This window comes from Ixodes scapularis, unplaced genomic scaffold (assembly GCF_016920785.2).
Source record: "Ixodes scapularis isolate PalLabHiFi unplaced genomic scaffold, ASM1692078v2 PGA_scaffold2__306_contigs__length_199485367, whole genome shotgun sequence".
In the NCBI taxonomy this organism is placed as follows: Eukaryota; Metazoa; Arthropoda; class Arachnida; order Ixodida; family Ixodidae; genus Ixodes; species Ixodes scapularis.
The window spans coordinates 195646124-195790302 of NW_024609857.1; the positions used below are offsets into that span (position 1 = coordinate 195646124).

A 144179-nucleotide genomic window follows, 5' to 3' on the forward strand; every position below is an offset into this window, starting at 1 on the left:
CACATGTCATCAGTGTAGGCAGAGCAACGACGTAGCAATCGTGACGCGAGAGCATACTACGCCTCGATCTGGCCGTCGGCGCCCGCTCTGCGGAAATGTGAGCGTGGGACTCTCGAGCCCCGTTAGCTTACTGAAGCTGCTAGACGCTACTTTGTTGTCGCAAATCCTTTGCCGTTTGAACGGTGGCGAAGCCGTTGCGCTCGAAGTACCCTAACCAGCATCTTTCAGAAACCGTTCGCGCAGCATCGCAACCTTCTGTCTGCGAGCGTCGGCGATCCATCGTGTGTTGAAAGTCGGACGATGTGTTGTTCGGGTGTCTTTTATGTGTAACTCTTTCGTAAAAAAATTTGAAGTTTAAAAACGCGAGCCTAACAGTGTACAAACAGTTTTAAATTTATTGATAAAAATATATTTATATATTTATTGATATATTTGGGTACATCGTGCGCAAAAAATAGTCGCGCTTAGTTCTTCATTCTAAATTATAATGTGGGTTATACGACGTAAAACATACTGTCGTCAAACTTGCCCCGTTTAGAAACACTTTTGGGCTGAACAGCATCTTTAGAATTTCAAAAGCTGACCTTCAAAGAGCTGTCCTGTTAAATCGGTGTTGACAGCAGGGTAGACGCTATGCGTGTTTAAGGCCAATCGTGTCTCCGGTTAGGGTCACGTGACTGCAGTCTCGAAGCTGGTGATAAGGCAGAGCACGGAACCTGCCTAAAGCCCAAGGTCACGTATAACATCTACTGCACTATCAACCTTGGGTAGAAGTGACAAATTCTCTCGCTGCGTTCATTGTTGAGATGCCCCCGTTCTGGCCTGCTTCCTTTCTACTCCTTCTCCCGTTTTCTCTCTCTCCCTAAGCTGAAGGCGCGGTAGACGGTGCGTACTCGACGGACCAATGAACCGTACACGCTTTATCGCTTGAATTCGCTCTCTGTGCGCGGGTAACGGCAGAAGCGTGATCACGTGGTTTGACGGATGACGCATTAGCCGTTGACCAACTCGGAATGCCTGCCTCGCGAAATCGGAGACCGGACCTAGTTTCGCGTGTGATGCGGCCTGCGGTATCTCGTTCGAAAAGTCCTACCCGTGTCGATTTCTTCAAAGAAGCCCAAGACATTCTTGTGATTCGTTCAATGTTCGGTTCGGCAAATGGCAGCGTGTGCTACAACGTGTTGAATCTTCACGGATCACTTCCTTCAAGTTTTTGTGCTTGAGTGGTTTTTCTGCAGTGCCCGTGTTGACATGTAAGTCGGATTACATCTTTCAAGCCCGGTATTTTTAACGTAAGTGCGCTGCAACCTACTTGATGATCATTGTCCGTTCTTGTATGGGTAATCTTCCGGGTAACCTCTAGAATTGGGCAGTGCCCATCTCCTGGCAGCCGGGAGAATAATTTTCCCGCAATCTTACCGACAGGCGCCTGCCATTATCTGTCTGAAATAATGTCACAACTGCAGGTAGAATACTGACTTTTTTTATTCTCCCTGCGTCTTGCAAAAACACGTTTCGTGGCCACCTCTTCGTCGACATTTACGTTTCATCAACATTCCTTACGCGAATTTCGCGCTGTAGGGGCATTTCGTCGCGCGTGTATTTCTGAGGCGCGTGCTCAGCGAACCAGCCCACTCTTTTACGACGCTTCATGCTAAGTCTAAAGCGGTTCATTGCAAAGAAAAAAAGAACATATTTTCAGTTTTTTTATGAAACATCGCGTGTTGATGAAACGATCTGTCCATGAAATGTCGTTCGATGAACTGATTGCACCGCCAATGAGGGGCGACTACCGGTAGAATTTTGGGGAAAAAATTATGCCAGCTGCCGGGAGACTGCAATATTCTTAGTTGTATCACAGCTGAGTAGTACCTCTTCAGATATTACAAATTGCTGAGTTTGTGCTTGTCTACAGAATAAGCTGTGTGTAATAAACTTTTAGGAGATCCCAAAACACTCCCTTGTGTCTGTTTACCTTCCTTTTTGCAAACAACTTGGCGAGTGCACTTGCAAAGAGCTGGGTGAGTGCAACGGTGGCCAAAAATCAGCATGACGGCCAACACTGGATCGGGTCGCGCTTCCAGTGTTGTCCAATATTACGTCGGTCTTTGCCAATGTTGGACCACCTTGGCTGGAACCATGGTTTAGCAATGGCCCAACATTGGCACCAATGATGGGGCCGACATTCGCTGGAACGATGGCTGAACAGGGGCCCAACATTGGCACCAATCACTGGGCCAACGTTGAAAAGGGTAGCGCTTCCAATATTGTCCAATATTGAGGCCGGTCTTTGCCAATGTTAGGCCAATGTCGGACCGACATTGGTGTGCTGCCTGGGATACCATTCGACGGCTACGGACGGGTATCTTTCCCACCCGAGACAAGCTACACACCTGGTACACGGACAGATACGCGTTGGCTGCCTCCCCGTGGTGTGAGTGGCAATGGGCAGGCACATACTGCATGGTGTGGGCCTGTGAGAAGAATGGAGAAGCTTCACAAAGTGAAGCAAGCGACGACGAGTAGAACGCGGCGCTCGCAAGCGAGGACCAGCTCAAGCTATAGATGCTAATCCGGCAGGCCAAGACGGCGCATTCAAGCGGAGCCCAGAAATAGGAGCATACAGCTGACTCCTTCTCCTCTGTCTGATTTCACCTCCCAGCTCTTACCCTGCCTCCTGCCTTTGCGCCATAAAGATGTTTTCAACAAATGGCAACAAGAAAGGACAAGACTAAGACTTGGAGAAAGAAAAGGGAAATCCAACAGTATGTAGGGTACATAAACATGTGAGGTGGCAGAAATAGGCTGAAGTGGGCAGAAATTGAGGGCCAACTAAAAAAGGAAAATTAAGCAGTATACGCGGTCGTGGAATCAGATCTTAGAGATATGGAAGATGCACCTTTCATGCCAGAGCACATGTGAATAGGAAGCAACAGGAGAGTAAAGGAACGGAAAGAGAGAGGTGAAAGGACAAGACTGGGAGAGAGTTAAAGAAGATTGCAGGGAACATTTGTTGATGAAAGGTAGTATTGGGGGTATGCCAGCGCTCTTGGGATCTGTATATTTGTGGACAGTAAATTATTAAAGAGAGGAAAACGCAGAGTGCACAAGATGCACAAAAAGAAACATCAAGACAATCTGAAAAAAAAACAACACGAAATACTGATCACAGGAGATATGAATTCTAACTTGAAGGAATTTCATGGTTTGACAGATGGTGAAGGGTAAAGTAGACAAAAGGGCAGAAACGGAAGAAATATTAGGGGAGCTCCAGAATGAATTTTGCAAGTATAGAAGACTGGAAGATGATTCGTAGGCGGTCACGCAGTGCATAGAAACAGCGCATGCAAGCCAATGACCGTCACGAATGCCATTTGCAGACCTACAGGGAACATACGATAACCTAAGTCAGGAAATTTTGTGGACATAGCTAAAGCAATCTGATTTAAATATGAAATCGGTGAGGCTCTTGCAGGAAGTTTACATGGACAATACAGTAATGATAACATGAAAGGCTGAAAGCACAGAGCCAGCAGAAATAAGGCGGAGGTTTAGACAGGGATGACGACTGCCGCCTCTACTTTTCATGATACACTTAAAAAAATGAAGAAAAGAGTAGAGCAAAGTGAATTAGGCTTCAATTTATCATGCATGGAGGAGAACGAAAAAGGGGGGAAATGACCAGGCCAATGTAGGCAGATTATACTGTACTCTTAGCAGATAACCGAGGAGAGTTGCAGAAATTGATTGGGATACGCGCCGCGTAAGGGGACGCTCTCGGGTTTAAATTCAGAGAACAAAATTTGGAATTATGCTTTTTAACTACATCAAGGGAAATATTTTAAAGCTAGCGAACATTAAGATAGATATGATCGACAGATGCAAATATTTGAGATTGGGGATCAACGAAAGAAATGCCTTGAGGAATATGAGATACTGATAATTGGTAGGGGAAAAAGGAATGCCGCCATTATGAAACACCGGGCGCTAGGGAACTTTAATAGATGCGAAGTGGTGCGGGAAGTATGAAAAGGAGTAATGGTCCCAGGATTGACTTTTCGTAACACAGTCTTGGGGCATGAGTTGTGAAGTTCAGGCTAGATTGGAGTGTATACATGCACATTACTCGCAAGCGTGCGCACTTCTAACTTGTCAATACGCATTGGAGAGTCATATCCTTTCAAAAGTGTCGTCCTATAAGTACATTGGAGCTCTAATTAGTAACAATTTATGTTGGAACACTCATGTTAATTACATAGTGCGTAAGGCACTGTCGAAACTATGTTACCTGCGTCGAAATTTCAAACAAGCTAGCGTGGATATTAAACTCGCCGCTTATAAGACGTTAATTCGTTCGACTCTGGAATATGCTGCGGTCGTATGGGATCTCTACACGACACAGAATATTTTATTACTTGAAAGTGCACAAAAATGTGCACTCCGTTTCATTTTTAACAAATATTTATATATTTATTTATTTATTTATTTATGTATTTATTTATTTATTTGAATATACTGCAGGCCTTTCTCAGGCCCTGGCAGGTTACAGGCAACAATACACAATAGTACCATATACAACGCTAAACAAAAGTAGTTCATAAATGCATAACGACGGAGAACATAGTACATTGAAAATTCCATCAAGCAATGACACAAAAATTAAACACAGTTTTCATAGAAATACATGCTTCATCAGATTACACTCAACGAATACTGATACAAAAAGATGAATTTTTAGGATATCCTACATGTTAAAATCAATGACATTTTGGGTATAAGATTTCCTAAAAGTGCTTAGTCAAGCCGTTTACGAACGTCGTCTTCACACAGTCTCAGCCCTTTATGAGAAGGCAGGCTTGCCTGCATTGCAGCATAGACGTAAGGTGGATAGATTGAAGTTTATGTTAATTCTAAGTTCCGATCATGTAAACCTGAATTAATCTTTGTACATAACGCCACTTGGAGTCCCAACTCCAAGATATCCTTCCAGAAATCGAAATAGCAGAGCCTTCGCATAGTTTAGCTGCAGAATAGATGCTTTTAAGTACTCATTTTTTCCGCGAACAGTCAATGAGTGGAACAACTCATTGACTGGGAGGGAGGGAGGGAGTTATCCGAGGAAATTTTTCATTCTTGCAACCTGCTAGAATTGGTTAATCGCTTAAACAACTACCTGTAATTTTTTTCCTTTGCTCAGTGTGTATTATTTTTGTGAGCTGTGACTGTGATATGTAGTGCGCGTATTCTTTTTTTGTGTGTATCGTTTTGTTCTATTATATGAATTGGCGTAGTTGACCTTTGTATTGATGCTTCGAGGAGTATTTACATGAGAGCCCATTGTTCATTTTTAGGCCCCGTCGGTTGTTGAACTGTTGTTTTCTGTATATTTGAAGTGGCTTTCTCTTTACCATATTTTCAGATTGGAGTATGTAGTATTTATAAATAAAATAATAAAAATTACAAAGGAGTTTGGGCAGAATAGCTTTAGCGGCATATGGTAACACTACAAACGAGGGAGCGCAGGGTCATTTTTAGGAACAGAGGCAGTGAGAAAAATAAATTTTGACCGAAGACTAACAGGCATGGGGGACAAGCGGTGGGCGCTTTAAATCTATAAATACCTGTATATCAGGATTCTGAACACAAAATGAACAAAACTTACACGAAGACTTAGGATAAAATTTCTGCAGTCGGGCAATGAAGTGGAGCAGACGCGTTCAGTGGAAAAGCCGGTTATGGAGGCAGACAAAATGATATGGGAGAAAACATTAATGAAATGTCAGTTTTAACGATTTATAGGCCACAAAAGCCAGAAATACAGAAGGGGGATTATTCGATAATTAGAGAGAAAGCGCTCAAGGACGAAAACGTGTGGGGCCAAATTTGAAGACACATATACAATTTGCGCAATATCTAAGGGGAAGACGGAAACAATTAAGCATAGGATTCTAAAATGTGAGGAGCTTAGTCCTGCCCTTCCCGAAGGGGCGATAGACGTACCGGCTCCCCTCGGTTTCGCTGGAGAAGATAGAAGGGTGGATTGTAGAAGGGTAGAAGCAACAAAAGGAGGTTGGAGTGCTGGTGAAAAATTGTCTAAGGAAAATCGAACGAAGTACAACTATCTACCACAGCTGGGGGACACGCGGGACCGAGGAAAATTAGAACTCCCTCCCTTGTGTCTCCGGCCCAAACCTCAAACATGTCCTCCGGTCGGTCAGGTGTTAGCTGACGTCGACAACCTTGGACCAGAGGAAGCTTGGTGCCTCCTTCGCCAGGGCAAGGAGGCAGCATTGATGGTTTTAGTTTTTTTGCTCGACCCCCAAACGTCTGCCTGCTTAGCCCTATCATCTTCTTGGCCTGGTGATAGAAAAACGCATTGGCTTGAAAGGGGCAACAGAAAATGAGGTTTTTGCTATTTTTATTAGGCTAGGTGGCGCAAGCTATCGCCCGTTATAAAGGGTACGTCCGTTATATTTTATCCATCCATCCATCCGTGTTCAAAAATGATTATAAACTAAGTTGCTTGACACCGATGGTTTCCGCTCAGACTTACTTGATCGAAGAACACAAAGAAAAATATGTAAATTGTGTTTCGTGGGTAGTATAGAGATTTCCTTTGATTGCGGGTTATGTTAGTGGGCGAACCAAACGTTATTCCAATGACTGGTTAAATGTGCCTGAACGTCATGTTAAAACAAAGATACCTATTTAGAAGTGTCAAAACATGTCATCCAGCGTAGTAATTATGCTACCCTTTGGTAGTGCCCCTGGGTTGTCCTAAGCAAAGATGCCGGAGCGAAACTCATAGGAGAGAATGATCACCGAAGATAGCGCACTTGAAAATCACTCTTTTTTGTGTGGGTCCGGAGAAAAGCTCACCCATCGTTTAACGTTCAAGAGAAAATTTCATCTTGACTTAAATTTTATGAAAGATGAATATTGAAACCCCATATTTATTTTATGAAGGTAATATTCCCGTATTTTGGGACCGGGGTGAACCTTTTTTAGAAGAGTAGTGCAGCGAAAATCAGGGGCGTGAGTGCACCATACATCTGATACACCGTTTCAACGCAGGGTGATTGTTTCAACCCTGGCTCAAATTTTATGTAGACCGTTATCATCTGACTGTTGACATATTTAATTAATTTGTAACCTAGACTCTGAAGATATGAACTATATTTCTTTTTCTATCGAAAGAGCTTAACGAAGGAAAACATCAAAACTTTCTCAAATGGTGAAATGTGAACATCCGGCAACGAATACTAAACGCAACATACACTCCAAAAACGGTGATCAAGCTGTAGCCTCCTAGACAGGTTATATTATCTCCCAGCTGTAGTTCAATTACCGTCTCATAGGTATCATTTAAAAAATATTTGTGCGACCAGTGACATGTATAAGCTATACTAAAATAAATGTTTGCCTGCTAGTAAAGTACAGGATAGCCTTAGCACTTCGTCTAACCGAACAGTCAACGTATTAGAGTTGAGCAGACTCTCGTTTCACCGATTTCGACGGTTTCGTTGCGAGCTTTTCTTCTCCGCGCGCTAAAAAAATCACAAACTATTAGGAATCACGGCAATGCGCAAAATACACGTTCCCTTAGTTTAAACAGGGAAGTAATATATTTTAACAAATTTTATTGTTTTGTTAGTCGGGCAAGGTGCTGTTGCTGTATGTTCAGTTGCCCGTAGTCAAGTCTACGAGTATGTTCGCTCGAACCGTACGTCCCTCTTAGTTTGCACGACGTTCTGGAATTTCAGTCCACAGTCCTCCTTGACGTTTTTCCGAGCAAGGTTGGCCCACTAGCTTCGCTTCTCTTTTGTGGGTCTTTGGCAGACTATTAAGTGAAATTATAAGGTTTATTGAATCTCAAGAAAGAGTGCCAGCGAGCAGATTCACAGGTGGCTTGGTAACCCAGGAGGGGGGTATACGGGACGGACAACACAAAACTCCCGAGTAAGCATGTAAAATAAATTTCCACCCCACTTCCTTTTGGTGCTTCTGTTTATTTCGGAACAGTGCACGAGCTTTGTGTTGTCTGTCCCGTTTTCTCCGCTCCTAGGTTAGCATGTTGATCAGGGTTCAGCCAACATACTTTTGTTTCTTCTGTTTGTCTCGGAACAATTTTTGTTTTTCCTTTCTTTTATTTGACAGGGAATTTGAACCCTATATAAATCTCAACCTTCGGTAAAATAAATCAAGCTGTGTTTCAGGCTGCGTGGTTGCGTCGTCCTTCGTTCCCTTTTGTTTTTTCAGTCACGGGGTTTTCTTTAAGACATGTTCGACCATCACCAGCTAGCTTTCTCCTTAACTTTTAGTTCCGCAAACGTGTGATCTTTGAGCTGCACTGGTCGAGAAAATATTGCTCTAGAATCTTATCAAACATTTAGCTATCTGCACGCCACGTCAAGTGGTGGGGCGGGGAGGGCCAGCGACGCTGCTTTGAAGTAGGAAGGAACAAACTGAAGATAGCGATTAGTACGACAGTCCGATCTGCCGAGGCTGACTCAGTCAGACACAACCCGTGAATCGTGCTAGCACATTGTCCGGTGATTGCTTAGAACCTGTAATTGAGGGAATCACCGCGCGGTGCTAAACAAAAGAAGTAAGTGTCACCCATTTCTAATTGTAGTTTATTTAAGGCTATGGAAGCAATTTCTTCTCTATACCAACTATTCTATCTTGCCACCTAATCACTCATAAAGCAGCTGACGCGTTGGACTTGATTCGATACTGTTAAAATAATTCAGTGTCGTCCTTAATCTACATCGAGATTGGAGCGATTTGGCACAACGCAAAAACATAAACCCGCATATACAAGAGATGCTCGAGGTCATGGCTATCGTGTAAAATAATGAAACATGCCTCAGCCTGCCTTCGTTCAAGCTCACCACAAAAGAAAAACAGTATTCGCGGTGTGCCACGCCCTGCTGAAGTGTGCTTTTTTTACTTGGGATTGTATTTAGAAGGTATGTGGCTCTCATTTCAATGCATTTTATTTTATTTTATTTCATCATTGGATTGTATAAGATTATATGGGGCTCTCAGGATAAGAAGAAAAGAACAAGCAGATAGACAAGGTTCAAGAAGAGGAAAAAGTCATTAAAATCGTAGTTAGTAGTCCAGCAGTATCTCTATCTCTCTAATAATTAGGGTTCTGGTGATATTTAGACAGCGTGTAGTTGGTCAGCCATTTCAAAGTTTCGACGAGTCACTCGCTGTAGATAATAAATTTAGCCAGCGCAGTACAACCGCTAGCCTGGGGTCTTTAACGTGCACCACGCAGTTGTGATACACGACCGCACGCCAGTACGATCGATGCTCATCTAGATCGAAACGGGCAGGCGTGGGGATTGAGCCCAGGATCTCTGGGTTCTGCAGCGCGAGCTTTCGCTCCACGTACTCCGAGCCGGTGTGCGCTAGCCCCCTCGGCCACCAATCCCCCATCTCTCTCTCTCTCTCTTTCTTCTATGTCTGCTTTTGCGCTTTTTCGTCTTCCAAGTTCAAACTGGCACTATCCTAGTTATGCATATTCTAATACTGTTAAAAAAAAAAGATTAGTGTATGGAAACTAGTAGATGACTGCCTACCAAAAACCTCAGTACAACTTTTCACTACCTGGATTATGGAACTGGAAATCTAACTGGAGTTGTTTTGGAAACCTGAAATGCGGATCGCAGACAAAGAAATTATTTTTAAACCTGAAATCCAGACAGAATCTCGACAAGATTTGCAGTTCTATAATCCAGAGAGCAAAATATTATACTGGGTTTTTTTGGCAGGCTCCCAGCAGTAAACAAAAAATTTCAAGATAACTGCAAAAATAAATTGTGTCTATAACATATTCACACATATATAATGCTCTAGTAACACTACAACATTCAATACACTTTTGCAGGCTTCTAATATTTGAAATAAGTGTACCATAGGCTAAGGACTTATTCTATAACTGAAGCACTAATACTCTTTGAAACATTCGAGTGATAACAGGCCTTACGTAGCTCCTAACAACGTTGTTTTAAATTATAGACATGTAACGTCCTCTTTTTTAATGTGTCATAATCGAACCAGACGCCCTGCAAGTCCCAGTGCAAGCGCGTGCAGCCCGCGCCGCAGCACGTTTACATCTTGCTTGACAACACTTCTTCCCCTCTCACGGGGAGTAGTGAAATATATAATAGTAAACAAAAATTCGCAGAAAACATGCAGGGCACAATGTTTCTTAGAACACAACAAAAATAATTATGCAGAAATGATGCACAGCAAAATGTTCATCCACTGCTTAGGGCGAAAACCGCACCACGGGCTTCCGCGCTCGTGTACTTCGACGAACTGGGGTCTGCTGATGTATCACCGTAGTCGAGGCTGTGGTGTCAGCAGCGTCCGGAGTGACTGCGAGGCCAGTAGTTGCACTGGACTGGGCGGGTTGGTGCATATCGTCCCCGGAAATCACAGTTGAATGTGTGCCCACATCCGGAAAGATTTCCGTCGTCGAGGGTGTAGTGTCAACAGCATTCGTGCCTACAGGGGGCTGGTCGACACTTAGTGTGCATGGACAAGCTGTTGATGGGAGTTCCGCACTACCAGTAAAACTGTGGGGTCTTGGTGATACGCAGAAATGATCGTGGTGCCTTGCCCACACTCTGCCATCTGGCAGTTCCACCGTCGATGCAAATCCCTGGTCAGACTCTACAGTAGCCGGCACACACTTAGGGCCGGTCGGAAATTCCGAGCAAAGACTGGTGTTCCGGGCTTAATATCCGTGACCCTAGTGTACGGTCCATTTTTGCGCACGTCCTGCTGGAGCTGTTTTAGGTTCACTATGGTCCGAAGATCGGGTCGCAGCAAGCCCAGCGCAGTCTTGAGCTTCCGACCCATCAAAATTTCAGCAGGACTACAGCCCGTCACTCCATACGGCGTCGTCCTGTATGACAGCAGCAGTCTGGCTATTTGCGTATGAAGGTCCCCTGATCCGGCCCTCTTCAACTTCTGCTTAATCGTCTGCACTGCTCGCTCGGCCGCTCCATTGGACGCGGGATGATACGGGGGCACCAGCACTTGTCTTATGCCATTCTTCCGTAAGAATGTCTTGAATTCTTCGCTCACGAATGCCGGGCCATTGTCTGATACAACTACATCCGGCAGCCCCTGAATAGCAAACATCTTCCGCAGACAATCAACTGTCACAGACGTCGAGCATGTGCTTACTGGAAATACCTCGATCCATTTGGAATAAGCGTCGACGGCAATCACCAGGTAGGTGTTTCTTAGGGGTCCAGCAAAGTCTACATGCAGTCGAGACCACGGCCTTTCCGGAAATGGCCTGGCCCCACTGGTACCGATCTTGGCGCTCGCTGATGTTCTTGAAAGGTACGGAATGCCTCCACTGCTGCCTTGATGTCCTCATCCAGAGCTGGCCACCATACATGGCTCCGGGCCACTGCTTTCATCTTGGAGACTCCTGGATGACTCTCATGTTGCAACTGGAGCACAACTGCCTGTAAAGACGTGGGGACTACCACTCAGCCTTCCAAGTAAAACACAATCACTCTGAACGCTCCTCTTGAAACCATGCTTCGTATGGCTTCCACGGATGTCCACAGGGCGGCCTTTGACCAGCCCACAGTGCTGCTCGCAGTTGTGACAAGCACGGATCTCTGCTCGTAGCTGCTGCAACCGTTTGGGCTGACAATACTCTTGGGTAGCATCCTTGAAGCATGAACACCTCTGAGGGGCACTCGACCTGAAACTCGCTTGTAGGTAAGGGCAGCCCACTCAGTCCGTCTGCGTGAGGAATTTGTCCTCCAGGCCTGTACTTCAAGGTGTAATTATACCCCGACAAGAACAATGCCCAGCGTAAGATGCGTGGCGAACATGACTCGGGAATGGGCTTCTCAGCTGCCAGCAGCCCCAGTAGTGGTTTATGGTCAGTGGCCGCCTCAAACGAACGCCCCCAAAGATACTGCTTGAAACGCGTCACTCAAAACAGCATAGCAAGCGCCTCCTTGTGAAGCTGGCAGTAGTTTCGCTCGGCAGCAACCAGGCTCCGCGACGCAAATGCGATAGGTCGCTCTTCTCCCGACGCCTCCTTCTGTGCAAGAACAGCACTGAGACCGTACGGAGATGCGTCCGTGACCAACACAGTTGTCTTCTTTGGGTCGAAATGGGCCAACGTTTCTGCTGATGCCAGTAAGGACTTACTCTGGGAGAAAGCCTCCTCTTCAGATGACGTCCAGGTCCATGGTACGTCCGAAACCAGCAGACGATTCAGCGGGTGCAGTAGTGCAGAAAGTCGGGGAATAAACTTGTGATAAAAGTAATAAGGCCCAGGTAGCTTTGAAGGCTTTTGACGTCCTGCGGTCTCGAGGCCAAGACTACTGCCTCGACATTCTTAGGGCTGGGATGCGGATGCAACCCATTGCGCGTAAAAATATGCCCCAAATACTCCACACGCTCCTTCATGAACTCGCACTTGGTTAGCTTCAAGCGAAGGCCTGCCTCCTAAAGGCGCTCGAGGACCCGGCATGCATTATTCCAGTAATCTTCGTCACTTGCGCCGGTCACAAGAATGTCACCGAAATAGACCGCCACGTGCGGCAGATCGCAGGAGATTGTCCATTTCTTGCTGGAACAAGGCGGGGGCGGACACCACGCCAAACAGAAGCCTTGTAAACGTGAACGGGCCTTTCAGAGTGTTGATCGTGACCAATTCTTGTGACTGTGCATCCAGCTGGACTTGTTGATACGCGTCCTTTAAGTCGAGCTTGGTGAACTTCACCCCGTTAGTCAGTTTCGCAAACAGCTATTCAATCCTAGGAATTGGATAGGTTTCGCTGACCGTCGCTGGATTGATGGTGATCTTGAAGTCGCCACAAAGGCGTACGCGGCCATCTTGCTTGACAACAGGAACTACGGGTGCAGCCCACTGCGGCGTCTTGACAGGGCGTATGATGCCTTCGCGCTGCATATGCTGAAGTTCCTCTACTACTGACTCGGAGTGCGAATGGCACTGATCGTGCATTAAAAAATTTCGGTCTTGACCCTTCCTTCAAGATGATCTTTGCCGACACACCCTGCATTGTTCCAAGCGTATCTGAAAAAACTTCGCTGAATTGTTCGACTAGGCTTGTGACAGAACGGACCGCATTCACCCCCTCAGGCTTCGAAATAGTAATCTTGAATGCTTCCATCCAGCCTCTGCCCAGCAGTGTAGGACATGTCCCCTTCACCACAAACAACGGCAGTGTCGACTCGCGTGTTACCACCTTGGCTGCTGCAGTAATCTTCCCCAGAACCGATGAGATCTCTCCCGAATAGCTCTTCAGTCTCACTTCGGAGTGTTCTAACGGCGTTCTAGGAAACAGTGCATTGAACTTTTGCTCACCGATGATGGAAACGGTGGCGCCGGTATCCAGCTCCATGACTAGTGGCACGTCGTTCACGATGGCCTTAATCTGCAAGGGCCCGGGTCCCGTTGTTCGCAGCGACCACATGGCGCACTCGTCTACCTCGGGTTGTGTTTCCTGGAGGTCGTCCATTTGGTGCACAGAGCGAGAGTTCATTCGATTCTTTGTGCCAGTCGGTGTCGCTCTGCAGGCCCTTCAATGTGCCCCTGACGTCCACACTTGAAACAGATGCTTGCCCGGTGGCGACACCGGGACGTTTGATGCTTATCTTCACACGGATCACAGCCACGCTCGACTGCGTTAGCCGCATTCCGTCTGGGAGGTTCCACAGAGTTGGTGGGCTCCACTGCGCCCGCTGACTCAGCCTGAGGACAGAGCGTGTTGGCGTCTTTTCTTGTGGCTTCCATTGCAATGACCAGTTGCTTGGCAGACTCAAGGTTCAGCTTTGACGATTCCAATAAGCGTGTCTGCATTCCCGTGTCGTTGATACCGGACACTATCTGGTCCCTCATCATGCGGTCGCGCGTGGTGCTAAAGTCGCAGTCATCTACCAACTTGTTTAGCGCTGCTACATAGTCACTGACACCCTCGCCTTCGTGCCGTCGCCTTGAGAAGAATTTGAAGCTTGCAACAACTTCCGATACCCTGGCTTAAAATGGGCATTGAGAGCTGCGAAGATTTCGGTGAGCGTCGCCTGCCCTGGTTTCGTTGGCGCGAGCAGACTTCGTAACAGTAAGTATGTTGCTGTCCCGCAGCTTGTCAGAAATACGGCCGATTTCTTTTCCTCGGCAACATCGTTGGCCATGAAGTACAGGAGAACACGCTCCTGGTATTCTGCAAACTCAGTTGTATTTGCATCAAACGCTTCCAGCTTCCCGATGGCCGGCATCTTGTCAGGTACCTCTCCTCGATATCTTCGTCGCGGCAGAGCGTCAATATATTAGTTTATCTCTCGTCGCCAGTTGCCATAATCCAACCAGACGCCATGCCAGTCCCAGTGCAAGTGCGTGCAGCCCGCGCTGCCAGCACGTTTACTTCTTCCTTCACAACAGGCACATGCAGTTGCATATGTTTTCTAACATATTAGGAAAAGCAGTCATTCGATAGTCGATATTTTGTTTATCATAATTCATTCGTACGTCCCGGCGTCTGTTATTTAGGCTGTCTGATAGAGTAAGCTGGTAGAGTAATAAAGGTACTTTCCATATTGCTGCTCTAAAATTCATTAGGATAGCAAGAACTGTCGTATAAAGAGATTTTATTTTGAGGCATACAAAGCTCATAATATTTCCAACTGAATTGATCAACGGGAATGGCAGTGTGCTAGTTCTCTAGTTCTATTAAACAAAATGCCAACACGTTGGTGGGTGTTGCCATTTATTTCTTGTTAAGGGCCCAAAATAGTCCTACAGACAAATGAAAGCTAAATGTGTTACTTGGAAGACTGAGTGTTTGCAAAGCACAAAGAGCGTGAGGTTTTTTTTCTATAAAATATCTTTGTCTCCTCCCCCCTTACGTTGGTCCGCGACATTTTGGGCGTGTGTTATCTGACCCTACACTCAAAGAAATTTGAGACCAGGTCTGTTCTACAGCCTTTATTTCAAACAATTAAATGTCTTGTAAGCACTTCGGTGCAAATATCACTGCCCAATCCTTATGCCTTTTTAAGTTTACTATATGTGATCTTCGGTATCCTTTAAAATTCTTTTCGAGCTGCCCTATAACTGTGGTTCCTTAGGCTGACTTGGAAAGCACCTTTTTTATCCGCACATAACTTGAAACTGCTTCTGCAAACCAAATAACTTGAAGCGAAGAGGTGTGCTTACACAGGAACGTTTCAAGGACTATGAAAACAATAACATGAATTTGAGAACAAGGTCAACATGATTATTGCACAAACTGACCTCAGCTTTTCCTAAAAAAAATAGTTCGACTACTTTTTTAGAAAAAACTCCAAAATTTCAAACACATAAATGAATTACTTGCTGTAACTTAGATGAGACTGAAGATCAACAACGAAAACAAAATAAATTTGTTCATAATGTTTACATATTCTATGCACAACGAAGACTCCGAAATAGAGAAGTTGTTTCACTTTGCTTCAATGACTGCTTTGCTTCAATGATTTTGACTCAATGAAGATAACCTGTCAAACTGTCGGATTTGCCTAATATTAGGAAAGTGTTTCAAGCCTTGAACCAACTGTAGTGCTGCTTGGTTCGCAATAGCAGAAAAATGTCTATAAACTGCAAATAAAAATCGTTAAACGCTGAAACGGTGCTTATCTCCTATTTTACCCTTAATTGGCCAAAACAAGCAGATTTTACTAAAAAATGGCCAATCCGTAAAGTTTTAAGGAATAGCGTTTAGTGCAAGGACACACCAAGGAATCGAGATATCTGCCCTATTAGCTGAGAACACCAATTACACAACTTATTTCCCGTATACCAAGGGTTGTCACCTAAATGAACTAATTATTTCCCCAGCTTCCGGAATGAAGGCCCCGATAAAAGACGGCGTCATCTCTTCCCTCTTTCCGGCCTGCGAAATACCGTGCTGCTCCTTCTACGATCTGGCCAAGGAACAGCTTCGAGCCTTCCCCGATAACATTGTCCTGGTAAGTGTGCAATTTGTTTCACCTCAGTTTCGCTGATATCATAAACCTTTATCAGGATACGGTTTTTCTTTGTGGGCGGAAGCTTAGTTTCAGTTGAATGCAGAAAATAACGATTTCGCAAAAAGTATAGGCTGTTTACAAAGTATTTTCATAAGATGTAGATCTGAATTTTTTGTGATTACGTTCAGCAAACAATAAAAAATTTACTTATAACACCGAAGTCTATCAGACGTAAAGCACCATGAAAAACTTTCATATTCACGGCTCCTAAATCATCATGAATTTCAAAAATATTCCTCAATGTCATTTTATTTTGCATATTACCGATATCGTAATTTTCCAAAATGGCATCCTTCTGTTATATAAATATTTATTTCACAAAGGGCACCTTTGTTCCCCACCAAAATAATCCAAAATGTAATTCGTCTATAATATCCAAGCAAGGTCAAGATCACATGGAATGAAGAGAAGCCCTAACTCTTACTCCCTTTCCCTTATCTTGCCATCTTCTAAGTAATGAGGGAAGTGTCCTGCTTTAGCTTCAATACACAAGGGGTACAGATGATCCATCAATTGTCTTCGGGTTTGTATTCCGCAGACATCACACAAGAAGGGATAAAAGGGCAAATGACTCCTTTATCCGGAAAGTTGATCAAATCATTGCTCGGTAAGCGCCGGTCTTGTTTATTTTTTGGAGAAAGTAAATCAAGAAAAGACAGTAGTGAAGCTCTCGGTGAACTCTGTGACCCATTGGGCTATCTGTTGCTGTTTCTTGAACATGATGGAAACCGGAGTCTGGTGCTGTAAAACAAAAATGTAAAAGAATTAAGACAAAAAAAAAATTGGAAACGTCTCAAACTCAGCTACAACGCGGTCATTACAATCACCAGAAGCAACAAAACCCCACTGTTGAGTCCTTGATACGTAAGAACGCAACTTTATTAGAGTATATATTCAGCCCGTGTGGCTGGCCGGGATTACATTGTGGAGGGTCGCTCCAACGCTCAGCGGGGACGCGCGCGGTCTCGCGGGGCGCAGAGTCCGGAGGCGCGCGAGGCACGCGAAAACGAAACCTGACACGCGCCCGGTTCGGTGCTCTCCGGACGCGTTGTTCCATCTGGTGCAACGTGGGGGAACCTCAATATACGCGACTCCTCGGCATAGGTCGGCATTTTAAGCTGTCCTCACTCAAACGCATGATCACCATTTTTTCCTCAATCAGAACTCACGCCCACTCACGATCACGATTTATTCAAAATAGGATCATCTCCCGGACTCACCCTCACGGTTCAACGCAAAACCAAAACTCACTCGCCGTCATCATCACGGTCGTCACGCTCACAGATCATCACGGTCATCACGCTCACAGGTTATCACGAATCATCAGACTCACAGGTCATCACACCCACAGTTCCTCACGGTCCTCACACTCACAGGTCTTCACACTCACAGATCCTCACGGTCCTCATACTCACAGGTCATCACGGTCCTCACGGCACTCACTCTCAGCTCCTCACGGTCCTCACACTCACAGGTTACCATGCTCATCACACTCACAGGTCCTCACACTCACAGCTCCTCACGGTCCTCACACTCGCAGGTCCTCGCGGTCCTCACACTCACACAGGTCCTCACGGTCCTCTCACAGGTCTTCACGCCCATCACACTCACAGGTCATCACGCTTGCCGGTTGCTCTCTTTGTGCTTTTCTTTTGTTTCTCTCAAGCCTTTGGTTTGTCTTCGCGTGAGTCGCCACTTCTGAGCCACTAATCCAATTTGAAAGAAATGTACTATGTTAATATTTATGCTCCGCACATTTCTTCCAAATTTCGTAAACCTGGATGAATTACGAAAGAAACTAAATGCAAGCTGACGAAAGTGCGTTTAACTTTCGCCTGCTGACAAGGGCGGCGGAAAAACAGAAACGCGCCTTCCAACAGGTTACACAGACAATGTCGCAGTGATTAGAACATCGCCTCGCTGTGCATACCTCGCTCATTCGTACACAGATAAACAATTACCACATATATCACCTCCGTTTCTTTTTTTTTTTTTGTGCCACCCACAGGTATTTCTACGGAAGTTTATGCAGAATGTATATATAGTAAACATATGGCATCGACACATTTTTGTGTGTGTGTGTGGGGGGGGGGGGGGAAGGGGGGGGGGGAAACGCTTATATTAGGTAGGGTGGTTTCACGTGACGACGGTTTGAAATCTCACCATAATCCCTGTTGACAGTGGTGTCTGTCAGTCATATGCTATTCTATGAACAGAGGCCGCGGTGGCCGAGTTTTCTTCTCACTCGAGTTGCTTCTGCTTTTGTTGATCGACCGTGCTTGCCGGAGTAGGCTGCGATTTAGGGAGAATCATCGGCCGGCATTGTTTTTCAGTCATCTTGGCCTTTATAAAATACTGTCAGCATTTATTATCCTGATACATGCAGCCGTCCTTGAATTGATTTCGTTTGGGTTGGTTTGACTTTGGCATGACTTTGCTTGGTTTTTTTGGAGTGGTTTGGGGGTTTGCGGCCGTCCCCATGTGGTTTTTTGTCGCGCTCTCGATCATGTAGGGCGCGCCACTTTTCATGTGGCAAGCCGCGTCATTCTTGACGCGCAGTTTTATAATGGGCAATCAGTTTGTCGAACAAGGTTTCATAGACAGATTGTTTCATCGACACTGCGATGTTTTATCGGCAGATCGTTTCTTCGACATTTGTTTCATCGATGGGTCATCCGAAGATCGTTTCTTCGACATTCGATGCTCGACAGAGCTTATTACTCAGCCACCATATTACTACATTTCGTCGGCACTTTTTTTTGTTCGTTTTGTTTTACTCGTACGTCTAGACGACATTTCTCTTTCTCTCTTTCATCGACGCGGCGTTGGCTCCTCGAAGTCATGCGTTCTTCGCGTGTTCGCAGCGCACTACGGTGTCCGCTTCGGACAGGGCGCAGGTGGCGCAAGCGCAAATGCTCCTCACTCTTTGTACGCATGCAGTGCAGTGTGCTGTGCGTGGTGTTGGCTGTGCGCTTAATTCGCTTACGTTGCTGGAGTGGTGCGTGCGGCGCGGCGGCCTTTTGCACAAGTATGGCCGTTTGGCCGCGTGCTCGGCCTGTCTAGCGGATATCTGTTTACGTAAGGGGCGTGCCCTATAGGGGGGGGGGGGGGGTGCTGAGGCTAGGCGCTCGGCTGCCAAACGGTCGGACGTAATTGTTGCTTTCTGTCGTGCTTTTGGCCGCGTGCACACTTGACGCTCGCGAGATGTTGAATTATTCCAAACTTTTTTCTAAAAGGAGTTTTTCTCGACGCAGTGGTGGCTTAGTATACCGCTCATTTTTTTCTTCTTTTTTTTTGTAGCATCATGTGAGACTTATTCCGTGCCCAGTTATGCACGCGAAATTCCAAAACTTACGTTTTGCATTCTCGTCTCGGAAGTGTTCCGAAATAGGTGGTGACGTAGAGGTTAATCTTTCGGTTTCGGTAGTCTTTAAAAGTCCAATGAACGAGGTATTTGCATTGTTATAAAGTCGGAGCATGGGGAGTTTGAGCGAATATAGGGGGCACTCCGATCGATCCAGCATGGCGGAAAAGAGGGGGATAGATTTGCGACGCCCGTAGACCGGTAGCGTATAAATTAAACGAAGCGTGCTGTTCTCTGTTCGTTTACGTATGCGAGACGATTATCGCTTCAACCAAGACCTACCGTGATGCTACAAATGAAGTGTTCAAGTCAGTCAAAGGCAAGATATCTTGCCATAGTCAAGATATGTGTGCAAGTGTTCGACGTGACCTCTCACGCTGGTGCAGTTGTCATCAAGTTGAACCGAATGTATGCGGGTCCAAAGAAAGGTACATATCAACAATGTTGGCGCGTTGAAACTATGACGCGTACTTTATCTAAAACTATATTTATCCTTGATGTTATACTGCGATCAGCTGGTCGCCGATCGTGCTGTTTTTATGCATAATCTAAACAAGCCCCGGAAGCGCCAATCTCATTTCGATGTGCTTGTGCATCCTTACAAGCCTCCTTTTGGCTCTTGTGGAAAGCTTTATTGTAATAGCAATAGTCTCATCGGCCGTTCTAGTTGTATGTACCACGGTGATATCTGCTGTGTGTGATCTGCAAAATAAACAAGTCTGTATTAAATGCCAGAAGGAGAACAAAAGTAAAGCTTTTTTAACTTTTTTTCTTTTTACAAAAGAGGGCAAAGCTTCTGAAACAAGAGCAACCTAAGCTGATATTTGAGTGTGCTCAAGAATGAATGGCAAAAGATGCTTATGCTAAGTGGTAGATGTATACAGTTAATTTTCTTTTGCCTCTACATAGTAATTTGAAAGATATGTATCAGCAGAAGGCACGTGTCCTTTTGAAAATGTATTTTATTAGGGCAAAAATAGGTTTTCATACACAACAGAAGAGTTAGTAACGCCATTTAATGCGAGGCCTGAATGGTTACATCATCTAAGCAACGTCAACGAAAATGTTTGTAGCCGCAGACCGATAAATTTATGTTTAGATAAAGTATGCGTCATAGTGTCAGCCTCAAACGCCAAACATTGCTGATATGTACCTTTCTTGATGACAACTGCACCAACGTGAGAGAGCCCACGTCGTCGAACACTTGCACCCATATCATGACTAGGGTATGGCAAGATTTCTTGCTTGAAGTGAAGATCATCTCGCTACGACTAGCTACGACCAGACACCGCAGCGATGCAGGCGTCGAAGGGGTGCACCGCAGTCAGTCGCCGTCACCCGACGCTGCTCGTTTGGCATTCACGGCTCTCCGCCTAGGTGCTTCGTTTGTACTTGGAACCAAGTGTTATTTTCTGTGCTTGTGTCTATGCTCAGTGACTGGATATGGTCCTCAAGAGAAGTTCTTCAGGCTCAATAGCATTCGCCGAAGAACTTGCGAAGAAGATGCCACCTAGGAAAAAAGCACGAAGACACAATTACTGCACCAGCTTGGTGGACTATGCACTGGTGGCGGAAACCAGGCCCTGCGGATTATACACCAAATGCAAACTATCTAAAAAAAAACATTTTTAGTCTCAAATTGGCTTTTGCGGAATAAACGCCTGGACACTGCCTGTTATTATGCATTGTATATTCACTAATGTTTGTTGCGGCTTGAGACTGCCTTCCTGTAATGATGCAGAGGGGTCAACTGAACCTTGAAATAAACATATTTAAGCACATCTAGACACGATGTTCCTTAAAGCCAGATGGTCAGGGAAAAGTGTGCCATTACCTAATTTGCCAACAGCGCACCAATGGTCACAATCAAAACTCACCGAGTCAATGGGAAGTTTTCCACCGCATTATCCCCATGTAATCACCCATTTGGTCCATTAAAAACCTTGAGGCTGTAGCCACCAGCACACACGTTCTGGATCTGGACAGCTTATGCTGTACACATGCATCATCACATGAGCATGTTTCTTATCAATCTTAAACATAAAACGCTAGTGATGCAACGAAATTCCCATATCATCACATTTTTAGCAAACTGAATGGTCCCACCTCTTAAACTTTTAGCTTTGGAAGTAAACCAGTTCACAATACCACCAGTGGCATACATCGTGCCAAGCATTACTGCCGCGTGTGGCAGCAAAATGTCTTAACTAGGGAAGCAAACCTAATCGATTGTGTTGATTAAAGCACCTAGATACGGAAGAAATTATCAACCAATCAAAGAAGGACCCTCGAAAGGGAAGTTTTCTCGCCGAACGAACATTACTTTTTATTGGGCGTTCCGCAATGTAAGGCCGAAGACATTCACTCCGTGATCGGTACAGAAGCATTTGCTTAGTAGTCGGTCGTGCGTGATAAAAACAACAAAAACAAAGGTGGATAAGAAACGCGATAGATTCGCCTTTGCACTGAGTACTTAAACTTAAAATCGTGTCAACATAAAGCGACTATGGCCCGCCATGCTAGCAGCTATCTAAAAATGTACCCGTGTAGTCGTCACACCCGTGCAGCAAACGAAAGCGTTGCTGCAAGCCCCTCCGCCGTCAACTTCGAGTCGCTGTTGAGTCTGAAGGACTGCTCTATGAGGTACATATCCAACCACTGAGCACATACAAAAGCACAGGAAATAATACTCGGTTCCAAGTACAAGCGAAGAATCCGGGGCGGAAAGCCCTGAATGCAAAACGATCTGCGTCGGGCGACGGCGACTGACTGTAGTACACAGGTTGCGCTCCTTCGACGTCTGCATCGCTGCGGCGGGTGGTCGTAGCTAGTCTTAGCAGATCGTGTCAGCTCTGTTGCTCGTACCGGAACACTAGAGCCGCGTGATATTCTTGCTGCTGAAGTTTATAAGCCTATGTTCGCGGCCAATGCATTTGCACAAAGCCAACGCCCAGCAAACCTATACTCCTCTTTCACTTTCGGCAACCGGCCGCCAGGGCGGTGACATCGTCGCTGAAACTCCTCAATCGTCTACTTCGTCTTCTTTGCCATAGGGCATTTGAACGGTATTAGCGCACACGTATGAAGAAGAGAAGGGGGGGATCGGTGGCCGAGTTACGCTAGTGAGTTCTGAAGCCGCTGAGAAGCTCAACGCGGCAAAAGAACTGACGGTGAAGGGCAAAAAGTGCATGGTCATCGACCCGAACTCAAAAGACGTTAAGCTCAAGCTCCTCTGGCTTCCGTCGTACTTAGAAGATAAGAAGATTGCTGAAGCATTATCGCCATTTGGAACCGTGCGTAGCGTCTCGAAAGAAAAGTGGCACGTGCCAGGGATGGAAAACATGGAAACGCTGAACAGAGAGGTCTGTCTGACTCTTTATGACATGACGACATCGGAAGATATTCCCCATCTGCTCAGAGTTGCCGGCATACAGTCCCTTCTGGTCATGTCCGGGCGACCACCTTTGTGCCTGAGATGCAAGAAAGTTGGTCACATACGCAGGCAGTATCGCACCCCAAAGTGTGCGCGTTGCAACAGATTCGGACACGAAAGTGACGAGTGCTACTCCAGCTATGCAGCCGTGCTACGGGGCTCTGGCACAGAACCAGATGCCAACCAAGAGTTCATGGATATCTCCGAGGTCGTAGACGCCACTGGTGAGGTTCTCCCAACTCAAGCCGGGTCTGCAGAGGCCGGACCTCCTATTTCCGATAAGAACGAAGATCCAGCTGTCAAGGAAGTCTCGGAAACACCACAAGCCAGCTCGAAGACAGAGAAAGAAGGAAAAGACTTGCAGGAAAGCAAGGACCAAAATACCCCGCTACAACAGGAGTTAACTCATCAGCCTGCAGATCTTGCTGAGAAGCTGACGACGTCAGAAGGCAATGACGACCTACCGGACTCAATGGACGTGACCAAAAACAGTTCCAAGGACACTAACGACACCAAACGAAAACAAGATGCACCACCTGACACCACCACCGCGAGTAAGCGGAAACCTACCTTGCACCCAAGCTGCTAGTGTTTAAACCCAAATTCATAGCCCCTCTCCTCTCCCTCCCCTCCTCCTCCATCTCTCCCTCCCCCTTTCTCTCCTCCTTCCCTTCTAGATGATGGCCCTCGTTTTGCAACACTAAATGTTAGAGGCTTTAATTCTAGAAAAAAAACAATATCAACTGAAACGTTTACTTGAAGATAAGGAGGTTGACTTTCTGGCCGTACAGGAAACAAAGCTCTCAACAGATGAACAGGTAGAGTGTGCCCTGCAGCATTTTCTGTGTGACTATGAAGTATGTGTCAGTCACGCTGTTGGTTACTCTGGGGGCTGTTTACTGTTTATTAAGAAGTCTTTCCAGCTGTCTGAATTAATGGTCACCACAGACCTCTGTGGCCGCTTCATTATGTGCGACTTTCAAGTCTCTGACATAAGGTGGAGAATTATATGTATTTACGCTCCGCATGAGGTTAATAGCAGAATTGTATTTTTTAATAACCTGCGCCCATATTTAATATCAGATAGAATGTTAGTTCTTTTAGGAGATTTTAATTGTGTTTGCAACGGAGCAGATAGAACTCCATTTAAACCGCGAATTGACTAGAGCGCACGTCTACTGCTGGACATAGTTGACGAAGGAAATCTTTTTGATGTTGCCCCTTTCCAGCTGGAAGAAAACCACCTGCAATTTACACATTTTCAGAACTCCTCTCACGCGAGGTTAGACAGAATCTCCTGTTCTGTAGACCTAATTAACACTTTAAGTGGTTATGTAGTTGAACCAGTATTTTTCACAGACCACTGCATGGTGTTAGTAACTGTTGGGAAGAAACGAAGAAAAAAGAATATAAATTGGAAGTTATGGAAACTAAATGTTCAATTATTAAAAGATAAAGTCTTTGTAGCCAGTACGAAAGATCTAATCAAGCAAATAGGAGAAACAACCGAACATATATTTGTTAAATGGGAGCTCCTTAAACAAGAACTAAAACAGCTAGCAATTGAGAGAGATACTATTATTAAATTTCAGAAGGCTGAGACAGAAAAAACATTGCTTCGTAATTTGCGTGTTCTGGTAGAACTAGAATGCCGAAGTCCTGGGCAAGGTTTGGAAGATATAACTCGAACGAAAGCTGAGTTGGACAAATTTCATCACGAGCGTTATCAAGGCGCGGTTGTGCGCGCCCGTGCTGAAAAATTTTGCTTAGGAGAACAGCCAACGAAAAGGGCAATGGAGGAGGAGAAACGGTATGCAATATCTAAAGAAATCCATGAAATAGAACAGAACAGCTTTATCGTTACAGATAAAGAAACTATAGCACGTGTCTTTTTTGAACACTACCAAAATATGTTCGGCAATGGTCCTGCCTCGACAGATAACGAATATCTAGATAAACTAGTCTCTTTGTTGCCTCAATTAGAAAAAGAATGCAAACAAGAATTTGAGACCCCCTTCACCCTAGATGAAATAGAAAAAACATTGAATGCCCTTCCGAGAAGAAAAACGCCAGGACCAGACGGCATCCCTGCAGAATTTTATCAACTACAAAAAGACACTTTATGTCCCATACTGCTTGAGATTTTTCAAGAGGCCTACAAAACCAAGAGTCTTCCCCCCTCATTTTTGCGAACGCATACTATACTCATTCCCAAAACCGAGGACAAACACAAACTATTACAAGTGACCGGCTATCGGCCCATAACGTTATGTAATGTGGATTTTAAGATTTTTGCTAAACTCCTGACAAATAGATTACAAAGTGTCATTTGCGGTCTCGTTGGAGAACACCAGACTTGCGGGATTCGCGGACGGGCTATTCAAACAAATGTACACATTGCGAGAAGTGTGTTAGAGTGTGTGACCAACAGTAGTGAACAGATTGCAATGGTCCAAGTTGATCTGGCGAAAGCTTTCGACCGTGTCAGTCATCATGTTCTTTTCAAAATTTTGTCTCATATTGGTGTTGGTGATATTCTACTTCAAGGTGTACAAATGTCTTACACTAACTGTTCCACGCGCTTAGTTATAAATAACGAAGTCACAGCAAGTATCCCAGTCCGTTCCTCAGTTCGACAGGGCTGTCCCTTATCGCCTTTACTTTTTACTTGATATCTTGAACCCTTATGCCAAAGTATACTGAGAAGTGAGAAGCTTCAAGGCTTCACCCTGTGCAACACCGAAGTCAAAGTACTGGCGTATGCAGATGATGTCGCTTACTTCTGCAAAGACAAGCACAGTGTGTCCCATGCTATGGAACTCACACACAGGTTTTGCGAGGCCACTGGAGCCTCAGTGAACCTAGAAAAGTGCCGAGGTTTCTGGCATGGAGCTTGGGCCACGATGCCAGAACAATATGAAGGCATCCAGTGGAGTTGCACTCCGTGTGACTACCTAGGTGTGCCCTTGAGGCACTTCCGGAATAGCAAGTCCTACTGGTCCGGAATTGCGACTGGCTTGGAGAAACGAGCCAAGCACTGGTCCCATAAAAATTTGTCCATTTTTGCACGTTCGACAGTCTGCAACATTTTTTTAGCGGCGAAGTTGTGGTATGTCCTGCAAGTACTGCACTGTGCAAGGATAAATATACAGAACTTGCACAGGGTGTTTAGTGTTCTTGTCTGGAAGTCCTCCTGGGAACCCATGCGTCGTGACAACTTGTTTCGACGTGTATCAGAGGGGGGACTAGGCCTTCCTCATTTGTTTATTCACCAATTGGTTTCGCGATTTCTTTTCTTACGAGACCAGGAACATCCTTTTCTTCGAGATGTCATTCAGAACAAGCTGGGATGCTTTCTTGCGGACTTTATTGTATCCTCCACAGGATATTAAAGTAGTTGATGCTTATCACTTTCTGTCAGTAAGATTTTCAAGAGACTATCTGACGTCTGTAACACGTAAGAAGTTGACAAGAGATCTTGTATGTGACCTCTTTCCAATGCCAGTTTATCGCACTATGTTCGGCGATGGTCCTGACCAAGATGTACTACGCCGGGTGAAAAAAATGTGCATCCCCCCGGCGGCAAAAACTTTCTTTTTTAAACTGCACTGTTCGGTATTACCTACCAAAGTATGGCTGCAGGAAAAGGGCCTATATGTTCCGTGGTCAGTAAACTGCACATTATGTAAAATGCCCGAAACAGTCGAACACTTATTTATTCACTGCTGGGACGCGGTTTTCTTTTGGGACGTTTTGCAGCGCACACTAAAGAAAGACATTGATATTACAACTTACACGATTCGTTTTCTTCCTGTGTCATCTAAAGATACTTTTCCTTTCGATCTGGTGATGCTTGTAGCGTTATACAGCATGTGGAAATCACGCCTTGACATTAGAAATGAGAATTTGTACCCAAAGACTGTACGCTTACATTTCATTGACCTTGTAACCCGTATCAAAAGTGCGTATGACATTCAAGAAGTAGTTCCGGAATGGTTACCTTTGTTTAGTAGTCTCATAGATATCAAAGAATTTTGACTTAACAAATGACATTGAACCATGCCCGTGAACTGTGAATAAGTGGTTTATGTTTATCCTCCCATGCAATAAAGAAAAAAAAAAAAAAAAAAAGGGATCGGTGGCCGAGTGGGTTAAAGCGCACACCCAGCTCGACGCGCGTGGAGCGAAAGCTCGCGCTGCAGAACCCAGGGATCCTGGGTTCGAGCCCCACCCCTGCCCGTTTCGATCTGGATGAGCATCGTACCGGCGTGCGGTCGTGTATCATTACTGCGTGGTGCACGTTAAAGACCCCAGGCTAGCGGTTGTACCGCACTGGCTAAATTGCTCATCTACAGTGGGTAACAATGTCGCCATGTTCTGGCAGACTAAACTCCTGCTGTATAAACAACTAACGACTAATTTGTTTTTTTTTAAGAAGAGAAAACATTCTTCATACGTGTGCGCTAATACCGTTCAAATGTCTAACTACCACCTAGCCCACTTATCATCCCTTTTACGCCATAGGGCAGCTGACCGATTCTACGTGCGCGAGCTCTCGCTGGAAGCGTAATCCTATTTATATAGTGCTCATCCGTGTGTACTGTAGTGAATATTTCAGGCCCAACATATCAATAGTTTATTGTTATCAACCAGGAAAACGCAATATCTGTAAACACCCCCCGACAAAGAAAGAAAACGAGAGCGCGCCGTTCGCTTTGACCGACGTTGGCTTTGACCAATAGACCGATCTCACCAACCGTCTAGAGCGTGCGTGACGCAGCCATAGTTGTACTTCAAAGGAGCCAGCGGTAGTGCACGAGACGGCTCGTCTCGTGCACTACCGTGGCGTTTACCCTCGTGCGGAAAGACCACAGTTCCCGCAATTCATTGCGACATAGGAGGCATTGCGAAACTGGCGATGAAGTCGGTCTATTATCCCAAGCCCGGTTCACAAATCTGCGTTTCGAGCGACAGAAACGACAAAAACAACACGAACGACATGACAAAGGGGACGATTATGTTCGTATTACAGAGCGTGACAGATAATGCAATGAGCAGCTTTGTCAAGCAATCATGTGTCACGGTTGTCCCGGTGTCATGTCGTTCGTGTCGTTTCTGTCGTTCCTGTAGCTCGGAACGCAGATGTGTGAACCGGCCTTTACAAGCCTACTCTGATGGTGCGCTTGAACGTCACGGAAAATCGGTCTTCTCGCCTTTTCGAGGTGTCGCCACGGGTAGAAATACTAGCGGGGTATTAAGTGATTTGTTCGCCACAAGCCTCGGTACAAGTTATTACTCTGTCAACATTGTAAACATAGAAATAAAACAGCGCAAACAAACACAAGGACAAGTAGAAGGAGGGACACAGACACAGCGCTGACTCACGACTTACTTTCTTTCTCATCTTTTTAAAACATTTCAACATAAGAAAAAAAGAAATGAAAAATAAAAGAAGGAGAATCCAGCATGTAGGATATCGTCTCTGTCATATGCCATCTGAGGAATTTTTTACACAAACTAAACATTATATACCATTACAACAAAAAAAAAACAAATTAAAAAAAAAGCCAAAAACCACAGCGCGAGCCCTAATGCTCTGTGCGTACCTGTCTTGCACGCGGACTCTTGGTATGTCGGAACCCTTTCCTGGCTGCATGTAGGCACGCGCCTGTGGTTATAGGATCACTCCCATGGAAGCAGAAAGAAAGTGTTAAAGAGACGTGCCTAAACTCCGAAGAAACTCTTACTCTTCACTGTATAACGTCACTGACTCTGAACTGACGCATAGATCGGGACCGTGTTGTCGAATGTAAAACGCTTCATGAATTTCCCTTGCCATTTTTTGTGAATGTTTAGCCAAAATTTCAATGTCACTTAACCGAGGGGAACAACCACACCTATCACAATGAATGGCTAGGTGACCCGAAGGTGAAGACCTCAAAGACAGATAATGCTCCCGAGCTCGAACATTAATACATCTGCCCGTCTGCCCAATATACACTATCCCACATGAAAAGGGTATTTTATAAACGACCTCCACAGCACAAGCTACATATTTGATGCGATGGTTTATTCCACACCCTACACGCTGAAGTCCTGCTCTCTCAATGGACGCACACAAACGGGATAGCTTGGAAGGGGCTGAAAAGACTATGGGAACTCCGTATTTAACCGCCACTTTTTTGATCCTGTGGGAAAAACTGTGCAAATATGGTATTACCACCGGTCGAGAGGCAGGCTTTTGTCTAACATTGTCAAGTATGTTAAGGGGATTCCTGAATAATTTTAAAAGTGACTCCGCTACCCCCACTATGACAAGTTTCGGGAAACCCGCTTTTGTTAACCTATCTACTTGACACAGAAAGCTGTTGAAACTTCTGTGAACACAGGATTTCAATAAAGAAGCTCTCAAACATGATTTTGCAATAGCTCTTTTTACAACTTTTGAGTGCGTTGATTCATAGCTAAGGAGGGACTTTTTTGTTCTAGGCTCATAAGCCCAGCATAGGTGACTCGTTTCAAGACGAATGTTGAGGTCCAAAAATTGCAAAGCTTTTTTAGTTGGAACCTCATTCGTAAACCGCAGACCTCCAGAGCACTCCCGAAAGGTGTCTAATAACTCTGAGACCAAGTCAGCACTTCGTGAGCCCTGCTTAGGTTTAAACACCACCAGGTAATCGTCAACATACCTGAAGACTTTCAAAAAACGATCATCTAACCTTTCTGCAATAGCACAATCACAACCTGCTAGGTAGATGTCACTCAATATAGGAGCAACACTAGACCCAATGCAGATCCCGGATTTTTGCAGAAACGTGTTGCCCTCAAAAGAAATAAAAGTGGACTCTAAGTAAAAGCGGAGAAGATCCAAAAACTTTTCCACAGCAATACCAGTCGAATTCTGGAAGGCAACAGAACCGTTTAAGTCAATGCAAAGTTGAACCGCTTCAATGAGACCTCCATGAGGAATAGAGTAGAAAAGGTCTTCCACGTCAATTGAAACCAGATCACAAGATCCAGGGTTGTCATTGCTTAGATAATCTACCAATTCGTCAGAGTTTCGAACTAGAAAAGGATCAGTTAACTTCAAAGAAGATAGGTGATGCTGGAGATACTTCGAGACATGCAGCTGCCATGACTCTCTCTCTGTAACAATTGCCCTGAACGGCATAGTGTCCTTATGGGTCTTCACAGAGAAGAAAACCTCCAGATTGAGACCACGAGCCGCCTGGACAGACTTCCTGAGCCTTTCTAAACCAAGCTGCTTACAAAGTTGCTCAGCACGCGTCTTCACCTTGCTTAGTACCACATCTGGAACAGGTTTGAAATTTTTTGACACAGCTTGTGTAGACTTTTCCTTAAATATATGTTCTGGCACAACTACAAATCCTCCCTCCTTATCTGAAACCAGCAGCTTTAACTTACAGTGTTTGAAAAAAGAAACAATAGGGCCGAAATGAAATCGATGTACAGATTTCCTGGTGTCCCTACGTAAGCTTTCTACACAGTCTAGGATACACATGTCTTTTTTCTCAGCAACAGTCTTCTCAGCTATCCGTCTCACAAGGGAGAGCATCTCGGGGGGCTTCACGAGCGGCTCAGTAGCATACTTTGGGCCCTTATTCAACATGCTTGTGATAGAAGCAGGTGCAGTTGCATCACCTAAAAACACAACGCTATTCCCTGCAGGAGGCGGGTCTTTGTGTTTCTTAGGGAACGTGGAACGTAGATGCAGCCATAAGAACTCAGTAATACGTGAAGACTCCAATTGACACGCACGGAGTTTTCTCCTGGCGCTGTGTTCGTTAGTACACGTGTTATAACACCACACTTCTAAGCAGTCATGCAGAAGTCTGACTTGCCTCCAATGTTCCGAGCGGAGAATCTTGCATACGCGCTTGGCATGTCCAGATGACGGAGACGTCAATCCAAAAAGGCTTAATACCTCAGGGGGGTAATTGCCTTTCTTTGCAGCGTACCCATACTGCCTTGCTTTGCACGTAGAAACAGCGATGGCATTGACATAGAAGATGTCTTGATGTGGAAGATTGAAGGAACACATAAAAGGGCCCGATGTAAGAGAAAGGAACTGCAGTAATGTTTGGAGGTGGGCTAGTCGGTGATGCATTGTAAACATAGAAATAAAACAGCGCAAACAAACACAAGGACAAGTAGAAGGAGGGACACAGACACAGCGCTGACTCACGACTTACTTTCTTTCTCATCTTTTTAAAACATTTCAACATAAGAAAAAAAGAAATGAAAAATAAAAGAAGGAGAATCCAGCATGTAGGATATCCTCTCTGTCATATGCCATCTGAGGAATTTTTTACACAAACTAAACATTATATATCATTACAACAAAAAAAAACAAATTAAAAAAAAAGCCAAAAACCACAGCGCGAGCCCTAATGCTCTGTGCGTACCTGTCTTGCACGCGGACTCTTGGTATGTCGGAACCCTTTCCTGGCTGCATGTAGGCACGCGCCTGTGGTTATAGGATCACTCCCATGGAAGCAGAAAGAAAGTGTTAAAGAGACGTGCCTAAACTCCGAAGAAACTCGAACTCTTCAGTGTATAACGTCACTGACTCTGAACTGACGCATAGATCGGGACCGTGTTGTCGAATGTAAAACGCTTCATGAATTTCCCTTGCCATTTTTTGTGAATGTTTAGCCAAACCTAAGCAGGGCTCACGAAGTGCTGACTTGGTCTCAGAGTTATTAGACACCTTTCGGGAGTGCTCTGGAGGTCTGCGGTTTACGAATGAGGTTCCAACTAAAAAAGCTTTGCAATTTTTGGACCTCAACATTCGTCTTGAAACGAGTCACCTATGCTGGGCTTATGAGCCTAGAACAAAAAAGTCCCTCCTTAGCTATGAATCAACGCACTCAAAAGTTGTAAAAAGAGCTATTGCAAAATCATGTTTGAGAGCTTCTTTATTGAAATCCTGTGTTCACAGAAGTTTCAACAGCTTTCTGTGTCAAGTAGATAGGTTAACAAAAGCGGGTTTCCCGAAACTTGTCATAGTGGGGGTAGCGGAGTCACTTTTAAAATTATTCAGGAATCCCCTTAACATACTTGACAATGTTAGACAAAAGCCTGCCTCTCGACCGGTGGTAATACCATATTTGCACAGTTTTTCCCACAGGATCAAAAAAGTGGCGGTTAAATACGGAGTTCCCATAGTCTTTTCAGCCCCTTCCAAGCTATCCCGTTTGTGTGCGTCCATTGAGAGAGCAGGACTTCAGCGTGTAGGGTGTGGAATAAACCATCGCATCAAATATGTAGCTTGTACTGTGGGGGTCGTTTATAAAATACCCTTTTCATGTGGGAAAGTGTATATTGGGCAGACGGGCAGATGTATTAATGTTCGAGCTCGGGAGCATTATCTGTCTTTGATGTCTTCACCTTCGGGTCACCTAGCCATTCATTGTGATAGGTGTGGTTGTTCCCCTCGGTTAAGTGACATTGAAATTTTGGCTAAACATTCACAAAAAATGGCAAGGGAAATTCATGAAGCGTTTTACATTCGACAACACGGTCCCGATCTATGCGTCAGTTCAGAGTCAGTGACGTTATACAGTGAAGAGTTCGAGTTTCTTCGGAGTTTAGGCACGTCTCTTTAACACTTTCTTTCTGCTTCCATGGGAGTGATCCTATAACCACAGGCGCGTGCCTACATGCAGCCAGGAAAGGGTTCCGACATACCAAGAGTCCGCGTGCAAGACAGGTACGCACAGAGCATTAGGGCTCGCGCTGTGGTTTTTGGCTTTTTTTTAATTTGTTTTTTTTGTTGTAATGGTATATAATGTTTAGTTTGTGTAAAAAATTCCTCAGATGGCATATGACAGAGACGATATCCTACATGCTGGATTCTCCTTCTTTTATTTTTCATTTCTTTTTTTCTTATGTTGAAATGTTTTAAAAAGATGGGAAAGAAAGTAAGTCGTGAGTCAGCGCTGTGTCTGTGTCCCTCCTTCTACTTGTCCTTGTGTTTGTTTGCGCTGTTTTATTTCTATGTTTACAATGCATCACCGACTAGCCCACCTCCAAACATTACTCTGTCAACATTGCCTGAATCGGGTCCATATCACAAGAGCGAATGACATTTTAGCGAACGGCGACATTTGTGCGAATAGTCGTTTTAGCGAATAACGGGGGCGCGCGTTAACCCATCCGTCGCGCTGCGCTTTACGCCGCTTCGCGGCGACAGTCTGCGGCAACTCATTACAAAAATATGAACTCAGTTGGCCCACCCGAAAACGCCGCTTCGCGGCGTCCGACTATTCGCTAAAGTGTCGTTCGATGAAACGTGGGCGTTCGCTAAAACGTCATTCGATCAAGTGAGTGCCTCCCGCCTGAATCCTATTCTAATTGTAAAATAAAATATCGAAGGTGTCTTCCCGGGCACAATGTCCGCCCCTATCAAAATCGAACTTGGCGGTGTTTTTAAATACAATATTTAGCATTATTTCGCGCATTAAGTTCCCGGAAGTTAGCAGCACATTCGGGAAGTTGAAGTTGAGTGGTATTTTTTATTTTTTTTCATAACTCGCGGAAATGATGACAAACGGTTTCTCCGGTCATTTAGTTGCACATTCACAAGAGATATTATAATTTATGTTGCATAATTAGCAAACCCGCGGCCTTTCTGTAAACATCGGTTCGAGACAGATTCTTTGTCGCCCAGTTAGCAACTGTTCATTCAACGCAGTAGCGCACTTCAACGACCCGCTAATCAATCTTCCCGTCTGCTACGCCATTGTAAGAATTCATTACGGGCTTGAATCATCGCGATATGTGTCATATGCCTTCCAACGATAAGAAGTGTTTCAGAATTGAATTGTAAAAGGTTGGTTATCAGATACATTATTTTTGTTTTACAAGAAATTCTTGCCTCACTCTGAGTACCCATGCGTTCGGCCAGAATAACGTAAAAAAGAAACATGAGTAAACAACGGTCAAGGGGGGGGGGGAGCACAGCGTCCTGCACGAAGCCCGGGAAGCATTGGCGCCTCGGAGTCGCGTCCAGCCGGCGCACCGGCAACCCGGCCGTGGCCGTGGGGTAGGCGCCGCGACGTTGCGGCCACCGCGCGCCTCCGTCACAGAAGGCACACGGCGAATTCTGCGAATCCCGATGAGCCAGTAGATTTATTGGCGTAAGACACATGGCAGCGTCTCACAGGCGTCCATTCTAGATGCCACCTGTCTCTATGCGACGCTCTAATTGGCCCACTGAGTCGTAGCTTCCACAGTTTGCTAAGTGTGCCCATAGGCCACCAGCAATGCAGCTTGGCACTACACGTTGCGCCATCTAGCGACTGAAAAATAAAACAAATTGGGTAGTCCAGGACGGCCCGGGTCGCGAGGACTGCGGGCGGGTGCCTTTAGAAACCACGTGTGAACGTGGCATTTTGGATTGGCATGAGCCTTTTTGGAACTGTTTTTTCATAAAATTAAGTCTCAACTTGACGTCTCTGTGACCTTTCCGGGTTCCTGTGACATCTCCTCTAAGCCTAGAGTTTCCCCCAAAAATAAACGCCGCTACTGCTGCTTGAAAAACTGCCACAGTCGCGCCGGTGACCCAAGCGTCAGACTTTACCGCTTCCCTTAGCGACACGGCGACAAAGTGGATTACTGGAGTGCGATGCATCAAGTAAGTGAATTTTACATTAATTTTTGAAGTGAACGAAAATAGATGTGCAGGCTTGGAAAGTGGTCTGACAGACTCCTTTTGCAAAATAACGTATTTATACTAGTTGTTTCACGAGTCTCTGAGACAGCCATTTAGAGAAATACAGTAGGAAAAATCGGGCCGATTGTTGCTTCGCTTTGAAGTCAAGAATCAGGCGATCAGGTCTTCAAGCGAGATGCCCTTCGACCTGTTCCGGTACTCGTAGTTGTAGGCGTGCATTTGGTTGCGACCGCGCGCGCCGTTCGGCACGCGCGGTCGGAACCAAAACCTTTTAAGCATGCAAGTTTTCAAATAGTGGATTTTCGTAGAACAAATTTTTGTTTGTTTCGCTACCAAATTTAATGCTGAGTCTGGTAACAAATGTGACGGCGTGCAGAAAACAGGATGCAATTTTGTTTTCTAGAAAAAGCTCATGCGAAGCGTAAATATCCTTCTCACACGCACACTTTTTTGCCTGTCGCCTTTTTACACCAGACTTGTGCACTGTTCTCTATCACGGAGAGTTCGGTTCTAATTACCCACATTTTATTCTAGTGTCGTGGGGGCGTCGAGAGGAGAAGAGGACGGTCGAGCGAGGCGCGAGCGGGGGCCAGCCGGCGAGGAAAGAGGAAGAGCGTGCTGCACGAGGCTGGGGCCAAGCAGGAACGATAGAGCCGTTCTGGCTGGTCCGGCCCATGTCGGTCCCCGGAGCATTCCACCAACGAGCTTCGGATCAGGACCGGCGGAAACGGCGAGCCTGGCCTTACCGGCCTAGTCCATGACGGTCCAGGAGCGGTTCTGCAGCGAAACTCTGGCTGTGATAGCCGGGAACAGCTAGCGTACGCAGTGCATGGGAAGGACGATCCGCAGGCGTGGACACGGACTCCGACTGCCAGCCATGAACGACGGGCGACAACTAGGGTCGGCGGGTCCGGACTGCCGGCTCTCGAAGACGGGCAACCGGGAAGTACAGTAAACCCATTCGCTGCCTTCTCGTTGTGTTGTGTCACTTCCTGGGAGACGAGCGAATCACAGACCGATAAGGCGGCGATTATTATAGAGCGACCCCGCAAGCGCACGAAGACATTTCAAACGGGTGTCCAAATGACAGCTCCAGATTATGCTCTAAACACTTCAACCTATCAAGGCTCCCGATGGTCTTAAAAAAACGCATAAAATAAACAGGGACATGGCGCGCACGTGCACACGGGGACTGCTGAAATCGGGGTCGCCACCGCTCGCCACGGCCCGACGCGCAGACTGGCCACTGGCTAAGAGAGACGCCTCCGCTTGTTGCGCCAAATGCAGCACTCTCGTGGCGCTGCCTGGCCATTGCCGGCTGGCTGTCATGCACTTGCGCCATCTTGCCCCAAACGACACTTAAAAGCATGATATCGCACAATGTGAAAGACCTCACTTGAAGCTTCGATCGATCATGGCACCGCCTTGTTGCACTTCCTGAGTGATGACTCATTTGCGAAAGGTACGTTGAGGTGCGCGGAAAAATAAAATTCCGGGTGCTGATGAGGATCATGTGAGTCATTTAATTTTATTGCAGCCGTGCGAACATTATAGTTGACGCAATCGTAAAATTCTGTGCCCACTGACACCAACTTGACAACAGGAACCGAAATCCACACGAATCTTTCTATGCCACAGAGAGAGGAGCGCTAGCCGTTTGGAGCGCTCCCCAACTCCGACGTTACCGCGCCGCCTCGAGGCGCCTTCAGTCCGTTGGCGTCTCGCAGTCTGCCGTGAAGCGGAGACCGAACGCCGAGGAGAGACGAAAGCGACTCCCCCCCTTCCTCATACCCCCTCTGCCCTCTACAGCTGATTGAGACATTGCGGAGGGCGCTGGCAAGTAGGAGCCTGCAAGAACAAGCACCCCCCCCCCCCCACACCTCCTCTGCCCTCCTCAGGAACCGGCGCGTTCACATGGCGAAGGAGCAGGCGAGCGACACCCAAACCAACCCTGAAGGCCCGAACCCCACGCAGTAGTTGCGAAACGAGAGTCTCCTCGCCCACTAAGACGGCCCGGGAGCTCACGTGACCAACCCAGCTAAGAAAATACCTGCGCTCACCGCGACTCATCCTGGCCATGGTCCTCAGGCTCACGTCATCACGCAGACTAATGCGACCACCAGACTCATATCCACCCTAAGACTCACGTCTTGATTCAGGCTCATGCTCATGAGCCTCGAAACTCACAATCACACTCAAGAGACCTCAAAACTCACACTCATGAGTACTTCACTTAGCGCTCAAGCTCACACTCGCACTCAAGAGATTTAAGAACTCAAAATCACACTCACGATCAAACTCACGTTTATGAGTTCACAGGGCTCACACTCGCACTCACACTCATTAGTTCTCAGAACTCGCGATCACACTCGCGATCAGACTCACGCTCATCAGTTCTCAGGACTCACACTCACACTCACATTCATAAGTTCACGTAACTCACGATCACACTCACACTCATACTCACAATTTTTCGAGACTCGCGGCCTCACTCACGATCACCTCAAATCTGATGGTGAGCGTGAGTGATCGTGAGAGATCGCACTCATGAGTGAGAATGCCGAGGTATGCTCCTCGGTGAGGACCGGGGCGCGAGAACTTGAATACACAACACCCCTCCCCCCTAAACGAATTCTTTCAAATGGGCGGGATGGCGCGTTGTCCGACTTGATCGGCGAAGTGCGGTCGGTAAGGTGCTGTTGCTCTCAGATGAATCTGTGGGTCGCGCAGCAGTGGGCGAGGGTGACCCAGGAGCAGCGGCCGGGGTCAATCTGGCTTCGGCAGGTGTTTCCTCAGTTTCGGTCTTAGACGTTCCCGGCATGCTGCGCCTTGCAGCCGACCCGGCGTCGTCACCAGTCTCCTGTGGATCAAGGTCCGCGCCACCAGAATCCCGACCGTGATCACGCGTATCAGGAATGTCCGGCATGTCCGACGTTCGTCGGCGAATGTGGTCAACGTGCCGTTTCCAAGACAGCTTCACCTGATATGATACCGGTCCACTGCGAGAGTAGACGATGGCGGGAACCCAGCGTGAACGTCCCAACGCAAAGCTGCGAGCGAACACGCTGTCGCCGGGGCAGAATTCTCTCATTGTTCTGCTGCTCTCTGCGTGCTTTTCCTGGCGCTGCTCCACGTAGGGCTGATGGTCTGGGTGGACACTGTCCAAAGCCGACCTGAGTTGGCGCGACATCATCAACTCTGCCGGGCTTCTTCCTGTCGATGTGCTTGGCAGGATATGCTGCTCAAACAGGAAGCGTGTGAGGCACACATCGATGTCAGCGCCTCTCAAGCGTCCCAGCGCTTTCTTGGTGTCTTGGACGAACCTTTCCGCTTGACCATTCGACGATGGATGGTAGGGAGACATCAAAGCTTGTCGAATGTTGTTGCGGGCGAGGAACGTGCGGAACTCCTCTGACGCAAAGGCAGGGCCGTTGTCCAAGACAACCACATCGAGCAGCTTGTGGGTGGCGAACATCCTTCTTAGTTCGCGGACGACAGTCGCTGCTGACATGGACTTCGTAATTCGTACTTCTAACCACTTAGAATACGAGTCCACGACCAAAAAGAAGGTCTTTCCTTGGAAGGGGCCTGCAAAGTCCACGTGCAGACGGGACCATGGCCTGGAGCTGCATTCCCAGGGATGCACTGGAGCTTGTGGAGGCGAGTCCCTTGTGACTTGGCAAGTCGCGCAGGTGCGGACCTGCTCTTCGATTCCCTTGTCTAGGCCTGGCCACCAGACGTAGCCTCTGACGAGCCCCTTCATGCGCACCATGCCGGGATGTGCAGAGTGGAGAATCTTTAGCATCTCGGGGCGGAGGCTAGGTGGCACAGCTACGCGGCTGCCCCAAAAAATGCAGTCGCGGTATGCAGAGAGTTCGTCGCGGCGCACATAGTACGGTTGGAACTCTTCTGGTGGCTTCTCGTCAGGCCATCCATGCTTGATCCATCGGAGGACGCGGGACAGCTTCGGATCCTGTTTCGTTAGTCGAGCAATCCGCTCTGCGTCGACTGGCCTCTCTGGAGCAGCCTCGAGCAGGAGAACGTCCTCCAGGGGTGGGGGCTGGAAGTCCTTTGTCGACAGAGGCAACCGACTGAAGGAGTCGGCATTGCCCATCTGTCGACCTGGACGGTAGACCAGCTCGTAGTCGTACTGTCCCAGGAACAGATTCTATCGGAGCAGGCGTGGCGATAGAACCGCTGGGATGGGTTTGCTGTGGTGCAAGAGCCCAAGCAAGGGTTTGTGATCTGTGTAGATCTTGAAGTGTCTCCCATACAGGTACTGGTGAAACTTCTTGACTCCTGACACCACGGCCATCGCCTCTCGGTCTGTTTGAGAGTAGTTCCGCTCGGTCGGAGTCATCGTCCTGGATCCGTAGGCGACTGGAGCTTCCAGGCCAGGCTGATTTTCATGACTCAGCACAAAACCGAGCCCGTATGGCGATGCGTAACATGCGAAAACGAGGGGCTTGTGGACGTCGTAGTGTCTCAACACCGCTGACAATTCCAGAAGCTTTCTTGCGTCGATAAACGCCTGGTCTTCATCCGGTCCCCATCTCTATGGCGAGTCTTTGCCGAGGAGACGGTGCAGGGGTTCGAGCGTGTGCGCTGCTCCGCGTAGGAAACGGTTGTAAAAGTTCTACAACCCGAGGAAGGACTGAAGCTGCTGCTTGTCCTTGGGTGCTGGAGCTTCCTTCAGAGCCTTGAACTTTTCTTCAGTCGGGTAAATGATTTGGCTGTCGATGCGATAGCCCAAGAAGACGACTTCAGGCACTGCGAGAGCGCACTTTTCTTTGCTCAAGCGCACTCCATCTTCCTGGATTCTGTTCAAAACCGCTCGGAGGTTGCGGTGGTGCTCTACTTCCGTTCGGCCTCCGACGATGATGTCGTCCAGGTAGACGTGCACCATTGGGAGCCCGGCCAGCAGTTCCTCCATATATCGCTGGAAGATGGCTACGGCTGTGGCGACACCGAATGGAAGGCGGGTGACTCGAAACAGTCCGCGATGCGTGTTGACCGTCAGCAAGTCGGCGGTCTCGTCGTCCAGTCAGCTGCTGGTATGCTTGATCTAGGTCAAGGCGCGAGAACACCTTGCAACCTGAGAGGTTGGCGAAGAGCTGCTCTGTGGTAGGTAAGGGGTATGTCTCCCATTGGAGCGCTGGGTTGACGGTGCACTTGTAGTCGCCGCACAGGCGAATCTTGCCGTTTTTCTTCACGACTGGGACGACCGGGGTTGACCAATGTGAATTACGCACTGGCTGGTATACGCCTTGCTCGACGAGAATGTATACGCCTTGCTCTACGTCCTCGCGGCTTCGACGCGAGGACGTAGAGCAACAGGTACCTGGCGCGCTTTGAGGAACCGGGGTGTAGCCGCAGGGGCGACCTCGATGCGAACAGGTAGTCCTTTGCTTTTTCCCAGTCCCTCCTTGAAGACTTCAGGAAATTCGGCTACCACAACGCTGACTGGTTGCTGCCGAAGGGTTCGTTCTTCAGAGAGTTGCTTCACGCCACTGGGGCCGATTCCCAACGCAGGAAACCAGTCTCGACCGAGCAGACTGGTGCCGGTTACTTTCACCACCAGAAGAGGAAGGCGTGCCTCTCGGGTCTTGTAAGTGACGTCAACCTCCAGTGTACCCATGATGTCGAGCCGCTCGTGGGTGTAGGATTGTAGCTGGAGTGGAGAGGGTTGAAGATTAGTGGTCGTGAGGTCCAGAACTCGGAAAGTCTCCGAGCTGATCACGGTGCAGGCGGAGCCTGAGTCCACCTCCATGGATAAAGCATGTCCGTTGATCGCAACCTCTGCGAATACAGCGGGGGTGACGGAGCTGACTGTCGACAGTGACTGAAGAACCGGAACCTCCTCCACAGGTTGACCCGTGTGGCAAACGGACGGCGTCACGTGGCAGACATCCTGATCTGGGGGATCGGTTGCTTCTGTCAGCTGGTGATTACGGCTGTACAACACTAGAGCGCACGACCCTAGAGCGCACGACACAAGAGCGCCGACAGTAGAGCGCCGCAACGTTAGAGCGCACGACACTAGAGCGCCGCGACGTTAGAGCGCGCGACTCGAGAGCGCGGCGACGTTAGCGCGCGCGACTCAAGAGCGCTGCGACGTTAGCGCGCGCGACTCTGTGCGCAGCGACATTAGGCAGTTTCAGTAGACCGTGTTTCCACCTCAGCTACGAAGAAACCGCCACTGCGCCTGCATACCGATGGCTTTCGCTGTAGAGTTCCGGGTAGCGGAGGGGCTTAGCGGAGGGGAGCGCCCGTCACCAGAGCGCACAGCCAGTCCAGCGCGAGTGGCCCCACCGGACCGACCACTTGTTCGGGTATCGCGTGTTTTATGTAAAATTGGCAGAGATTTATGGCGCGGAATTCAGCAACGACACTGCAAAATGAGTCGACGAAATTTTTGCGTGTGTCAAACCAAGAAGTGTTACAAAAAGCTGAGAGCAGAAAAAAAAAAAGTGAAAGCCGTTTACAACTCCCTGTAACGCCGAATCAGAGCGCAGCTCTTGAGGAGGAGGAGGGAAGGGTACTGGGGGGGTGAAGTGACCTGGGGGGGGTCACGTAACCTTGAGGGGTCACGTGACGATGCCGATGATGTCATTAGTGACGTCACTGATGACGTCATCAGTGACGTTGACGATTCGGACTCCGATGACGTCATCAGCGATGATGACGATGACGATGCGGATGTCGGTGACGTCATCAGTGACGTCACTGATGACGTCATCCGTGATGATGACGATGACGATGTGGATGCCGGTGAGGTCATCAGTGACGTCACTGATGACGTCATCAGTGATGATGACGATGACGATGCGGATGGCGGTGACGTCATCTGGGAGGTCAGGTGACCTCGGCGGGGGGTCACGTGATCCTGGGGGGTGGTCACGTGACCTCGGGGGTGTCACGTGACTTAGGAGGGTCACGTGACCTCAGGGGGTCACGTGACTTCTGGGCAGGGGTCCCGTGACCTTGGGGTGACCTTGGGGGTCACGTGACCTTGGGATTCTCTTGGGGGTCGCGTGACCTTGGGGTGACCTTGGGGGTCATGTGACCTTGAGGTGACCTTGGTTACGCCGACGGCGACGGCGACGGCGACGGCGACGGCGACGGCGCTCAAGCCGGGAACGGGGCCCTAAGAGCTGCGCTCTAGAAACATATCTGTAGCGTGCATTTTCGCAGAAAAAGACAATGCAGCTGACCTAGCTTCATTAGTTCTTTGAGTTTGTATATCACAGATTTGCAGGGGAGGTTTTCTTGTATCCGTCAAAAGACTGGAAAGATCTGCATCCGATAAAATTGCGCTGAGCTTTCCTTCGACGAGTGTTTTACTGATACATTTTTAGAGGTGAGCTTTCTTCTTTACGGACATGGACGTCAGAATACCATTTAAACTTATGCGAGGGACGTCTAAATAGCCACCGAATAGATCGGAGCCCAAATGTCTGTCAAGAATAGACCAAATATAGCAAAAAGTAAACTATTTATAGTATATCCGAGAGGCGCACCGCAGCACTGTGAAGAAATCTTAGACTCGCTGCTCCCCTCAACTGCAAATTTTCCCGGTACCTATATACCCCAGCCCACTCCCCTGCCCCCTTTTCTCTCCGATCTCAGTAAACAATTGGTTAGAAATTTTTGAGTCATACCCGTTTTATATTTATTTTTTTATGAAATCAATCAAAAATCACCAATGCTTCAATCCGATGAGTCGCACAATTTTGTTTTGTCCGTGGACCCGCGGGTACATCACACATTTTGCGGTGTTCGCTCAACTGGGGTGCGCTCTCGTGTCGCGCGCTGAACTGGCCGTGTGCTCTCGTGTCGCGCGCTCTAAAGGCGCTCTCCCGGTGATTACGGCCTCTGGGCCGCCGTTCGGAGTCAGGTGGTCGCTCAGAAGCCTTGCCGGGTTTCTTTTTTCCTTTCGCCGCTTTTTTACGGCAGGCCTTCTGCAGGTGTCCTTTGTTGCCGCAGAAGTGGCATACGACACTGGCGTAGGAACAGTTTGCGGCGTCGTGTGAGCCCGTGCATCTCCAGCACTGGACATGAGAAGATCGATCGTTGGTGGAAGCGCTACCACTGGGGGGCTTCCGCGGCGCCTGTGCCAATCGGTTTTGCTCTTGGCAAGCTTCTGACCTGGTGCGACGAAGTTCTTCTGTCTTAACAGCTGCTTTTTCAGCAGCCCGAGCCATCTGAACAGCCTTGGTCAGTGTGAGCTCTGGTTCAGCCAACAGTCGGCGCTGAAGGGTCTCGTCGCGCAAGCCGCATACCAGTCGGTCGCACAGGAGACGATCAAGCCAGTCCTCAAACTTGCAATGACGAGCGAGATGCCGAAGTGCAGCGAGGTAGGCCGGCACTGTTTCTCCTTGGAGCTGATCCCGTTTGTTGAATCGAAAGCGTTCCAAGGTGACAGAGGGCTTGCTGACGAAGTGGGTATCCAGTTTAGCCACAATGTCAGCGTATGGTGTCTGCATCGGCGTCTTGGGGACACACAGGGAGCGAAGGAGTGTGTAAGTGTTTACTCCGCAGGCTCTGCAGAGGATGGCTTTACGCTTGTCATCGGTTGCGATGTTCTGAGCTTGAAAGTAGAATTCAAGCCGTTCCCGGTACACGGGCCAAGCGGCTGGCTGATCCGGCGAAAATTCAGCCAGGGCGAGGTATGGGGCCGAAGGAGCCATCACAACAGTCGGGCTATCTTCGTCCGGGGACGACATGTCGGGTCCAAGGAGGGTGAACACAATGGAGGGCGGCCACGCCCAAGAGTTCTAGTTTCGTAGCGCAGCGCAGGGCTTCACGCGCAAAACAGGACGTAGTACGCTCTGACGCTGTACATACGTGGAAGGCGAGTCCGGGGATCACTTGCCTCGTCGCCAGTTGTTGAGTCCTTGATACGTAAGAACGCAACTTTATGCAACTTTATTAGATTATATATTCAGCCCGTGTGGCTGGCCGGGATTACATTGTGGAGGGTCGCTCCAACGCTCAGCGGGGACGCGCGCGATCTCGCGGGGCGCAGAGTCCGCAGGCGCGCGAGGCACGCGAAAACGAAACCTGACACGCGCCCGGTTCGGTGCTCTCCGGACGCGTGGTTCCATCTGGTGCAACGTGGGGGAACCTCAATATACGCGACTCCTCGGTGAGGACCGGGGCGCGAGAACTTGAATACACAACACCCACGACAAAAGGACACCGTAGAACCAAAGGGTAAAAACAAAAAGCGCCCTCACTTACAGTTTTGAACAAAACCAGGGGTAAACCTTTTCGCCTATCCTTTAGCCTCGGCAATGAAACATTTACAGAAAGGGTCACTGTTCAGCACAATCACTTCCTTGCCCTCCGCAAACGCAAGAGGTTCACAACTGGACACAAAGAGATGACCTTGCCCTAAGAGAACGAACCAATAAATAATAAAACTTCGCTTTCTCTAACAAGCTACACAGTCTAATACCCGTGCCACACGGGCAACTTGAGTGTCATTTGCAACGAATGCCATTTGAACGATCGGCCAATCACCGCGCGACACTCCGAGCGTGGGGCGTTCCACGCGCGACAGATCGCGAGCCGATTCGTTGACCACACGAATGTCATTCGTTGTAAATGCCATTCGAGTTACGCGTGTGGCACGTGTATAAAAATACACACAAAGACACTGCTAACTCTTCGAAACTGCCTACTAGGGTCCGGGACTTTTGAACATCTAACAACATTTCTTATTATTCTATAGTATTTTAGTTTTTTTTATTTGTGCTCGGGAGTCGGGGGAGGTCATTTCATTTGCTAAGTTCTGAACACCTTGCCAATCAGGCTTTGCGATCGCGGAGGGCAAGGAATTGGTTGTACTGAACCGTGACCCTTTGTGAAAAATGTTTCATAGGCGAGGTTAGGGGAGATAAGAGCAAGTTTACCTTCAGTTTTGTTAAAACATTGAGTGGCGGTTCTTTTTTTTTTACCCTTTTCTTCTATTGTGTCCTCTTGTCGTGAGTTATTGTTGTTTCTGGTGATTGTAGTGACGGCGCTGGACACAAGGTATATAGGGCGTGTACGAAATCAGATTTGTAACTGAGTTTGAGACCTTGACAGTTCTCTTTCCCTCTTCTTCTCTCTTTCTTCGCGTGGTCCTTTACCTACCCCCGTCTTAAGTTTATAATGAGGTTCAAACTTCAGCAGCTCGCCTGCACTCTGACTATTTGCTTGTTGTTGTTTCTTGTTCTTGTTTTTATCGTTTGCGTTTGCGTTTTTTTTGTGTACGTGTGCGATGTACAGAACGCAGTGTACATTCTTTGTTTTTGTATTATCCAGTCCTGCTTTGGCCCTTAACAGGGCTGGCAGTATTGTGCAATAAATAAATAAATAAATAAAATATATTAACCCAATTCATTCTAAAACTAACTGTCCCCAGTCCGGAACGCGCATTTTCACATTAATGAGGCACAACTGTCTGGGGGTGCATAGGTCCCCAACAATTTGTCTCCGTGTCGAGGGATGCCCATATAAACAGGGTTAGTATTACACATTTGTGAAAAAAAACGGAGACGACGGGCGAAAAAGCGACAACACAAAACGTCTTAAACGCAGCTACTAAACTTTATTGGCACAATCGTTTATACGCCATCTCTCCCACACGTCTCCTGGAAACTGGACACGCCCCTTGCAGCCAGGGTACGCCTCGTCTTGACCTCAATTCAAACCACCGAACTCAGTTCGTACACAGCATCGCAAACAAAGCCCCATTGTCACAACCCACAAGGTTGGGCCCAACGCACAACACCTTCACTTTGAGGGAGCTATGCATGGACGCCAACGAAATCAAGCTTCAGTTATAGTTTCCTTTATTTCTCACATCGCTCCATCATTACCCCGGCAGGACAGGTTATTGCCAATTTAGATTATCCTGTGACCTTCTTCCTAGCATGGCCTATGTGCAGGTTCGTCAAAGCCAAAGTCGTCTTCAGTGGCTTGGTATTGGGTTGTGTGTGTGTTTATACAGCCTAGAACTTGGTCTGCCTCACAGGGGCGACGAGTCTCCCAGCTGTAGATGAGAAATTTAGCCAGTGCGGTACAGCCGCTAGCCTGGGGTCTTTAACGTGCATCACGCAGTAGTGATACACGACCGCACGCCGGTACGATGCTCATCCAGATTGAGACGGGCAGGGGTGGGGCTCGAACCCAGGATCCCTGGGTTCTGCAGCGCGAGCTTTCGCTCCACGTGCTCCGAGCTGGTGTGCGCTAGACCACTCGGCCACCGATCCCCAGTGGCTTGGTATCTCGGTAAGACAAGAGAAGGTCAGCAATGACAACTAATTCTGGCGCGTGTGCAGAGCTCCTATGAACATTTTTAGAATCTGCTCAACGCGCTAATAAAGTATAAACATTTAAAAAATGCATAGAACACGACTTCTCGCGTCTTATCGAAACGATAACAATGCTCTCCTCTCGGCTCTTTTCGTAATTCTTGTTTTCGAATTCTTATTTAAGCCTCATTCAAACAAGGGCATTTGTTTACGTTTTTTTACGTTACGTTATGAATCACCGGAACATTCCTGCTTGATATGTTGCATGCAAAACTACTCCTTGAATATTCCGTGCTTCGTATGAAGCACATACGAAGCACATCCGTGCTTCATTTGAAGCCACGCCTCTTACGAAGCACGGATGCCCCGGTGACAGTCGACGTAAGCAGACGTATGCTCCCGAAACAGAGTGCAACCTAAGCAAAGGGTACGGGATTGGTGGTCTAGTGTGTTAGCGCACTGCAGCTTGGAGAGCGTAGAACGGAAGCTCGCTCTGCAGAGCCCAGTGATCCTGGGTTAAATGGTTCAATCCCCGCCCTGGTCCGTTTCGATCTGGATGAGCATCCTACCGACGGGCGGTCATGTATCACTATACTGCTTGATGCACGTTAAATATCCCAGGCTGGCAGCGGTACTGCACTGGCTACACTTCTTATCTGCAGCTGATACGCCACACGCTCTCTAAATATAAACACAGCACAATGCTGAAGCGCGACGCATTTCTGAACAAGTGACAAGCGCGCGTGTGCAGCTTTGAGCGGCACTCAAGCTGCGTGAGTGCGCGAACGCGAACAGCTTTGGCTAGAGCCATTAAATGAACTACGCTTATAGTATCGGCACTCTGTTTCCCTACATTGTTCTGGGCGCCGCCATTTTGGTGCTTGTGCAGAGCACACGCAACTGCCGATCGTCATGATTCAAAAGTGCGACTTCTTCAGCATTGCATTCGCTGTTGGAACCTCATGTAATTCCTTTCCTCTATCGCGAACTGTTTAAACATTTGTCGAGCACGGAAAACCGCTTTCTATGATTTTAGATGAACCTTCAGATAATTGGCAACTAGGATCTTAAGCCACAGTATGGCCAAGTGTTGTTACTCTGAAGCGCAGCTTATTTTTTAGTGGCACTCGGTTTGGCAAGACGTTTTCTGTTTCCTGTCGTTCTCCAACACAGGGGTTCCGTATCTGGAATGCGGGACAAAAAATGATAAAACATTTCAAACCTGGAATATGCGAGAAAATATAGGCGAGGCAAAACAAGACAATGTGATAATCACGCATTTTTCGTCAGTGCCTTCCAGCGGCGTGGAGAGATCAAAACGACGTTTTGATCGTCACCAGAATGTTGTCACCAGAAGTGACGACATTAAAGATGGCTGCGCCATTGTACAAAAGGTGTATAGGAAAATAAGCTTTGGCTTCATGGTCACGGAGAGTGGTGTCCAGTATGTAACATAGAGCACGTTTAAATGTGGTTTTGCCGGAGAACTGCGAGATTTTATTACCGTCTAGGGGATCGGTCTGCGATGCCATGGCAACGCGCAATACCTCGCCGCCACGCGCCTCCCTTCCACTTTCAAGAGGCGCGCGGCCAGCGCAGCTAGCTATCCCAGAGTGACTCTATCCCAGTCCAATCCGGCGCCACGTTACCTCGAACTCCGCGAATAGCAAGGCTAAAGCGAAGAGGCACTCATTCTCCGTGCTGGAGGGACCGCGATCAACACCACCTAGGCCGACAGGCCTTTCCAATAGTTCCTGTCCCGATCGGCGTGGCGTCAACCAATGTGTCCGGTGACTACGGATATCTCGACTTGGCTTGACGAAGTCAAGCCGAGCCGCCGGGCAAGTTCCACCCTGTTCGCCCACGCTCTTCTCCCGCGAAAAGATTAGTCGTCGAATACGCAGTCGTCAGATGTAGCAGGCATTTAATATGTATAAAGAACTTAGAACCTCCAAATCGTTGCGCATTTCGCGGGAGATCTTCGTCGTCAGTTCTTTAGTGAGCTAAAGGAAACACTAGATATCAACTAGTCAAGTAATCGGTGAACAAGTATATGTTTTTAAGTAAAACTCTAGTAACTTGGATTACATAGAATACATTGAACTAAACAGTAGGGCAGTTGTCGAGAAAAATTACCGTCTGCAAGTCCTACCAAACGAGGCCTAATTGAAACCGTTTCCTACATATCCTTATGTAAAATTTCCACGCAGTTATCCAGGGGCTTAGGTTTCTTGTACGTCTCTTCTACATCACAGTACACATCACAGCACAAACTGTCACGTACGGATCGCCCCTGGCTCGGTCAGAAATTACTCCAAACTAAAAAATGAATTCGACGAAATGCACTTAGCCATAATCTCCGCCGCCATTGCTAGACGGCAGGACAATAGAGATGTCTGGCGGCCGAGCCCATAGAGGGACATCATAGGAAGTGCGGAGAGGCCTTTACGTCTAGTTGATGTTGCTCCAATTGCTTTTGGCCCGTTGCCTCGAACATATGCATATATCCAGCCCTCCATCTCCTTGTCTAGTGTTGTCTTCCAGGAGATTTTTTCATAGAAAGTCAGCCGCCACTAAATGTTTTCAAGGAACATGCGTAAGCTCCTGCGAAAACCTTATCAAACGGAGTCTCATTCGCTAGAGTCTTGGTAAGATGTCTTCTGAGCTTTTGGATGGGAATATCGGAACCAGCGGTTTGTGGTCGGCCTCGACCTAGATTATCATTCCGGTAATAAAATCTCTAAATTTCTAGCATTCCCGGACCACTTCTATTCCTTCTTTTTCAATCTGTGCGTACCGTCTTTTCGTCTGAATCAGCGTTCTCAATGCGTACGCCACTGGTTTGTATGTTCCATCTTCTTGCTCCTGCCGCAGTATTGCGCCAATTTCAATTACAAAAGGCAACTGTAGACAGTATGGTCGGCTTTTTTGGGTCGAACAGAACAAGTACTGGTTTTGATGACAATACCAACTTTTGCTTGTCAAAAGCAATCTGTTGCTCCTGGTCCTAGGTCCATTGATTCCTAAAACTCAGCAGTACGACCAGTAAGCGCGACTCTTGAGCCAAACTTGAAAAAAAAATTTCCAAGGTAAATTTTCATCTCTAGGCGGCTCTTTAGTTTGGTGACTTAAGTTGCACCTTTAATTTTCACGATAGCGTCTACCTTCTCTTCGTCAAGACGAACTCTATTTTGTCGATGGCATGTTCAAGAAACATCGATTTCTGTCAATCTACACTTGGCGCCATTCAGTGTGATTCCCGCTTGTCTGAGGGATGATAGAAAGTCCTTCATGTTTCTGTCATGTTCTGCTCTTGTGTATCCGTAGACGTGAATGTCGTCTACGTTGTAAACTTTTACTTCCGCACAGAAACTGGATCATCGTGTGGAATAAGAGCTAAAATAATGCCCAAAAGGTAGTATCTGGAACTTACAGCGTCCAAATGGTGTAATAAATTACACGAGTACACTTAAGACTGCTTGCGTGTAGGAATGCGAAGGCCAGTCTAGGATGACGTATAGAGTGCGACATCTAGGGTGACTTCTAGGACGACGTCTAGCACGACCTTAAAGACGGCGTCTAGGACGACGTCGAGAACGACGCCTCAAGGACGACGTTTAGGACGGCTTCTAGGACGACCTCTAGGACGACGTTAAGAACGACGTCTATGTCGACTTGTAGGACGGCCTCCAAAACGACCTCGAGGACGACGTCGAGAACGACGCCTAGTGGAGGACACTTAAGGAAGATGTGGCGTATTTGCGTGGTCGACCACGTTTTCCTGCGGAAACCGCCGTAGGTGCAGACGCTGTGCCGATGTGGAGGCCGTAGATGTAGACGCGGTCGCCTCACGGTCCATCGCACGAAGCACACAACGAGCAGAGGTGAGGTCCGAAGTGCACCTTTTTCACACGGCGCTCCGGCGGCGACATTGCGCTGATGATGTATGATAACGCTTCATGACATCACGCTGATGACGCTCGATTACATATTTTTATGGCCATCTTTCGAGCACACCAACGACGCCGACGCTTGTTTTTCACGTACTGTGACAAGTGAAGTCGTCCTAGAAGTCTAGGACGACTTTTAGGACGACCGCAAGGACGACGCCAAGATAATGGGACAGGTATGGTCGTCCATTGAGCTTTGCGTGCCACGCCATTGCGTTTTATTCGCTTTTTCAACGCTTTTTCGCTCAATGAGACGAGTAAGGCTTTTGCCTTAAAATATCGTGAGGATCTTGGACTATTGAGCAAGCTCAAGCTGCGAGAACCCTGAGTTGGCCTCTAGTTTGGACAACAGATTTGCACTTCCCTGTTGACCCAGTGCGTGGTCTCTTACCGGATGTGGATGGCGTTCTCGCTTCACGTACTTGTTGAGCTTTGTGAGGTCAACAAATATCCTGTGGCTTTCGTTCTGTTTCGGCACAACTATCATCGCTGAGCATCAATCGGTCGGCTCGACAACTGTTTACGTTACTCCCATTGAGACCATACTCTTGAAGTATTCTTTGATCATCTCCATTAATTGAATCGGAATTCGCCTTGGAGTGCTCATAGATAAAGGAAATACATCCTAACACAACTTAATCTTCTAAGGTTGCTTTGCACAACCGGTAATTTACTCTTGGGATCAACTGACTCCCGGTTTGTTTGGACAACCTCACTCAGTCGTTTGGCTGGTATCAATGTCACAAAGTGGTTCTTCGACAATGGCTCCTCGAGGTCTTTTAGAACATAGACACCGACCATCACTCATCTCTTTGGTGACAAATTTCTGTTCTAACTACTCTGAGTACGTTTAAGGCTGTTCGCCTACGCCCCTTTACTAATTGTTTGGCTTCAACCAAAGTGAACGTGTGCAAGTGTCGCTTGTAGATTATTTCTGGAATCGCACTGATGTTGGCTCCCGTGTCAATGCTAAAAGGTATTTGTTCGGTCTGGACTGTCAGCGCAACCCTCCACTCATCATCGTCGGCCGACTCCATGACTCCAAGAAAGGCGGGCTTTTCTGTCGTGACTTCTCGTGCTGTCTTTAAGCAGCGGCATAAGTTTGCAAAATGCCCCGTTTTCTTGCACTTGTTGCATGATGCGTTTTTTGCGAGACCTTTTTTTTCTTTCGTGAGCGCAAACTTTGGCCACACAAATGGCAGGTTACTTTGGTGGCCTCTTTCGGGGACTTTCTGTTTAAAGTCATCTTGCTCGTGAACGATGACGTCGCCCAAACTCGATCGAGACAGTCTTCTGCGTGAAGATGAGCTTGTTGCTTCTTCACTGTCTCACCCCCGAATTCATAGATGTGACTTCAACTGAAGCCAAACTTCGACTTGCTCAAGTCCGCCTCAACACCAAGTTCGACTTGAAAACGCTCAAGCTGGCTTTTACGTTTCATAGACGCTCCCGCGAACTTCCTTCGTCAAGTCCCGTTCAAGTCGCGAGCGCTCGCGCTGCTTCCCGCCTGGGAGCGAGATTAGGTTGCAATTTTTCTCTTAAAAAGGGTTTCAAACGTCAAAAAGAAGTTGCTTCTTAAAATTTTCTTCATAGCATGTCTTTACGAAACGCAAATCGTGAAAGATGCTGTTTAGCAGGTTTCGAAACTAACGTTGTACGCGTTTTCTAGACAAATGTGCTTTTCCGTCTAGCAACGTTGGCTCATTTGAGCGATGGCTCCTGGCCTGTTTCTTTTCGTTTTGCTCGTTGGCGTCCCTCGCTTGTGGACATATTTGGCGTCAAGTGAATTTCGACGTCTCCTTCATTATGAAAACTCGGGAAAAGCTTGAACTAGGATTCACTGAAGACGAGAAACAAATGCTTATCTGGGTTCAACAAGCATGAAAGGGTATTCGAGTGAGTGCCTGACTCCGGTGCCGCGTCCACACGCCTCAACGAGAAAGTTTAAAATCCTCATAGGATCTTCCTACGGGACTCTAGTAACGAAAAAGCGCTTGGAACTCCCGATGCGGAAGGTAAAGGACTTTGAATTGAAGCGGTGCTCAAAGTAGGTAAGTGTTCTACAACATTTCCTTACTGCAAACTATGCGGCGTAGTACTCTCGGATATGTAAACTGTAAACTACGCGGCCTGGCCTAAGCGCTCTTTCGGCTGTTTTAAACGTTATTTTGTGTTGCTTACATGTTTCACCGAAGGCTTGTGTTAATTGGCGCCACTACATAAAGCGTTGGGCGCGGTGCCTGTGCTTTCGGTGATCGAAACCAGGAAGTAGCTACCGGGCATCATAGTTTTCGCTGCTATGTTTACCTCGTCGGGCTTTCGCGGGCAAAAACTCTGGCCCAGAACATGTTGTGCTTGAGGCAGTGGAACTGTCACTGATGTTTGGTGCGCAGAGGCAGGGTTGTTAACCTTCTGTAATCAAAAAGCTCTCTTTAAAATTTTAGTTTTTTTCTAATTTCTATTTGATTATTTCGGCTGTTAATAGTCTCGACGCTGCCACTCTCTCATTTGTGACAGCCGTGGATTGAAGTCAAACCATTTTATACGGTTTGCAGAAGTCTCTTCCCTAAAGATGAAGTCCAGGAGCAGGAGTAGCACCTTAGGAAATATTAGCGTTGTGGTTACATCTTGTATATTTCATGTAAGTGCCTTACATAAACTTTTCTTTTTTTTTTTAGGAAGGGAACTGCTTTTTCAGCCAGTGAATGTGGTCTGGGCTGGACCTAATTTCCAGGCAAGTAAATGAGCATGGTCATGTTGTGCCCCCTGTGCACAGTGAGTGCCCCCTGTCCACAACGAGACAGTGTGCTGCTGCAGCCAGTGGTGCACTGGTAGGAAGGGGAACCGTCTGTTGAGCAGGAGAAAGATGAAGTAACGAGGACATGAGTAAAGCGCTCAAGCTGTTGAATGCAGCTGCATGCTGTGGTTTCGTAAAAGGGCACTTTAGGGCTTAGGCGACTTCCTCTTAGATGTCTATCAAGCATTACTGGTCGGTACCCATTGTCTTCTCATAAATGAGTGACTATGATGCCTGGGAGCACCACATCAATGTCAGCAATGCTGCAAACGAGTGGGCTAACAGCAGAAAGCATCTCTTTCCGCTGACGTGACTGCAGAAATTTGCTTTTATGGCCTACCGTCGTCTGGATGTGAAAGGCCGCTCATCGCTCTTCCGCCTGTGCGACCATGTCTCAGAGCTGCAGTTGCTTCACTGATTGAAAAGTTGTGGCTGCCCAATTCTGCATGCGACACACTGTTCCAAAGATTGGTATGACATGTTTCAGTACGGCCAGACATTCTACTTGTTCATAAAAACATATGCCGGACTGTTTCAAGACAACTGTGACACCCTGATCGTTTGTCGAGTTCAGTGACAACCATCAGTTCGTCGCTGTACTCTTCAGTGCCGTGTTTATTTGGCTGCTTGAACATCTTTGGCTACGGCAGTAAATGCTCGCACCACTGTAATTGTTTAATAGGAAGTCATTTAGGATCCGAGCCGTTTTTGTTACGACCATGGCCCTCCTCTCGTGTCCTCGTCACATTGTTTTTCTTCTGCGCTACACGACCATGAAGCTTGTGACACACTAGTTTGCATTCACAAGCTTACGACTCGCACAACGTCTAAGCTTGGAAATATATAAGCAACCTGAGAAGGCTGTTTAGTGACTATGACAATTTGCATAAACTAGAAAACCTGATGACTGAATTAAGGTGGTTAGTTGGGCGAGTTGGTAATGATAGAACATGGTTAAAATTGTGCACAAATAGAAAGGAACAGAGGAGAGAGAAGAGACAAGCACAAACTCACAATTTAATGTATTGAAGGAAGAAAAAAGAACAGCCTCGGCTCGAGCTGTTGCTACTGGCTGTTCTTTTTTCTTCCTTCAATACATTGAATTGCGAGTTTGTGCTTGTCTCTTCTCTTTCCTCTGTTCCTTTCTATTTGTGCACAATTAGAAACTGATGACTGAAATGCACTCACTGTGGACCACCGGGAGATAAATTGTTCACCAGCACAGTTGTTTCCTAGATATAAGCACAAGCTTGCACTCCTTCTATTTTCCTCAACTGCCAAATGTATGTGCAGCATTTGGTGTAGGCTATACGAGGTTGGTCAGAATGATTTTTTTTCTATAATTTAGCATCTCAGCTATCTGTAAACAAAACTTGGAGTCTTTCAGGGCCTCTAGATGTGCAGGGTCACCTCCAGAAAATTATTTTGTGTTTGCCCGTCAGAGCCGCATGTTGGGATATGTATCTAAATAAGCAGCTCTAGTCTGTATGTTTGTTTGTCAACAGCTTGAGCCATTCCCTTTTTGCAGGTTTTATGTCGGTAGTGTTTCATGATTACAAGACAAACAAGGAGGCTAATGCACAGGTTGCAGCCATTAAAATTCTTTTATTTCGGAAGTGGGACAGCAATATTGAGGCTCATACATTTCTAAGTGTGCAGCGAGTAATGAAACGTAAACAAAGGAAGCAATACGTTCCACCATATTTTTAGCACAGGGTTCACATTAGTTCTAAACACAATCTAGAAAAGAAAACTGGTATTTTCACTGGGGAAAGAAACATGCAGGACACAGCATTCACAAGGCATGCCACTTAGGAATGCAAGAATCAAAGAGAAAATAACTTGTAAAATAATGAAAAAAGCATGATCCCATAATAAATTAGATCACAAAAATGCAAACAAGACAAGGATGGAGGGAGGTGGGCATATGAAATGGATGGTCGCTTTGCATACCTTCCTTCATCTTTATCTTATTTCGACTGTTCTAGGTTTAGGTCATTATGCCCAAGCAAAGCATAACTCGCATCATATTTGTGATAAACATCATATACATAAACATCAGTTAAACAAAGCATTTCAGTTAGGGATTATATGAATGATTGTGATTAATGAACTGTGGCTCACTATGTGCTCAAAAGTTTGAAAATGTGCACACCGTGCAACATACGTATTATCCCCATTTCATTGGTGCCACGAGGAAGGGGGGTCCTATACAGTACCACTCTGAATTTAGCGTGCTTGTTTTTCCACCCCTTTCAGGTGGCAGTTGCACTGATCTTCCCAACATTGCCCCCTGGCTGGCATGACTGGCAGAGCAGCAAGGATGGCTCATTCTCCCTAGGTTACGTGATGCTGTGCACGGAGTGACCATTTCAACTACCCGACGAGTATGGTGCCTGGAGCGAGTCTTCGACTGGTGTGTTTAGCCTCCTTTACTGCCCATACATCAAAAGTGGTCACGAAGAGGCAACGAATGACATCACAGAAGTCGAAGTGTCACGCTATTGCCTATTGCGATCCTGGCGGTTGGCCATTGAAAAGTTAAAGAGCAGCCGCGAGTACCACGAGGCGAACACGAGTGTCGCTGTTGTTACGGCGTCCCAACCACCGGCTGCTGGAGCTTCAGTGGACTGTCGAACTGGAGAGTGACCTGCAGCAGAACAGGCGTCTGCCACATCAACCACCGCCGCTGGGAGGATTGCGACCGGCGACAGTATGACACTTGTATGACGCACCGGGCAGAAATTGAGGGACCACTTCTTTGGACACTCTAGACAGACCAGTCGGAGATGCATTCCAGGCACCATACCTATACAGTACCACTCTGGCTTCAGACTGCTTGTTTTTCTACCCCTTTCAGCTGGCAGTCGCACTGATCTTCTCAACATTGTCCCCTGGCTGGTATGACTGGCAGAGCAGCAAGGATGGCTCGTTTTCCCTAGGTTACGTGATGCTGCGCACATAGTGATGATTTCAACTACCCAACGAGGCATAGGGATTGTCTTTTTCTTTCAGCAGTGTTGCGAGTCTTTATTTGGGCGGTGTTGTACCTGAATGAGTTAATAAATGTTACGAGTCAGAGAGACAATATATGATGTTTTCAAGAATTTGACAAATTATCATCCCAACATCTTCATTATGGAGGTTGCATGCAGATAATATGTGCATGGGTGTGAAGTTTAGTGCGAGTGAACAATCATAAAAAAGGTCAACTCATTTTGTCTCGCCTTTTTTGCAGTGGAAGAATTGTGATGTATTTTTTTCTTCACGAGGCAATAATATTTTGATTGTGGAGTGGGCACAAAAGTGTTGTGCCCGCGAATCGAGCTTGGTGCAAGCCTGTGCATAGTAATAAATCTTTTAGAGCAAAAAAAAAAATTAAACCGGTGGCTATTGTTTTATTAGATATTGTTTCGGGGAAAGTTGGTAAACACTCCTCAGCATAGTACTAAACAATGCTTTCGACACATCCACTTGTCAAATGTTGCAGAAATCTTAAGAAAAGAAGATATGCCTTCTTTCAGCAAAGCCTTGCGACTAACTTTAAGCGAGATGTAATTCGAGAAGTATAATGTTTTGTGGTGAACAGCTACTGAACAAATACAGTAGTGAAACAACACATCAAAACTTGTTAAAAAAAATTTGTTGAAATGTGTCGCATCTGTAAATGGATTCGAGTGAGTTTTCAGCAGCTATATGACCAATTTTGTTCTGAGCAGCCATTTGACCCTTCAGAGATCACTTGAGAAGTTGAAATGCATGGCAACACCAAACTAGAAAGCATTCCTGATTTTTCATATTTACTTTACTGACGCAGGGGGCAAGTACATACTACACGTCATTTTTTTAAAACAAGTAATCCAGCACAAACAACAAAGAAGTGGGAATAACTGCTGCAATAAAGTGGATATTTGGGGCAGTTGGTTCATTGCAAACAAAAAGCGCTGAATAAATGCATTGACACAGACGAAAGGAAACAGGACAAGGCGCCTTGTCCTGTTTTTCTTTTTCTGTGTCCTTGTATTTTTTCGGCGCTTTTTGTTTTTTAACAACTGCTAGCATGCATACAGGGAACGTTACATATTAGGGGTCAAGAGCTTGCATCAGCAAACGTGCGTGCGCACCACACATGCTTGCTCAGGTCCTTCGCGCCAGAAGCTCTGGAGACTTGTTTATTTTCGGTAAGCGGGGGAACCCACCTGATAGTTTATGCAGGCAACTGCTTTGAAGTTCTCATAAATGTCCGCATAATCGCCACCGGGGCCCGGGCTCTTGATACACGCGTGCGTGAACCCGGTTACTCGAAGGAGGCGGATGATTTCGGGAGCGCCGGGGAAGTGGACGAGTCCGAGCAGTCCGAGCAACAGATGCCTTACGGTGAGACGCGTCACTCTCCCGATTGCGCCGCACGCCGTCTGTTGTGAAATGTTGAAAGAAACATCTTGCCAGCAAAAGTCGCAGCGTGACGAGCAACTGTAGCTTGGGTATCAGCGGCAGCCGCCTGTTGTCGCCGTTCGGATCAGGCCGTCAAGTCGCGGCCGAGCAGCTCCCGCGCCGTTGCCGTTCGTCGTCGCATATCCCGGTGGGATGCATTCAATCACGGAGGAATGGCCGCTTCTCTGGGCGAAAAATACCCGTCACCGAGGGCGACACCGCAATTACAGGACACAAATATTGAACGCGGCGATCCCATATGCGACATCACATCAGCAAGCCGCCATGTTGAAATGACTACGAAGTCGCGTTCAAGATAGGTCCAACCCAGTCTTGAAATTTGGGCACTTCAAGTTCGCTTCAAGCTCCGTTCAAGATCGGTTCAAGTTAAGGTGCGTTTATGAAGCGCGCTTGCTCGTCGCAAGACGGACTTGAGCAAGTTGAAGCTCGACTTCAGAGCAAGTCACATCTATGAATTCGGGGGTAAGTCTGACGTGTCGTCGTGGTCGCTTTGTCTAATGCCAGCTTCGCATCCAGCTTCATTCTCTTGCAGAGCTTTCTGTCTCGTTACGCCCACTTCAATGCGGTCCCTAATCACTTCGTCATGTGAGTTGCCGAACTTGAAGTATTTGGCTAGTTCATGAAGATCCCCTATAAAGTCTTCATCTGCACTGATATTTTCTGCACTCGCGTGTGAAACTTATCATTGTCCTAAATTGTCCTATCGAATTCCTTCCTTTGGGGGTCCGGTAGATGTCCGAATCCCGGGGGTGGATCCTTGGTGTGGCGGCTTCCTCGGGTATCGGTTGACTCCACGGGTGATCTTCTTGAGCCGGGGGCTGGGTTCGCGCTGCGAGGCCTCGGGGGGGTACGCTCCTTCGGATGCGATACCCCGTACCACCACCAGAAATGTCTCAAATGAAGGTGACGAGAGGACGAACAGTGAACTGAAAATAAGGGTTTAATCGGCGAACTTGTGCCAAACATAATGAAGAACGAGCGTCGAGGCAGCAGGAAAGCGGGCGGCGATTTGGCGGCGTAACAGCAAGCGAGAGCGAGACTGACTCGAAAAGGTCCCGCGCACCTCCTTATCTAGTGTGCGTGACTATCTCGAAAATTCGGCAAAGAAGCTTCAGAGTGTCACGCGCTCGGGGCGAGAATGAACAGAAACTTTCGAGAACAAGAAAGCAGGAATGAATGATAAACGTTACGCCCGAAGCAAGAACAAACGTGAATATTCTAGAAATCCGTGACCAAGCGTTGTTTTTTCGGTCCTGTGGGCAGCAGTATATAAAAGGGAAGGCTCGCTGCCCGTACGAATGCAAGCAGTGAGTCCAAAATATGTTTTTGGTGATCGGGTTGCATTGTGAATGCTCTGGTTTGTGAAATTTCGTGCTGGTGATGCCCACCTCGTTTAACCTATTAAGTATAAATTTAGCGAAAACTGCCCTGTCAAATTTATGTGTATAAATACGCAAATATTGAGACATGTAGCGTTTCTGTCAGGGTCATAAAATCAAGATAAGAGACACCCACAGTACGTACCACCATTCACTTTTGTCACTTTTATCGTCTAAGTAATTTTAATTTCAAAACTGCCATGCAATTGCAGATTATACAAAAAGCTATAGATGACAAAAGAAACCATAAAAAAGCTATAGGCAGCTACAGCACGCTGGCTAAAAATATTCATAGGGAAAGCCATGAAAACCATTATAGCAGACCCTACGAAAAGCTATAGATGGCTCAAGGAATCGTAAGGAAAACTATAAACGGCTATAGCATCCTTTCTAAAGAGACCCATAAACATAACCATACATAATGTTATGGCTATCCGCTTAAAAAGCTATAGATAGTCGTGGCGAACCAATGATAAGCCATAAAAAAGCTATACACACCCATAGCTAGACCATAGAAAAGATATAGACAGCCATAAAAGCGGCTATAGCTAATTGGGCCAGTTTTCTATTGGCGGCCATAAAAGGAATTTTTTATAGACGACCATAGACTATTGTTGTATGGCATAGTAGAAACTTCTAGCACGTACTACTATTCGTCTTGTTACGTTCAGTATCTAGATAAATGTAAGTTCGAAATTGCCTCAAAATGCCCTCAAAACACTCAAAATTGCCTTATTTCTAGATTGTGTTAGAAATCTCCAGCGCTTTAATGGGGAAAATCCGAGGGGAGTACAACCTTCCGTACACCTTTATAATAAACCCCAAAAATAATCTATAATGCCGCGCATTACTGAAACTCAGGTTTGCGTAGCGAAATTCGCCCATTGAGTGACGAACAGATTAATTCCCCTTAAGGATTCATCATTTAAAATTAGTTTGAATGCATTAACCCGTCTTTTCAAGGAGCGAAAAATAATACTTGTTTTTGGAAATTTTCTTGCTGTATTGAGCAGGGAGACTGGATGCATAAGTCACGCGGCGTCAATTTTTCATTTACATTTAGTGGGGAAACTAACTCGGTGTATAGGTCATGTGACGTCAATTTTTCTGCTAGATTTAGCGGGACATCGTTTTGCTCTAGCTGTCACGTGCAATCAGGAACGTCAATTTTCCTGCTAAATTTAACGGGGCAACAGAAGGCATTTGTGCCACGTGACTTTAATTTCGCGGCCAAATTTAGCGGGGAGCCTGGATTGGCGTATAGGTCAGGTGATATCAATTTACGTGAAGGCAATTTCTTTGCCAAACGTAGCGGGGAAACTAAATTAGTGTGTACGTGTGCGGGGAAAGTGAATTGGTGTAGGTAATGTGACGTCCGGTCACGTGATGTCAAATCTCGCGCTAATTATAGCGGTGAAAGTTAATAGATGTATAGGTCACGGGACGTCTTTTCCGTTTATATTTAGCGGGAAAATAAAATTGGTGCATGTCACGAGACACCTATAGGTGTGTCAGATCAGCAGGCTCGATCTAAAATGGACCGAAAAAATCGAAGCCTGCACGTAGCAGTCTAAACTTTTCGTCAAAGGTGTATTTCACAGGTCGTTTTTTTCTTGTGAAGTTTGAAAGCGTAGCTCCCTTTCTGTAGAAAATAGAGCCAAAAAACTTGCCAATGTCAACTGCGGGCGGTGACGCAGGTGACCAAGTGGGGTGGCGGAGCACGCTTGGCGCTCATGTTGATAGATGGCGTTACCTCCATATCGAGACCACTCGCGACAACCGTGGTTTATTAAAATGAACACAATCTTGTACTTTGGGAATGTACCTTCGGTTAAAAAATAAATGGGGACCAATAAAAGCAAAACTTAAAATGAAGAAAAAAAAACGTGTCTCCACAACGATGGCGCTTTTGCCGCCAACGGATTTTGTCTGTGTGTTGTCTGCGTTCTTTGGATGGTCGGCTGCACTTACCGTCATTGCTCCCGACGCCATCTATCAACACGAGTGCCAAGCGTGCCCCGCCACTCTACTTGGTCGTCTGCGTCGCCGCCCGCCGTTGGCCCTGGCAAGTTTTTGGGCCCTAATTTTTTATAAAAAGGGAGCTACGCTTTCTTATTTTACAAGAAAAAATCGACCTGTAAAATGCTCCTTTGACAAAATGTTTAGATTGCTACGTACAGGCTTCGATTTTTACGGTCAATTTTAGATCGAGCATGGTGACTTGGGACACCCTTTATTTCCCCGCCCATTTTAGCGGGGAAAATTAATTGGTGTATAGAACACGTGACGTCAGGTCACGTGACCACTGCTGTCACCTGATTTTACGACCGTGACGTGACCTTAACACTAAGGAGTTTTCGTTGGCCGTTTTCCGCCCCGCTACCCTCTCCGGAATGAAGGCGCCACTGCTGCGTATGCGCGGCGCTAGCCTCGCCTACAGAGACCTGGATCCCGTAACGGGTTGCCGAGAACGTTGCGGGACAGCGAAGACCATCTACGAAAACTCCCTATTAATTCAGCTTCCCCTCAAAATTTAGCGAGAAATGAACGAACGGACGGACAAAACTTTGGGATTGGAGGTTTGGTTAGAAGGCGCTTTAAAAAAGCTGTGCTCACGAAAAGCGCCTAAACAGAATAATAAAAAAATTTAAAACGCGATTCTTAAAGTTGTTTTTTATTTAATATTCATTCTAACATATTGGGATCTGTTGAAGACTTTTTTGGGCAACATGGAACCGACGAAGGGAAGGATCGAGTGCTGACCTTCGAGACACGAAGCACGAGCCTGGAGTGAGTCGTGGCGATGAACGCACGAGGCTGGCCACATTCTCTTAAAACCTGTACAGAAGCCTTTTGGAAACATGATCGAGCAAACGACTAATCACTACTTTTAACAGGATCAGTGTTTGTACCATATCTGCTAAATTGCTACTGTTATTAAGGTCAAAGCTTCACCTGAGCCAAATCGCCTAGTCTCTACCACAAGTAATGACCAGGACGTGCCAGCAAACATCTGAGGCCCTTAATTTGCGAGGTGTTCTATTTCAAAAAGTAGAGGGAATAATTATAATAGCAAAACATTGGCCAGCTACAAATGCTACAAATAATTCAATTTTATGTTTCTCTTTTCACTTTATGGGGGTGCGACAAAATGGATTTCGAGGAAGCGTCGGTGATGCAACCGCATTCGATGAAATAACCAAACCTGAGTTTTCACAACGTTGATTGTTCCGGGTTTTGTCGACCTAAACGCAACTGCAAAGGTCTATGGCTCTAGCTTTGCTCCTTTTTGTTGCAGGCCGACCGCACTGTGTCTCTTACCGGCCCTCAGGTGTTGGCGCGGATGCAGCGCTACGCGGCGGGCTTCCAGGCCAACGGCGTCCTGGCTGGCCACCGAGTGTGCGTCCACCTGAAGAACAGCGTGGAAAACTTTCTCGCCATGTTCGGCTGCGTTCTTGCTGGGGCGACCGTCATCTTGGCCAAAATATCGCTCACAGAAAGTGAGCAGAGCCTCGTTGCTTTGGCCGGCCGCAGTGCGGAGCGCTGGAGACGGACCAGTTGTATTTTAATGCTTGGCTTTCTCGTGGCCTTCCTGCGCGCGGAGGTACTTCGGTCAATGATAGCTCAGCCCACATACCGCATGCGTTTAGACCATTTGGCGAGAAGGATCTTTCAAAAAGCTGGCGGCGGGGCCATTAATAGTCAACAGAAAACGATTATCATAAGCTATTCACCGTGATGTATTTAAGTGTACGTTTGACCAACGCAAAACGCAAAGTTCGAGCAGGTCGCATCGAACCCTTTTTTATTCTAACTAAACTGGCATAAGCGTTCATAAAAAAAAAAGTATAAAAACAAATCTATCCAACAGAATAATTTCAGACATCCTCTATTTCATGTTGATTACGTAGTTAGTACATGCCTTATTTTTCCTCCAAATTGCAGGAGAGCTTCACTACCAAATGAGCGACGGTGATGCGACTCATGTTGTGACAGATTCTACATTTGCTAACAAGGTCCTCAACGCAGCAAAGGTCCTCCAGCTGAAGGTACGAACAATTTACTCATTTTGTACATCAGCCACCCTAGAAAAAACCAGAGTAACTCTTAATTTGCAAAGAACAAATAGCGGGTTGGTAAAAATACAAGAATAAAAAAAAATACTTAGTGACAAGAACAGACGGCACAGTTCAAGAACTGTGCCACCCATTCTTGTTCCTGCGTGTTTTTATTCGTTCTTTGGTCCTTGAACTCTTAATTTGTTTTTCGAAATCTGTATAATTACGGTCCCTACAACCGGTGCTTCAACTCATATAAAAACTGTATTTCTTCCGCAGGGTTGCCACTAATATTTGCGACAGTTACTGAATTGATGAAATCAAGTGTTTAGAACACAAAGCTGGCGAGACATGTTCGCTCGTAATACGCGTGAGCGCGAGAGACATTCACAGTGTCTTTTAATTTAATGCACGAAACCCTCGCAGGTTTGAAGCCACATGTTCAAAACAGACTCTACATTAAAACCGTGGGAAGTTATACGTCGAGCAAGTGTCCCAGAAGAAACTTTTGGCGTGTTGGAACGCAAGGAAAGGCGAGCCAATCAAAGTACAACATAAAAAAACGCGCAATGATGAGGCCGTCAAGGGTTCGCCATCACTGGTAGAGATCGGGGGAACCAAACACACAAAGTACGCAAAGAGCAGGCGACCTTGCGCGCCGTATGAATGTAAAATGAGTCGCTACCGCCTACATCAAAGCAAATCGAGCGTCGACATGTAGGCTCAAGGGAGAACGCCTAGCGGATGATCCCTTTTTATTTATTATTTATTTATTTATTAATACTGCTCACCTCGTGGAGGCGATAGCAGGAGTAAAACTGTACATATTTGAAAAAAAGAAAAAAGAAAAAAGTGCCGTTATACACAGTTCAAAATCTCGGCAGCGCCTTGCTGCAACGCAACCGTTTGTAACGTGTAAACGACTTCTAAGTGATTTTAGACCACGAAAGCACAACGAACTAAAAGTAGCATTGCGGTATGAGAAACAGATGATACAGCGGCGTGCTCCATTAAACTGGGATGCATTGAGTACAAAATAAAGGGCGATGAGGCGAGAAATTGAGGAAACGGAGACGATGAGGTATAGCGATAAAGACGGTGATCATGTGTGCGACAGAGCCCCGCCCCCACAGCCTCTCCTGGGTCCGGGGCAGACGTTTTAGTCGTGATTCTTTCTGTCTCGTAGGAAACGCACCCGGTGGATGTGAGCAGAACAAAAAAAACTTTACCTTAGAGACCTTGTTTAGCCTTTTGAAGGGAAATCTTCAAACAACAAGCTGAACAGCTCAACTTTACCATGGAGGTACCAACAGACGGCATCCTACAGTTTTTAGACCTGCAGATTACTTTCAACCAAAACCAGACCTGCTGGATGTACCACCCACGTTCTAAAAAACGGCTATTGCGCTATGACTCATTCCATTCCAAACTTGTAAAGCGAGGCATAGTGTCTAATTGTTTAAGCATGGAGTTTAACAAGTCATGTGAGCACAGAGGAAAATCAAGCTTCGATTTACAAGTGACTCGTTCGAAAGCTTCGGGTTACCCCTTCCCAGTTCTGGCTGACATTGCCGAAAATTTATTGACAAAGAACAACAGAAGAGAAGAAATCAACGAGAAGAGACGCCGTCCGGCTGTGGTGCCTTACATCCACAAGATTTCCCACAACATGAAGAAGATAACATCCACGTTTGGATGTCCAAGTCGTCATATCGGCACCGGATAAATTAAAACGAATGTGCCCAAAAATCAACAATGTCAAGCAACAACATCATGAATGCGACATAAACCACAAGCACCGGTATGTCGACTGCAACAGCGGAGTGGTGTATGAAATCCCTTTCAGATGTGGGAAAGTGTATATAGGACAGACTGGACGCTGCATAAATACACGACTCAGAGAACATGCTTTGACGTTGAAGTCAACACCTTCTGGACATTTAGCTGTGCATGTGCGAGATTGCTCCTGCACACCTTTGCTTTCGGATACAAAAGTGATCAGACGTTTTAAAGACAAGAGGAACAGGGAAATCTTTGAAGCACAGACCATACAAGCCAATGGCGAAAAATGCGTCTCCGCACCATTTTGGCGTTGACTGACAAAGAGATTCAGTACTTGAACCACTTTGCACGCGAACGCGTGAGGTGGTGCACCGGGTGGGTCTTTGCGCTCGCGCCGGTATAGCTTTGGCTGTGGTGCCTGTTGGATGTAAAAATAAAAATAGGCTGTACGAGGCACTGATCACCGGCCTATGGACGATCACTTATTAATTTTCTATTCATTTTTTATTCATTTTTATTCATTTTTTATTATTTTGTCTCCCACGGTCTAGGGTTATTAACTATGCCTTCAGAATAGTATCGTATATAGTTCAAAATCATTAACTTTGTTTAAGTTTTAATATCTTCGTTTTGGTCTACTGTGCTTTAGTCTTTTTAGTCTAACAATCTTAGAGCGCCCCGGCTAGAAATAGACCTACTTCACATTTTTTCAACTCCATACACTTCCTTCACCTTCTTCTTTGACGTTGTATATAAAACCGTCAGTCGTGAGTTAGCGCCTGTGCTGTCCACTTCTTCGTCTCTCCTAGTCCTAGCGCTATTTGTAATTTAGTAGGTAAATCTTCGTTCGTAAAAAGCGGTGAATTTCCTGAAGCTGTAAAAAAAGTAAAGCAGCCATTTGCTATGACCTGGAAACGACGGAGGCGTTCGGTGCCGAAAGCCCGGCCCTGACGCCACTGATTCACTGTGAAAAAGCGGGCGAAGTTCTGTCTTGCTCGTTCTGGTTGGAGGGGGATAACAGGCGGAGAAAAGGCAGCTAATCTTGGCGTAAATGCACTATCCTTGTAATCAGAGCTCATCAGCGCTCCTCGCAGAGAGGGGCGCTGAGCATTTTGTTTTTCCACCCTGAACGTGTTTAGACTAGAAATTGATCGAGGCTGTTGTTTCAGGAAAAATTTCCACGCCGCCATAAATTGAAAGGTGGCATTACCATAAAGGGACCATAAAATTATTTTCCAACTCTTTTGTGAATAGCGACCAAACAATCTTAAATGATAATCGAACTCAAAGCCGGATCCGCTTTTGCTTCCGTCCTTTCACTTTTGTAGCGTGAGCTACACTGGCCGAGGTTGAGCAGTTTCGCGTGGCTCCTCCAGAGCCGTGCTGCGCATGCCCGGGGAGCAGTGACGTCACACGACGCACAGCTGGCACGCCGGAGCCGCCGCCGCCGCGCGCTCTGCCGCGGCCAGGTGTCAGGCAGGTGTGTGGCAAGGTGGACTATGGCCTACTTCTTCGGAAGGTCCGCCTTTTGGGGATTAGAGGATGTTGTTGCGAATGGATACCCGCTTTCTTAACCGGCCGCCGCCATCTTCCACGGGGCTAGCTTTACCTGGTCGGATGTTCTGTCTGGCATACCGCAAGGCAGTGTGTTAGGGTCAACCTTATTTAACATCTTTATGTTATCAGCCAACCTTGAGTCGACGCTTCTACTGTACGCCGATGACTTGACGCCGATGAGACCAGTCGCCCGTCCCATCATCGATTACCCGTAGCTGCTGGAGGACCTCTACCATGCCCTCATGTGGTCGCACTCAAACCGCCTGCCTTTTAATGCAGCCAAGTGCACCTCAATGCTTGTTCACCACTCTCGGCGGACACCTCCTCCAGTTGCCCTCGTCCTTACGGGAACTCTCCTTCGCCGTGCTGCAGCAACTAAACTGCTTCGCGTGATCCTGGACTACCAAATGCGCTTCACAATCCACATCACCAGTGCTATTTCCAAATCTCGAAATATACTCAGATTTATACTATGCGTGCCCAGGGGAATAAGCCCACGCACTCTGCAGCACCTTTTGCTCGCTCCACCTGGAGTATTGCAGTTAATTTTGGGATCCTGCTCAAGCAAAGCACAAGTCGGCAGCTTCTCTTGAGAATGTTCAGCGATGAGAAGCATCTGCTATCTTCCGCCAGTGCTCGTCGTCGTCGCGAACTCCTCCACCTCGGGAGATTGACATCACTCAACCGCTCCGTGTGGTCAACTGGAGACCGCTCCCCATCCGTCGCAAGGTAGCCTCCCTGCGTGTGCTGGCCCTCATCATACTGTTTGAGGGTAACTCGCCACCCCTTTCACGGGCAGTGCGCAAAGCCCGTAGAGGAGACTTGCAACCCCTCCTGGCCCGCATGTTACGGAGCAGAAGCTCTTTCGTGGTGCGGGCAGTTGAACAATGGCGCTCCCACCCTCTGCATTGACATACAGTCCGCCCACTGATCATTCCGACTGTAAATGTTTCTGCCTATCCCTTGCACAACACCTCCGCTCCAGAAGACAAACGTTCAGCCGCCCTCTGCCTGGTTAGGAATAGGCATTAGGCAAATATTAGGGACTTTAACCAAAAATTTTAATAAACATTTACCCTATTAAAGTTTTTGGTTAGAGACCCTATTTTTCGCTTAACTTCCACTCTATGTACACCCAAGTACATAACCCACCAATCTAAGATCATCACCCGCAACATCAAGCCGCGCTCTCGCCCACAAGCTCCATTTTAACATCCACATTCATCTTGAGTATTATATCAATCTACAATCACCCTTACTAATTTTATGCATCGTTTTTGGTGCTGCAGGTCAGTATCTCTCCACCACCAGTATCTCTCCAAATGCTAATAAATATTAGCATTATCATCATCATTGGCATGCTAAAATAAAATTGACGCCGCTAGAGGGATTCTGGCGGTTGCAATTCCCCCATGTTTGTGAATTCAATTTTTTAGCCAATTGCAAAAATGTTTTTTTGCAACTACACCATGGCTTGTCTGAATGGTGCGACTACAGTTTCTTTTATAGCCGTCTCGGTGGCTTTTTACCGGAAATAATGTATTTAAAAAAAGTATCGGAAGCTCTGAGGTATAGCGCTGGCCTACGGGTCCCCATTTGGCGGGGTTTAATCCCAAACCAGGTGCCCGCACTCTGACGGAGGCCTATTACTAAAACGTCACCCCGCAATTAAGATTTCGGTTGCACGACAAAAGATTTTCAGTTTGTCAATAAATTAACATGCTTTCCTTTTTTCTTTTTTGCTGGGGCGTGTCTAGGGCCGTTTGTTGGATTCACCCTAAGATCTGAATTTTTACTTTGTTTTGCTTTAGATCAGAGCAATGCTAACACTACGGGTCGATGAAGCCAATGAAACCGCGTCAAGGGTGCACGGTCATGCAGTCCGTTCTTCTTTGTGCTTGTGGGACCATCGGGTAAACAAAATATAGTACTTGACAGAGATCCAGACAGATCTCTGTCAAATGTTTACCTTCACAAAATATAGTGAATACACCGTGACATTGCGTCTTTAGTATGTGAGGTCGCTTTTTTTTTTTTTGTCTTCATATATTTGATTGCCTTTTTTACTTATGATGAAACAGAGTATAGTTGTTAAAATTCTCTAACAAAATTGCATATATAAAAAAGTAACACCCTATTGCGACTGGAAGAAAAACACGGAAATGAGAGCAGTTATCCCAGTTATCTTTGTATGTTTCTGAGCGTTAAATACCTAAATTCTCGTAACGACGCCAATTGTTCACCTTGATATGGAAAGAAAGCCCCGACTGCTCTGGAACGTTTTCAATTTTGTTTTTATTGTGTTGTTTATTGCGAATATTTCTCTTTCTATCTTGTCACAGAACAAAATCATCATCTGTACTTTATATTTAAATTATACGACTTTATTTTCATAGCCGCCTCGAAGACGGCGAAGCAATGCGCTGGGCTACGAATCCCCAGCTAGTACTAAGGATTCCAAGACGTTCGGTGATTATACGTAATTGAACGCTGACCTCACCCTTGTATCAGTTACGATCAAGAACGGTAAAAACTGTTAACATTCGCATGTTGTACTGTCGGCTAGCTCCTCGTCCACTCAGTTGTTAGAGCGCTTCGCCTGTCTTGGAGAGGTCAAAAGTGGTTCCTGGACCTGGCGGATACTTTCAGCGGCGACAAGTTGCTAGCAGGCGAGAAGTTTGCGCCATTTCAGGTAAAAGTAAATTTATGCATGCGTAAATCTGTTTCATATTGGGGATTTCCTCTAATTGTTTTAAATACATTATATTACAAATTGTGCACATTGTTAACGAGGGTACAGGTACTTTACGCGGTTCGGTTCAGTGCATAATTTCTCACTCTTGGGAAACGCTTTCTAAAGTCGTCAACCCACGCCTGTACTTTACAGGAAGTGAGAAACATACTAAATAACAAAAATAATATTAACAATTTTATTTGATTTAAGTGAAATCTCTTTTATCTAAATTACCGGTATATGATTTCAATCGCTTTAACTTGGAATAATAATTTCTGATTTCGAAATCGCGCACAGTTAGCTAGTTGTCCAAAAGCATTGTTTTTCTCAATTGGTTTTAAAGAGTGTGACCTTAAAAACACGCAGCAGGCTGGTGTAAGACACAATGATTATACTGGCAAATGCAAGATCTACCTTAGACTTACAACAGTCTGCACCTCTCACTCTAAAAAAAAAGGGGTGTCGTCTTGCACCCTTTTGTCCCATAGAATGCTCCCCAAAGATTTGGTTCGGCGTACAGCGCGCTGACGTCGAATAGACGGTCTCAACGTTTACGGGAGGGCCTGAGAACGGTCTGATATACCTCAGTAAACAGCTAAACTATGTATCAAAGCCTACAGAAAAACAATACCGAGGTTTTGCGGAAGGGCCGAGCAAATCCCGGTTGCTTTTTTGTAGTCAGGAACACGTACATTAGCTATTTTCATAAGCTGTACAACTCAGCTCTCACGCCACTCGTGGAAGTTGGTACAGTCGGTCTACGTCAGCGCGCTGTACGTCGAAATAAAGTTTTGGGATATCTTATATGGGGCAAGGGGTGTAAGAATAAACCTTTTTTTCTGAGAGTGCTGCCTGTGTCTTCCTGTCCCTTTTTTTTCTTTTTTCTCTCTTTCTCTCTCTGCCGCTCTGTGTGCGTTTCTATGGACGCATACTTCTAGTGTTTGTTTCCTTCCTTCGCATTTCAATTGGCCTGCATAGGATACCAGAGAACTGAGCGAATCAAGGGGAAGGTAGAAACAAAGGTCTTTTTCAATTTGCTCAGAAGGGTACCGTATTTTTCTTTTGTTCAGCCTGAAGTTTATTCTATTTTTCGGGTATCATTTTAATTAAATGTAAAATAAACACTCATGAGAAGCATTTAGTCGCAAGCAAACATTAAATAGAAATATATTTTCGGGATTTTATTTTTAGAAAGGGCATGATTTAAATTATCTCCGTAAAACTGGAGTATTTCCAGTAAGGATTTAAATCCTGATTAAAACAACGATCGAAACCATTTGAATTTCTACTCTTTACCATGCTTTGCACTACCCTGCGCAAAAGTATGAAGATAAGGTAGAACCGCAAGTTCACAAAAACGACGATTTTTGGATGCTGGGCAGTTTCAAATGCACGCTGAGTCGTCGGTTTCATTCACGGCGATGAACGAACAGCGATGACAGAATCTTAAGAAAACACGCGAATCCTGCGCTTCATACAGCGCGTGGCGACCCTTCCTATCGATAGCAGTGACGATAAAACACCATTCAGCAGGAGTCATATTCACAGTATGTTCCATACGTATTTCGTTCATCGGAAATAAAAACCGGCCCTTCAACTCCTTGACTTGGTTGACACGGTTGCCGCGATGGCATCGTCGTTTTTGTCGTATAGTGGAAGGGCCTCCTAGGACTAGTCACTTGCTCTTGTATCCATTACTGTAGCCTCCCTTGAGATATGCTCAAATTCATACATAAACTGCAGCAACTTCACGGTCGGGATGATATTTTGATGTTTCACACGTAGATTGTAGGCATTTGAGCGCAACAAAAGCTACAAAAGTGAGTTCCATGCTTCAAACGGCCCTGCACAGCAGTGGTCACCAGTTAGTCGAACGGCGTCCTATTGACAGATTGTTTCCTATACAGCGACTTTTCATGGACAGTTTGTTTGATCGAAAGGTTTCCGCGATCGTTTCATCGACACATCTTGCGACGTTTCATCGAAAGCGTCTTTCCGCGCACATCGGCTCTGTTTCCGACAACTTGATGGGCCTAGCTTGCAGAGCCCATGGCGGTTCCGACGAGGACTGGTGCAGGCTCGGGCCACAGATTATAATAAAGATTACCCGAGCGGGAGTGAGGGGTTCTAAGAATATTTCGAGGCAGCATGCTCGCGCGTGTAGCTTCCGCTTCGCTCGCCCTAATGGTGAAACGGAGCTTGCCTTTTGCACATGCGCAGTGCCAGCCACTTTTCACGTCAACTAAACTGTAGACTATCGTACTGTAAACTATAGGTCAAATCAATATTGATTTGACTTATAGTTTACAGTGCGATTCAGCTCGGATTAAAGAAGAACCTACGCTACTGGTCACGTGTGGCACAATCAACACGCAATGTCCCCATGTGGCCGCTCGCGTAGCTAAAAGTTGTCTCTCAAAATCCATTCTGACGGCGTAAAATCACGCGGCGAAAACTCGCTGTCGGCGCGCGCTTTGTGGCAAACCCTTGACCGAGGAGACTGTCAGCCGTCAGCACGTGGATTGGTTTCAGCAACCCAAAGTAAAAATGCATCACTTGTTCTATTGCAAGCAATTAGGAGACAGAGCTTACACCACGCCGGAATGTAATAAAATACTATAAAAATGCAAACATTACAGCCTCAGCACTACGAGTAGAAGCCTTAGCTTTCAATGCACTCAAGAGTGTAAAATGCAGCGCTTTTTAAGTCCTCACCCGCGCGGACGATATGTGTACGTAACACAATATTTGACACAATGTCACACTCGCCGCTTGCATATATTTTTACTGTTTTTGCACACAACTACTTGGTTCGCTTAAATCACGAAACTAATATTGCTAGATGGCTTGAACTCTTTGGTAGGTATCCATAAAATAAAAATAACTGATCCTGTCCAGTCATTTTATATGGACCTGCACTCACTGCTAAGAGCAATTTTGATTATTTAATGGAGAGAGTAATTCTTTAAAGTTGACATTACTCTTGTTATCTTCTAAGCATACAATTTTTGTGACTGTGTTGGCTCGTGTTTATAAAACTCAATATCTACAACAGCTGAGGTTATTTTTGAGTTTTCAAGTCTCAAGGTCAATATAAAAATCGCAGTAAACTTAAATGAGACACCGGACCAAGCGAGAACACTTTATTGGTTTTACTTCATGAAATATTTTATTTCTCAAGATAAAATTCTGGAAACCCACGTCGATTACGTCATCATGTTTTCGTGGATATTTATGAAGTGCCAAACACGTGCACTACAGTACGGCCGACACGTCACGCGAATCTTACCATGCTGAAATATGTGTAATGGGTCTCCAAGATCGCCGGAGTGATAAATGCTTACCGCCAGTCTCAATTCTTAAACGCGCCGGTTCTATTGTCGTGCGTGTGCCTCGCCATTAGCTCAAAACAATTGTTGCGCTTTGTTCTGGCGACATTTGCTGAAGACGCGTGCTCAGAGCGTGGGCAACTGCTCCCTTTGCACGAGAACTGGTGCAGCCGGTTCGCCTTCCACAGAGAGCTCGCTCATCGAAAAACAAGTGAACGGCCAGGAAAAAACAAATATTACACAGCATCGGAGCGCCACCACACGCGATTTATTGCGTTCATGTAAAGGTCTGGAAGGCGATGGCATTGCCATCTGTTCGTTCAGAATCAAAGTAACCAAAGTGGGGTGTCACCCTAAATATAAGCATTTTATGTTATATTCTTTGCAGGGCATGTTTGTGATGGGCGAAGCTCCTGGATTTATTTCGGCGTCCACTTTTTCTGAACTTGACGAGAAAAGCTACAAGGAGGTCCCGATAGAAGATCCTCGAAGCAGCGTCCTTGCCCTGACCTACACTTCTGGCACGACGGGACTTCCCAAGGGAGTTGAGATCACGCATTACAACATTGTGGGCGCATTTTACACTCTAAGGTAAGTACTGGCAGTTCGTGGTTTTCAATATAAACTCATGTATTTTAATTATTTTATGTCCCAATGCTATTAGTCCCCTAAGGAGCTTCGAAGAAATAAATTCTGAAGAAATATCAAATATCGTTGCATTAAATAAGAAACGAGTCAGCAAGCATGTAATCAATGCGTTTAGGTAGTACAGGGGTGTCTCGCTCATATGTCTCACTCATAATCCGCTCCTCCAGAAATACGTTTATACTGTGAGCTGTTCACATTACCTAGACAACAATTCGTGCATTTCCTTTGATCGTCCCGGAAAATAGCTTCTACATAACAGGGTGTCCCTATTAACAGTGTCCGTATTAACAAGACACAACTGTAGCAGAGTCTCTCAATTAACAACAAGTCACGAAACGTTGTCCAAAGTTTGTTACAGAATCAAAAACTGCCGCCAAAGTTGCCACTGTTCAAGATGGAGCGTTTACGTTTTGCCACTCCACTCTCATTTAGCCTCCCTCAATTCCCGATAACAAGTACCTACCTTTCAGAAACAATTTCTCGTGCACCGACATTTTGTTACGCCTGTTATTATTGACCGTCCGCAATCACCGGTCATTTCTTACGCATCTCTAATAAACAATAACTTACAAACCAGCTTTTGTTTTGTTTCTGTTCAAACAAAACGATGATTTGCAAACGGAAACGTGTCAAGCAGCTGAGTACACGAGTCCGCAGTGCCTCTAGTTAATGGCGCTACTCGTGGCGCTCAATGTTGATGGCGATGGTAGCATTGAGAGCAAATCTTGAGGCATAAACAGAGAATGAAGAGTGCCGTAATTCTGAAGAATTTTCAGCAAAGAAAGTTTAATCGGCGTAATAAACGCACCAGGGCTAGATACGCTTACATAAACGGGAAGCGATGTCAGTCCGATTTGCGACTCATTCCGGGCAGTTTTAAATAACGATCCCAATTTATGCTCGCCAGACTCTTAGCAATGCTGTCTAAAGTTGCGGCTCTTCGCCCAATGTCGACGCTAGAGAAAAGCGTGGTGGCGCACCGAGCTCTCTCTTGTCGTTATGGAGAAGTTTCGCGACCAAAAGGCTATTGCATGACTCTGGGTAGTACTTACAAACTGAATGCACTTTTCAGCTCTTACTAGATTTCTAGCATCACCTATACAATTTGTCATAAGAATTTTAAGGTGTTATCATTAGTGTTCCGGTACATGCGCTGACCTGTTTGAAGTGTTTGGGGTGCTCAAAGTTCGCAACGTCGTCACGGGATGGCGTCGCAGCCCCGCTCACTGGCTGGGGAAACTGGCTGGGAAACGCCTTCTGTAAGCGCCGACCTATGGAAGCGGAGTTCATATTGCAACGCGAGTCGCTGAACGAGCCCGTGCGTGGCCGAATGGTTATCGTACTTGGCTTTCGCGCGGAGGCCCCATGCTTGACCCCTGGGAGCGGAAGCTTCTTTTATTTATTTTTTTTTAATTTAAAAATTTCGCAAGTTCATGAACATTGTCGTCTGACCTAGGTACAAATGTTCTACCCGCCGAACTTCTACGCCGAATGTTCCAGAAACGCACACGGGAACAAGAGCTGCTCCGCGTGGCGAACCGGGATCAGTCTCGCCCCAGCGATCGATCCTGCTGCCACACTGCCATCGATACCTGCGACGCTGGCCTTACTCCATTTTTTTAGCGCAAGTTTGCCCCATTAAATGTTTAGTTTGCTTCAGTGTTCGTCGCCTCATCAATTGTCATTCGTGACGTTTTGGTTGAGGTGCGAGGTAAAACCCATGCAGCGTGTCCCTCCAAGTTACGCAGTGCTAGCCCACTCCCCAGCGAAATGAGAATTTTCGAGGAAGAAGCCGACGCACGACCAAGCACGAAACGAAGCGACGGCAGCTCATTAACCCCCTCGCCAAACACAGCGGCCGCATTGAGACGTCGTCGATGATGCGCCAAACGGCTGTTGCGGAGCGCCGCATCGTTAACGAGCACGACACGCTCCCTGTGCATTGATCACCGTACAGAGTCTCCGTAAAAAAAAGCAGGTCATCCAAGAGCAAGCTTAAGAAATAGCTGAACGACAACCTTATCCAGCCTTCAAGCATTTCGCGTGCCGCACCAGTCGTAGTGGTTAAGAAAAAGTACGCAAAGCTTAGGTTCTGCGGGGACTACCGGCAGCTGCCGGCAGCTGGGCCAAGAACACCTAGTCTAGGTGGTGTTGGCTGGACGCGGTGACCAAGAAGGACGTCTATCCACTCGCCCGCATAGGCGACACGCTTGACCGGCTGCGCCACCCTCGACATTTTCATCGATGGGCCTGAAGAGCAGCCATTGGCAGAACGAAGTTGACGAGCGGGACCGATGGAAGACAGTTTTTTTTCACGCCGGATGGACTGTACGAGTTCAAGGTGATGCCCTTCGGACTATGCACGGCGCCAGCAACTTTCCAGCGTGTCATGGACACCGTACTGGCCGGACTGAAGTGGCAAAGCTGTCTCGTCTACCTCTACGACGTCGTGGTGTTTTCAAGCGACTTTAACGAACACTTGCGCCGACTCCGAGCTCTAAGCCATACGGGCCGCCGGACTCACCCTCAAGTCGTCGAAGTGTAAGTTCGCCTATGACAAACTGAAGCTCCTAGGCCACGTGGTTAACAACGATGGCGTTCGTCCAGACCCAGAGAAGACTCGCGCCGTCGCGGCATTTCCAGTGCCTGCAGAAAAGAAGGCCGTGCGAAGATTTTTTGGACTATGTGCGTACTATTGGCGCTTTGTTCGCGATTTAGCAAGGATTTTCGCAACGTTCACAAACCTCACAAAGGACGGCGAAAACTTCGAATAGGCTGAGGAGCAGCAGCAGGCATTTTACGAGTTGAAGCGAAGACTCCAGAGAGACTCCAGACTTTTCCTGTTCTTGGACACTTCGATCAGAATGCTGAAACCTAGATTGACAGGGACGCAAGTAACGCAGAATTTGTCGCGGTACTGGTTCAAGTGCAAGCACTGGTTCAGGGCACCGAGCGAGTCATCGCCTACGCAAGTCGGACACTCTCCAAGGCAGAGAGAAATTACTCCACGACTGAAAAAAGAGTGTATTGCGGTCGTCTGGGCAATCAGAAAGTTTCGCCCGTATTTCTACGGCAGCCACTTCCGCGTAGTCACGAACCAGCACTCGCTCTGCTCGCTTGCGAACCTCAAGGACCCTTCATGACGCCTCGCTCGCTCGAGTCTCCGATTTCAAGAGTTTAACATGACTGTGGTTTACAAGTCGGGCCACAAGCACACCGATGCCGGCTGCCTGTCCAGAGCCCATGTCGTGACAACTTCCGCCCCCAGTGACGACGATGACGACGAGTGCTTCCTAAGCGCAGTAAATACTGACGAGACGATCTTGAGCTGCGCGGTGTGATCGAGCTCCTCAAAGGGCGAGGGGGTGCTATTTCTCGTGTCTTCTCGAGAGCCCCGCCGACGTTCGCCATTAGACGAGGTGTACTTTACAAAAAGAACTTCGAAGACAACAATTTGCCATGGCTGCTGGTAGTCGCTACTGACCTTAGAGAGGAGATCTTCCAAGCCTGCCACGACGGCCCGACCTCCGGACACTTTAGTTACAGTACTACCCCAAGCTCCCGAAGACCATTCACCTTTACACATGGTCGTGCCACGAATGCCAGTGACGCAAGAAACTGCCGACGAATCTAACATGTCTCCTGCAGCTGATTGCTCTCCCGGCCGCACCGGTCCAACAGATCGGAATGGATCTACTTTGTCCTTTTCCACCGTCGATGTTTAGAAACCGCTGGATAATCGAAGCCACGGACTATCTAATCCGGTACGCGGAGACAAAAGCCCTTCCGTTGGGAACAGTCATGGAAGTCGTGAAGCCCTTCATCGAATTGGTTGTCCTTCCACATAGCGCTCCTCGATACGACGCTCATCACAGATCGGGGGTCATCGTTCATGGCGCAGCTGACCCGGGAGATACTTCGTCTGTGCCACCCCGAACACCGTCGACCCATGGCGTACCATCCGCAGACCAACGGACTGACGGAGCGGCTCAGCAAGACCATCGGCGACCTCTTTCCCGAAGCACCGTTGTACACACATAGATCTTACACTGCGCCTCCGTGTTCCTGCCCTAATAATTCGCCTCTGAACGCCTTTCTAGCTTAACTGATGAGTGTAACTATCATTCTGGGGAATGAAACATGTATGCATTAAAACAGATTCGTAGCTACGAATGTAAATCGACTCGCAATGCTTATATGTCAGAGCTGTTCCGCGGCGCCCGATCGCTTCCCGTGCAACAATATTTGTTTACTAAACCATCAGGTATTTCTGAGCTACTTTATAGACAATCAAAAATGTTTTTATCAATAAAAACTTGTTTTTACGACGGCTTATTAACGCGCATTGCTTTCATGTCAGCGCTATCCTGAGGCGCCCGGCCCAACTTGATCGCCATTTTCGGCTACGTCACAAAAGGAGCGCTCCGGCCTTCACTCTAGGCGGTGTTGCGGTGTCGCTGTTGTGCACGCCCTCTCCCAGCGCAAAGCCACATGCGATGACCATGGGCATGCTCCCGTCGTTTTCCGCCGCACAACACTTGCCCAGTACAGCTGACGCTGTAAAATGAAAGCTGAAGGGGCATGAATCCAAATACACTGAAATACCATTTGAACACTATATTGAGACAAACATACTTCAGTAAACGTCCCTAGCAAAACGTTTTTTTCTATCCGATGCAAACAGCTGCGTGACGTTTTGCTTATCCAAACTTTTCCTTGACCCTTGAACTTTGTTCAAATGCTATTTTTCTGTACAATCAACAGTTTCATCGGTGGCAAGTCCACTGGTATATATTCTAGACACCGCAACACCCCGGTTTCCGTATTGTTTACGTTTTAATACATGGTGTTTTGTTTGTCCTCAATTCAGGCACAGTTTCTAGATCCAACGATGCGTAGAAAGGCGCAGTCGTAATCGCAGAATCCCAGAAGCATTTGGTGGCACTTTCAGCAACGCCTTTGCAAAGAGGGCAGCATCCTTAGAACCACGTTTAAGCTCCCTTTCGGCAGGTCTGTGTGCTTGTATATAGCCCAACATCCTACTGTGTACGGGAGTGCACAGCGCACTGCCAGTTACCTACATCCGAACTACGGTTGTGGCATCCCTCCTTGCGCAGGTCGATTTTCGGTAGCCGATCCGATGACGTCATGCTGGCATGGAACCCTATCACTCACTCGTCAGGCTTGCACACCGTGACCTCCGTCCTCATGGGCTGCGTGAACGTCATCGCCTCCCCTTCCATGAGCTTTGAAGATTTTGTAAGCACCATCAGCAGTTTCAAGGTAATATTGCCTTAGCACTAGTACTTCATACGTGATAAGACACTTCCTATTTTTTATTCTATATTTTATGCAGGTTATTCAGATTTCTGAGCATACGCGCAGGAAGATAGCAAACTTTTCGGTGTGAATATTTCACAATTACCTGAAATTTTATTAGGAGTTTCTTATTCTCAATAGAAAGAAGTTGTCTGGACATGCCAAGTATTCGACTAAGTATTCCCTGATATATTTAAAAAAAAACATTCTCGTCTGGAAATAGCTACTCCTTTCATCTGACTTCATCAAATAGAGCCGCGGTTTTCGGGCCACAATTAGATTTAAATAACTATTTATCTACCGTGTTTATTATTGAAAAAACTTGTTTTCTTGATTTGTCCTCGTCTGTTTTGAGACATATTGTCTTCACTGACATTTGTATTCCTGAAATACTTTGTCTATATGAAAAGAAACAGCTCGCACTATCTTGAGCTCAGATAATATTAACCCGGAAGTTTTAGCAACTCTAAAGTTTTATAAAATATTCCTGAAAACAATTCACTTTGTTTTCCAAACTTTAAAAATATTTCTTTCTATTTTATTTTTGCAGTCTGAGGCCTCTTTATGTCTGTATTATATAACAGTCGGTTTATAACAGGATTCTTAACAACTGGAATAAAAGTGCGGCAACATCAGGCCGATTTTACGAAATGCAAAGTAAAGGCAGCCTTCGAACTACCATCTGATTCCCTTAAACGGCGTCCAGATATCTGGAGCACATCATATTGCCACTCGCGCAGCTAGCCAAGTAGGCAGCGCGGCCGTGGCCTAACGGTTATCGTGCCTGCCTCCCACGCGAAGTTCCAGGGTTCAGTTCCTGGGAGCGACGCGTCTTTTGTTTATCCTTGCAATTTAGTGTTCTAGTAAATTCGAGAACCCTGTTGCTTGTTCAAGGTGCGAATGTTCTCATCGCCCAACCTTCTAGGCCGATTGTTCCAGAAGCCAATGCGTGTACATAAGGGGCTCCACATGGAGATGCTCACTCAGTCTCGCCCCAGCGTTCGACTCTGCTGTTACGCCGACTTCGACGCCCCCGACGCTCTGCTGTTATCTTTTGTTTCCTTTTTTTGCTTTGAAGCCCAAGTTCGCCCCATTAAACGTTTCAGTTTCCCCCAGCTATTTTTTGTTTCCTCGCCTGTTCCTTCGTAAAAATATCTTCGAAGATTATGTTATCGCAAGAAGCGAATAATTTTCTCTACACGCACACGCATTACGGGTCTCGCTAGGGCTATTCATGCGATGTAACATTAGGTGTTTACTAGTGAGCTATACCCTTATCTTGAAAAAGAACCCAACATACGTTTTGATCCTTTTTCTCCTCGAGGGAATCGAGCTAATATTCGTCGCCTAATTTCTAATATCTTCATTCAGTATTGACATTTTTGCATTCTCCTAGACAGGCAATGTTTCCCCAGAGCACCTTAACTCGACCAACAACCACAATTAAAGCTACAATTGGTACTCTTCTGGTTCCGGGGATATGAGGGCTAGAACTTTTAGTATTTATTTTTATTAATCTTTTTCCCGGTGATATTGTTTCTAAAATTCGTCATTTCTCTACTGGCTGTAGTTTACATCACATAATTTATCTGCTAAACATAGGCCTACGTTGTCGAATTTATCTCGTAACACTTGGTATTTGATGCTAGCAAATTGTATATGTCAACAGATGTGCGAATATGCAAGCTGGTTTAACTCACTCAGACACGCGCACAGTCCAATCTTTTATTTTGCTGACTTGCTCGCTTAATTTTACAAGTGATAAAATTCCGAAGATTCACAGTGAGCCTATTATGGCGGAAACATCCTGGGCACAACGAAAATATTATGAAAACAGCACCCTCTTATTGACCCTAAAAAACATTCCAATTTGTTAGAGAAGAATTGGAATATGAAGGCGCACATCGAGCTCATATCAACTCATCAGACTTTGAGTCCGTTTAGAACAACTCAGTAATTTTTTTCTTGATTTATTACTACCAAGAAACCAGTGTCTCTATTTAAAATGTGAGTTGTGAAACATTAAAAAAAAAAAACATTTGCGGGGTGGTGGAAACGGTAACATCTGATACTCCCGCGCGTTCTGAAAACATTTCGTGTCTTTGTTTGTTTTTTGTTTTTTTGTTTGTTTTTTTTACCGCAAAAATACATTAGGCATCGCCGAATGCACATTCTCCGCCAAAAAGAGGCGCTAGCTGCCCTGAATAAGATGCTACATTTTCACAACTAACCGTTATCTGATTCAAGAATTACGAGATTCTCAAAAGCATTCAATGGGGAAATGGGGATTATTTTCGCCGGTTTCCACTAACTTAAGCCATTCAACTCCATGTATCTGAAAGCTCCGTCGACCGCCATTTCCCCACTGAAAATTTTATGAAATCACTTATGACTCTTTAGTAAGATAACGGTTAGTTCTAAAGCATTCGGATCTGGTTCGGACCGCTATACTCGGCGACAACTTTTCTTGGCAATGCAGTGGAAAGTACAGGCACGTGTTCCCTATCCAATTTTGAGCGCTGGATAAGGCTGTGCGCAGGCTCTCGTCAACTTCGACTGTATTGCCAAGAAAAGTTGTCGCCGAGTATAGTGATATATTTGGGCAAAACAATTTGAGTTCGGCGATGCGTTTTCTTTTTTTCTTTTGTTTTTAAGGTAAAAATCTTTTGTACTTTTTTTTTCTTTTTACGGCAGAGGGCGGCGGAGGGGCATTCGATATATTGTTACGTCAAAGATACTGTGAAACAACAAATTAATTGGTCGCCGCTTCCACTAAGTGCTGTGATTCTTATAAGAATGGTCATTTAAAATGTGAGAACGGCAAAGAGGAGCTTTAGTTGTCCCGCCTTCAGCGTGAACTTCCTGCCGTCGACAACGTTTCCCCATCTCGTGCACCTTGAGCGCGTGCACGCAGCTAAAGCACGGTGGAAGGCATGAAGCGCGTGCTGGAGGCCGGACGTTCAAAGAACATGCCTTGTCGTTCTTGTTCGGTTGTAGGTATGTATGTTGCGGGAAAAACTATAAGCCAACGTGTGAGTCGTATCTAGCTAAAAGTCTTAAAAGTTAATGTTCATTGCTGGTACTTTGATTCATCTGCATATTAAGGTAAGTTATTTTGACCAAATAAGTGCTGGATAGGAGGTCAATAAATAAAGGCGAATAGTTAACAGACACTTAAAAACGTTACTTTTAAACGAGTTTTGTTTTCCGGCAAAACCAGATATTTACCAATATTTAAACTCCGAACATGTTTTGTTGTTGTTGTTTTTTTTCTTTTTTTTTAAATTTGATTTCGCTGGATTTCTACCCAAATTCGAAACACAGCTCCACCATAATAACATTTTCCGGCCTATAGAATTATGAAGCTAATTAAAGAAACTTGTTGAATTCCCATATGACAGAAGATATTCGAGCAATCTTTCCCCAAAAGAGGTTATTTTTTTAAGATATTTTAATGAGATTCACTGGATCAGATAATAAATGTTCGAAAAACTCTTGAAAGCGGAACGCTTCTGATGCCAAGCTTTGGTCACCTCGTCAAAGTCTTGATGCAACAGACTGTCGCCGAGTTTCACACCATGATCGGTAAAGGCGATCAGTACGGAGCTGTTTTGACAATGTTACTTAAGAGCATTAACATGTTGATAAAAACATGCATGCTGTAAAATGTGTTTCTTTTTTTTTTTGTTCAAAACTCACCAGGAAAAGGTACTGCATTCCTGAACGCCACATCTCTCAAAAACAGTACATTTTAAAAATTGGGAGCAATTCTAGATGCTTTTCAGAAAGTTCTACCGAAAACGTCGTTTGATTGCTACAAAAAAAAATTATTCATTTGAATGACTGGCGAGATAAACTCGCTTAAAAAATTGACTTTAGCACTTGAGAGCGAGCCGTCATAACACACATATGGACCTTATTGTTTATTGGCATGAAGCTAAGCCCCAGACTACCGAATGCCGTCACGGCGTTGTTCTGCGTGTTGAACAGAGGCTTTGATGTTGAGAAAATATTATGTAACTTACGATATGCCTGAAGGCTGAACTGTTCCACTATGGGGACCGAGATGCTGTGCATGTATGTCAGCAATTTTTTTCATTGAGATTTCTACATGAATTTTTATACCACGTCTTAATCCGAACGTCTAATATTAATGACTTGCTTCTGTAAATAAAATATACCATGCCCTAAACCAGATCAATACTGTTTATTGTAAATTATATTGTTTATACTAAACTGAATTCCCTAATAGTTCCAAGACATCTCAATGTTTTTCCTATTACGAACTTTAAAAATACCGACCGATTTTACTCCACGACTTCTAAAAATATAAAACCCCAACAAGAAGAGCCCTATGTTATACAAATTAAATTTGTCTAACAAATTTAAAGATTTAATTGAAAACAAGTACAGCAAAGACGCTTCTACATTTTCTGGTCTCAGAACACAGTAATGTGACGGTGATAAATTTAGTATTCTTGTTGACAAACTGAAAGTTTACATACATTTTTAATACAAGCCTCTTTTAAAAATTGTGATTTGTGATCGCTTTATGTGCATCCATCCTAGCAATTGTTTTTTCTGGTGTTTGCCCAAACTATCTTAACTACGGGTTTTATTTCAGAAGTAGGTAGCTTCACTTTATTGAGAGCACTAGATTATAGTGCATCCACAGGAAAAAGTAGGAAATCTGTCGTTAAATTACATTTGTTAAATGAAGTTTGACCAACCTTGCAGTAATACTGAGAGCAAGTGCACCATTCATTCTACTTGCTTCAGATTAGAGGCGGCGCTGGTGGGAAGTTTGTTTTACTGATTATGTCAGCGGGAATAATCTGTCGCAATTGGTGCACATGTTTTGTGTTTGCCAGATGTTTTCGAATATTTTTTCCGCAAGCTCGAACAAGCTTGGTGAGAATACATAACATGGATAGTGTAGCGAGCTTAAAAGTGCAAGAGACCAAGTTCCGTGATTTGGCATAACGGCTCACAGCACGCACCTAACCTGGAGTGAAGAAATTTATGACAAGCTCTAAAGAGAAAAATAGCTATTTTGTCATTGCCTATCAGGTATCTGCAGCCGAGTAAGCTGCCTCCAGACGTCTGCGCACTGCGTGGTATCATATTCTTCTATGTCTTCTCGGAGTCACGTTGTGTCTACGAGTGTCTGCGTAACTCGAGCAACAAATTTTAAGGTTAAGCTTAAGAGAACGCATGGACCTATAACGTGGGCTAGGCTTGTTATCCCTCACTAGTTTGATAGCCTTAGTAAGAGATTATATGTACACGTCCACTAAGCATATTCGTGCATATTATAACAAAGCTTATATACGCCTTATATGATTTACTCACGTTCTGAGGGGCTTATTCGACAGAATAATATCTTTTTATTATGCTTTCAGTCTGGCACTTTTGCCCACTTCTTCGCAGGTGACTGGGTTGACTTTCTTCCCGTCCCGCCTGCAAATCATCGTGAACGAGATGCTGCGCTCAGGGACCCGCCTGCCAACCGTGACGAGCGTCGCTGTCGCTGGTGGAGTGCTCACGGAGACTCTCGCTCAGCTCACAGTTGCAGCTTTCCACAACATCAAGTCGTTGAAGAACATCTACGGGATGAGCGAGTGCTGCGGCTGCGTGTGCGTGTCCCCTGTGCCAGGCATTAGCTACGCTGACGTAGGAGTTCCCGGTCCTACTGTCGAAATCAAAGTACGACACACTCTCTGCCTGTGTGCCTTTTAATAACTGTCGTCCTGCACGTAATATCGTTAACGCTGAGGTCTGTCTGTTTCAAGCGTAGATGTCTGACCATCTAAAAGGTTCATCAGATGAAAACCAAAAACAAATATGGCAAAAATTTTACGCGCATTGAGAAATGCCACCAAAACTATTCCGACCAATTCGTCTTGGTAAACTGTGGTTGTTAGATCCATCAGAATTTTACCTGTAAACGTAAGCAGCGCGGCAATGTCAGTGCGAACTCGCAAAAGCATTCAACAATGTGCGCCGTAAAACTGGGACAAAAGCAGATACTATATTCATCATACAACGTTAGATTCCGGGGCAGATGTATAAGTGCACCTTCAGTTGAAGTATCCATTAAGGAACTTGAATTTCAACATGGTTGAAAAAACCCCGAGACTGCGGGTAAACGACACAACACTAAAAAGTTTACCCGCAGTCTCGGGTTTTTTTTTCAACCATGTGCAATGTACACCAGCTCGTTTGCGCCCTTACTTTTTGAATTTCAACACGCGCAACCTGATAAGGTATATAAACAGTCTTGTTTGTTTCAATAAACCTTATATTAAATCCAGCGCTTGGTATTCTGACCATCGAACATGGTAAAGTTGCACACAAAAAGCCAGGAACAAAGAGAAACACGTAGATGCGCTTGTTTGTCATCTGCGTGTTTGTCTCCTCAGTTCCTGTCTTTTTGCGTGCACCTTAACCATGTTCAATATTAAGTACCGGCTCCCCCAACTGAACACTTTACTGCAGTTTGTGTCGCTTTCTTTTTCTTCCTGTTTTACGGCGCATATTGTATAAGGAAGCATCTACCAACTAGCCCACCATTACAAAAGAAATGTTTCCCAGTTTATTGAAATGTTTGCACTTCTTAACGACCCTTGCGACTTTTTCCCCCACTTTCTAACAACGTATTTGTATACATTATGTTTACACCTTTTTAAGGCATGGGTCTATGCAGTGCAGTGGCAGAACGTTTTTATTGAAATTGGAGTCATTATTATCGGCCACTCTGTTTATACCTTTTACCAATGGTTGCGTTCAGACTTCGTATAGACTTTTTTGAGATGAAAGCCTTGGGTCTATGCACTGCAGTTGTTACAATATGTATTGAGATTGCATTAGTTTTTATCGCCCACTTTTATATACTTTCTATCAATGGTAGTGTTCAAACTTCGTAACGGTATTGTTCAAACAAAATGAGATGCACCGCAGTTGTTAAAATCTCTATCGAAGTCAGTCTTGGGCACGTTACCAGTAAAAAGTAGCAGTGTTACAGTTGCAGCTACAGAAAGGAGAAGACTTACTTTGTTAGCGTTATCAGCTTAAATAAGTAACTTGTTACAGTTAGAGTTACAGGAAAAACAGTATCGCCGTAACTTCCACTTCCGGTGCACAACTTTGACGTATAAAATCACAAACCAAAAAAAAATAATAATTTATTTGAAAAAAAATTGTGAGAAGGAAATTGAGCTGGATAATGTTACAAATGTTAAAACCAAAGAAACGTTTTGCTTGAGTTTTTTTTTTTTTTTTTTTTTGGGGGGGGGTGGGGGCAGCTATTATCTTAGATTTTTTTATATTTTTCATTTTTTTAGAAAACTTGTTATAGACTTTAGGCGTTTTTTTTTTTTTTGGAAGTTATAGGCGGAGAGGCTTCCCCTTATTGATAGAGAAAAACTTCTTGGTCCGCTTCGAAGAAATACAGGGAAGAAGGCGACAAAGTCAAAAACCTCTATGTTCTTGCGCTCTTCAAGTTTGTCAGGACCGTTGCAATGGCTGCACCCGAAACACAAACCGCTCAGAGCAGCTCGCGCATACCACCGTCAGAAACTGCTGTTTCTATTAAAGGAAATCTGAAGCGGTCCTTCATTTCAGTAAAACCCCTTAAATCGTATTCATTTTCCCTCCAGGATCACGAATATCGAAACTATTTTTCAATTTAGTGCATGGAGGCTGCACAAAATAATTTTCAAAGTACCACTTTTCGGAACGTTACGTCATAAAATCAGTTTTCGGAATCTCCGTTCCCGCGCGTCTTCAGCGCCTATCCAAGCTGTGCACGCGCACTCTTGCTATTTTTAAAAAGGTCAAAAAAGGCGTCAAGACTGGTATCATTGCGGGAGAGTATACCTCGCAAGCTTGCAATAGACCTTTTGCTAAATTACCTAAGCACCAAGGAGCATGCTGCAGGTGCAGGTGCAGACGCCGCACGTGCTGGCGTCTGCAGAAGTAACCGTTCTAAAGCAAAAGCCTAAGTCAAATGGCACCTTGCACGCGCTCTCGACAACACCCTATTTTGGTTATTTACTTTATATCTTTTTATAGGGAAGGCGAGCGCATGCTGCGCGTGTACCTACACTCCCAGCATTCTCCTTGATGGTAATTTAGAAACAGGTTCATTGCGCGTGCTGCCCACACGAGTGAAATCCGCTTGGCACCCGAAAGATACCTTTATGACCTAACGACTAGTCGAGGTTTCTCGAGTTTTGTCGGGTTTAGTTACATCTTCGAGGAAAACGTACATTATATTCAGAATCACGAGATAAAACGCTGTAAAATTCACCTCTAACTCGATTTTCTTTTTTTTCAAGAACCTTTTTAGCTTTTTTTAAGCCACCCGCACTTAGGACATGTGTTTTTGAAAAAAAAGGCTCCAGCACTGCGTATCTTTCTGAACAGAGAATGAATAAATAAAACAAGCGCCAGCATTCCGCTCAACATGTAGACGGCTTTCCTGAAAACTAACTAGAAAGAGACAATGTCGACTCTCCCGGCGTACAATAGGCAGCAATGCGCTCCCTTATGTCCAGACGGGGAGCGTACTCACTCAGCAGGGAGGAATAACTCAACCTGCACCATATTGTATTCGGAAGCAGTCAAACATAAATGTGTAATCAGGATACTAACCGTGAATTCATTTTCTGTCATTAGTGGATGAAAATCGAGTTTTATTGCAAGTGAACCGCAAACAGAGTTTAGAGGTAATTGAACTACCAGTCCTCTCCACGTGTGGTAGAAGGATTTCTCTACATTTTAGTTTATGTGTGCTTGATAAAAATGGGGTTTCCCATAGATCTATAAAAAAACTCGCTAAAAAGTATATACATTGAGAGAAGGAAAGGTAAATAGAAAGCCTGTTTATATTATAGTGAGCTTTCCTATTTACAATGTTTCTACATTTTAACGATTAAGTAGCCGCTTATTTTTGAATACAAAATATATAGGCTGAAGTGCCCAAATATAAAGTCTACAGGCATTTTAACAACCTTTCCAGTCTAAAATTTATCTACCCTTTAACAAGTGTTTTCGGACAATTGGCCGGTCTCTTTGGATACACACTAACTTGCATAAGGGTCTGAAATCTCTGGACTAAAAGTGTACAGGAAATCTAGCAGACTTTTCTTCTCCACAATGTATTCACGTTTTTATCGCGTTTGTTCAGCTAATTGGCCGCCCACTCGGATAGAAAAGCTGAAGGCTGAAGTGTCTGAGCTTTGAATAGAAGGTCGACAGGTATACTTGGAGTATTTCCTATCCTCAATCTATCTACGTTTTTACCGACCTTTTTCGAATAATTGGCAAGTTACTTTGGATACAAAAGGTATATGCACTAAAACGTTTAACATTGGACAGAAAGTCTGGACATCCTATCTAAATTTCAGACACTTTAGTCTACAGCTTTTCGATCCCGAGTGGGCGGCCACTTAGCTGAGGAAATTCATACTACAAAGGACTGTGGTTATAAATATCAATGTTCTGGTAAGTGCTCATTTAGTATACTAACTTAAGCGATAAAGATTGATTCTCGTCAATGCAATTTCTAAGTAAAATTTAAAACAAAATTGAAGATGCCCCGTTCCCACTAACACTGTCGTGGGGTATACATGCTGACAAGTACCCATTTCAGAGTTGTGGTAACACTGGTCAGCATGGGCCAACCGTCTTTTCTGTGCGTCTGCCTTTTCTTTGTTATTTTCACTCCACACGTGCTTACTTCAACAACTGTGGCTCTGGTTCTCACCTTCGGCCTGTTGCTACTCCTGCTGAACACACAGCGCGTGTACGTGGCGCCCGGTCCACCTGGCATCCCTCTACTCCTCTCGTCGCTAGGCCTTACGGACAACATGACGCTTGCCTCTCCCGATCTGCCTTATGGGTGCTCCTGCTTGTACTCTCTGGTGATGTCAGCCTGAACCCTGGACCGCCCACATGACCTGTCTGTACCCGTTGTGAGCGTGTTGTGTACGATCATGTGGCCGCGCTTCAGTGCGACGGGTGCGACCGCTGGCTGCGCAGATTGTGCGAGGGAGTCTCCGTCAGCATGTATCGGCGCCGGTTCGTGTCGTCATCGCCTTGGCTCTGTGCGCCCTGCCAGCTTCCTGCATTTCACGACTCGCTTTTTGTTAGAGACGACGTGCTTTCTGCTAATTCATGTGTCTGTCTTCCACCCATAGTTTCCCGCATCAGCACTTCCCCCCAGTGCATTGCAACAAAAAATGCTACGATATGGGTCTCGAACGCAAGATCTCTCAGGAACAAGATACCTGAGCTCCAGATTGTGATGGCATCTATGCCAAACACCATCTTCGCCCCTTGTGGCACCTGGCTGGATCAATCCAATCACGACGGTCAGCTCATCCCCATTGGGCAGTACACGGTGTGTCGCAGGGATCGCACGTCCTCTCGCGGCGGTGGTGTTCTTGTAGCAGTACCGAGTTCGCCCTCTTGTCACCGGCGCCAAGAATCTGAAATGGCTGACCTGGGATCGCTATCAATCGAGATCACTATCAGGGGACGGAGATACCTTTTGGTTTGCGCCTACTGCCCACCTTCCCGGCGAACAGACTCCTACGGCCTCCTCCGTTTTTCGTTTGAGCGCGTCGTCTCCATGGAAAGCACATTTCACAATGTTTATGTCCTCGGAAGTTTCAACGCCCAGATTTACTGGAACAACCCCCTCGCCCCGATACCGTAGGACCCAGTGTCGGGTACTTTCTTGGAACTTCTAGAATCAACCGCCCTCACTCAGCTCGGCACCGAGCTTTCTTACACCTTCCCAGCTGTTGTTACGTCTTACCTTGACCTCTGCTTCGCACTGGACCCCACACTCGTTTAAGAGTGTGCCGTTACACATGGCCTGAGTCATCCGAGCACTGTGCCATACAGCTACTCTTACAACTCTCTCTGTCGCGGCCCCCAATAAAGGCTTGTTCAGTCCTACAGCAAATCTGACTCTGGCCATTTACATCGACTTGTTGCCCTCATGCATGGAGATATTGTACTGTCTGAACCTAATATGAACAACATATACGGCCTCGTCAGGTCTCTGATGTGTTCCCTGAGGTCCGATACCGTCCCTGTTCAACGTTATCGTCGCAAACAGCACGCTCCCTGGATCACTCGGGATATGATTCTGCGCAAGTGTAAGGACAAGCTGTTGCGCCGTGCTAAGAAAAGCCGCTCTCAGGATGAGATCCTGGCAGCCAAGCAACTACAAAGGGAAGTCAAGAGGCACGTTCGTTCCTCCCACTAGTGCTTTGTTGAAGATAATGCCAGGAGAGCGACAAAGGAGCCGAAGCTTTTCTGGGCTTACGTAAATTCTCAGCGGAAGCGATCCAAGTGACCTTCTCTCCTCATCAATGGTGACTCGGTCTCGTCTCCATCTCTTCTCGCTGAAGCGTTCTGCCGCCACTCCTCAACGTCCTGGGCAACCGGTGCAGCCCCCCCCTCCCCCCTCCCCCCCCCCCCCCTGCACCATTCCCAGGCCCGCAGATGACGTGGTTCCATCAATCGTACCCACTTCTTCGAAACTGCCCACCATGTACATAACTGTTGACGACGTCTTGGAAGCTGTTTCCCGTATCAATCCGTTCCAAGGTCCTGGTCCTGACGGAATCCCCCCTTTGATCTTCAGATCCACAGCTCCCTCCATAGCTCATTTCCTTTGCTCTATGTCCCAAAACATTCTAGACCTGAGTGTGACCCCTGACGCATGCAAGATTGCATGTATCACACCTGTTCACAAGGACCATGGTGCCTGTGTGGACCTAGTATCGTCCTTTAGGACCACTGCCAGAACATCCACCATCTGTCGCACCTTTAAGGAAATCCTGAACTCAAAGATTCATGCCCACCTTGAAAAGCACGGGTTGCTGTCCTCGACCCAGAGCGGTTTTCACAGCAACCGCAGTTGTGAGACTGCTTTGGGAGCACTTGTACGCTCAGTCAGCGCCCACCTCGCCCAATGTACTCCTAGCGAGCTGGTCCAGCTTGACCATCTCGTGCCTTCGACCGTCTGCCACACCTTGTCCTGCTTAGCAGCATTGAGACCAAGGGCATCACCGGTGCCACACTATCATGGCTTGGGTCCTCTCTTAGCAACAGGACCCAGCGTGTTGTCTACCGTGGTACAACATCTGCATGCACAGCTGTCCTTGCTAGGGTACCCCAGGGGAGTGTCCTCAGCCCAACGCTTTTCACGATCTACATTGATGGCATAACCAAGAACCTCAGCTGCTTCCGTATGTTGTATGCTGACGACCTGATGCTGCTTCGGCCCATTCACAGCCCTGCAAACTACGTCGCCCTCCAGGCCAACCTCGACATGTGTCATTGCTTGACTGAGGAACAGAACCCTTCTGTCAACGCCGACAAGTCCTGCACAATGACATTTACTGGTCTCTGTTGTCTCCACAAAACACCCGCACTGTGTCTTGGGGATCGGGAAATCCGGCGCGTGACGTCAACGACTCGATGCGTGGCTGTCATTCACAGGCCAAGTCCACCAAACTGTCGCCAAATCACGCCGCATGCTTGGTTTCGTCACCCGAACACCCACCGGTACGCAGTCTTAATATTAACTACGCTAGAATACTCTTGCGCCATCTGTCTCCCCCATCCTGCCGCACTCCGAGTCCGACTCGCTAGTGTGCAGCGTGGGGCTGCCTATACGTTCTATAGTCGCTGTACACTCAAAACAAAGCGCCTCTCTTACACACAAATCACGACCGATAGCCTGATGCGGTGTGCTTCATGGCAGCCGCTTACATCAAGAGTGCAGGCTGCCACGATCCGTCAGTTAAGCCAACTCCAAGCACCTGGGCACCAGATCCTAGTGGGCGCTCAGCGTTTAAACAGCCCCACTGGCTGCCTTCAGCCCCTCCTTAGCCGAACACAGAGCCATGGCTCTTCCTGGCTGCCGCGAAATGTCGCTTTAAGGCTGCAGCTGCCCTCGGAGCTTACAGGGACGTTTCCCCCTGGCAATCATGAACTCAGACAGATCTTGAAGGTTGCGCAGCGCGTGCGGTAGTCTTTGGGGTTACCTACGCCCCTTGTCGCCCCTGTCAGAGTGCGGCTAGGACTGGCTGGTGTTGTGTTCGGTGGTGGGTCGGCTGGGAGTGGTGGGGCGTCTTGCCTCGGCAGCACGTTTGAGCCGGACGCAGCACTGTCTCTGGCGGGCTCATGGCTGGACCGGGCCGGCCGGGGCCTAGGTTCGCCTTCCGTCAGGGTAGAGATGATATATAGCAAATACTTTACTAGGGGGAATACATTCCACTCCTCTCAAATACAATAGCCTCGACGTGGACAGGCGTTTAAAAAAAAAACTGTCCGCCATGGCGGATGTCAGGAATTGCCAAAAACATACTAATTGGCCAACTAATTAACTAAAATTTGTTAATTAACTTTTTGATTAGTGGAAATAGACATATCGTTCCAACTAGAAAGTTGCTGAGCGTTATCGAAAACCACTAAATCAGTCATTTTCAGAAAGACTTTGAGCACGTTAAAAGTGTAGTAGCGCACTAAAGTTGCCACTCGTGGAGCAGGTACAAGGCTGGGGCTAGATAAGAGGCGGAAAAATCTCGCGGACACCTTACCTCCACTACGGTGCCTGGAACGCGTCTCCGACTGGTGTGTTTTAGCGGGTCCAAAAAAGTGGTCCCTCGATTTCCGCCTGATGACGTCATAGAATCGTCATGCTGTCGCCGATCGCGAACCTGGCGACGTCCCAATAGCTGTGGTGTATGTGGCAGACGCCTGTTCTGCTGCAGATCGTTCTGCAATGCGGCAGTCCGCGGAAGCTAAAGCAGCCGCAAGTTGGGACGCCTGGAACGCCGTGACGACAGCGACACTCGCGTTCGCCTGTGGTTTTCGCCAGCATTTCTTCGACCAACCGCCAGGATTGCGACATGCAACAGCATGACTCTCCGGCTTCTGTGACGTCATTTGTTGCCACTTTGGGACCACTTTTGATGTATGGGCATCAAGGACGCTAAACACACCAGTCGGAGACGCGCTCCAGGCACCACACCTCAACCGCTAGCCTTGTATCTGCTCCACGAGTGGTAACTTTAGTGCACTACTACGCTTCTCTCGCGCTCAAAGTCTGTCTGAAAATGACTTATTTAGTGGTTTTCAATAACGCTCAGCACCTTTCTAATTGGGACTATATGTCTATTTCCACTAATTAACGAGTTAATTAATACAATTTAATTATTAGCTGGCTAATTAGTATGCTTTTGGCAATTCCTGACGTCCGCCGTGGCTGGTAGTTTGTTCCCAAATTCTTTTTTTTTTTTTCAAACGCCCTAATTTTTAGGATTTTTGAAAGTCTTCGCAAAAACACCCGGTATATTGATTTTTCATCTCGAACGATTTTTTGTTAGCGAACAATATTGATATCATGACGGCGTTAAATTGCAGATTTTGGACGTCACTACCAGCCGGAACTTGGGACCAGACGAGGTAGGCGAGCTGTGCTTTAGGTCTCCTCTAGCCAGTCGAGGGTACTACAAGAAGCCCGAAGCGACTGCCCAGTTCAAGGACGAGGACGACTGGTGTCACTCCGGTAATTATCACCATACGCCATTTCAAAGCTGCTCACGTTATATCAAACTCTTAAAAGTTTACTTGAGCTAATTTAGTAGTTTTTTTTTTTGTACCATTCAGTAACAGTCACTACTACGCAGTGGCTAGTCTAGAGCAATCTGTTAGCTTTGCGAGTGATTTCGAATGCCTCCTAATATTTCGGCGGCCATCCACTCGTCCAGTAAACCTGTGCACTTTGGTTTCGACATGCCATGATATCACAAGAACGTGGAGCAGCGACGAGGCATTTTAGTAGATGGTGACAGGAGTCACCCAGGGTATGAAATAGAACAGAAAATACTATCTTGTGGGGATCTTACAAATGAGACCATAAACACTACAGGAGTTGAAGGTGAGCGCGTTGGTTACTATAGACCGATGTCACCAGCCATCTTCATTATGCCACCGCTGTCTTCATAAATTCTGGAACGTGTGAATTTGTTTGTACATACAATAAACCCTCTGTAAATATGCGCGAGCAGAGCACGAGGCGGCACGGGCTGTCTTGTGCGCTGACCGCCTGCCTTCTGGCAACTACAGTTACAGCGGCATCACGCATCCGTGGAACGTTTAGTGGGATGGGTCTATTAGACGTCACTGAAAGTAGGTGGTTGTAGCGTTTTAATCTTACGGCATTATTATCAGGTCGACATTACGTCCCGCTGTGTCCAGTATGCGTCATTTCAGTCCAAAGGCTCCGAACGATGTTCCAGGCGCTCTTGTTGGTAACGGGAGAATTTCTTCGGCTTCACCCCGTGGCTATCTAATATAGCAGAATACGATATATCCCTCTTTTTTATTTTTTATAAAATGTTATTACATTGCAATTACGTTTGTTAAAAAAAAGAAGAAAACACATTAAGGCACTTGGTTAAAGTTACAGCCATAGTGTAGTGTAGTCTCGTGTGAGCCTTGTTTGCCGCTAAGATCTTTGGGGAGGAGGGTGGGAACGCCTGCTTAAAGGCACTAAAGCATCGTGATGGCCCAGTGATGCCACCGACGGTAAGTCTATTTGAGTTTCCTCGTCCGAGGTGTCATCGTGCGGTGTGTTCGCCCTGAAAGGCTCGCTTGTCGGTAGTAGATGTTGCTTTTTCCTCCGAATAACCCTGCCGTCCTCAGTCAAAACTTGGCACGGCCTCGCCGTGTATTGTTGATGACTTTTGCCTTCTTAGACAACCACCATTTTTTGACTTTGACGACCTGGCGCCCTTCGAATGGCGGAGCTGTACCTCCGAAATGCTGGGTCTGGACGAGCTTCTTCACCTTCGAACCAGGCGTCTCTGACACACTTTTTCTTGCCCCCCCCCCCCCCCCCCCCAAGGGACGGGGAGGACGTGGCATCAGTTTTAGGGACCTTGGAAATAGCAAACATACTGACATAGATGGTGTTCAAATCAAACCTCTGAAACATGTAATTAAATGAATTGCTCCTCTTTTAATACTTACTTTTATTTCGGAACTTCAAAATGGCCATTTTCTTGAAAAAACGCAAGTCGCTAAGGTTAAGGTTATTTTCAAGTCTGGGGATAAAAAAACCCTAGGAAATTATAGGCCCATTTCTGTGCTCCCAGTGTTTTCAAAGGGGCTAGACAAAAAATAATCCATGCCAGATTAGACACCTTCTGCTAAAAACACTATTTCCTAACATCTTGCCAGTTCGGTTTTATGAAGGGGCATTCGACGGAACTCGCTCTATTATAACAAAAGAAACTAATTTCAATAACATCAAAAGAAAATTGATTACTTTGGGGGTTTTATTGATTTTTCAAAGGCTTTCGACCGTCTAAATCATAAAACTCTGCTTCAAAAATTAAATGCGTAGGGGGTGTGAGGAAAAGCCTCAGCGATGATTCAAAGTTTTTCTTTTTTTTTAATATCGGCATCAGTGTGTTGTGATAGATAGTCAGCGCTCTAGCCTAAAGAAACTAACGTCAGGAGTGTCGCAGGGGAGCATCATTGGACCCCTTCTGTTTAACTTGTATATAAATGATATGGTAAATATAGACGATAGTGCAGATTCTATGATTTACGCAGACGACACCACTTTATTATTTTTGGGGGAAGCTGTCCACCAGGTTTTATGAGCGGCAAATAGCGTTCTGCAGAAGATAAGTGACTGGACAATTTCATACTGTTTAGTAATTAATACAGATAAGACGAAAGCAATACTTTTTCGATCCAAAAATACAGTGTTTTCATCTACTCAAGGGCTCGCTCTCAAAGTACGAAATATTGACTTTGTTCAAAATGTGAAGGTTCTTGGGGTGATATTTTATTAGTACATGTGCTGGGACGCCAGAGTACCATCAGATTTACAAAAGTTGTTGGCATTATTTATAAATCCCGTCCTATATTACACCTTTCGGTCTTATTTCTCCTTTGTAACTCCCTCTTTTACTCTTGCTATAATTATGGCTTTCTTATCTGGGGTAGCACAACGATTACAAATATGCATCACTCGGATGTTCACCAGAACAGAATAATCCGAATTATGAGCAATGCGGAGTTCAATGCTCACACATTCCAACTTTTCAAAACCTTTCATATAGTTCCATTTACCGAGCATTACAATTATAAACTTCTAACATATCAAACGTCTGTAAGGTCAAATAAACTTGTTTCTCTATCAATCGCCAACATGAAGGGGAGGGTGCCTGCATATGCAGGCCGTTGTGTTGACACTGGGTCAACGCCTCGCTAGAGAACAGGCTAAGACCTCCAGATGCTGCCGTACTCGTTGCCTAATGTTATAAATAGTACATATAGATTTGGGACAGACTTGATGAGTTTGAGCAGAAAGGATATTCGTTCATTGTTTCTCTGGTGTTATTTGTGCCTATTCTAGATGGCACTTCTGACCTGCAAGAAATGTTCGTGATGTATGCCAGATCTTTTCATTCTGTTCGATGTTGTGTGCCATGCTTCTATGTAAACCTAGCTTAACGGGTCACTGGTATGTAAAATAGTTTCTCTCGTTGATGGAAGGGAGGAGAAACTCTGTCAAGCGACGGGAGTCTGCTCTTTTCCCCTCCCCCCTGGAGAGAAACAATAAAGTTGAAGTGGCTTGACCTCAGCCGTCGTTCTTGCAGCAGCTCCCCTGGCGAACGTCCGTCTTCTAGTGGGGTTATCTATAGCTAAGCAAACGAAACTAAAAATCTTCGCGGGTCTCTTTTGTCTTTTTGAGGATACGTTTCACCACCTGCACGCCTTTCTCTGATAAATCGTTTGGCCGAGAGAACTCTGGGCTTGACATTGTGTGCCTGAAGTCATACTTGCCAGCAAATAAGGCGAACTCTCGACTTGAGAACTGGGGTTCATTGTCAGTGCATACTTCTAATTTGATGCCGTATCTCGCAAATAGGGCCCGCATCTTCTCGATGAGTGTGCTTGACGACGTGTCGTTCAGTTCCTCCACTTCTGGAAAGCTCGAAAGAGCATCACATGCCGATAAGTATGATTTTCTTCCGTGCTGGATCAGGTCGGCACCAAACCTGTACCACGGAAAGTCCGGTGTCGGGCTCAAGATGAGTGGTTTGCCTGGCTAACTGTACACGTAGTGTCTGCATATCCCACACTGTTTGATCAGAGATGTAACATCTGCGTTAATACCTGGCCAAAATACAAACCTACGTGTTCTCGCCTTGCACTTATTTAGACCAATGTGGCCTTGGTGAATTCTCTTCAACATCTCGTGTTGCATGGCCTCGGGTACGGCAACTTTTATGCCTTTCAGCAAAATACCTCTCACCACTGATAGCTCGCCCTCAAAAGGCTTTAAATCTAGTACTCTCGTGCCGTTCTAGACGCTTTGTATTACGGCTCGTAAATACGGGTTCTTGGCGATTCCATCCGCAATGCTCTTCATTGTGGTAACGCTGACAAAGCCTCATGGCGTGCACTCGACCTCGTCCTCCCTTGCTGTGCCATCTCCTGACTTGCCATGCGTTGCCCTTGAGAGCATGTCGGCCAAACGGAGATGTTTCTCCGGAAGATATTCCATAACGAAGTCATATTTTAGTAACTGCAGATAAAATCTTTGCAATCTGGGCGGCATCTCTCCAATCGCCTTCTCAGCGATTGCAATCAATGGCCAACGATCTGTTTCCAAAAATATCTTGCGGCCATAAACAACGTATTGAAACTTTTGACACCCACAGGCGAAGGGTAGAGCTTCCTTCTCAATTTGCAAGTAACGCTGCTCGGCTGAAGTTACCGTCCGTGATGCGTACGCCACGTGACGCCAGTTGTCGCCATGACGCTGTAAAAGCGATGATCCCAGACCATTCATTATACATTCAAGAGTACCTTCGTTTCTTTACGCAGATCAAACATTGCAAGACGTTTTTTTTTTAATTTTTTTTTTTAGGCATTCGTATATGTCTTGCCACTGTTGTGTGTAATTAGGCGTCCATTCAAAAACAGCGTCGTGCTTAATCAAGCTTCGCAACAGGAGCGTTCTCTCGGCCAGCGAGGGAAGGTACTTGGAAAAATAATTTACCACACCCAGCAGCCTCTGCGCGCCCAATTTTCGGATGGAATCAGCATCAGTTTCATGGACTTGATATGTTCGCGGTTCGACTTCATTCTCAAAAAATCAATTTCCGGGACTCCGATCTTACACTTCTCTGATGAAAAGTAAGTCCTGCTTGCATGGCGGCTTCAAGCACACATTTTAGACGTTGGTTGTATTAAATCGTGAGCGTTCCCCACAGCACGATGTTAACAACGTACACGTGAACACCAGGCAGAAAGTAAAAAATCTTGTTCAAAGTCTTTTGAAGTACTTCTTATGCGAACGATATTCCGAAAAGCAGTCTTAGAAACCTGTACCGTCCGAATGGGGTAGCGAACGTACAAGTCCTCGATATTTTTTCGTCAAGAGGGATTTGGTGGCAGTCAGTCTTCGCGGCCAACCGGCTGAACACTTTCGCGTCTGAAAATTCAGATTTTATATCCTCGCGTGTCTCGGCATTTCGCAGTGCACGCGATGATACTTCCTCGATCAAAGCAAACTCTAAGTTTTTCGTTTTTCTTTTCGACGATCACCAGTGGAACTTACCCAGTCCGTTGGCTCTTTAGCTTTTGTTCTTATGGCAGCGTGCTCCATTCTCTTCAGCTCGTCTCGCAGCTGTTCTCGTAAGGCCAGAAGTATGCGTCGAGCCGCGTGGACAGCTGGGGTTGCGCCGTCGCGTAGGACCATATTGTATCGGCGTTGCACGCACCCTGTGTCTTTAAACAAGTCACTAAATTCCTCCAGAAGTTGCTCAGAGCTGTCCGTTGTTACCGAATCCACGTTGTGTGCGACAATTTCAAGATTTCGCTTGCCTGCAGACCAAGTAGCGCCTGGCGTCCTTTTTTTACGACAAAGAAACCGAGGCTGCAGTATCGGCCATCGAAGGCCGCCTGCTGGTTGATGACACCCACGTGTCTGATCACACGTCCACTGTAGGAACATAATATGGAGCTGCTCTGACGAAAAGAAGCCCTGGCCTGAATCTTTCTGTAGGCCGAGTAGGGAAGGAGGTTCGCTTGGGATCCCGTGTTAATTTTTAGCACCACTTCGCCGGCAATGACCGCCTTCACAGTCCAGGCTCGCTGGATCCTAAGGCTTTCAACTCGTACGTCAAGAGTTTTGAAGTCGACGTCTTCGTCTTTCAAGTCGCCGACTTCCGCCGTTCTTTAGAGCAGGCAGCTGCGAAGTGGTTTTTCGCTTGACAAGCCCTGCAGGTCTAGCTACGTGGCTTGTGTCCACGGCTGCACCTGGAACACTTGAATTTCTTTTGTAGTTCTTTCCTTGCCGTCATTATCTTTACGGGATCTACCTGTTCCTCTTTACGCCCCCAGGCTTTATTTTGAAGGGTTGCTACTTCGGACGCTTTGCCCATTGGTTCGGCCTTCGCCAGTTTAAGTTGGTTGTTTCGCAGGCGTTTCACCCTCGGGTGGTCGTCGGTGATTCCAGTAACATCTTGGTCGCGAATCACCAACTCCGTCAGTCCTCCGAAGTTGCATGAACGTGCTCGTTTCTTCATGTCTCGAAGGAACTGCTCAAAGGTCTCTCCTGTTGCCTGGATTCTTTTCCGGAACATGTAACACTCGTAAATTTTGTTCGTTTGAGCCTTCCAGTAACTGCCAAACTCGTTTACGATGGTCTCGTAATTGTTAGCGCTTTCCCCTTCGGCGAACGTGAAATTATTGGAAACCTCGGTGGCGTCTTTTCCCGCCAAGCTTAACAGTAGCGCAGTCTTCGCATCGTCCCTCAACGGCTTGCCGTGCGGCTCCGTTACGGTGAAGCATAGCTCCAGCTTTTGCTTGAACAATTTCTAGCTCTGGCCTATGTCACCTGTCGTACGAAGTGGGTCTCGAGGTTTGAGTAGGTCCATTTTTTCAGGCTCTTGTTTCTTAAGCGCTTACTTGTGGTGATGTGTCGTGGGCGGGTCCGGCCACTTCCGACAGTACGCCAGACAGTAGGGAGCGCCGTGTGGATGTGTGCGAGACACTGCTACGACACTATGAAGCTGAGAGAGATTAGCTTCTTCGACGCATTGACTCTGGCGATGAATGTTGAATCCGCTATGCCCAGCAAGAGACCGAGCGAGCGAGCGAAGAGCGGAGGCACAATTCATCACCAAGGCCAAACAAGGTATGTGCAGTCCCGACTTAGGGCAAGGCTATGCTCGTGGTCTTCTTGGACCAATTAGAAAACAATAGCTGAACATTACATTCCAGGGGGATTCATTGAAAACAACACGTTGTATTCAGACTTTTTTTTATAACAATTTGGAATCTGTGAACACGTCGAAATACCGTGCTTCGCTCACCTTTCATGTGTTGCTGGAGCACGACAATGTGAGCTTCCACATGGCACGTGCGACAGCAGAAAAGATTCATGGGTCTGCGTTTTCAGTGCATTCCTCGTACGCAATACTCGAACTACCAGGCATTGAGCGATTTTGATTTGTTCGTACCACTCGAAGCAGTTGTCTGCAAAATAATGTTTCGTACATAGGATGAGCTGAAACGGCGGTGTATCCCTGGCTTTGTAGTCAGTAGCACATTGTTTTCTTTCGCAGCGTCCACGCGTTGGTGAAGCATTGGGGAACACAGGTTGACCGCGGGAGGGACTCTGTTAAAAAGCGGAAAATCGCTTCTTATATTGTCTCGATTTTCATGCAAATATAAAAATATTGCGGTTACTTTTTGACTCTGCCCCATATTTTTATACTGAAAGACACAAAAGCAAAAGTTCCGGTCCCCTATTAAACAGCACGAGTTCCACGCCTAATGTTTCTTGGTGGCGTTCTAATAATCTATTAAGAGCGCAGCTTTGCCGACTTTTTTGTCTCGGGCTTGTTTCTTCATACGCAAGCTAATCTGCATACAGCGTTCTATCATTCGCATTGTGATATAGTGAAGCAGTTGCTTTGTTTCCTTTTCCTTTCAACAGTAAATGTTATTGTGCTTGTGTCAAGAACGCTTTCTATTATGTCCCAGTAGACAGTCTGGCGGGTTGCATTTTCCACGATGAACTATTTTGTTTCCAATTTATAAACTTCGGGATGTATATGGCCTGCTCTATTTTTCACGTTGGTCAGAGCTGACTCAGCAGAACTTGTATTTTCGACGTGAGAGACGACCAGAATTTGGGGTAGCTGGTAACTTTTCTCATTTTTCTACTAAAGAAACAGTTCCATTCTAATATGTAGTCGACAATCTCGGGTCTCATCTTTTCTTGCGCAGGTGGCATCCTCTTCACATTCCCAGTCTTCCACATAAAGTAGACGGCCAAGCTTAGCTTTCACTTGGTTGACAAGGTGAGGAGATGGTGGTCTTTCGTCAGTGCTGAGGTCTTTGAAATCTAAAGTGTCACGTAAGGCCTTCTTCCTTTCAATCCCGCTGCCATTTTCAAACTTTAGAGGCCCTAGAAAAGTATAAATACACGAAATTACGGTCAGTGCGCAACCAAGCTGGTCGAAGTTTACCACGATAATTTAACCCAAAACTGTATCAGAAGAAGGATTTTTTTTATTACAATGGAAGAGAAAGTAACAGGTACAGACAGCATCTTTAACTCAGCTCAGCTCAACTCAGCTAAATACACAATGCCTCGTACAACTGCAAGAACCTTGCCATAGATGGGTGGTCATTCTGACCTCATTCGTGCCTTGTCTTTCTAAAGAAGCACTATAGGATCATTATTAATTTTGCTTCTCAGGGCTTACTTGAAGTGGCAAGTCACCAGGAGGAATTCACAAACTTCTTTGGTAGACTTTGAAGTTACACCCAAGTTCTTCAGAAGTACTCGTTGTCAAGAACTTATCCTTTACGATGGTACCACTTTGTAGCTTCAGTCTCCCAGTTGTCCAGCCATTCCATACCACTGCGGGCAAAAATCTAAGGTCTGGGCTTTTTTTAGTGAGACCTTCAGCTGGAAGCCGATGACTCTCTGCATCGAAAATGACAGTTTAGAGTAAGGTAATTTATTTTTATCGTTGGCTGTGTCTTAGACAGTGTAAACATTGTTTTCAGTACAACTCAGTACCTGAAACCATGAAGAGGCTAAACACTTCTGTGGCATATTATACGTGATTTGTTTTACAGGGGATTGACGTGAGCATGTGTCATTTCCGGACACGTATTTAAATCTCCGACGTTGACTAGGTCCTCCTTAAACACCGTAGCATAATCTCCATATCTTGTATAGTTCCCCTGCTTCTTGAAATACTTTTACAGCTTTAAGCAATTTCTAATTACTTTTAGCAAGTTCAGCCCGTAAAGAAATGCAAACACCTTACTTTTAGGGTGCTACTGACAACGTGCTACGGACATTGTGTGTCTGTGCATGTGGTGCACCTGCTCAGTCTTAAGAGCTGAACTACCTTACATCTCACGAATTCACGAGCAGCATTGCGAATACATTTATAAATATCTAGGTGAAACCGCTTAAAATGGTATTCTACAACCGACTGGAGAAAAATAAAAGCCTATCAATTATGCAACAAAAATCAGAACATAAAAGTATTGCAAGTTTGCTTCTGTTTTTTTTTTTTTTATAAATGTACCACACTGGAAGAGCATGCCAAATTATGTTAAACCTTGTCTCCTGAGTGTCTTTTAAGACGTAAAATCTAGAAATAGAGCCAGACCATTCCTCGCGGCCACTATTTTTTTATGCGGCTAGACGTCAAAATAATCGATAAATACACCGAATTTTAAAATTCCGAAGTATCTAAGTTTAAGTGTTTGCTGCGCTGGTTCTAAACTTTTTAAGAGTTGTTACACTTTCACATTTCAATCAAATCTCCTCGTTAGATCTCTCCAATTCATCGAGAAGCCACACGTCCACTGCAAAGGAGCATTCGCATAAATTTGGACGCACCTGTTGTGGTTTTTTTGTTTTTTGTTTTTTTTGTCTCAAAACCTCGTCCTATTGCGAAAACCAAACGGTACATAACTAACATAACGTCTTAAATTCAACAATAAAACTTTTTTTTTATTTATCAGACGTTCTTATGAACACCATGTTCAAACATTTCACGCGTATCTACTCAAGATACGCGTGAACAGTAAGAACACGAGCTTACCTTTCTACTTCTACATACGGAATCCTGCCGCAGCCTCCTCGTGGTTAACAATCACTCTCGCCTGCAATTAAAAAGAAACAGAAATATTTGATCGAGATTGCAAAGTGATTGGTGGTCATACATATCCTTGAAAAAATATTCTGCACAAAACCTAGTACATTTCCAAGACTTAATTATATAGATTTACAGAAATAAGAATGCCTGAGTGCCCGAATTGAATGATTTTATGTCATTTGGAAACTCTGGGCAACCGAAACTTCTCTTGCGGTATTAGGCGTATTTACGGAAAGAAGCACATGGACAACTCCTCGTGCGGGAGTCAGACTGAAGGCTGAAGTGAAGTGTCGTTTATTCTAACTATATTCGGACAAAAGAACGACGCCTCGAGTACGATAGTGCGAGACGCTAAGGTTACCGCGGAGTTAAGAACAGATGTTTAGAGTCTGGGGCTGGCCCCATGCGGGCCGTGGGTTGTGGCAGTTCTCACGAGCGGGCAAGATATTAGAGCTCGCGTGTTGGGGAACTCCATAACAACTTTCACCAAACACTGCGTCGTTTTTCGGGAGGTCTTGAGATTTCTGCTGCTTCCTCATGTGCCATGTAGATATCTTAGTTTTGTTTACTTTATATAGTTCGATATTCTTAATGGCCCGTGAAATCTACATTTAGTGTGACATATCCGCTCAAGAAACTTCGGGTGAAATTTCGAAATGCTATACTGGTAAACTTGTGTGACAAACCGGCCAACCGTTGGAGAGAAATACCGACCTGCCGGTATAGTATATGCATTGAATGTTAGCTATTCGCAGACGAAATGCCGGGTAAATTTTTGAAATGCGATACTTCTATACCTCTGTGTCACTGGTGCACAATAATGGTCACTTGTATAGAGATACCGTTGACGGTATGAAGATACGAGTCGCTTTCATGACTCGTTGCAGGCACCATCATGCTAGCGTTACCTGTATCCCTTAGCCGCGACCAGTGAACCCATGTCGCCGGCCGGCATTTGATACCGGGTGACCCGTGTTCATTACCGAGTGACCGGTATCCCACACCGGGTAACTCGTATCTATGTACTGGAAACCGTTATACGTACGGGGTGGCCGATACGGTTGTATCGGGGGCCATTATGAGCCTAAATAGACCAGTATAAAGTCGTCTAAATTTTTCTTTCAGTAGGAACAAGTTCGTTCTTATCTTTTTTTTAGTTGGAAACGGCGTGTGACGATCAATGTCTACAGACAACTTTCAGTAACGTTATAAAATCACTTTTAAACTCTATTTTTTATCTGGGATTCGCAGTCATTTGGCCATCTAAAGGGTTGAAGGGCTGAGGGGGCTGCAACGCTGAAGAGTCTGAAGGGCTGAAGGGGTTTGAAGGGCAGAGGGGTTTTAAGTGCTGAAGGAGTCTAAAGGAATTGCGGGTTTGATGGGCTGATACGGTGTGAAGGACTAAGGGGGTTCTATAACACATCAGGGCTGAAGCGCTATTTTCAGTAAGGAAGGATTCCGATAGGGGGCGATTGTCTGTTATCTCTTCTAGAGTGACTGAAATGGCGAGCCAGATTATCGCCTTTTCTTTACTTTGGCCGCCATCTTCTCATTCGCTGGAAAGGGGTCACATGCGCCAAATAAACCAAAAACGGTTGCGGGTAAGCGGCCTTGTGGAGCGCCAAGTTTGGGGGAGACATTTTTTTCATTTTCTGTGTTCGCGATATATAGTTTGTACACCTAGGAGTGACGAGCAGAAACTCCTTGAACCTTAGTACGTTCTTTGTGCCCCTTAGTCATGTATAAGTCTGCTTTTTTATCAAAGCAATCGCAGTTTTAGAGGGGCCTTAAACAAGCAGATGACGACAACGTGTGTGACTACCGGAAGAAAAGGTCATCGCAGGATTAAAATTTATTAAGGGCCGAACATATTTGTTGTTGAGTTCGCGAAGGGTATGTGATCTGACGAGCAAGACACTTAGTAACATCTTAAAAGGGAGCTCCGCCGATATTTTATAGTTTTTGATTTGACATATAATTGACATACTGCAGCACAACCTTTTCTCAACTGATAATTAAAATATTACATGAAAACAAAATATTTCCGGGGAGTATATAATTTTTTTTTAAATTACGCCGGCCGTGTTAGTTTGAGAGGTGACTCTCTACTGGCTAAAGTGGAAAAGTAAGTACTTTTCTCTATCCTTGTATTTCAGCGGTGGGAGGGTGAAAGGATAACCTCGTGAAGCCGAGAAATGGGCTTCCGGGTCACCACCATTGGAGATTATTATGTCTCAGCTTCAAAGTTGAAAGTTTCTTTGCAATGCGTAGAAATCTATGCTCTGTGGTAGATCGGACGTACAGGACCGAGAAAGGCTTCTTTGCTTTTTACCTTTCTTTTTGCGGGGAAATATTCGCTCGCTGGTAGCGTTAGAGGAGAGCCACGTCAAGGTGCCTTTGAGCCAGCAGTATGCCAAGAGAACTGGTCTCACATGAAACAATCTTGCCTGTGCTGTGAATACTTTATAGCCGCATGCTGACAGTCGAGTATCCTTCTGCAGCTGTTGGTGCTTCAAAATTGGCACTTGTGGACTCAAGCAAGCTCTATACCCCTAAGACCTCCGTCCAAAGAGGACTACTAATAAAATTCCGAAAGAATAGCGAACATATTCTAGCACTAGTCGACATTTCAAGCAGTCACATCTGTTGTTCACAATGGCTCCAGTGAATTTTTTATTTTTTTTTATTTATTTACAATTTACTCTAAGCCATTTGCAGGCCTAGGAGGGTGGGGCAATAGACGGTTAACTGTAGACAATTTACAACCATTATTGTTCATGTCGCAAAGCAATAAACCACAATATAAATTAGCACAGTGACAGAAGCGATCAACAAAGAGATGGCACCATAATCACTGCGGAACCATAATGATTAAATACAACACCGCAAGATGACTCATAAGCATTTTTAAAGTACAAACGAAAACTAAAAAAGTCTATGCTATGAACAATGAATTTTAGGGATTTGTGCGAGCGCAACACAGTTATAAATGTAAAGAACAGGCATCGGCAAATTGTTACTCTGTAGCGCATTCAACTACCTGAATTGGTAAAATGTTCCAGTCATCTACTGTTCTAAAAAATGGATATTTAAACACATTGGACGACGATCGAAAGGCCCGGATGTGGCGCGAATCGTTTGTTCTTCTGAAGTTTTTGAACTGCGGGATCAATTACGTGGAAGGGTCGATACCAGTCTGCCTGTTCACAAAACAAAACAAAAGCTTTAGTCTAGATAGCTTACGTCAGGAACACAACGACTCAATATTAAAAAATGCCAACGTTTGAAAAATAAAATGTAACCTTTTGTATCTGACATATATAAAATATAAACCCTGGTTTTGAATACGTTCAGTTTTAAAAGAGTTGAATTCTGTACACGGATCTCACACCGCTGTGGCGTATTCTAACACAGGTTTTATCAGAGTTTTGTATGACGCCAACCTTGTTGATACTGGTGCCAATTTAAGTTTTCTTCTTATAAAACAAAGTTTTTGAAAGGCAGATGAACATATAGTGTGTATGGGCAGACTCCAGCTAAAGCCAGTTGTAAGTGTTACACCGAAGTACTTTACGTGGTTGACTCTGGAAACTAAAAAGCTATTAAAGACATAGTCATAAAATAGGTGACATTTCGTCTTAGCGAAGGTAATACAGGCGGTTTTTGGAAGATTAAGTTTCATTTGTCACTTTTCACACCAACCAGACACTACAGAAAGAGCGTTAGAGAGCATAGCTTGATCCTCAACATCTTCAACTTTAGAGTTCAAAACTCAGTCACTGCTGAAAATCTTGATTTTAATCCTTTGAATAATGTCCATAACAATATCATTTATATAGACCAGAAATAACAACGGGCCTAAAACTAATCCCTGGGGGACTCCAGAAAGAAACATCCAAATTTTGGAGAATGAGTACCGCCAATTTCAACATATTGCTTTCTGTTGCTTAAAGGGGTACTCCGTAGTTTTTGCATTGCTTCCCATTTGCTTGAAATTTTCGCATAACTCACCAACAAACATCGCTAAAATAGTATTCCAAATAGTAGGTCAAAATATTGTTTTCTTCGCGAGGTTTTTGAATTTACAGTTTGGTCCTCACCGAGTTTTGCAAACTGAAATTCTCTGCAGGCAACAGCGAAAACGTGACGTCAGTGGAAGGCGGAGTCCACTCCTTGGACTGTAGAATTTGTTCCCAACTCATTCGAAGCCGTTTCATGGTGTCAAAATGAATTCTCTAGAAGCTTGCTCCAGTATCAGCGCTCCAGCACAGAACAAGTAATTGGCATATTCTATTTTTAGACTGGTTGCTCGACTGGCAAGCCTGCCTGACATTGGCGTCACGGCACTGAAAAGTGCGGGTATATTTGGATTCTGCTTTTTGCATCATTTTCATTTGCCGATTTCACAATACCTATTATGAATTTCGCGATAATAAATAACATACCGGAAAGGGTAAAGGCCGGTAAGTCAGAAAATATAGGTAGTTGAGGTAGCTCAAAAAACCTGTTAACTTTGTTACTTTGTCAACTTTGTTAACTTTAGGTAAGACATTATTCAGTGTTTTAAATTATCGTGAACTCCGGCTGCTCTTTACTTTACAAGTAATGCGTCATAGTGCACAGCATCAAAGGCCTTTGAAAAATCGTTGAAGATCGAATCGGCCTGTTTTTTACCATTAATAACGCTGGCGAAATCATGCACAGACGAAACAAGCTTGGTAATTGTAGAGTGACCGCGTCGAAAACCATGCTGGGAGTAGCTGAAAAATTAATCGCTTTAGAGGTAATCGGTAATTTGCTTGTTCCCTGTGTGCTCGAGGAGCTTGGAAGATATGCATGTTAAGAATATTCGTCGGTAGTTTAAATGCAGAGTTTATCACCGGTCTTATCAACTGGTGCCATGTGCGCATGAAGCCAGTCACTCGGAACAATCTTATCCCGCAAGGAGGACTTAAATATGACACATAAGAACGCCTAAATCTATTCGGCATACATCTTCATAAGTGCGATATAAACATATATCAACACAATATAAACACTTTAGTAGGGTGGCCTAACCAATTAGCTTCGGACAGTGGAAGTCGTCGCAGCCAGCTCGGGCCACTCTTGAAGTCCAAATCATGCGGCCAATCTGTCGAAAGCGAGACGTGAATCGTCTAAACGAATATCGAGCGTTAGTTCACATTCTTTTCGACACACTGCTTTTTGTGTCCTGTGTTACACAGTTTTAGGAAGCAGGTGTTCAGTTTTAATACACAATAGAGCCGTTGCCCGGCACGTTTGTCAAATAGTTGGCGTGCAATTTTGTTTTGGTTTGAAAATGTTAAAATATTTGTGAAGCTACGAAATACATTATCCTGTTTAGGGGAGGCGTGCAAATCTGCCGCTGATGGAATCTATACAAAACTAAAAATCAATTTTAAAAAATAATAAATAGAATTATCCCCCTCCCTATCTGCACTAGTGGATGAGTGGTTGAATCTTACTGCAACAGTCAATAAAAAAATGTGCGTACGATTTTGTCTTTGGGCAACTTTTTGTTCACTTATTTTGAATTTTCAGTTTTATGACGCAAACCTGTACTTTACGCATGATTTCATTCTTAAAGAACTATCTCTTGTTTGAGGATGGATAGCGTGTTTGTATATTGCATACGACTGCCATTGCACCTTGATAAAGTTCGGCTGGGTGTTTGCGGACTCCATTTTATTTTCATTTCGGAACATGACGAGAACATGACGAGAATCAGAGTCCAATGTGTCAGGTCATAGCCCAGCACGTGCATGTTAGTTGGTTCGGAAGGCGAGCACAGCACGCGAAACACGCACGAACGCTGAAAATAGAACAGACTAGAAGCATTTTTTCGTATAGTTTATAGGCGTTTTACTAAATTACTTAAGCACGAAGAACCATATGCACGTTGCAAATTTCGTTACAGTGTTACACGTGATGGCATCGGCAACAGACACTTTCGTATAGAAAATCTAAAACAAATAACACGTGCATTCAGACAAGACGAACCTGTACAGCACATATTTCCGCATTCTAAGCATTCTCTGTGGTGCTTGGGTAATTTGTAATAAAATGTATCGCAAGATTCTTGGACATTTCTTTGCCAGCATAATTCCTTCCTTGTGATAAAAGAAGAACGTATTTATGCCAGCGATTTCAGGAAACTTGTGAACCGCGGCTTGAGCGAACTGAGCTGCAAAAACGATTTTCTCACAATCACAGTTGCCTTCTTTTTTTTTTTTTTTAGTGCAACACAAAGGTTGCATGTTGCGCAAATAAAAATTATTAAGGGGTATTTGCATGCATGCGATGCCTTTCCGGGAGTGATATGCGAGACGTCAGTGATCAGCGGAGCAAGTGGAACTCCCTCTGCGGCTCTAGCATTCACACGAACGGCGGGGAGCGAAAAGAGATGCCAGTGTTATTGCACGCATTTAGCGGTCACATTCTAGAAAACGGCGCGTTGCGAGCGCTGACGAAACTAGGAAAATTGAAGCGTGCATGAAACGGCGATACACGATTCTTGCAGCAGCGTTGTTGATGCAAAAGTTACTTATCTTGATAAGAGGAAACAACTTGTTGTCGTGAATTGAATTCATTCATCGCATGTAGATGTCACTTCAGAACTAACCCAAGGCTCCGTCTCCTTTTTTTTTGAGTATACATAAATGATATTGCCAATGAAATTTCTTCGAGCATAAAGCTGTAGGCGGATGACTGTGCGTTGTTTGGAGATGTATAGTAAAATTTTTCAAAGTGATCTAAATCAAATTTTAAAATGATGTCACAAATGGAAGATGGCATTGCATATATCTAGATGCATTCATATCAGATATTCCAGAAAACACAAAATAGTGCCGTCGGTATTTTTTTTTTTTTTTGCTAATCATCCCGTACCTTGTAGCGTTTCTAGTTTTTGGTAAATTCTGACCATCAACCGTTTATTTGCTTAATTGTTGTCTTCAAAATTACATTGATTGCCCTCAAAATAAAATATCTAATCACACACAAGGAAATAGAAAAATTAAAAAAAAAATCAGTGCTGTTATTTGTTGTTACAGCCGCAAACGAAACTATTGGCGAGCCTGATTCGTCCAAAATGCTTGAGTGCTTGAGCCGGGGAAAGCAGACAAGCTGCACTCATCGTGAACGGTTTGGGGACGGCTCATCCTTGACGAGCTTGGGGTGGAGGAGTTAAAACTTTGCACATAGGCATGACATCTAGGAGTGCGCGTAAGTGCTGATTTAGCATGGAACAGTCATGTTTCACTTCTTTGTTCCAAGGCTAGCAATATGTTGCACTTTTTGTGCCGGAAGTTTAGGCAAATTTCTCGCGGCTTGAAGGAAACTTTTTTATTTTTCTTGTATACGACCACATTTTAGATTATGCTGACATCGTTTGGGATCCGCATACTCAAATATATATATATGTATAAATCAAATAGAGCAAGTTCAGAATCAAGCACTATGGTACGTATCGGACGCCTACAATTTCCGCAAAAGCACTTCAGTAATGAAAAAGTTACTGAATGAAAAACCCCACAACATACGTGAAAATGCCTGCGTCTGAAGATTTCCACGAAACGTTTACTACGGTAACACTGGTCTTTAAAAATCAAAATACATCCTAGCACCCTATTACATTTCTCATAAAATGAATAATAGTCAAAAGATTTGTCAAGTTTCTGCGAGAACTTATCTGCTGAAGTACTCATTTTTTCTCAAACTGACCATGACTGGAATGTGCTGCGCTTTTTATTGGTGCAGCTACCCTATGATTACTATTTTTTTAAATTTAATAATTCTGTTGCGAAGTTGTCACAATCGTTTGTTTAAATCTGTATTTTTGGTTTTTGTATGCTTTTATGCGGTCCTTGGTGTATGCCCCCATTTGTGATGCCCTTTGAACGATGCAGTTATGAAATAAATAAACGAAGAGGACGGACTGCTTTGTACTAAACGAAATGTGGTTTTTGAAGCCGAGGACACAAAAATAGAACGTGGAATTGATGAATATCAGACTCCTTCCAGTTCCTCGGACAACATGTGCAACAGCGCAAGCCATGGGAGCCACGATAAGTAAGGCAATTCCGATGCCACAGCCGGTATACCGCTGATAAAAATCTGTAAATTTCCCAGAAACGCGGACCAAATACCGCTATTTGCGAAGAAATTCCCACGGCAAGGCCGGAACAGTTTGTACCACCCGAACAAAATGTTCCCATACCCCCTGGGATGTCCACGCCAGCGAAGCTCCGCACAACACCTGCCGTTGTTATCACGTGATCCGCATCCCAGGATGCAAAGGGAGGGATTTCACGCCGGGTGAATGCACCTTTATAAACTTGAGATAACCCGAACGCCCCTCTTTGCTCGCTACTAAAGACAGGGACAGGTTAAGAGTTAAGGGGAGACTCCTCCCACACCTTTCCACTTTAGCAGAGCAAACGCTGGAAAGGAAGTCGTCTGCTCTCCAGCGCTCGCTCTTCTAAATTGGAAAGAGGTGGGAGGAGCTTCCTAGAATTCTTAACTTGTCACCGACTATAGACGCGAGCAAAATGACGGCGAATGCACCTGCAGCACGCAATTATTCCCGCAACTGACGTCGCTTTTTTTTTTTTAAGGGGGGAGAATTTGGAGTTATACTAGGGAGAACTATGTTTAGATTTTTATAGCAATCAAAATATCACTTTTTAATTTACTAGAGTCAATCTGGGAGGACAAGATAACATTTGGGAATCAGGTTAAGCTACTAGCGTTCAGATGATGCCTTTGGAATCTCCCCTTTAACATTGTTAGTACTAACAAGATGCTACATAACGGTGTCTTTTTATGACACAAGCGGCGTTGAAAAATACCTACGCAGCAACGACAGGAGCAGATGACAACGTCGGAGCTGCCGAGGCGTTCTGCGTTTGGCTCTTTCTGCAAGCTCTTGAGTATTCCTTCCCGTAGTGACAGGTCGGCTTGTTCTACAGGTGACCTCGCTTACTACGATGACAAGGGGCGAATCTACTTCGTGGAACGCGTGAAGGAGATGATCAAGTGCAAGGATAACCAAGTGGTTCCTGCGGAGCTGGAGGGGCTTCTCCTGGCTCGGCACGACGGCATCGCAGAGGCCTGCGTGGTCGGCCTGCCTCACGCCGAGTGGGGCCAGGTCCCCGCCGCCTTCGTCGTCCTCAAGGACAGCCACGCAGCTCCGGGGAAAGTCACGGAGCAGGACATCAAGGACATCATTGCAGGTCTGCTTTCTCACTTCCCTCGCGCGTTTAGCAAATAAGCCCAAAAGGCGTATTGAAATACGCCTTTTGACATATAGTTTCATCACAATTTGTTTCATCACAATTTGGCAGACGGCGAAGGCTATCTTGGTGAGTCAATATGCGCGTTGGAGAGAGGCATATGACAAGATTCTATCAGTGCTCGTCTGCACAGATTTGTCACACACCTTCACTACGTCTTTCTGATTGGCTCAAGGGGGTTGTGGCCGTTGCCCTTTTCCAAGTTACAGTGAAACGAAGTATAGGCAGCCCGCACTTTTGAAAGAAGTCTATTGAAGAGACTGAAAGGAATGGCAGTCAACATTTTTCAACAAGACTTTTCTTCGGGCAAGGCGCGAACACAAATATGAGTCATCTTGTCCAGGTAATTAGAAGAACTAAATAATTGAGCGACTAATACAATGCACTCTTGATGAAAAAAAAATATTGCTGCAATAAATCCTACGAAAGAGAAATATGTGCAGTTAATCTTTTATTTGCGAGTTGCATTACATTTAACGAATTGATGATATGTGGGGTCTTATTTCTGGACCTTTAAAAAGTGGGGCTGAATTTTTTTTTTAAATTATAGATTTTAGAATGATGGATTAGGCAACCATCTAAGAGAATGATAATTTCATTAAATGCAAAAGTGCAAGCGAACTGGACGAAAATGACGAAAATTATCCATGGAGAAGGGGAACAAGAGGGAAAAAGGGCAAGCACAAATCACCTAGCTCTGTTCGGAGATTTGTGTTTGTTCTTTGTCCCTCTGTTCCCCTTCTCCAGGGATTATTTTCGTCATCTAAGAGGAGTGTGATCATATGCATGGAGGTTACTGTGGACTATTTATACCGAACGTATTTTCCGGGCTATAGTCCGCGGACTATACATGTTTAAAAGTTGAAATTTCTGGCTGTGCGGACTATCTACGCGTGCGGACTATACAGGAATTATGTTTTTCAAGATCGTTTATTATGACAAGACGTGACGAATTTTGTGCACGAAAGTGTATGTTAATGATGATTTATGCACATTATAGGCTTTATTGTGAGCTAAAAAGCACACATTTGTAAACGTGTGCCGTCTATGAGAAGATTTTCGTGTCGACTAAGCACCCGGTGCGGACTATGCACCGGGTGCGGGCTATGCACCGGGTGCGGGCTACCTAAGCAAAATCTTTCATTTTTGACCCCAAATTTCCCCCTGCGGACTATACACCGGGTGCGGACTATAGTCCGGAAAATACGGTACTTCAGCTATTTAATAAGTTATATCATACCGTTATCAAGCATTTGGTGAAATTTGGGGCCGTCTGTTCGACTCTAGTGCGCTCTACGTCGAACTAAAGTTGTGGGGTGTATTATATGGAAGAAGTGATGCCCTTTTTTTTCAGCCCACACATTTAAGTATCATCCTAAGCGCCAATGGGGGACTGTGACATCAATTTCGTCGCGTGTGCTCGCGCACAGCGGCGGCTGTGCGCTCGTGGAAAGAGCGTGCACCGCTTATTATGGACACTAAATTGTTTGCTTCAGTATCACTTTAATGCGTTTTTAACGCTGTGTAGGCTCGTTTTAAGCAAGGAATATACCTTGCGCGAGTCATACATACTTGCTCCATAGATGCCCCGCTTAATTTCTCTTATTTGAACTCATGTACAAAAGCAAACAATTTTATCCGGTTGAGCTTTTATCCGGATTCACGAGTAAAAGCAGTGAACTTTTATGTACGTTTGTGAAAACTTCAGTGTCGTTTTGTCCAATGAGCTTTTGTCCGGAGAGCTTCTGTCCGAGATTCAGCTAAGGAATGACATCCATAGTAAACCCGAGACAGAGGAATGAAAAAAAAAACAGACAGACAGAACAACAGTCTTCAACGCAGCTTTGAAGTTTATTGAACAAAAAAGTCGGGGCTCCAATCCACGACGTGAAGGTGGTTGGCCAGCGAGGCTGTCATATCACCTGCAATGATTGCCCACTGCACTATACTTAATGAGTGACGAAAGAAAAGCAAATGCGCTGTACCAAAACTTTTGATTCACCTCACTCGGCGGGAGTTGGTATCACGAGGGTGCTACAGTATTTGGTGCCAAGGCAGACTTCCGGTAGTGAATTTATTTTCTCTTCAACAACGCACAGTGATCGGGTAAGAAGATTTTTTTTCGGAGAACTACCTGTCATACGTTTTTAGGAACCTGCGCGCACTGTAGAATATAGTGCAAATAACAAATGGATGTGAGGCGAAAAGAAAATAAGAAAAAAAAACGGAAACACGCAGGGGTCCTCGGATAGCCGGGCCCGGCTGCGAACTTATTTACAAACAACCATCGGTGATTATGCAGGATGCATCACGTAAGAGTGACAAAATTCTTAAGATTAGTGTATTCGAGGTGAGAGAATAATTTTCTGGGGACCGCATTTCTCGTAGTGGCGGACGCCAGATATTGCGTAATGCTTACTTAGTTAGTTGGATAAGTGATTAAAAAGGGCTAATTAACTTTTTAACTAGTGAAAATATACATATTGTTCCAATCAAATACTTGCTAAGCTTCATCGAAAAAGCCTAAATCATTCATTTTTGCGAAGACTTTGAGTGCATAAGAAGCTTAGAGAGAGAGAGAAACAACTTTATTGGAACACCACATAAAGAAGCCGCAGGGTAGACGTTTACCTACCGCGGCTTCCCCCCCCCCCCCCCCCCCCCCCAAAAAAAAAAAATTGTGTTCCTGATAAAAGAAGTAATGCAAGCGAGGCGGCATTTCTCAGTTTCGGAAGGGATGCACATGCACCGATCTTCACGCCAAGTCGAACGTCGGACGCTCGTTCGCTTCTTGTAGGGTCTTCGTGATTTCCGTCGCTATCTTATCCGCTCGGGAGACCACTTCGGCTTGGATGTGTGGGTCCGAGCTTCGGAGAAGCACGGTCCAAGGGGGATCCAGCGGGTCCTCTTCTCCTTCTCGAAGGCGGGCGACGAAGTCCCGTAGAGTAGGCGAAGGAGGGTCCAAGGGACATTCCCAAAACAAGTGTGCGATGGTGGCCTTCGTCGGGCCAGTCCCCCTGTCGGCGGGGTCTGGTGGCGGGCAGCGGGCGCACCTCCCGTCGAAGACGGTGGGATAGATATGCCGTAGAAAGGCCGGGCAGGGGAGGGTGTTTGTCTGCAGCTGTCTCCACCTCAGGGCCTGGAACTTGGCGAGACTTTTGTCGGGCGGTGGATACACTCTGCGCTCTAAGCGATAGTGTTGCAAGATATCTTGAAACACCGTCAAGCAGTCCTTGGACATCGAAAGGTGGTGGGATGCCGCCTCGTCGACGCCGCTAAGGGAACTTGGCAGCGTGACGGCCGGCATTCGGAGGGAAGTTGCTCGAGTTGCCGTTGCGTGTGCCGTTTTGTTCCCCTCGTGAGTCGAGTGAGCAGGGACCCACACCAGACTGTGCCTGGTGCGGTCGGAGCCGGGCTTGAAGGATCGAAGGATGCGTTCTGTTACCGCGCACACCCTGCCTCTGGCGAAGTTGCGGACTGCCGTCCTGGAGTCGCTGGTGATCGTCGTTGAGAGGGGGCCCGCGTGGACCAGGGCCAGTGCAACGGCCGCCTCTTCCGCCACTGCAGTGGCTTTGGTGGTCACGGAGGCCTGGGCGACCGTAGATCCGTCGCTGTTTACCACGGCGATCGCGAAACAAGCGTTACGAGATGCGCCGCCCGGATACGGTGCAGCGTCCACGTGAAGGACGCCAAAGTTGTTACAATGCTGTTTGTTGAGGGCCTCAGCTCTCGCCTTTCTCCGCTCATCGTGATATTGAGGGTGCATATTCCGCGGTACCGGGCGGACTTCCAAGACTTTCCTAATCGTCTTCGGTACGTCGACCGGGGCCTCTTGCAAATGTTCCGGCTCGATCCCCAGCCTGTCCAGGACGGCGCGCCCGGTGGGCGTCTTGCAGAGGCGCACGAAGTGCACTAAAGTTACCTCTCGTGGAGCACTGCAGGTACAAGGCTGACGGTTGCGGTAAGGTGTCCGCGCGATTTTTTTGTCTCTTATGAGAGCCCCAGCCTTGAACCTGTTCCACGAGTGGTAACTTCAGCGCACCACCCCGCCTCTCACGCGTTCGAAGGCTGTCTAAAAATTACTGATTTAGTGGTTTCTGATGGCGCTCAGCAAGTTTCTAATTGGAACCATAAATCTATTTTCTATAATTAAAAGTTGATTAGAAATGTTTTTGTTAATCAGCGAACTAATTAGTAAGTAATGTGCATTTTCTGAAGTCCGCCGCCACGAGACTTGCGCTCCCGAGAAAATTATCATTTTACCACGAATACACTAATCTTAGGAGTTTTTGTCACTCTTACAAGAAGCACCCTGTCTGTAAGGCTAGTGACGTCACTCCCTACGTCGCAAGCTGCCGTCGCCGCAGCAGCTTGCGCAGCAATAATGTTTACTGGGAAACTTTTGCGGTGAGCGCCACGTGCTTCGCATTCTTATCAGGAGCGCCTTATGATTAACTATGTGGTTCGGATGCTTGGTTTGTGCTCGTTCTTTATTGAAACGAATGCTGTGCTGGTATCTTGGATGCCTTATACGCAATTTTCGCTTCAATCACTGAAGGTTGTTTTTTTCTCCGTATGAAGACGCCGACGCCAAATAATCCGACCTGCGAGTCATATACAGATTTGCTATAAAATTGCCTTAGATAGAATTCTATACCTCTTTCACACTTTAATACATTTTTTCGCCCAAACCCCAAAGTTTACCATAACCTCCAACAATACATCTGAACCGCACATAAAAACCAAAACCCAAAGGAACGGGCACGAACAAAAAAATAAACCCAAACCATAAACTTCCCTCCGCACTTGGCGAGGTCAAATTGTTAGCACGCCGAAAGTTACCCTGAAGTGAAGAGATAAGCACAGACCCAGAAACAGTTTCGTTTTCTTATCAAGAATCAAACAGGCTTGGTCGAGACAATTTCCAGAGCTTATATAATGCAGAGTTTTTGTTAGCAATCTTCTACAGTTTTTCTCTATATGTAAGACCTGAGTGCTGTCCAACTCAGGTTCACAGTTGTTACATTCGTCTACATGTTTTGCAATTGCGGAATTTGGTGCATTACTTCTCGGCGCCCTTTTATGCTTTAAATTGCGATCGAGCAACGGCTAATATGGTCAATGTAAAAAACAAAAAAAAAAAGAAAACATCGCAGTGGAATGTCATGTACTACCCTTTACTCACGAGGCACCGCGGGAACCCTGTGTTTTGTGGAGGACGAAAAGCAGCGCGGCACGTGCAGTGACGGCGTCGCCAAAACACAAAAACAAAAAGCACCCCAAAACCGCCCCTAAAATGCGTAAACTTTCTGGCTAAATTCAAATCTGCGTTTAAAACCTTCAGGTTCTTTCCGTCTTTTATTATTCCTCTGCCTCGGGTTTACTATAGATATTTTAGTAGATTCGAAATATACTTAAATTATAGATTCTTGATTTACTATATTGCAAATCATTCTAGGGTAGTAATTCAGTTAAAATATATTATTGGCTGTAAAATTTTTATTGACATTATTCTATTTTTATTTAAAAATATAATGGTAGTTTTAATTTTTTTACTTTTTACCCACAATAGTCGCAAAATTTTAATATAGATTACCCTTACCTTTTATAATTATTTTAGCTTCTCAATTTAAGTTCATAAATTCACTGATCGGAAAAAATACACTGAGCTTCATTGCCTTTCAGCTAACTCGTGGGATTTTAAGGCGCCGAGGTATCACAAGGCGTGGACTTCGGACGCACAGCTGAGCAACCTTCATACTTCTGAAACTGCGCCGTCAGGTGCACGTAGAATGCCTCTGATTATATACACTAGCGGTTTTTATAAACTTTCCGCCTACGAAAAAAATAAAGCCTGCACTGCACTTCATATTTCTCCCCATTCATTAGATAATTATCGTGAAATATCTTAAAACTATTTCCCCGATATAACCTACCTGACTGAGATGTATCAATATTTGGTTCTTAAGTTTTATAACTTGTTAAAAAAAAACACTGACACGCCAACAAAAATTTTTCTCATGCTAGGCGTTAAAAGGGTATATCAGGACATCACCAAAAAATGTTTCACTTCCAAGCTGCGTAGTTTTGTTTTGTTTCTTTTTTATATAAAAAAATAGAAACACGAAGCTCAATTCAAAGTGCCGGCTAGTTCCCTGTGACGTAACCATGTACCGCAAGATGTCGGGGCGGTCAGAAGGAATGCATCGCCGGAAGTCAAGTGAGTTGTATCCCTCCTCGTGCTTACCGCGAGCGCGTGTAATATTTTTTTATACATTTTTGTTATTCTCCGCATCTCCGCGAGCAATCCAAGCAGACAAGGTTTCCTTTATTTTCTTTTCATCGCTTAATGTTGCTGTAAAGGTTGAAGAAGAGGAGTCAGTAAACCTAGGAAACAAGTTCTACTCATTTTCTAGACAACACACGTACTTTAGGCTCGACGTTTACTTGTACTTGGTACACTCATCAGTTCGTATTCTCTAGACGGCAGACATCTTCAGCCTGGAGAGTATTTGATGATTCCACGACCTCGGTGCCTGAACCTTCAGCAATGCGATCGGGCGTGTCGTATGCTAGCAATCCTAATTTCTGCCAGCGTTCTAAAGTTGCTGTTGTTGCTGTTGTTGTTTTCAAAACTCGATAGCTTTTTTGTGCTCAGTATAGCTCTGTACCATCGGACTGAAGGCATGCACTCGTTCACTGGCTTGTACTCGCAACACTTTCATCATTGACCTCCATCACGTCAAACTACTGAGTCTTCGTCGTCAACTTTTACAGCACGCAAACTAACCGACGGTGCAGCGATAAAAAGCTAGTGGAACTGAAACTTCGCTTTCTACGATCGCTCGTGGAGAAGACCAGAAATAAAAAAAAAAGTCTTAGACACGGTCGTGGAGAGCACGAGGAGTGAAACTCACGTGACTTCCGCCGAACCCACTTTTAGTGACGTAGGTCGATGGCTCCCTTCAGAGCCCTTTATACTGAGAAAGTTTGGTCAATGGGCGGAGCTTATTGCCCACTAGAACCAGCGGATTTCGCGATAGCACAAAATGGCGTTACTTCATCGTCTTCTTTATTCCTGGGGAATCGCATAGAGTTCCTACAAAGCCCCAAAATGGCAGACGGAATAAGTCATCCTCCGGTTGTGAGACTGCGCTGCTGTGATTGCCAGGCTGTCAATATCTCCCTAAGAAGGCCAGACGTTCTCAGCATAAACGGCTCTGCCTCCCTTCTGACCGCCCCGACACCTTGCGGTACATTGTTACGTCACAGGGCGCAGGAGGGCACTTTGAAATGGGCTTCGTATTTTTATTTTTATAAAATAACTACCCAGCTCTAAAGTGGAACAGATATTTGGTGATGTCCTGATACACCATCTTAACGCCTAGCATAAAAAAAAAAATTCTTTTTTTTTTTGGCGTGTCAGAGGTTTTTTAACATCAAACCATTAAACGTCAGATACTCAGCTCGTCAAGTGTCGGATTTATACTGGTGGAAACTCTTAGCATTCGTTTGCTTTATTAACAGCTAGCTGATGGTTATCTCCGTTGGTAGATTGCTCGATTAGTTTCGGAGAGGTCCTGAGATTGATGGTCGGAGCAGGCGGATATGTTCAGCGGCATGCAGGTCAATGAGAGATCGCCAGTCGTGTTCAATCACAGGCTGGAAGTCAAGTAATCCATACGAGTTCCAGAAAGCCCATAAAACTGTTTATAACTCATTAATATATTTCTGCCTAAAGCAAGCAAAGTCCCATTAGGTGCCCATGCAGGGCGCCTGAGAAAAGGAATGAGAGAATGTATAAATTAATGAATTAAAAATAAGCTATGCTATTTTTAAGCGGAATGTCTTATTCTTGCAGGATCCTGTGCTGAGCACAAGCACCTGCGAGGTGGCGTCTTTTTCGTCGAGTCGCTGCCGAAGACAGAAACCGGGAAAGTCCAGAGAAAGGCGCTCGTCGAGAAAGCGGGACGCTGAGCGTGGGACCGTACGCTTTACAAAAACTTCAAAAGATAGTCTATTGCAATATGCTTAAATGTTGCCGCCATTTCAAACTCTTCCTGTTATGCTTAGTGCTATTCTACTCCCACATATAATCATATTTTGTACCGCCTGACTGGGTACACTTTATCACATGCTAATCAATAAACTCAATTAAAGTAGAACCTTATTGTGTCTCAACCGAGTAACAACGAGGAGTTGGTGGTTGCGGGAAGTTTCTACGACGGTATCTTTCACACAGTCACAACCTAAAGATCTAAGCACATTGCAAGGGGAGGTTAAGTTGTATGTTTAGTTTTACCTTTTGACTGCGCGTATGGGGTTGTTGATTTAGGAGTGTGTTTAGGTGCATTGGTAACTAGGAAACTGGGTAAATTATTATTTGCCAGACAGTTATGTCAGTGGAAGTTTCTCATCATCTTCCACATTCAATCTGGCCTCGATCCTCACCTGGCGCAAACTGATTCCCGGTTTTTTTTTTTTTTTTTTAATTAGGTTTTTTCTTTTTTTGCTTTAAAAAGGGCTAATAGGACTAAGATGACGTCTTCATTGCAACATTGCTCACAATGTGCGTGAGTTTTTCAAAAGAAGTCATCATATGAACAGAAACATCCACGTGGGAGAAGTATGTAGAAAAATAGTAATTAAGTTTGTTTGTTTTTACAAGAAACGCTCTTATGGCATCTAGACTATTTCTGTGAAGTTAAACAGAGCTTTCGACTTCCCCTCGTATATTGCGTTGAAATAATGCAGCTTGATAGCTGACGGCAGGGGTCGCACACAACTGTCTTAATTACAAAAGGGATGAAAACCGACTTCGTTATTAACTCACGAAGACGTATATTGAAGCAGACATCTTCTTTCAAAGTTGTTTAATAACAGGACAGAACATCCGTCATCTTTTATCGTTCGCTTCTAACTTGCTCTGGCCGACCTCCCTTGTCGAGTGCCTGTCTCGTTATCTACTTCTTCGCTAGATTATTCTCTCTTGTCTTTTGAAGCTTCAGTGAAGCTTAATGGTGCCCTTCGTACAAAGAAAGCCGGTCGCGGTCGAGTATGAGGGCCCATGATAGGTGGTTGCGACGTATGCGATAGGCCACATCACTGAGACGTTCGACGACGGTTAAAAGTCTTAGCCAGTAGCGTTGTAGTTGGGGAGACTGCCCTCTTTTTTTAATTAAATTTTAGAGCCATACTTTGTCAACAGGCGAGAATTGGTGTACTGGGTCTTTATGCGTACTGGGTCTTCATGCGAATCAGACCACTTGCCAAACGTTGCCGAGCGAATTCATGCATCCGTTCGAGGTTTGTTCTCAGTTCACCTATGTAAGAAACATGGTCTGTAGCCGGTTCTGATGCCCATAGGATGGATACCTCACAGGACACGCGAAGGTCATGACCCAAGAGCATTGTGGCAGGCGTGTAGCCAGTGCTTTCATGAGCAGCCGTGCGGTATGCATTCAAAAATAAAGGTATATTGGCGCTCATTCACGAACATAGATCGACGTTGTAGAAGGGTGCGATTTATTCACTCCAACAAGCCGCTTGACTGTTGTTTTTGTTCTTCTGATGCTGAAGATTTCGCAATTTTTTTTCTGGAATACTCGAGATTCGAAGTTTCTGCCTTGGTCCGAGCAGCTCATCAGGGGAACTCCATAGCAGGTAATCCAGTTCTTCATTAGAGCGTCGGCGATTTCTCAGGCGGTCTTGCTTAAAATATGAATAACCTACGACCACTTGGCGAAATAGTCAACACTGACTAGCAGGAAATTGTTTCCAAGCTTAGAGGTAACGGCTCCAGCATATCAATGCTAAGGCGTTCGAAAGGTGTGCCCGTCACATGTTCTTGAAGTGGTGCCCGTTGTTTTACGCGAGTCACATATGTGGCTTTGGCGGCACCATTGCTTTACGTCACTATGACACTGTAGCCAGCAAAAATGTTTCCGAACCTTTTTGACCGTGCCATTCATGCCTAAGTGCCCTCCTTCGGGGCAAGTGCTTAGCTGATGAAACGCTTGTGAGCGAAGCCTTCGTGGCAGCACGAGCTGCAAGACTAGAGTTACGTGCAGCGGACTCCCAGTGTCGGTAAAGAACGCTGTCCCGCAGAAACCGAGTGTCATTGCACCAGGTAACTCTTGAGGGCCGGGGAAAACGTGGACACAGTTAAGGTGGGAGCTTGCTATTCTGCTTTTTCCATCTTACAAATGGGCTGATGTCCACGTCGTCAAATTGATCATCAGAAAGCCTCTCCGACGCCCAGGCTTCGTTGTCGCAAGGGAGGTTGTTTAGTGCGTTGAGCGGCTCGAAGCTGCGTTATACAATTCTCAAGCACTGCCACCTTCCACTGCACGGGGAGCGGGAGAGACCATCAGCGTTGGTATGAAGTGAAACGGCTCGATGCTGGATGTCAAAGAAGTATTGATGCAGGCGTTCCAGCCAGAGGCGACCCGACTACCAGGTGTCTTGAAACTCAACTTCCATATCTTTGATGCGTGGTCGGTACGAATAATAAACTTCCGGCCCAGTAGATAAGGGTGAAAATGAGTGATGACTTCAATGATTACAAGCGTTTCGCATCCGGTGGTAGAGTAATTACGTTCGGGCTTCGTAAAGACCTTGCTGTAATACTACATGGCGCGTTCCTGTCCGTACTGCTCTAGGGATAACACAGCACGAAATGCCGAAGCGCTGGCATCGCTGTCAAGTATAAAGCGTGCGGTGCCCTTTGAATACGAAAGTGTTGACGGAAACGTGAATGCTCTTCTGGGTGTCAAAAACGCACGCTGACATTCTGAAGGCCAGACTAACTTTGCCTTTTCTCAGTCAGGGCATACAGAGACTTGGCGATGTGAGCGAAACTGGGGACAAATTTTGGATGGTACGATACCCAATTGAACGTCGGTGGTGTTTCTTGGTGTTGACTATTCCGCAAGAGCAGAGAGTTTCCGAAGATCTGTGGGAATCCCATCCTCTGAAATGATGTGGCCGGGGTATTCTAGCTACTTGTTTTGTAAACATTGAACATTTTTTTCGGTGTGAGGTTCAGGTTCGCGTTTTGCAGCCGGGAAAAAAACAAGTTGAGGTTCGTCAGATTGTCTCAGAATGTCTTGTTGAATTCGATGATGTTGTCAAGTTATGCAAAAAAGAGGTGCCTATTAGTCTCCGAAATTTATCCGGAGCACTGCAGAGTAAAAATGGCCTCGCACGCAACTGATTCAAGCCGTTAATAGTGATGAACGTGGTCTTCTCTCGGTATCCTTGTTGCATTGGGACCTGCAAATACTCGCTTTTGAGGTCGCGTGTGGAGAACAACTTGCACCCGGCGAGGGTGTCCCAGATGTCGTCAGTTTAAGGCAGAGGAAAGGAGTCTTTCTTCTGACGTCCTTAAGTCGTCAATGGTCTACGCAAAAACTGGTCGAGCTTTTTGCCACTAGTGCAACTGTTGAGGACCAGGCGACACATGCTTTTTCAATCACGCCTTGTCGTAGCATTGTCTTTAGCATGTCATCGATGTGTGACATCTATGCAAGGGGAATACGTCGAAGGGGTTGTCGAACGGGAGAAGCTCGTCCTGTCAGAATTCGATGTGTTGCTGCTGATGTCAGTCCTGTATTAGCGTCTCCCGTGCTGAAAGGTTTTGTGAACCTTTTAAGTAGTTAGCAACATCTTTCCGCGTCGAGTTTATCCATGTCAGCAGACGCGCCTTAGTAGAGTGGTAATACGTTCGCAACAAGTTCGGTCAAGAATACGGGAAGATACAGATACCGGGAGATTACATTTATTGACAGCCCACATTCGCAGATAACCATCACCCTGGCGGCACCCAGAGGAAAAAAGTCAGTGCCTAGATGCAGTAATCCACCGTTGAAATCGAGCACGCACTTGTGTGTTTTGAGAAAATTGACGCTAAGGATGCACTGCTGCTCGACAGCCTCGTCGACAACAGGCAGAGTAGCGTGAAGGCTTCCCACGGTGAAAGCACAGTTGTGGAGGAGAGTACAGTCACCATCTACCCTGTTGCGGTTTGCAAAGTGTAGCTTCTACAGTTCTGTGTAACAATTTTGTACGCCTTCGTCAAACACTCCGGCCTGACTGCAGACGCTGTATCGCAGCTATCAACAAGTGCGCGCACTCGCATCATTTCGACAACGCCTTGGAGGTGGATAGATGAGACGCTGTGAGGACACGAGTTGACGTGATTCTTCGCGGAGTCGTTGTTGTTGAGGTCCGACTGCCAAGGCCATAGTTCGGCCACTGTGCCCGCGTGTGACCCTGCTGATGGCAATTCCAGCAAACGGGAGCTGGATTAACCTGCGCACTTATTGCCGGAGTTTGAGGCTGCGTGGAGGGCCGTGGAAACGTATATCTAGATGCCTGCCGAGCAGTTCATACATTTGACACATAAGTATGTTCTGGCCGCAGTGTCTGAGGGCACGGCGAACGGCACCCTGCACCTAAACAGATGAGATGGCATCGATGAACTTCATAGTTGCCACAGCCTCAATTTTGTCCTCCGGGCAACCGGGGAACGCATGATGTGCGAGGAGCTCAATGTCATCGGCGACGTGGGAAATCGTCGTAGTCGCAGCCTCGTGGTGGTTGCGAAGTAGCACATGATTAAGAAAGCGAAGAGGTCCTTCCCCATATCACTCGTTCAGTACTGCGCGCCAAATGCCTCGAAGGAATGGCGGGTATCAGGGGGTAAGTAATGCAGGACTGTCAACGCTCACCCGGTTAAATTGGCGGCCAAGGCTTGCACCTTGCGAGCCGTAGATAAGAATGCAAAGGCAAAAAAAAAACAGTTTTTTTTTCTTGTTGTTTCACTGAGCATAAAAAACGGAACAAAACAAAATTCAGTTCATTCAAGTATGAACAAACCTGTTAAGCTAATTTTTGCAACGAACGTCGACATAGAAAGTAATGACTGTGACGAAACCAAAGTACCGATTCCATGCATCTTTCCATTGGGTTGGATTGAGAAGGCATGTAGATGAATAATAATCGCAATATAGTAAATGCCGGGTTCGTGAGAGCAAATGCAAACTAATTTTCCGGCTCGCATAAATAAATTACGCATAACAAAAAGCTGATGATTCTTAAGAACGAGGCGCTAGTGGTGGTGGCAGAATGCTAAGTTCGTGAACATTAAGTTATTTGTATCTAAAAATAAAACAAATGCGCGATCATTTTTGAGCCGCGTGCACCTAAGTTAGCACTCGCCAAACAAAAAAAAAATGACACTATGCAAGAAAGCCTATGGCCATTATTTCTTTAAAAACACTAGTCAGTAAGAAAGGCACAATTGCTTTCTTGGTTTCGGGCACGTTTTTGCAGTGATACAAATGCTGCAAGCACCTAACCTCATATTTTATTGGTTTGACGGTTCTTGGACATGGGTGGACGTGGGCTTACAGAGAGTCTATTTTTCGGGGTTTTTTTACATTTTGATCGAGGTAACGTCATGTTCTCAAACTTTCGCATTCTACCACCACGGCCATCCCCAAATTCTCGCGGAGGTCGAGCTTTCTATCCTTTATTTATGCGGACCAACAAATTGGTTTTCATTTTCTCTCGCGAAGCAGGGTGTATTAGTTTACTTAGTCAATAAGAAAGAGAAAAAGTATGACAGAGGTATAAGGTAGGAGGCACAAGCGCTTTTGGCAATATGCTCCTCGTTCTGAGGTGGTGTTGCTCGCGTTGCGCCAAAAATATATTTTAAAAATTCCGCTGTTTAGCATGGCTTACGTGGCAGTATAGCAAAACTTTTTCAGAGGTTAATCGAAATAAGTTTGGAAAACGCCGAAAATATTGGAGCTGTAACTCATAGTGCTTTTTAAAGTTTGTTGCTGTATTGTGTACATACATCTTAAAAAGCATATATTTTACATCATCATTCCCAAACAATACGGCTTCTACTGCTCTCCCAACAGGAGAACGCGATGCATACTCAACGAAACATTGCTCCTATAATACACAATCAAACATCCACTACTGCACCGGCAAGTGCAAGCATTTGAGTAATATAACATCATGATTCCCGAACTATTGGTTCATGTTAATCATTCAAGTAAAAGCAACATATGGTATTATTAGGAACAGAGCAAGTTGTGGGTCGGTTTGCCTTGCTGCATACTCGACCCGGAGGAATAACACGAAGCCAACGGTTTCAACAGCAAGAAACTACATTTAATTGGAAGTGGACGATCATAATACTAACAGAAAAACCATGGTGTAGGAAGGCTCTTTAGGTGTAGAGACTCCGCTTTCCGCCGCGACCAGATAGTGACACCCCGCGCGCTTCGCTTCACGGAGCCACCCCTAGATGGCGGCCTGATGCGCGGCCATCTAGAGTTCCTGTATATGCTACCACGGCCATCCAGAGCGGCCATCCGGCAGCGCATCGGGCCGCCAGTGCTAGCCGCCACCTCGGCGTCCAGCTTGCTTTCCGGTGGCCACCGGTTCGCGTACGATGGGGTATGGAAGTGGGGCTACCATCATCTCTCTCAGCACACAAGTTTTCATAACCCGAAAAATGGCAGACGCACAAACAAGAGTAACTCCCTAATACCAGCCGACGCGGCGGTCTACGAGCGAAAAACAAAAATATCCCTCTCCTGTAGATAATTTCCAGCCTAGCTTACATTCCGTCGTTTGTTTCCTCAGTAGCGCAATACTAACGTCGGTAAGCGTTTGTAAAATGAATTAACTCTGATTGTACCCCAGGTGATCGATAACTTGAGTGCGACAGAAAGAAAAAAAAAGAATGCACAAAAATAAAGAGTGATTAACACAAACCCTGTTGACGGATAATACGGGACTGAATTGTTTTAAGCACCGTTCGCATTACTGTTCTCAAAAAAAAGAAAATATATATTGGGTTCGCTAATTCCCGTTGAATCGACCGACCGACCGTTGAATCGACTATTAAAAAAAATTATTTTCAATATGTCGGGCAGCGAACGTGATTATTCTTTTACATTTTAAGGCAGCCTTTGGGTCCTGCTAAATTGAACTGCTGGCCGAATTGGCACGAAGTTACATATTTTGGACGCAGAGGTTAATAAAAGCAGCATTCTTTGAAAGGCTCACTTTGTTAGTACACTTACATTTGCATGTAGCAGATTGCAACAAAAGTTTATAGTAACCACACTCGTCAAGGAAAGCAAGCCGGTTTTATTAATGGCGCTTCTGATATAAGTATAATAATAATATTATCGCAAACCTCAACAAAATATTTAAAAAAATCGCTGTAAAGAAAACTGTTAAAACATTGTTTAATGTATGACACACTCTATGGCTGCTTTTGGAGGTCTTTTCCACATTACGAGTCGTACGGTCGGCACTCTTTCTTCTTTTCTCGAGACTGCTTCTTTGCATCTCGGTCTTTCCTTTGCAGTACTGTAGCATTCTCACGCGATCCGAAACCTTCTGCACGTTCGACCGAAACCGGAGAAGCGTCAGGCTTCCCGGCGGCGTTTGTATTCCACGAGAACGCCAGACAGAATTTGACCCTGAACAGATAGGCAGTCTGTTGTGTCTGCGTCTATCGTATGCAAGACAATCCCCTACGACCGAGCATCGGGGCCGAGAGGAGTTGCTGACCTCGAGGCCAACTTTAGAATGTGGCACTAACTGACCAATGGCACGGCAGCTCCAGAACCCCGAGTTGTATTATGTAAGAACCTGTCCGCTGCCCATTCGCTGCGCTCCTTTTGCCAATATGTTACACGATATAACCATGTAAATAAACTCTTCCGTCCTGTTAAGTTTTCCCGATCTGTTTCCCCGACTATCTGGCTAGGACGTTGTTCGCGAGAAAGGTTGGACGCCAGCAAGATAGCCATGCTACCCGACAGACCAGGCTGGGCGTCGACTCATTTCATTTCATTTATTATACCCTCAGGGCCCGAAGGCATTACAGAGGGGGAGAGCAATAAGAAGGTTAATGCAAATAACATAATACATATTTAGACACACTCAGTAATAAAGTAATTAGTTATTGTACTTTTAAAGAGCTCAGAGTCCGTGATAATGGCGATCGACCGGGGAAGGTGGTTCCACTCATGGGATGTACGGGGAACGAAAGATGAATAAAACGTGGTTGTGATAGAGTTAGGAATGCCCACCTTATGTTGATGATCAAGACGGGAGGAAACATAGAGAGGCCGAGCAATTAATTTGTCGCGCAGGAAAGAATTATGGTGATACATTTTATGGAATAGGGAAAGACGAGAAATTTTACGACGTAGGGATAAAGGTGGTAATGAGAGAGTTGTTTTCATAGAGGTGACGCTAGCGGTGCGGTGATAGTTTGTGAGGATGAAACGAGCGGATCTGTTCTGAACGGCTTCCAATGTAGATACGAGAGTGACTAGTCCGGGATCCCAGACAGAAGCTGCATATTCTATCTTGGGACGAATTAAAACTTTGTAAAGAGTTAATTTCAGTGAGACAGGGGCTAATGAAAAATTTCGCTTGATGTAACCTAACATACGGTTAGCGTTAGCTGAAATATGCTGAATATGTGTTTTCCATGAAAGGTTAGAAGCTATATGTACGCCTAAATATTTGTACGAAGATACCGGTTCTAGATGAGCATTATTAAGGAAATAGTTAGGAGAGTCCTGAGACTGGCGAGACACACGCATGACCTTGCATTTGTTAGTGTTAAGCTTCATAGACCACGAGTCAGACCAACAGTAAATAGCATTAATGTCTGATTGGAGTATACAGGTGTCATTATGATTGAGAATCTCACGGTAAAGTACACAGTCGTCAGCGAACAGAGACACGGACGAAGAGACACTAGTGGGTAGGTCGTTAATATAAATTAAGAATAGCAACGGCCCTAAGACTGTCCCTTGCGGAACCCCTGACGCAACTTTGACAAAAGAGGAGTTATTGTTATTCACAGTGACAAATTGAGACCGTTGAGTTAAAAAAGACTGTATCCATGCGAGAACGTTATCGTCTATGTTAAGTTTGGAAAGTTTTAGAAGCAGAAGATTGTGAGAAACTTTGTCAAATGCTTTGGCGAAATCCAGGAAAATGCAGTCCGCCTGGGATCCTCGGTCCAGAATGTGATGTAGGTCATTCGTGAAAGATAGCAGTTGGGTCTCACATGAAAATGTTTTTCGAAAACCGTGTTGGGCATTGTTGAAGAAGTTGTTAGATTCTAAGAAGTTGACGAGGTGAGAAAAAATTATATGTTCAAGAAGTTTGCAAGGAATGCTGGTTATTGAAATCGGACGATAATTAAGAGGGGAATGTTTATCTCCAGCCTTGTGAATAGGTACCACCTTCCCTACCTTCCAGTCTGATGGGAGAACAGCGTCTTGTATAGATTGTTCAAATAATTTTGTTAAAATAATTGAGGAGTATTGTTTAGTGTTTTGTAAAAACTTGGAATTAATGCCGTCCACTCCTGCTGAAGATGACAGTTTGAGTTTATCTATGATACGACCGACGCCAACATAATCAAGAAAAAGAGGATCCATGGGCAAGTAATCGGCACTCTCTAGCGAAGGGAAATCGTGCATGTTATCAGTAGAGAATGAATTTGCAAAAGTACTATTTAATAAATTTAAACACTCATCGCTGGCTATACAATCACCATTTGCGGTTTTTAGTGTGATAGATGACTGCGTCTTTTTGTTTATTGTGTTCCAGAATTGTCTAGGATTGTTGATCAACAGGACAAAACACAGAACGACACGGACGAAGTCCCAAACGGAGCTACAAACTTTTTTGTGGTCCCCCTCTTCTTTTTTTCTTCCTTTGCCCAAAACCTCTGCCCCCTTCCCTCTTCCTTTTTCCCAGGCCCTCCATACATCCAGTCAAGAATAAGCTCAAGCGGCGGCAACACAAAGCTGCCGACAGATCCCCTGTCAACACACACACACTGCGACACCCCAAGGTCATCCCGGTTCTCTCAAACCAGACAGCCGCAAATTTGTTTCGGCCTCTGTAATTAAGTGGACAGACGTGTGACTGATGCATTCGGCAGACGTCTTTATCCTGATCGTCTATTTTACTAATATTTTCATGTCGTTGCTTTCCCTTTCTAAAATGTTTACGTTTCCTCAGGCTGGAGAGCAGTCGGCGCATTCATTCAAATGTTTGGCTATTTCCGAATTCGGATCCTTGGTTTTTACATTTCTTTTATGCTGGGTTCACCATTGCAAAAAAAAATAGAAAACAATTAGAGGCGGGGTAAGCAATAGGTGACTAGCCCACGTTCCGGCGGAGGGTCGGTGACCGGACGGCCTGAACGTTTTGGCGCCCTCTAGGGGCAGGCGCAAAAAAAAAACATAGGAAAGGAGGGGACGTGATGTGTTCGCCGTTCCGACGGGGCGAGGAGAGGAGTCTCCAGACTCTCCACACCTCAAGAGCCTTACTACACCGTGAGAAAAAGTAAGGAGCACCGGTGGCGCCTGAGTCCAGCCAGCGACTCCCGTGCGCCGCCTCTCCTCCGCCTTATCTAGGCGGCGCGTACAATGTGCGCGTGGCCGGCGTGCCGTCGCCTCCACGCGGGAAATGTTTGCCACCTCTGCCCCGCAGTGGGGCAAATGGGCTGGGGAGTCACCAGGGTGCCCACACTTCCCCCCCCCCCCCCCCCCCCCCTCCTCAAGCTTTGTCCGGCGTGTCGTGTCGAAGATGGAGACGTTGTTGCTGGCGTCAAGGGGTGGATGGCGCTGCTGGGCGGACAGACGTTGCAAGTTCGGCTGGCGCCTGCTGGACGAGCGCGATGGCCCATTGGAGATCGGGCTCGGCGGGATGGTTGTGCCGATGCGTTCGGCGTCCGCTCTCTCCCCAGCTCCTTGTTCTGGCTCATGACTCGGCTGGTGGCCACCTTGTTGCTTTGGATCGTCTCCAGCAGGCGGCTGCAGCTGCTGCTGCTGCTCTCCACGTGGTCCTCCTTGATCAGAGCTAGCTCCCGCTCCGTCCTCTTGGGGGTGGTGGCGGTCCACCGTTCCCTGGGTCGCCCTGGCGCGCCGACGTCCTTGGTGGCCCGGTCCACCACGAGACCGGCCGCCGTGCCGTTCCGATGACGGGTGTGGTGACGGTGTGGTCTACGAGCCAGCTTCCTAGAAAAACAAGGAAGCAGATGACATGGGGCTCAGTTGATGGTTGAGCCTGACGTTATCTTCGCACCCCTTTCAGAAAGTTTGAAAAAACGAATCTGAGGTGGGCACACTATCTTTCCCCCCTCTCTTGAAAGGAGCAGATCCGTGGAGGTAGAAATTTACCCCAAAATGCGAAAGAGGCGAAGCCGAGGAGACAAAAAAAAAAACGTATCTCCACGTGGTGAATGATGTTGATTGGGGCGAAGCTCTGGTGGTGCTTGTCTGCGTAGACGCTGAGCCGCTGCATGCCGAGTCTTTCGTTCCGTTTCATCCATGTCACGCTGCGGTCAAATGCTCAAATGCGTATATAAACGCGTTCCATACCACACATTCTCGTTCTATATGGATGAAAACGAACGAAAGGCTCGGCATGCTGCGGCTCAGCGTCTACGCAGACAAGCACCATCAGAGCTTCGATCGCCCCAATCAACATCATTCACCACGTGGAAATGCAGTTTTTGGGTTTTTTTTTTTTTTTTGCACTACACGAGCACGGGCTCACGTGCTCGTGAGCACGTGAGCGCGTGAGCTCACGAGCAGGAGTACGTGCACCCGACGGCAGACGGACATGGCTAGCCCCTAAAAAGCTTCGACCCAAAAAAGGTCCCTCTCTTTGGTGTCACCGACTTCGCAGGTTATACCGTCGCCTTGGTGGAGACAAGGGGGTTTCCGAAATGGGCCTGCCGTCAGTGTCGTTTCGGTCCTGCGAGGAATCTTTGTCTTCGGCTTGAAAAAAATCGTTTACGGTCGGTGACATGAACAGGTCCGGTTTCCTCACTAGACTCGCAGTGAACTAGTTTGTAAGTGAGTGGTAAGCACTTTTCATGATCGCGAAACGGACCTTCCCACCTTGCACCTTGTGTCGTTCCACTTCTTTGTCCTTGTCTTTTTCGGTGCTTTTAATTATTTAAACAACCATGAACCAACCGGCCCAACTTTCCACTTTGCTCCTTCCCACCTGTTTGCGAGGGAGGCTGCGAAGCCTCGAGCGGCATCACTCAGTGGATGAGTACGCCGGAGTACAAAATCTCCTACCTCAAGCTGCAGGTCACGTCGCCCCTGTTTGTAGTGTTCCGACCGCTGCAGGTCGAGAGACGTCGAGATTTTCTGGGGCCTCTCCAAGGTTGTCGGAGAAGCGCTTTCGCAGGTCCTCTGCGAACTTCACGTAGGGGCGAAGCCTTCCCCCAGACTCTGTAGAAAGTAGACTGTTAAAAATCGGGAGCGCGAGCTCCTTGCCGAAATTCGATTGGGCAGGAGTGAGACCCGTTGACCAATTATAGTGATCGTACGTGTTGCGAATGCCAGCTCGTGTAGTTTCGCGTCCCAGTCCTTGCGGAGCTCGGTGCAGGCTACTAACATCATCTTAAGGTTCCGATTTACCCTTTCCGTGATGTTTGCTTGCGGGTGGTGATCTCCGTTGGGCCCCTGCTTACGATAGGGCAAGGCCAACAACCTCCCACCTGTCGTGGCGAACCCCGGCCGAGGCCCTCACGGGCCCCGCTGTGACCTCCAGGGACCTCACGACGAGGGTTAGGCGAACATACGCTTAACCCGCACGGGAGATCGCCATGCATGCCACGCCAACTCTCCTGATTGACGTGGTGGGGAAGGGATGTCTCGTTCGGACAGTCCACTTGCGTGGAGGCCTCGGGGCCCCGCCATGCGCATGCCGGTTCGAGCGCGTACTTGGCTGGTGGCGGCGGCACGTAGTTCCGCTCGGCATGAAGAACTTCCTCGATGAGGTGGGCGCCCCGGACAGGCTCTTCAAGGGTTTCAAAGGTGCGGTTGATGAGGTAGACGTTGTACCTTGGGTGACACTGTCTTCTGACCCGAGCTACTCTGTCCGGCTCCGGTGACTTCGGGTCCGCCCTCTTGAACCTCTTGCATGACCCGAACGGCGTACCGGACCATACTTTCGTCTGGGTGCTGCGTCCTTGTCTCGAGCTCTCGGAGAATCTGCGTCACGCAGCCCGCAGGCAGGAACTCTTCTCGAAGCCTTGTCTGGAAGTGCTCTAGGCTGGTGAAGGGTGCCTGCGACCCCAACCAGCACCTGGAGCTGGCTTGCACCGCCAGCGGAACAATCCGGTCCACGATGAAGGCTTTCGAGGCACCAAAGGCAAGATGGTACGTCTGCAGCTCACCCAAGAAGTCTGCCACGGACTTGACGTCGTCGTACCCCGTGTAGACTGGAACAGTCAAGTGTGCTCGGGGCTCTCGCGGTGGGGTCTCCTGTTGGCCAGGCGTGTGGGCCAGGCGCTGCATCACGGAGTTTCACATCTCCGTGGCCTTCGTGAGCAAGCTCATTTGTGCCGCTGCGGCCATTGCGGCTTCCCACTCCCGTGTGAGCATGCCTGCAAGCACAAAAAAAAAAAAAGAAACGCCCCCCACAACCCAACTCCAGCGCAACATAACCGCAAAAGAAAGGGAACGCCCCTCAGAAACCAACGGAAGCGCGTAAAACGATTGCCGCGGTCACAAAACCACAGTCAGACACACGCTAATACAACAAACGCGGACGTGACGGAAGCACGGAACGACGGTAGAAAGCACGGGCAGTGGGAGAAAGGCTTACCGAAAGAAGAAACCTAGCCCGGTGAAATTTCTGCGAGTGAATAACATATGACGCTTGGGCGCCATTGAGGGCGGTTTGCCCATGCTGCATGCCCGACCCGGAGGAATAACACAGGGACAATGGTTTCAACAACAAGAAACTACGTTTAATTGGACATGGACGATTATATTACTAACAGAAAAAACAGGGTCCTGTATTCAGCGAGATTGGACAGCACGTTTCCCGCATCGAGGCCTAACCTCCCTGTTACTTCTGTGATGTAATTTATAGCATGGCATAGACCTTTACTCAAGCACCTTCCTCTGTACTTCGTTTCAAGCTCCATCAGAAATTCAAAATTCACAGAACTTTCACCGAACGAGATGGGACAAAACACAAACAGCAACACGGCACAAGACGAGAACACTAACGAGGCAACTGAGACGACCACGGGGATAATGAAACAAAGCAGAAAGTAAAGTACCTGCTGGAACGGCGACAGGCCCAGATGGCATAGGAATGAAACTAGTTAAGACACTAGTAACGAAAAGCAAATTAAAGTGAAGACAAGCAACTGATCAAATAATGATGGGGGAAGTACCCAAAGATTGGAAACTTAGCAGAATGAGATTGCAATAGAAAAGCAAGGGAAATAAGGATAGCATAACATCATACCGCCCAATTACAGTAACTTCAGTCCTGTACACACTAGCGATGAATCTAGTAAAAAGAAGAATAGAAGAATTGGCAGAAGACGTTTTAGCTGAGCTACAAAACGGATTCCGAACAGAGATAAGATTAGTTAATCACTCATTCATCATCACTCGTTATATAGAGGTGACACGGATGAGTACAAAACCGTTACGGATAGCATTTCTAGACATCGTAGTGGCGTACGACAATGCGAGTCATGAAAAACTATGGGTATAGCTGAGAGGACGTGATTTAGGTGCAAATTTGATTAGGCTTTTACAACAGGTATGCACAAATAGCAAGGTTATTACAACATGGGAAGCAGAAAGACAGAACTGGCAGAAATAAAAAGAGGACTTTGGCATGCCAGAGTCCTCTTCTTATTTCTGCCAGTTCTGCAGGGTTGTTCCCAATCACGTCTACATTTTTTTTATAATTTACCTGAGTAGAATGGACAATAAACTAGAAGAATGCAATTTAGGTTTCTGATGTGTCATGTTTCGAGAGGAGGGGAAAAGTAAACCAAGTTATACCAGGAATGTGCCACGAAGACGGCATTGTACTGTTAGCGGATAGCCGGAAAAGATTACTGGAGTTGATCAAGATCTGCGGAGCGGAAGGAGACTCTCTGGGACTAAAATTCAATAGCGACAAGTCGGGAATAATGGTTTATAACGATGAGAATGGGGACCCGGTTAGAATTCACGACGTTTTAAGAGAACACGTAGTGAAGTTTAGGTACCTAAAAGTATGGCTGAATAAGGAAAAACAATGCTTAGAATAGGAGGAAGAACATATGCTAAAGGAAAGAAAAATGGATGCAGCAATTATGAAGCATACTATGAAATTACAATAGTTTTAAAGTTGTTATGGGAATATGGAAAGGAGTCATGGTGCCGGGGTTGTCTTACGGCACTGCAGTATTATACGTAAAATCTGAGGTCCAGTCGAGCTTAGATACCCGGCATAGGAGCATGGGCAGACTGGCGCTCGTGTTTGTTTCTCTCTCTTGTGTTCGTCTTTTTTGTGCAAAACTTCTATACATGGAAATTCTGAACACTTAATAGACAAGTCGAGCCCGAAAAATTAAAATTAAAATACCAACAGTCAAGTTCTAGCGCAGAGCAAGTAAAAGAAGCCGAGAGAAAGAACGGGAAGGAAAGAATGCAGAGAAAATCAGCTTTAATTATTTTCAAGACTATCTTGCTGTAAGGCAAGACGTGACACTTGCTGCGATAATTCTTTAGAGGCGGCGTCAACAGCACGCAGGTCTTCCTTAAGCGTTTTGATAATGATTAAATCGTTTTCCATAGCCCGTCTTTTTGACGATAAGGATTCTAGTTTATCATCCATCGTCTGCTGTTTGTCTTGAACATTTCTCAGCTCTTGTAAGAGTTTTGACTGTCCCTGTCCGAGTTTAGGAAGAGCCGACACAGATTTCATTATTTCTGCAATTTGATCTTCAAGCTTGGTAAGACCTGGGTCACTTTCGACATCTCCTGAAGCAAGAAGCGGTAATTTGATATTAGACAATGCTGGGAAGCAAGTGATAGCTTCATCAAGTACGCGGGTAGACAGGCGTTTTACACTGTTGGGGCATGGCACCGACAAGAGAAACGGGTCTGAAGAACGACACGTGGTATTAAGTCGTTAAGGACAAACTTGTAGCAGAAGCAAACGTGAGCATGCTGGATGCCTGTCGGCGCCTAGCCCCGTCGGTGACTCGATGTGTCGCCCCTTTTCTACGCTCGGATTTAATGATTCAACCGGGGCGCCCGCTCGCTTTCCTGCAAAAGCAGTCGGTTTTGCACGAGGCACGGGGCAACGGGGGAGAGCAGACTATCTCCAACTTATATACTTTCGGGCAAAATGTTTGTGGGGTAGAAAATGCTCAAGTTAATAAAATATGCTATATTGCATCATTCCTGTTCATTCGATGGGATGCGGAACTTGATCACAGTATATAGACCAACTCAACTCTCTGACGTCAGACCGATGCGATGTCGCTGCTGTCGGTACTGAGCATGCGCAGATCGTTCGCCTCTGGCGAATTTGGTTTCTGCGCGCGCGCAGTGCCCTCGCCCGGTGGGCAAACGCGGGCTTGTTTGTAAACAGTGTGTTGGTCGGTAGACAACGTATATTTCGAAACATTTGTGGAGTGAAGCATGGGAATTCCAAGGAAAAGCAAAACGGACTATTTTCACTGAAATACACAGTTCAATCAAACCAAAGTGAACATAATAAAACGACCACACGGTGGTAATATAAAACAATGTCAATGATGTAAGGAATATAAATGCATCGTAAAAACAAATTGCACTGTAAGCAATGGGTGGCGCTGCGCTCACTCACACCACGTGTGCTGATAAGAATTGCATGCTTTCGACTAGATATTACCGCGAATAAAAAAGTAACTTTGACTAGTTATTTTCGAAAGCAATGTAAGGCTCTCTTGATCATCTCATTTACGCCAAGCGCCTACCCATTAAGTTGCTGACGCCTGCGTTCACGGCAAAAAAATATCCAGGACGTCCTCCGCTCGAACTTCAATGTCGCGGTGAACATTCAAAAGCGCTAGACCGAGCAGTTGCTCATTCGAAGTGAACGCTCTCAAGTATGTTTTCAACCGTCGTAGTGCAGAGAACGAGTGCTCAGCTTCCGCCGTTATGGGCACGGTCGCTAGGATCTTGAGGAGACGATGGACGTTCTGAAATCGGGCCTCCGGTCAGAGGGCGACGGCCGGTGGCGCAGACGTGACGGGCGTTTCACGTTTCTCCCTCTTTCATTGAACGCCTAAAATTTTCATATTTTTAGGGAGGTTTTCTTCACTTCATGATATTTCTCTCCATCAAGACGCCCGTCTCGATGGTCGCTCACGGATGCGATGAAGTCCGTCTTGCTCTCTGCTTTGCATGTAGAGGCGGCGGTGCAACCCCACCTTTGGTCAGTGTGATTCTGAACCAACAGATGGCGGTGGGATCACCTTCCAGGCCTGTACATCAATGCGAGGAATTCTGTGCGGTGGCGCTTCGATAGAGTGGAGTATTTTTTTTATATTCTGAATTCGACAATCCTAGTCCTTCGCTTGTTTTTCTCTGCACGAGCTTTCTTTGGAACGCGAACGGCTGCACCAGTTCTCCTGCAAGGGGAGCAGTTGCCTACTCTCCGAACTCACGTCTCCAGCAAATTTGGTCAGAACAAAGCGCAAAAATCGTCCTGAGCCAAATGGCGAGACACATGCACAACACAACAACCGACGCGTTGGAAAATATAAAATTGACAGTCCGCCGTTAGCACCCCGCAGGGATTTTGGAGGCCAATTACAAATATTTCAATGTAATCAGATTTATATAACGGGCCGGCCCTTTTTTCGTGCATTTGTTTGGCTTTTCGTTGATTTCCAGGAAAACGTGATGACGTGATAGCATTAAAACTTGGGTTTGGGCTAGTTGGTTCATTATTGTCCTGTCGTCCGTGTTTCTTTATTGTCCTCGTTTGTTCGCGATTTTTAACCTTTTATTCAATGACGTGATAGACTTGGGTATCCAAAATTCCAGCTTGAGGAATTAAATACCTCAAAAGTCAAAACAAATGAACTATTTTTGTGCGATCAGGTGTCTCGTTTATGTTGCTGGGTGTTCATTTTGACCAAAACCACGAGACTAGAAAACACAAAAAATGACACTCAGGTTTAGATATTGAGTTTGGTAAACCTAAAGTAGGAATGGCGCGAGAGTCATAATAAAAATATGCCAAGGTTAAAAATTAACTTGCCGCAATAAATGCTAATAACTAATTTTAATACGATTTCAATGATAAATTCAATGACTGCCCAGGAAACGCTTCTGGGTCTGTGCATAGCATTTGCACAGAGTTTAAGCAATGTACCAGTTTTAATTTGGAGATTTATGCGTGCAAGTAGTGGTGTGCGAAAACGAAAAAAAAGATGCAAACGAGTAGAGTTTGACGTTGTAAAAAATATATAGTATAAGCTCGCACATGGTACGCTGGTTAAGGCTGAAACAGCGCTACATTTTACAATAGCGTTGAGCGTATCGAGAGTTAAGGGTGCATCGAAAGCTAAAGCTGATACACATATACTGCTCAGGCCGTTATGTTTGAATGTTTATGGTACTTTAATACTCTCAGATTTGGTGTAAGTTGTCTCCTGATTGCTTACAACAGGAAGAAGGAAGCATCTGGATTGATAGGAAAACTCCACCTGCTGACAGCTACCAATCATCTCGGCGCCGATTATGATTATTCACTACATGCCAATGGTTGCGTGCTGAGAACGAGTTTTTCCCACATGATTTCATACAATCGCAATTGTTCTTGAGAAACAACATTGTTTACTCACGGAAGTGATGTGAAGTTTCGAATATCTGTATTGATTGTGGCACACGTGGCAAGTGGCATAGGTTTTTTTTACAATCCGTGAAATAGAATGCTCCGGACATTTGTGAAAACTGCTGAGCTTGCTCCGCATTCATGGGGCCCGGGTTTGTTTCAATATCGCCACAACAAAGCAGTAATCTAAAAGAGCCAACACACGCTTGACCATAATGCAGTAAACAAAACAGACAGTGTGGACAGGGCAGCAGTAGCAAAAAACGGTCGTCGGACCGGTAACAATGACTGTCGTCAAGTGCGGGACGTACCTGCACAAAGCTGAAAGACAGCCTGTTAAGCATGCTGCTCGTCGCGCTGCTGCCGGCCTGCCCACTGAACAGCTCGCAGAGGTTCTCCCCTTTTGTAGTTCCAGGAGGTGACGCCGACGTCCCACGTGTTCTTCCGTTTAACCATGACACCACGTGCTTTTTTGGCGAACTGTCGATCGTGATGTTGAGGGAAAGTGACGGGATCAGCTCGGTCTAAGGCCCCTCAGCTGGGTCATCGCAGCACCGCTGTTTTCGTCGTTTGCTTCGAGCGCGTGTCGAAATCCGTCCTCAGAAGTGATGTTAGTAGTTCCATGTCGCAGCACCAGAAACTGCACAAAGATGAAAGGCAGCCTGTCAAGGCGGCGGTCCCACGGCGGCCATTTTGAACAAGCCATTAGTTCAACCACTAGATGGTGGCACTCATCCGTGCGGCCAGAAAACAGGCTCGCGGCAGTGACGTTCCTCTTCAGCTCTTAATTTCCTCCTTTCTGCTGCTCGCCCGTGCACGTTGAGCGCTCAGCGCGTGCTCCCGCTGACACAAATGCCAGGAAGCAAGCAAGCAAAACTTTATTTTGTGTAAGGGCCTACGTCCTGGTCCGGACGGCCCGTCCGGCCCACGTCTCGCGGATGGATTCCGCAAGGGGACCGGAGTGATTAGTTAGTGCTTCTAGTGCGGTGGATATGTCGGCGCCCGTGGGTGGAGCCAGCCATTCCTTCCAAGAGATGATGTGTGAGAGGGTTGGGGGAAGGGTGGGTGGGTTACAAGACCATTAGATGTGAGGGATGGAAGGGTATTCTCCGCATTTTGGGCAGGTGGGGGAGTCGGGTCGTTTGTAGATGTGGTGGAAGATGTGGTGCGATGGAAGAGAGTTGGTCTGGGCTTGCTTGACGAGGGAGGACTGTTGTCTAGACATGGTTTTTGGAGGTTGAGGGTAGATGGTCCACTCTTCACGTTGTTCTTTTAACCTCGACTTCCGCAGAGCTCGGTGAGCGTTCCTGGTTGCGCCTACCGAGTAGATAGCCGGCCATGACGTGACGGGACCCGGGGAGTTTTCGCGGGTGAGACCGATGGGCTGTCTCATTTCCCTCCACGCCTTGGTGGCCAGGCGTCCATACGAGGCGGAATTTTTTGTCCGGGTAGCGGACATGTATTTCATGGACTCCCTACTGAAAAAACCCATATGAAGTTATACCGGATCATACCGGTCCGGTATATTTAGACCGGAGGCCCGATAGCATTATAGCGGCGGCCCGGAGTAGCTTTACCGGGACCGGTGTCCGTTCTCCGGAGTCCCGGTGACGCCATAGCGGCGGCCCGGAGCGCTTTACCGGGACCGGTTTACTTAGCCCGGAGCCCCGGTAGCCTCATAGCGGTTGCCTTAACTGGTGTACCGGACTGTGGCTCCGGTCATAGCGGCGGCCCGGAGTAGCTTTACCGGGACCGGTGTACGTTGTCCAGAGTCCCGGTGACGCCATAGCGACGGCCCGGAGTGTTTTACCGGGACCGGTTTACTTAGTCTGGAGCCCGGTAGCTTCATAGCGGTTGCCCTAACTGGTGTATTGGACTGTGGCTCCGGTCATACCGGGCATTACCGGAACTCCAGGAAAGCAAAGCGGTCGCCCGGTGCGCTAAGCCGGTGAACCGGATAGTCATGGCGGTCACCCGGTAACTCTACTGATAAGCGGGAAAGCTGTGGCCGTTTATCAGTTCGTGATACCGCGGCGAAGAACTGAAGCGAAAAGGCCGGCGACTCGCGAAAAACGGAAATGTTTTAATACACCTGGTTTCTACAAATTTAAAGCAAATTAGGGACAATGAAATAAAAATATCTACATAAAAGTGGAGCACGCATTAAGGATGTCTGCAATTGTAGTCTGTATAAAACAAAAAGATATATATCAGAAGTACAAAAAAGGGAATTTCACCGATCTTTATAAAGAGACACAGAAAAGGTATTTATTGTCGAAATTTTACTCACCCATCTATTGTTCAATCTGCCCCCACAAGATATTTGTAGCATCAAATCTCCTTTATTTTTAATGCTGCTCAAGAATAAGATACTCAGGTTTGCTGCCAGCTTTCCAGTCATGTCGTTACGCACGAGGTTGTTTTAAGGTTGTAGAGCAGGTGTCGCCAAACTTACACTGTCCAAGAGCCGCAATCAAAATTGTCAATTTTTCGAGAGCAGCACTGGGAAGGGGGGGGGGGGGGGGGTGACAGGAGGGAATATTGTTCTCTTGGCCTTTGCAATAACTGATTGTTTAGAAAACATACAGGAACTATGTTTCAGGGAGCTTTGGTTTCCTATCTGATCAATGTCTACCTTCATTTTCTGTTAAGTAGAGGGGAATTTCACACAAGTTGCCACACAAAATTGATGCTGCCTCAACCTAGCAGGTGGGAAGGCAGCAAAGTAGCGAATTTTAAAATCGAGATGATGTTTTCATCTAATTTGTTCCCTTCTGAACAGATCTTACTTAGAAAAGCTGATCAACATTGTATTTCATGTCATGTTTGCCGCCTGTTTCTTATTGTAATGTTTTCATCAACAAGCTTAGTGTTTCGTCCCAACTATTTTAATTTGGGAGTCCTCAGATTACGAGATCACTTGGCCAATGAAGAGCCGCATGCGGCGAGCCGAAGATTGGCCACCCCTGTCGTAGAGCATCTAAAGCACATATTCGTAATAGAATTAATCTTTGCAATGCGACTTTCATGACCAATCTGGACACAGAAAAGACGGTACTGATTTCAAGAAACTTTGAGTGAGTATAGTCACGACAATCTTGACTGCAGCAGCACTACGACATCACAGGTCTCTGTTTTGTTTGCCTCAGAGCAACGTTACTAAAACACTCAGTTGGGAAACTCGCAGTCGAAACCTGGGCCGCTGGCGTCCACCGAGACCAAGCTAAATGCGACAACAGCGCCACCCATTATCATTTGTCTGTACTGTGGTCACTCTGAGGTTTTTGAAAGCCTGTTTTTGCGTAAAAACAAACGAAAAAGACTCTTTTTGTATGAAATTTATTGGAGTTTAGTACCAAATGATGGGCGCGTGATGTTTTTATCATCTTTAGTTCGCAAGGTTTTGCGGAACAATTAATATTGTTTTTATAAAACCATGCCTCAGCCGGCCTTTCAGGTAGCGCGTCCCGACCTAGGTGCATTTTAACTTCAGTAGTTCGACGCGGCGCGTCCGCCGGGGGGTCGGGGGTGACCCCTGTCTAAGCCAAAAAGAGAAGTCACGCGCAGTTTCTCGAGTGGCCGCTGCGGGAGAAACGGCGTTGTGTTCGTCATTAGCTCGATGCTCGGAGACAAGTTGGGGCCATATGTTTAGGGCTGTGTAACCCAAACACTGTCACAGCACTCATACCCAATCTCGCTGTGAGGATGGTATGAAAGTGATCTGGGGGCCTTGCCTATCTAGGTGGTACTGTCTCGGGATGCTAACCTTTTGTGAACAGGAATTGCATGGCACCCGTATCTGCTGGTTTACGTAGGTCGACCTGTGTCTATAGTCGGGTTGACCTGTGTCTACAGTCAGGTCGACCCGTGTCGTAGGTCGGGTTGACCCGAGTCTACAGTCGGGTCAACCCATGTCTACAGTCAGGTCGACCCGCGTCTACGGTCAGGTCAACCCGTGTCTACGGTCGGGTCGACCCGTGTCTACGGTCGGGTCGACCGTAGACACGGGTCGACCCGACCGTCTACGGTCAGGTCAACCCGTGTCTACGGTCGGGTCGACCCGTGTCAACCCGACCGTCTACGGTCAGGTCAACCCGTGTCTACGGTCGGGTCGACCCGTGTCTACGGTCGGGTCGACCCGCGTCTACGGTCGGGTCGACCCGTGTCTACGGTCGGGTCGACCCGTGTCTACGGTCGGGTCAACCCAACCACAAACAGCATGGTTCAGTCGGGTCGACCCGACCCGACTGAATACGGGACCTGTATGTCCATAACACCATATGACCCAAACGGGTAGGACCCGTACTAAAAGTATACGGCTTTTTTCAGCAGGGCTATCATATCCATCATATAGTGTAAGGTGTTGTCGGTGTAGTTTAGTAGGGCGCGCTGGTGAGTCCGTGAAGATTAGCGTGGGATTAGTGGTAGGTTGTTGGGCTGGGTGTTCCATGGCTTTGTCGATGGCGTATTCTTCCAAATTGTCGATCGTTGGGGGTTCTGTGAAGGTTTTGGAGTAATATGTTTTAGTGCGTGTGTTGACGAAAGCTATTTTGCCATGCGTGACCTGGTGACTGGCATCAGCAAAATACGTATCATGATCCGTCTCATGTAGGTAGCGTATTCGCTTTTCGTGGGCTTTGGCGCGGAGTTTTTGTCTCTCGGGGTTGTTGTCGGGGTTCATGTTTTTCAGTAGGGGTTCCACTGTAACATTTGGGCTGGCGCTTTTCCATGGAGGGGGAGGTATGGGGATTGGGGCAAGTGAGTCTGCGCTGATATCTAGTGTCTGCAAAATTGTTCGCCCTCGGTTTGAGGTAGGGAGTCGTAATATCTCCCCGTCTTTGTGCATTTGTATCCGTTCTGTAACGGCGTTGAAAGTTCCCGTGTTGAGAAGGCGTTCGCTGGACGCGTGGCGCGGCACTCCCAAGGCGAGTCGGTACAGTTTACGGAGACTGGCTTCGAGCTTTTTGATTTGGGTACATGTTGTCGTGAGGTACGGTAGTGTGTATAAGAGACGAGATATGACGAAGGCGTCGATGATATGGAGTAGATTATGCTCTTTGAGTCCGGTTCTGTGATTTGTGGTCCGCTGTATCAGGTGTGCGATCTGATTGATTTGGGTGTGAAGGCGGTGGAGTGATCCTTCCGGTTTACCGTTGAATTGGAATACTACTCCTAGAATTTTGATTTGATCAACTTGTTGAATTTCCTTGCCCTGTAGCTTGATTTTTATGAGTTTTCAGTCGGGGTAGGGTCCTCTCTTGGAGGATGTGACCAGTAGTTGAGTTTTGGAGGGAGATCAAATGCCAGCGAACCTGCAGTGGTGCTACCAGTGCCCAGTTCGCACAGAAGCGGAGCCCAGCCAGCTCATCGACCCGATCGAGAGTGCCTAGCCGGGCAAAATTTGTTCTTTGATACTGGCTTTGTTCCGAGCTGCAGGGTTCGCAAAGCGATTTTGTTAGAGGCTCACAAGCTAGTAGCTAACGTTTTAACTATTCAAGAATTAATAACAAAGTCAATCAACGGATGAGAATGTTATCAAACGATAAAGAACATATATAAGACATGCCTCGTCAGAATTTCGTGAATGAAAGAGCTTTTTCACGACATAAACATTTAAATTCATTTTCGCTGTAAGTCAGAGCGCAGCCGACATAAAAGGCCAATGAGGCCAATGAAGCAGAGCCAAAAAAACACTATGTCACGGAGCTCAACGTCTTATAGAGCGTTTGTTGTCACCGGTCAAAGAAATCAGGCGCAAACCATGCACCATGGTCTTGTGCTTTTAGTGTGCGTGTTTGTGCTTGTGTACTACATAGTCTTTGACTGCATTTTGATCTATGATAAAACAAGCAATAGCAGACACTTTTTTCAAGACGGGTGTTCAGAGGGGCGCTCTATATAACTCAACATTTTGACAATAGTTTGATTAAACTTGATTACCAATTATCTGACCTTATAAATAACCACCCCAATATGGTCGAAATAGTACGCCGAGGTTGAA

General features: G+C 46.0%; 1 protein-coding gene and 1 long non-coding RNA gene across 2 annotated transcripts; both read left to right on the forward strand.

The window, feature by feature from the left end:
* Positions 1-8457: 8457 nt before the first annotated feature.
* LOC8052278 (4-coumarate--CoA ligase 1) lies at positions 8458-119627 on the forward strand. The gene is made up of 10 exons (XM_029976686.3): positions 8458-8608; positions 15896-16026; positions 61764-61965; positions 62411-62514; positions 72314-72516; positions 77691-77856; positions 83323-83598; positions 92344-92488; positions 111134-111397; positions 119319-119627. The coding sequence occupies exons 2-10, from the start codon at positions 15904-15906 to the stop codon at positions 119432-119434; spliced, it is 1599 nt and encodes a 532-aa protein (XP_029832546.2). The 5' UTR covers positions 8458-8608; positions 15896-15903; the 3' UTR covers positions 119435-119627.
* LOC120838842 lies at positions 54885-56009 on the forward strand. The gene is made up of 2 exons (XR_005715183.2): positions 54885-54972; positions 55492-56009. It is a non-coding gene; the product is annotated as an uncharacterized LOC120838842 (long non-coding RNA).
* Positions 119628-144179: the final 24552 nt, after the last annotated feature.

Coding starts and splice junctions, on each gene's coding strand:
- LOC8052278 (XM_029976686.3), top strand. CDS start 15,904: ATGAAGGCCCCGATAAAAGACGGCGTCATCTCTTCCCTCTTTCCGGCC. Junction 72,517..77,690: donor GGCGCATTTTACACTCTAAG/GTAAGTACTGGC, acceptor CTCCTTGCGCAG/GTCGATTTTCGGTAGCCGAT. Junction 92,489..111,133: donor GGACGACTGGTGTCACTCCG/GTAATTATCACC, acceptor CTTGTTCTACAG/GTGACCTCGCTTACTACGAT.